This window comes from Halichoerus grypus, chromosome 3 (assembly GCF_964656455.1).
Source record: "Halichoerus grypus chromosome 3, mHalGry1.hap1.1, whole genome shotgun sequence".
In the NCBI taxonomy this organism is placed as follows: domain Eukaryota; kingdom Metazoa; phylum Chordata; class Mammalia; order Carnivora; family Phocidae; genus Halichoerus; species Halichoerus grypus.
Genome location: NC_135714.1, coordinates 40,610,299 through 40,754,477, shown reverse-complemented (window position 1 = coordinate 40,754,477; position 144,179 = coordinate 40,610,299). Strand labels below are relative to the sequence as shown.

The 144,179-nt window shown below is 41.9% G+C and overlaps 3 protein-coding genes and 3 long non-coding RNA genes across 9 annotated transcripts in view; 3 read left to right on the top strand and 3 right to left on the bottom strand.

The window, feature by feature from the left end:
- Positions 1 to 38,828: 38,828 nt before the first annotated feature.
- Positions 38,829 to 75,749, bottom strand: SPATA18 (spermatogenesis associated 18). Of its 2 annotated transcripts, XR_013446341.1 has the most exons (14): positions 75,389 to 75,749; positions 63,142 to 63,247; positions 62,911 to 63,026; positions 61,430 to 61,542; positions 56,266 to 56,361; positions 52,861 to 53,112; positions 51,012 to 51,288; positions 47,924 to 48,082; positions 46,916 to 47,091; positions 43,798 to 43,921; positions 41,918 to 42,001; positions 41,515 to 41,663; positions 39,379 to 39,424; positions 38,829 to 39,083 (listed from the first exon to the last, which is right to left on the bottom strand). XR_013446341.1 is itself a non-coding variant. In XM_036092995.2 (13 exons), the coding sequence occupies exons 1-13, from the start codon at positions 75,473 to 75,475 to the stop codon at positions 39,076 to 39,078; spliced, it is 1,644 nt and encodes a 547-aa protein (XP_035948888.1). In that variant the 5' UTR covers positions 75,476 to 75,749; the 3' UTR covers positions 38,829 to 39,075. The 2 variants fall into 2 exon arrangements, 1 of the variants encoding a protein (XP_035948888.1); XM_036092995.2 differs by lacking the exon at positions 41,515 to 41,663.
- A 2,409-nt stretch (positions 75,750 to 78,158) lies between these two features.
- Positions 78,159 to 85,585, bottom strand: LOC144381344 (uncharacterized). The gene is made up of 3 exons (XR_013446340.1): positions 84,843 to 85,585; positions 80,560 to 80,731; positions 78,159 to 80,005 (listed from the first exon to the last, which is right to left on the bottom strand). It is a non-coding gene; the product is annotated as an uncharacterized LOC144381344 (long non-coding RNA).
- An 87-nt stretch (positions 85,586 to 85,672) lies between these two features.
- Positions 85,673 to 103,357, top strand: SGCB (sarcoglycan beta). Of its 3 annotated transcripts, XM_078068592.1 has the most exons (7): positions 85,720 to 85,771; positions 88,191 to 88,412; positions 91,185 to 91,394; positions 95,211 to 95,396; positions 96,049 to 96,240; positions 96,553 to 96,684; positions 99,952 to 103,357. In XM_078068592.1, exons 3-7 carry the CDS (start codon positions 91,215 to 91,217, stop codon positions 100,153 to 100,155), a joined length of 894 nt encoding a protein of 297 aa, XP_077924718.1. In that variant the 5' UTR covers positions 85,720 to 85,771; positions 88,191 to 88,412; positions 91,185 to 91,214; the 3' UTR covers positions 100,156 to 103,357. The 3 variants fall into 3 exon arrangements, with proteins under 3 accessions (XP_035948939.1, XP_077924720.1, XP_077924718.1); XM_036093046.2 differs by lacking the exon at positions 88,191 to 88,412 and having other exon boundaries at positions 85,673 to 85,771; XM_078068594.1 differs by lacking the exons at positions 88,191 to 88,412; positions 96,049 to 96,240 and having other exon boundaries at positions 85,673 to 85,771.
- Positions 103,358 to 104,767: 1,410 nt separating this feature from the next.
- On the top strand, positions 104,768 to 132,440 carry LRRC66 (leucine rich repeat containing 66). The gene is made up of 4 exons (XM_078068595.1): positions 104,768 to 106,443; positions 118,257 to 118,426; positions 123,418 to 123,607; positions 125,644 to 132,440. The coding sequence occupies exons 1-4, from the start codon at positions 105,948 to 105,950 to the stop codon at positions 127,845 to 127,847; spliced, it is 3,060 nt and encodes a 1,019-aa protein (XP_077924721.1). The 5' UTR covers positions 104,768 to 105,947; the 3' UTR covers positions 127,848 to 132,440.
- Positions 132,441 to 142,098: 9,658 nt separating this feature from the next.
- LOC118536332 (uncharacterized) lies at positions 142,099 to 142,545 on the bottom strand. The gene is made up of 2 exons (XR_004917628.2): positions 142,435 to 142,545; positions 142,099 to 142,336 (listed from the first exon to the last, which is right to left on the bottom strand). It is a non-coding gene; the product is annotated as an uncharacterized LOC118536332 (long non-coding RNA).
- The window catches only part of LOC118536331 (uncharacterized), a 6,557-nt gene continuing 4,664 nt past the window's right edge, over positions 142,287 to 144,179 (top strand). The window contains exon 1 of the long non-coding RNA XR_004917627.2: positions 142,287 to 142,491. This is a non-coding gene — a long non-coding RNA (uncharacterized LOC118536331). The remainder of the gene's footprint in view (positions 142,492 to 144,179) is intronic.

The window sequence follows — 144,179 nt, the reverse complement described above, 5'->3', positions numbered from 1 at the left end:
CACTGCCAATCTGTCCTACTAAAGGGCCACAGGTCCTCCTACCCGCTGCCACAGCTCCCCTTCCTCAACCTCCAGCCAAGGTGAAGGGAAGGAAAGAGCCACAGAGGAGCTTCCCCAGGAGTAAAAGCCACACCTCCTCCCCTTCACATGAGTTGGAAAGGAAGCTGCTTTCTTCCCTGATTAACTGCAAGGTCCAAAAACAACGTGTAGACACTTTTATGAGTACTTTCCCTTGGCCTCAGTCTCTCACAGGCCACACTGATTTCTGGTTGAGAACAGAGCCCCAAGTCAAAACCCTAGTTGCTTCATCTTGATTTTTCATTCATTTATTCTTTCAACAAATATGTATTGAGCACTTAGTATGAGTCAAAAACTCTATTGGGAATTCAATGTGTGCAAAATCAGATATGTTCTCTCCCCTCAGGGGGCTTATAGTCCAATGCAAGAGAAACACATGAATTGGAGCGCCTGGGTGGCTCAGTCAGTTAAGCGTCTGCCTTCGGCTCAGGCCATGATCCTGGAATCCTGGGATCAAGCTCCGCACCGGGCTCCCTGCTCCGTGGGGAGCCTGCTTCTCCCTCTGCCCCTCACCCTGCTTGTGCTCTCTCTCTCTCTCAAATAAATAAATAAAATCTTTTAAAAAGAGAGAGAGAAATACATGAATCAAACTATTGCACAAAATGATGCAAAATGGCAATCGTGATGGGCACAGTGAAATGTGCAGGTGGTGCGAGAGGGGTTGAACAAGTGTGAGAGGGAAAAGGACCGATATCGGTGGTAGGCACTTATGGCACGTGACTTACTTTATAATACGTGTTTATTATATTTATGTGGAAATAGGGGCACATGTGGTTCATCTGAAACCTTGCAATTTTTGGTTGTGTGTTAACAGGACAGTATAACAAGAGATTTGTAGTCAGGAGACCTGAGCTTATGTTCTAGCTCTGCCATTTGTCAGATACGTACTCACAGAGAAGCTTTGCCTCTTCCTTTGTGTGCAAAATACAAATAATAGTACTACCTGTTCTTCTTAAATTACAGATTTGTTGAAGAAATAAAAATGTAAACCCATCTATAAACTCTGTGTGGTTGTAGAAAGATTCTGTTTTATGAACAAACATATTTTTAATAATATAGGATCGAATGGAACATACCACTTTGCAATTTATGTTTCACTTAATATAGGGTGAACATAATACGTATCTAAAACTGTATCGGTAATATATTTTGGTCAGTCCTTTACAATTTTGTTGTCTTGTTGAAAGATTTATTTTTATATTCATCAGTGATGCTTACATCCATTGGCTTTGTCATTATCTAAGTACATGAAGGACAACATGTTGAGGGGATAAATTAGGGGCTTTTCCTTCCAGAATGAAGGATATCAGTACCAACCCAGTCTCCTTTAAAATGAATTTGCTTTTCCTTTATTTGGCCCATAAAATCTGCATCCTTGGGGAAGGCCTGACTTTATCATGTAGAAAGAAACCAAAGGAGGGGGGAAATTGAGCCAAATGCCTCCAGGAGATTTTGAGACTTGGTGTCTGAGAAAGGCAGCATGGGGGCCCCCCCACCCCCACCCAGGGCCCTGGGGATCAGCCTAAGGCTCCAGGAGAGGAGGTGCAGGAGCAGAGAGAACATGAACCCCAAGTGGGCCCTAGATGGGAAATAAAATAGGTCAAACCAAGAGCTCAGCTCACTCACAAATCAAAGGAAACTTCTCAGCAGGGATGTCATCAGGAGCAACCTGGTTGCCAGCCAAAGGAAAAACAGAGAGGACTATAGACTTCCAATAAAATAAATCCACACAAGTAAGCAGATCTATTTTCCCTAATGAGAACACGGGGGTAGCAGTGCTGCCTTGGCTCATTCAGGAACATCTCACTCATTTTAGCACACTTTACAGGGCAAGCGTGTCTCATCACATATGCCTTGCCGCACCAAGCATAACTACACACATTTGTGTGAATTTAATCAAATCTAACAATTCACGTGGGCAAAAAGAAATCACAATTACCTGAGCATATACCATGCACGATGAACTTGGCAAGGGGTGTATAAGGTGTGACTATAAAGCAGAGTGGCCAGCCTTCCTTGTGCAGTCAGTGGGAGCAGACCAGTTTCCTTACAGTTCCATTTCATGCTTAATCCACACCAAGCCCAGTTTTGTTGCAAGAGTTGGGGACCTCATTTGACGGCAAAATGCCAAAGAACATCAAGAACCCTCCTCAACCACCTTGGGCTTAAAGATCAGCCCTATTTCCCTTTTCAGGCTAAAGAGCATCCTGTTTGACAAATGAGGAAACTGGGCCATGCAGCCACATTATGGAACTAGGATTCAAACTCAAGTGTGTTACATCCCAGGGTTATACTGACCACCAGGGAGCCTCCAGCATGGAGCAGAGGGCCGAGCAAGAAGGGCCACTGAGTCATGTCCTTTGACCTGAGAATACCACCCACATAGATCTGAGCACTCTGGCCATCAGAAAGTGAAACCTAGGGACCTTGGCTCTGACATAGTGATGAAGCTGAGGAACATGCCCATGCATGTTCTGGGTTCCTGGGAAGGTCTTCTAATGACCCACCTCTCATGACCCACTGCTTCCATCCAAAAGTTCCTCCTTTTTGAATATCTCCTTCTTAAATATCTACAGGTTAGGAATGGCTATAGCTCTTCTCCAGAAGGTATTCTAACATCTGGGAACCAGGAGTATGTGAACTTCTGGTTGCTCGGACCAATGGGTCATGTGCCACTCCTTGGAACCAGGAGTTGGCCAACAACACCCAAACCAACTAGAAGCTGTTGCCAGAAGAACAGATGTTATGGAACAGAGGAAGAGGAAATGGATGTTGGAAGGACGAAAGCAACAAGTATCTACTACACAAACTGGTGAGTAAGATGCATACAGTCTTACTCCTCAGCCTGTAGGAAGGTAGCACAGGCCCAAAAATAGAAATAAAATGAACAGGAACAACCAATGTCCTCACTGGCTTCTGGAGGAAGGTAATTATAGGCTTCCTTTCTTTTTTGGCTACCTCAACCCTGAAGGTATTTTTTATATTTATATATTTTTCTCAAATACTTGTGCAGATTCTAGATGGAGGGCTTGGAGTAGAACATGTTTAAAAGTGGCTCATTCCATTATGCAGCCATCAAAAGGAATGAGATCTTGCCATTTGCAACGACGTGGATGGAACTGGAGGGTGTTATGCTGAGTGAAATAAGTCAATCAGAGAAAGATATGTATCATATGACCTACTGATATGAGGAATTCTTAATCTCAGGAAACAAACTGAGGGTTGCTGGAGTGGGGGGTGGGGTGGGAGGGGTGGGGTGGCTGGGTGATAGACACTGGGGAGGGTATGTGCTATGGTGAGCGCTGTGAATTGTGCAAGACTGTTGAATCACAGATCTGTACCTCTGAAACAAATAATTCAATATATGTTAAGGAAAAAAAAAAGAAGATAGCAGGAGGGGAAGAATGAAGGGGGGGAAATCAGAGGGGGAGATGAACCATGAGAGACGATGGACTCTGAAAAACAAACTGAGGGTTCTAGAGGGGAGGGGGTGGGAGGATGGGTTAGCCTGGTGATGGGTATTAAAGAGGGCACATTCTGCATGGAGCACTGGGTGTTATGCACAAACAATGAATCATGGAACACTACATCAAAAACTAATGATGTAATGTATGGTGATAAACATAACAATAAAAAATTTTTTAAAAAGTGGCTCATTCCATCTGGGCATAGTGGGCATTTGCCATTTTGGACCAGCTTCTGTTTTCTCTTGCTCCCTACCTCCACCTCATGCCCAGGGGCTATTGGCTGGGTGTATAATCTCGGCTCAGCCATTAATACACTCCTGCTGGGGTACCGGAGCATTGAGAGAGGTGACTCTGTGCTGTTGGTCGTGGGTCGCCTATCCAGTTCACAGAGCAGCAGTAGCTTTGGGCACTACTGTCCTCAGATTCAAGCAAATGGAACTCTCTCCTAGGCCTCAGTTTAGGGGACCCCATGCTGGCCCTCTTCTTGCTGTGCCTCACAAGGAACCTACAAGTCCAACGGGACAAACCTACTCAGAGCCTAAACTCCATCCCTGATTCTAGACTGCACTCTAAATACACAGGTCCCCAGAATTCTCTGCCTAAATGACTCCAAGGTTATTTCCAGAACCTGTGTGGTCCTCTTCCCTGTATCCATCCCCCTGAAAGGAGACCACTCACAATTCTAGACCCCGAGAGTGGTCAAGAGAGGACTTTTGCAGGAGATGTGCATGGTGCTTGTATATTCAGGCTGAAGTAGGGAAACAAGGAAGGATGCGCTAAGGTGGGGGGACAGGAGCCAAGGGCTGGATTTCAACCCATGGAATTCTAAGGAGTCAAGAATTTTAAGCTTGAGCTTGACCTTTCAGTTGACTATGAATGTATCTGTTGAGGAAGGAGGATTTAGCATATTTTATTTAATAGGTTGTTCATTTGATTTATAACTTATTTTTAATTTTTAAATATTTACACATATAATGGTACTGGACCTCCGTCTATACTTTTGCCACAGGTCTTGCAGTTGTTAAAGAAAAGCCTTGGCCTTTGTCACCAGAGGTAGGGCGGCTGGCAAGTCAGAGGCACCAGATTGTTCCTAGGGCATGTTTTTGCTAACATTCTCTACCTACCTTCCTTTGCTGCCTATCTTCTAAGTCTCATTCTCTCATCTTGCCAGCAATTGTCTTTCAGTAATGTTCTTTTATGTCTGTAATTTTTTGGGGGGGGAAGGGGGCTTAAATCAGTCAGTCGATTTCTTTTTTTTTTTTTTTAAGATTTTATTTATTTGTTGGAGAGAGAGAGAGAGAGAGAGAGCACAAGCAGGGGGAGTAGCAGGCAGAGGGAGAAGCAGGCTCCCCACTGAGCAGGGAGCCCGATGTGGGACTCCATCCCAGGACCCTGGAATCATGACCTGAGCCGAAGGCAGATGCTTAACCGACTGAGTCACGCAAGTGCCCCCAGTCAGTCAATTTCTGTTGAATACAACTAAGCACACCAAATGAAGAAAAAAAATTTTCAGTGGTCTGCAAATTAGCTGAATGGCATGGAACCATCTAAAGTAGACCCTACTAACAAATAATACAATTTTAAAATGAGCAGAGGACCCAAAAAGTCATTTTTCCAAAGGAGACATACAGATGGCCAACAGACACATGAAAAGATGCTCAACATCACTCATCAACAGGGAAATACAAATCAAAACCATAATGAGATATCACCTCACACCTGTCAGAATGGTTAGGACCAAAAAGACAAGAAATACTAAGCATTGGCAAAGATGTGGAGAAAAGGGAACCCTTGTGCACTGCTGGTGGGAATGTAAATTGGTGCAGCCACTGTGAAAAACATGGAGGTTTTTCACAAAACCTCATGAGGTTCCTCAAAAAAATTAAAAATTTTTTAGGTATGGAGGTATGGAGGTTCCTCAAAAAAATTAAAAATAGAAATGCCATACAATAAATCCAAAGTAAATGAAAACACTAATTTGAAAAGATATATGCACCCCTATGTTTATTGCAGTATTATTTGTAATAGCCAAGTAATGGAAGCAACTTAAGTGTCTGTCCATAGATGAATGGATAAAGAAGATATGGTATATATATATATATGTGTGTGTATATATAATGGAATATTACTCAACCATAAAAAAGAATTAGATCTTGCATTTGTGACAACATGGATGAAGCTATCGGTATCACGCCAAGTGAAAAGAAGTCAGAGAAAGACAAATGCCACAAGATTTCACTTATATGTGGAAAACAAAACAAGTGAACAAGTGAACAAATAGAATCATAAATACAGAGAACAAACTGGTGGTTGCCATTTGCACGGTGTCGTAGGAACGGGTGAAACAGGTGAAGGGGATTAAAAGGTACAAACTTCTAATTTTTAAAATAAATAAATGATGGGGTTGAAGAGTACCGCATAGGGAGTACAGTCAATAGTATTGTAGTAACTCTATATGGCGACTACACTTACTGCAGAGAGGATAGCGTAATATGTAGAATGTCAGATCACTATGTTGCACCTGAAATTAATATAACATTGTATGTTAACTAGACTTCAGTAAAAAAAAGTAGACCTTCCTCTTCTGTTAGCTGCCTCTCCCTAGGATCCTTACTCTCAATCTATGAAAAATCTGGCCTTCCTAGCACTCACATGTTCCAGGGAGAGCGAACTGTTCTTAGTAATCACAGCCACAGTTAGAGGGCCTCTGGCGATTGTAACCCACACAGCTGTGGGTCTGGGAAATATTGTTCTGACTGTTTCCAGCCCAGGCCTTAAGCCTGAGTCACCTTTGGGACTGTTATGCAAAGGATCACTCTCCAATCACAGGTCCAGGCATCTGGTCTCTTAGGGGTGTCGCGAAGGTGAAAAGTTGGAGAGATTCAGCCCCAGAAGAAAAAATCAATTTATAAGAGCATACCACGTCTTGGCAGGGGCTCCTCCAACCCAGACTCAACAAAGTTATTAGGGTCTCCCCAACTTATGCCATGATGGTAGGTATAGTAGGGATCTCTTCTTATGGCATTATAAACTATTCTAGAATTATACATCACACACACACACACCACATCATCCACACACAAACACAAATCACAACATACACATGCAAATGTACATACATACTTTATTTATATAGGGAGACGGCAAAGACCATCAGGACAGTCATCCATATGTTCACTGTGATTATTTTTTTTTTCATTGTGATTATTGATTAGGGGTAAGATTATAGGTTACTTATACTTCCTACTTTTTCAACAATAAACAGATTATATTTGTGTAATTAAAACCCAACAAGCATGAAAAAGAAAAAAAGAAAACTGCAAGGAAAATGTTCAAATTCTAAAACCGAGAGCTTCGGTTTCATACATAAGTACTAGTTTAGGGCTCATGAGTCTCCACTCCTGAGAAAACTCAGTCAAAATCTTATGCGTTTCCCAAATAATGCAATATATGTTAAGAAAGAAAAAAAGAAGAAGAAGAATGTAGCAGGAGGGGAAGAATGAAGGGGGGGGAAATCGGAGGGGGAGAAGAACCATGAGAGACGATGGACTCTGAAAAACAAACTGAGGGTTCTAGAGGGGAGGGGGGTGGGAGGATGGGTTAGCCTGGTGATGGGTATTAAGGAGGGCACGTTCTGCATGGAGCACTGGGTGTTATGCACAAACAATGAATCATGGAACGCTATATCTAAAACTAATGATGTAATGTATGGGGATTAACATAACAATAAAAAAATTTTAAAAAAAATCTTATGAGTTTCCTTTGATGAGAAAGTCAGAATTATAACAGACTCAACGTTTCCCTGGAATCGCCCCCTTAATTATGTGTTAATACTGCCCTTAAACAGGTATTTAATAAGTTTGTTTCTATTTTTATGTCAGTTGTGTTGGCTTGAGTGTCTTTCCATTTCGTGGTGTTTTGTTGAGGATTCCTGGAACAACTACAAACACACATCAGTAGATCTCCCGGTAGAGAAGCCTTCTTACCAGCTTTCACATAAAGGCTGGAAGGAGACTTGAAGTTTGGACCTCATTTCTCCTTCCATTCAAACTTTAGGGACATCCTCACATTGTTCTCAAAGAGAGCTAATTTTCTCTTTGTCTTCTTCTTATTTCAAAGAATTTGCCATCATTTGGCCAAAGCTCATATGTTTGTGATGGAAATGTATTATTTTATAAATTCTCAACCTAAATTTGCTTCTTTGTATGCAGGGAAAAAGTCAAGATCCCAAATAAACAGCTATTCTGTACAAAAGGAAAATCTGAAGTCAGTCTCTAATATTATGGAGCCTGGAGAGTTCTCCATGTGGTACTCGTTATAGGGAGAATGAAAAGTCTGGAAGAGTAAGTATCTGCAGAGAGTGGGCATAAGGCAAAGTAAGTCAGCTTTCAGTTTCCTTCAAGAAGCAAGAGTTAATTTAAGAGGTCCAGGAAGAGACTGGTTAAGAGCTTGCTTTGGGCAATCAAACAGATCTGGATGCAAAACCCAATCCCACCATGTATATTAGCCTTATGATCTTGAAGAAACTACTTAATGTCTCTGTGTCCTGATTTTCTCATCTGTAAAACAGGAATTCTAGTAGTATCTACTTCATAGTTCCTTTTTTCTTTGTGTGCCTTTTACATTTTTGTTTTGTTCTGTTTTGTTTTGGGGGATTAACTAAGATTTAGCCTGTAAAGTACCAAGCACCATATCCGGAACAGGTTCCTAATAAAGACTGGCCTTTCAAAGTCTGTCTGGGGGATACTTCCAGCCAACATGGAGTAACAGAACCAGATTTACCATCCTGCCTGGACAATTTAAAAACCAGACAAAGTATATGAAGAAAATTTTTCAAGATATTGGACATCGGGCAATGAAGGACAATGATCCCCAAGAGATAAGAAACAAATGAACCGAGATTTTAATTTCCCCAGCATCCTAGCTGGAAGGAGCTTCCAAACCACAGAGCACAGACAGGAGCCCAGGTACAACTTGGCAATCTCTCTGTGTTAAGGAGACAGAGTTGAAAGTCTGAGGAGGACAAGGAATCTAGCTTTTCAGGGCAAAGGACTACAGAGGAGAAAGCTGCACATAGTGAGAAGTCTGGAGGTCAGCAGAGGGTCCCCCAGAATCTCCAGGTGAACACCAATCAGTGCATGCATGTGAGGAAGCTGCCCATGACCAGGCAAAGAACCATTTGGGAGGATTAAAGTGAACAGACCCCAAAGATCACACCAGGCCAGCCATAGCTCTTCTTACCAGCCAGAGGGGCAAAACCTCATAATTCGTGGGCATTACATAGAGTACACAGAAGGCCTTTGTCTCAATAATGTGACAAAATTATCCCTACACTAAATGCTGCTTTGATATCACCTAGCAAAGCTTAAAAGCAAGCCCCAGAAGGATCAAACTGTTTATCAAGTAACTTAATTAACATTTTAGTTTCTATTGCTGCATTAAAAATTACCCTAAAATTTAGTGGCTTAAAACAAAAATGAATATTATTATCTCACACAATTTCTGTGGACCAGGAAGCTAGGAAAGACATGTATGATGTAGAGATATGTAAGCCAGGATAACTTTCTGGCAATCAGCAACCAAAAGTGAATACTAATTGAGGTTTTTGATGCTTAAAGAGCCTAAATGTAAAGCCTAAAAATGTAAATCTCTAGGAGAATATAGAGGAGAAAATATTTGTGACCATGTGTTAGACTAGGATCTCTTAGATAACATCAAAGGCATAAGCCTTAAAAGAACAAAAATTTATAATTTGATCTGTGTCAAAGTTGGGGATCTTTGTCCTTTGAAAGACATTATTTTTTTAAAGATTTTATTTATTTATTTGATAGAGAGAGAGAGAGAGACAGCACAAACAGGTGGAGTAGCAGGCAGAGGAAGAGGGAGGGGCAGGCTCCACGCTGAGCCAGGAGCCCAATGTGGGTCTCGATCCCAGGACCCTGGGATCATGACCTGAGCTGAAGGCAGTTGCTTAACTAACTGAGCCACCCAGAGAATGAAAAGAAAATTCACAGATTGAGAGAAAATATTTTCAAATTGTATATCTGATAAAGAACTTGCATCCATAATTTATAAAGAATCCTTGAAACTAAACAATAAGAATACAAACAAATGGAAACAGCAAAAAATTTGAACAGACACCATCAAAGAAGATATATGGATGACCAAAAAAAAAAGAAAGAAAGAAAAGCATATTCTCAGCTTCATTTGTCATTAGTGAAATGCAAATTAAAATCAAAATGAGATACTACAACTACACAAAAGAGACTGACGATACCGAGCGTTGGCAAGAACATGGTACAACTGGAACTCTCCATTGCCCAGGAGAATGTCAGATGGCATTCACTTTGGAAAATAGTTTGCTAGTTTCTTAAAATTTTTACTATTCAGCTACTGTGTGACCCAGATATTCCACTCCTGAGTATTTACCAAAGAGAAATGAAATCATATGTTCATACAAAGACTTGTACACAAGTGTTCATAGCAGTTTTATTTGTAATAGCCCCAAACTGGAAACAATCAAAATGTGAGTCAACAAACAAATTGTGCTATATGCACACAATGAAATACTGGTCAGCAATAAAAAGGAATGTACTATTGATACACACAATGGATGATCTCAAAATAATTATACTGAGTAAAAGAAGCTTGACCAAAAAAAAAAGTACATAGTGCATGATTCCATTTATATAAAATTCTAAGAATGCAAATGAATTTATAACAGAAAGCAGGTAAGTGTTGTCTGGGTGTGTGGGGAGAAGTGTGACGGAGGGGTCATAAGGAGCACAAGGAAACCTTGGGGGTTAATGGATATGTTCATTATCTTGATTGTGCTGATAGTCTCATGGGAGTGTAAAAAACTCATCGAATTGTACACTGTAAATAACTGCATTTATTGTTAATTATATCTCAATAAAGATGTCTTTTTTTAAGTAAAGCATAATTAATATACAGTGTTATATTAGTTTCAGGTGTACAACATGATTCAACAATTCTATACATCACTCAGTGCTCATCAAATGTAGTCACCAAACATTATTACAGTATAATTGACTATATTCCCCATGCTGTCCTTTTCATCCCTGTGACTTATTTATTTTGTAACTGGAAGTTTGTACCTCTTAATCCCCTTTATCTCTTTTACCCTTCCCCCCACCCACCTCTCCTGTGGCAACCAGCAGTTTGTTTTCTGTATTGAAGAGCCTGGTTTTTTTTTGTCTGTCTCTTTTTTATTTGTTTGTGTTTTGTTTTTTAACTTCCACATATGACTGAAATCATATGGTATTTGTCTTTATATGACTCATTTCACTTAGCATAGTATCCTCCAGGTCCACCCGTGTTGTTGCAAATGGCAGGATCTCAATAAAGATAGTCTTAAAAACTCAAGTCTAGGGATGCCTGGGTGGCTCAGTCAGTTAAGCGTCTGCCTTTGGCTCAGGTCATGATCCCAGGGTCCTGGGACGGAGTCCAAAACTGGGCTCCTTGCTCAGCAGGGGCCTGCTTCTCCCTCTGCCTGCTACTCCCCCTGCTTATACTCTCTCTCTGACAAATAAATAAATAAAATCTTAAAAAAAAAAACTCAAGTCTAATCTTAAAAAAAAGCTTGTGTGGGAAATAAAACCTATGCAATTTATTCACTGTAGCATTATTTTTATTTATTTTTAATTTTTGTAGCATTATTTTTAATATCAGAAAATTGAAATAAGCCATACCATTAATAAAGATCTGGATAAATATGCCACGGTGCATTCATACAATAAAATATATGCAGTTGTAAATAAAAAAGAATGAAGAATATCTCTATGTACTGATATGGAAAGATCTCCAAGAGACTCTGATAAGGAAAAACAGAGCAAAACAAAACATGGTGCAGAATACTCTCCTAGAAAACAAACTGAGGGTTGCTGGAGTGGTGGCGGGTGGGAGGGATGGGGTGGCTGGGTGATAGACACTGGGGAGGGTATGTGCTATGGTGAGCGCTGTGAATTGTGCAAGACTGTTGAATCACAGATCTGTACCTCTGAAACAAATAATACATTATATGTTAAAAAAAAAGAAGAAGAAGATAGCAGGAGGGGAAGAATGAAGGGGGGGAAATCGGAGGGGGAGACGAACCATGAGAGACTATGGACTCTGAAAAACAAACTGAGGGTTCTAGAGGGGAGGGAGGTGGGAGGATGGGTTAGCCTGGTGATGGGTATTAAAGAGGGCACGTTCTGCATGGAGCACTGGGTGTTATACACAAACAATGAATCATGGAACACTTCATCAAAAACTAATGATGTAATGTATGGTGATTAACATAACATAATAATAATAAAAAAAAAAGAATACTCTCCTAGAGCCCTCATCTTGAGTAGACAATCTCATTCCCTTCCATAAATGCCCAGTGGGGAAGTCTGGAGGTTCTAGAATACTGGGAAACTGTATCCAAGTGTTTACTTAGAAATGTCACTTGATTTTGGATCCTGACTTTTGTCCCCTGCAATTTAAATTAGAATTTTATTTCTGCATCTGTGTATTTAAATGGTGAAGATAAGAATTTGTATTTATACATTCTTGTATATGCATGAAGACATTCTGGGAGGATACAAAAAATGGAAAACTGTTCAAGAGAATGGGCAGAGGAGGGAACAAGTAGAGCAGAGACCTTTTTAAAATTAAATTGAAAGTCTGTATGTATCAAAATCTTTAGTACAATTGTTTTAATTGAAAAATCTGTCTAGGGGCTGAAGGAAAGGAGAATTTCTGCTGATGACTCTGAGAAGGCTTATTTATTCAGGAATCCAGAACCAAGACTTCACATCTTCTTCAACCAAGAACAAAAAAGTAAGTGAAATAACTAAGCTTTAAAGATATAAACTCTCTTTAAGACCTTTTCCCCTAGTTTCTGAGACCTCTTGCTGAATTTCACAAAGCTTATTTCAGTTCCAGTTTTCTGATATATCTTGCTGAATATTTAGTCTTATAATACCTTCATAATAAGGATTAAAACTGTTAATTTCATAATATATATTAAAAATGTTTTGTCAGGGGCTCCTGGGTGGCTCAGTTGGTTAAGCATCTGCCTTCGGCTCAGGTCATGATCCCAGAGTCCTGGGATCAAGGCCCACGTCGGGCTCCCTGCTCAGCGGGGAGCCTGCTTCTCTCTCTCCCTGCTGCTCCCCCTGCCTGTGCTCTCTCTCTGTCAAATAAATAAATAAAATTTTCACTTAAAAAATGTTTTGTCAGGCATTTTTAACAGATAATAATCAACTACTCAAGACATTTGCAAGACATTTAGCTTTTCTCTTTCTCTGCTTTCCTCCTTCACAGCCCCATCCTCAAATATTAAATAGTGAATGTCGAAAGTCACTGGTGGGGGCGCCTGGGTGGCTCAGTTGGTTAAGCGACTGCCTTCGGCTCAGGTCATGATCCTGGAGTCCCTGCATCGAGTCCCGCATCGGGCTCCCTGCTCGGCAGGGAGTCTACTTCTCCCTCTGACCCTCCCCCCTCTCATGTATTCGCTCTCTCTCATTCTCTCTCTCTCAAATAAATAAATAAAATCTTTAAAAAAAAAAAAAAAAAAGAAAGTCACTGGTGGGTAAACAAGGAAACAAGGTAATTGTTATTTTTTCAGACAACAATTATTTAGTGCTTGAATCCATGTGAAGATAAATGGTTAGCTGTGTTTGATCTTATTAAGTGAAAAAAGAAGGGCTATTGAAAGCATTACACACACAAAAATAAAGGAATTACTAAATCTCATTTGTCATAAAATGAAATCTGCACAATCCAGCTGAGAAATATTTGCCCACGGATGGCTGCCTCATTGTGAGCAGATGTTGCCTTCAAAGAATTTTAGACAACAATGGGTGAAGAGCTTTCTAAATATAATTTAAATATATATATATCTTTATATATTTTTTTACATATATGTCTTTATATTTATAGTTATATGTTACCCAATGGTCCAATAGCATAGATCCATTTTTTTATCTGGGATTCAATTTCCTCTTGGTTGACTTGATCTGTCTAATAAGTTTGAAGTAATTGTGACCTTCACCATATCCCAAAACTGAACGAATTTGGCAAGAAATAAATAGAACTTTGATTTTTTCTTCATCCACTCATCAAGATTATTATTTGCTATTTGTTTGCTTCTTTATTCCTCTAGCTCAAAATCTGTTTTATTGGAAAGACATGCATGATGTAGAGAAATTTAAGCCAGGATTATCTTCTGGCAATCAGCAACCAAAAGTGAATGCTAGTTTGTTAGGTTTTTGATGCTTAAAGAGCATTTGAGGAAAAGAATATTTCTTTGCCTTATTTCATTTGTAGAAAATTAAAAAGTGGAGCCTGGAAGATCGTCTCCTGTGACACTTACCTTTTTCTTTCTCCGTGAATCTGGTGGAGATGGCAACGTTTCAGCTGAGATGGCCCATACACAGCTTTGTAAAGGGACAATTCTGAGTTTCTTAAATGGATTTCTTCTTCATAAATAGCCCCTCTTTTTCTTTTAAGGAAACAAATTTCACTGGCTTTTCCAGATGTAAGAAACTATCGATTTGTTTTGTAGATGTATTCTTCCTAAAACCTTGTTGTTTCTATAATTTGGTTCCAGAGCCTGCTTCATGGGTGTGTGATCGGGACCATGGCACAGCCCTGCCCCCAACTCGGAGGGGCACAATGCTTGCTTTAATACTCTACTGTCACCAAATTTTTAATAATTATTAAACAAGAGAACCCATGTTTTTTCATTTTGTACAGGGCCCCCAAATTATGTAGCAAGTCCTGCTCAGTTCAAGTAATCAATCATCAAAATTCAAGTGGAAGAGTATCATGGGCCTTATAGAGTATAATAATAATAGAGAATACTTGGTGAGGATTACGTGCTGTTCAAAGAACTTTATGGGTACTAACTCATCTGAGCCTTGAGAAAACCACTGCAAGGTAAATGTTATCACTTGCCTCATTTTGCAGATGGGGAAATTGAAACACAGAGCTTAATGAAATTAATCACTCACTCCATTAATGGAGGGACTGGAATTAGATCCCAGACAGCCTGACTCCAGGGTCTGCTATATTAAAAGTAGTGAGAGCAGTTAAATTAAACTTCAGCATCACCTGGCTTCCATAACACAGTCCCTACCCCAGAATCGTGTAAAGCCAGTCTTATTTTGTGCTTCTACTTCCCCTGCTCCCCCACCAGTTTCAGACTTTATCTGGGTAACCATTATGCTGTGGATGTTTTATTTAGCAGAATTTATAGGATGCCCCCATTTCTCTGATCCATGAAGTATCTCATCTGTGGTATACCCACGCACCAAGGAAGCACATTGTAATTCTTCTGGGGGGATCCATGTGACCTTCAATGCATCTGGGAGGGTTAAGGTTGTTTTCCTAACTCATATATTTGCTAACCCAGGAGATACTCTTACTTTTTTTTACTTCAGATGGGCTCAGGTCCTTGGCTGAACTAAAAATGCATTTTGCCCCATAAAACTTGCTCCAACAGACTTCTAATTAGTTTGCCTTCTGTCAGCAATGGGGAAACCAGCTTCTGGACACTAATATTTTTCAGGCAGGGAAGGTCATAAAATCTGGCAGTTAGCATCTATGAATAAAAACAAAGAAAGCAGAAAGGAATTCCCATTTTGTGAGACATGTCCATAACTCACAGCCAAAACATCGATGCAATAAGTGATTTATTTAAAAATATTTTTAAACAAAGAAAAAAAGTGTAGCATAAAGACCTCATTGGAAGGAACATGACTGAAGATGATAGAAAGGATTGCCAACATACACCCGGGAAAGACAGTGAGAAGAGTTAAGCCTGGTGGCTATGAGCTCTGCAGCCTGAAGACCTGACTTTAAATCCTGGCTCTACCACAGAGTGATCTGCCCTGGGATGTCCATCTGGTTTCTGAGACCTTACTCCCAGTGACAGATAGAGCTCACTTTTCACTTAGGCACTTCTCAGGAAGGGAGTCTTTGTTTCTTGCCAATATGTCCTGTAAGATATTTACTGTGGCTTTATGATGCTGGAATTGGTTGTGCCTCTAACCTGAGCGTTACTGTGTCTGGGCTCCCTGTGCAGGGAGCAGTTCGGGCCACCTGCAGAAAAGGGAAGGTATAGTTAATGCCTTTGTTGACAAGAGTCACTTTTCACTGAGAGTCTAAGCTGAAAACAACGCTACATTGCGAAATCATGCATCACTTCTGGTCAATGTCAGGAAACATCCCCCCATATATACACACTGCCCCTTAGCAGCCATATATTTGATATCCACTACCAGGTAGACTCATATTTCCAAGGAATTTAAGGTGTACCAGGAACACATGAAACCTCAGGAAGCCATCTCCCTGAAGCATCAATTCACTCAAAGACCTAGGAAGGAAACATACAGTTGGCATTTTTATATTCTTTTTTTTTTTTAAATAATTTCAGGGGTTTTTTTTAATTTTATTATGTTATGTTAGTCACCATACAATACATCATTAGTTTTTGATGTAGTGATCCACGATCCATTGTTTTTGTATAACACCCAGTGCTCCATGCAGTACGTGCCCTCCTTAATACCCATCACCAGGCATTTTTATATTCTTATACATAGGAATCTGAATGATCAAAATCTGACATCGATAGAGTAAAAAAACCACCAAATGTGCAGGGTTGGTTCTCTTCCATTCAATCCGATTCCCCAAATTTATAGACTTAATACATCTCATCCCTTGACCAGCAGAACAATTAGGAATTGTTTAGGGGCTCTGAAGATAAAGTTGCAGCTCTCAAAGTTTCACACTTGTAAAAGATGCTTTTGGCTACCTTTTCAGACCAGGCAGGCATGATATGATAGGATTGTATGTTAATTCTTTCTTATGTTATTAGACATTTCCATGAAAAATGTGAGAAAAACACGGATCTGGTTTATCCTATGTACGGTGGGTATTCTTGAGTCTCACAACACCAAAGAAGTTAAACACTAGAATTTTCAATCTACAGGAAACCTTAGAAACTATCTCATCTACGGGTTCTTCCAGCTATACCTAGGGGCCACAGTAGAGGATGAGGTGAGGCCAAGAGGGAACAGCTCACCCTCCCCCTACTCAATCCCTCTGCCATTGCCCCTTGCCCCCATCAATCACATCGAGAGGCTCCACTCTGATCTGATTTTTATTTGTCTAGGATTTCCAAGTAAGATATGATTTAAGGGAGAGCTTCTAAGAAAAAAAAAAAGAGTTGAAAGTAGCCAATGTGACCCTAATTTTTTATTTATTTTTTAATATTACTAAAGTCACATTATGCCTAGCTCAGTCCTCCCATCCCAACCTGAAGCCAGTAAGCATCCTGCTTTAAGACTAGGCAAGAATCTTCGGTTTCATTTATGTTGCTATCACCAGGATTCTTTGACAAAGCATTATGGTCAATTAGCAAGTTGAGTGAATTTAAGAAAGTATTGCTTCCTGTTCGTTATTTCAGTTGGTGTATGATTGTCCATCATTAGGAAAAGGTAGGTGTGGCCCTTCCTTCCTTTAGGAAACAGCCATCACCCGTCTGCTCTCCCCCGGGCTCTGCCCCACTTCGGAGCCTGGACTCGGACAGCATGGGATCAATGGAGTGTTTCCCTAAACTCCAATCACACATATACCATTTTTATGCTTTTCATTATAGCTACATGTCAGTTGCTCTTTCATTTATTTAACATTTCCTTTAAATCAGTGCACATCTTAATGTTAGCCATGCCCTAAACAATAATATCCATTAAATCATGGGGAAAAAATGTCTTTTTACTGACACCTTAAAATAAATAGAGAATCATGAAAATTAAAAAACTCTGCCAATTTTCTGGGCCAAATCATCTTGTGGAGCATGTTTTGGAAAACACTGATCGAATTCAGTCCGTCAGTCACCGAATCCTTGTTCTCCGCCAAACAGTGTACCAGGGGTTAGACATACAAAACTTAGCGAGGGGCCGTGGCGAGTGCATTTTTTCTGCTTAGGTGATTCAAATGGTACTGGGGTCCCAGGCGCCTAAAAGAGTTTCTTTGTTCCCATTTTATTGCCCAATGAAAACATACGCCTTTAAGAGAATCAATTTCAGTGCTGTGGCTGTGTTGCTTTGGGGGTTTTTCATTTGTTGTTTTTGACCCAGGCATGTTACCATTATTCACAGCAAAGAGACACTGGCATTGGAGGCTCCTGTCTGAAATGAGAAGGGGTTGCAGGCTCTGAAAGCACTTTTGGGAAGAAAGAGATTGCCCAAACCGCCATGAGTGAGGAACATCAGTGGTTGTTACGGATTGAATGCGTGTGTCCCCCAAAATTCATATTTTGAAATCGTAACCCTGAATGCGATGGTATTAGGAGGTGGGGCCTCTGGGAGGTGAATAGTTCATCTGAATGGAATTAGTGTCCTTATAAAAAAAGACCCCAGAGAGCTCCCTCACCCCTCCTCCATGTGAGGTTATAGCAAGAAGATGGCTGTCTATGAACCAGGACGAAGGCCCCCACCAAACATGGAATCTTGTGGCATCTTGATCTTGGACTTCTGTGAGAAATAAATGTTTGTTGTTCAAGTGATCCTGTCTATGATATTTCTGTTATAGTCGCCAAATGGACTAGGACAGTAGCCCAAACTCCCCCCTCCGCTAGCTCTGCTTTGATGTACAACAGCATTTGCCAAACTGCTCAAAGTATTAGGCAAAATGATAACTATTATATCATTATAATTATTCTTAAAATGATTCCCTGGGTAAACAAGTGGGAAACACTGGATTAGTAAAAAATTAAATGTATTTCTTTACTGGGAAACTGCTCAGAGCTTTTATTTGCTAATCGCATTGCAGCTTTCCAAGAGAGGAATATGGTTTGCATTGTTTCTCAATAATTATCTGGCCGTGGAGCACGTTCTTGAGAATCATTTCATGGGAACTGTGTTACATGGAATACACTCTGGACAGTATTATTCTGGAAACATCCAGAAGCAGTATTGGAGAAATGGAACTTCATTGAGAGTTCACACCTCCTGGCAGAATTTAAGAAGTGGGATAAGGAGAGAAATGCTGGATTATGCAGCACACCCAGAGCCCCTCGGGAGATATAAAGAGCTTTGCCTCACTCAGCGGACTCTCCCACACCTGGGGTCAAGAGAAGACAGACAAGGGACGTCAGCTACACAGTACTTGCCTTCAACAGCTGATGGTGTTTGGGCTTCTTCCCTTGGAATTTTTGAAGTACTGAGTCAATGAAGATGATTCTAAATATTTTCTTAGGGCTAAGACTGTAAACTTGACTACAAAACTGGAAAATTTTCAAACCTATTTCTCCGTAACGTGGGTGTTTGGGATTTTTAAAAATACTTTTCTAGTAAATTGCGCACTGCTTGTCCACAGAAGTAAACAGCAGCCTAAGGCCCTTGGTGCGTGCGTTGTAAGACCATTTCTCCTCAAACGTCACGGAACGTCTGCAGCCAAGTACAGCACAGCATGTGTGCCCTGTTTATTCCCAGAGCAGCCGCTACCCTTATTCCCGCCAGCAAAGATTATGAGTCATGTTTGGGTGTCTTGGGGCTTTGTAAATGGTGGTAAACTGAGTCCAATTTTCTTTTTCCGATAGAATTGAGCAACAAAAATCATTGCTCTTGATAACAAAAAGTTAGAGCTTGTCAACGTGCTCACAGGGCATGTGACAGGTTTATAGGTCTCTTTCACAAGATCTTCCATATTTTAAGGTCCATGTTTTCCCAGTGCAGACTTGGATGACAACTTGAGTGATTCCTGTATTCTTTTAGTCTCTCTGGATTAAAATCATGGGCTCTGGTCAAGTTCAACTTTCCAATTCAAATCTCCAACTAAATGAAAGAAAATGTGCCAGTGATATGGTCAGCTAAACCTGGGAAAAGGGCCTAAAGGTCATGGATGAGGAGTGATTTCATAGGGGTAGGTAAGAAGCCAACTTCCATTATCATCAGTTTGGTAGATTGTCTGGGGGGGGGGTGGAAATGGTTCCAATTATTCCTCTCTCTGTATCCATGCCCTTGCAATGTGATGGCGGTGCAATATGGCAGCTCCTACCATCAAAGGATGCAGCTTGTTTCCGCAGTCCTTGGATCTGGGCTGGCCTTGTAACCGGCTTAGGCCAATGGAATGTGGAAGAAGTGTCAATGTATGAGTCCTTGCGTATTTCCCTTCACTTTGACCCGTGTGAACAAGCCTGAGTTAGCCTGATGGAGAATGAGAGAACACATGGCCTGTGGTCAGTCAGCCCAATCGGACCAGTTGTGACCCCAGCTGGCATCTGTGATACTTGGTTCAAGAGCCCCCATGTGACAAAGTCTAGCCCAGATGAGCTTGTTGATCTGCAGCTGACTGTAGATGCATGAACGAGCCCAGCTGAGATCAGCCAACCCTGGCCCAAATCATCAGAACCTCCCAGCTACCCCATCAACATGTGAGCAACAGTATATAGTTAATGAATTAAACCACTAAGGTTTTGGGGGGGGGGCTTGGTATGCAGCAGTAACTAACTGATACAAACATAATCACCATAATCTCTTCATCATCAATAATCATCATTCATTTTAATATTTTTTTCCATATAGTCTTTCACCCTACCCCCAGTTTCTTCTATTATTAACATTCTGCATTAGTATGGTACCTTGTTACAATCGATGAGCTAATATCACTACATGATTATCAACTAAACTCCATTGTTACATTAGAATTCACTGTGTTGCACATTCTAAATGTTTGACAAAGGTATGATGACTTGTATCTGCCATTACAGTAACATACAGAATAGTTTGGTTGCCCTAAAAATCCCCTATGCTCTACATATTCATCCCTCCTCTCCCCCCCCACCCACCCTGAACCCCTGGAAACCGATGACCTTTTTACCATCTCCATGGTTTCGTCTTTTCCAGAATGTCCTGTAGTTGGAATCATAAAATGCATATCCTTTTCTGATTGGCTTATTTTAACATTTTCTATGTCTAGCGCGGTGCAAGGTGTTTTTCCTAAATTAACTCACTTAACACTGCAGGATGCTATTTCTTGCTCAGTTTACAGCTAAAAGAACCAAACTCATAGATGCTAAATTAGCTGGCCCACAGACACACAGCTGATGAGTGCTAGAGTTTGAGAAACTCGGGTCTTCCCTACTGTAGAGCCAGAATCCTTCCCTACCGCAGGAAAAGTGGTGAAGTGGTGACGCGAGGCCACAGTCTGCCTACAGCTTTGTCTCATTTGGCTTCCCTACTGTTTTAAATACCAGAAAAATTTTAGCTTTTCTTTTAAAAATGGTAGGGTATGGCAATTGTAGGCCTGGCTTCTCACACAGTCCGTCATCTTAGTCAGTTTGGGCTGCTAGAACAAAACACCATCACCTGGATGGTTTAAACAAGACTATCATTTCTCACATTGTGGAGGCTGGAAGTCTGAGATCACTGGGGCATGAGATTATACTTCTCTAGGGTCTTCACCTCTCCCTATTGTACTGGATCTAGTCCTATTCACTTATTTACATGATCTCTCTTTTCACTGTTCTCTCCACAAGCAATGCTATTGACCCCGGCTAGGAGTCTTGCAGGGTCTTAGGTCTTAGAATAAAATGGTAAGTTAGATATCTTGCTGCCTCTGGACAGTGCTGAACACATGGGAAGTCCTGATGTCGAGTAGGAAGAACTTTAAATATTTAATAGGCTGGACTTCCTTAAAAACTTCTGCTCTGCAAAAGACAATATCAAGAGAATGAGAAGACAGCCACAGACTGGGAGAAAACATTTGCAAAAGACACACCTGATAAAGGACTACTATACAAAATATACAATAAATGCTTAACACTCAACAAGAAAACAAACAACCTGATTTCAAAAATGGGGCAAAGACCTTAACAGAAACCTTTCCAAAGAAAATATACAGATGGCAAATAAGCCCATGAAAAGATGGTCCTCATCACATGTCATCAGGGAAATACAAACTAAAACAACAATGAGATATCACTAGACACTTATTAGTCAAAATCCAGAACACTGACAACAGCAAATCCTGGTGAGGGTGTGGAGTTACAGGAACTGTCATTCACTGCTGGTGGGAATGCAAAATGCTACAGACACTTGGGCTGTGTCTTATAACACTAAACACATTCTTACCATAAAACCCAGCAATCATACTTCTTGGTTGGTATTTACCCAAACAAGTTGAAAACTTATGTCTACACAAAAACCTGCACAGAGATGTTTATAGCAGCTTTATTCATAACTGCTAGACCTTGGGAGCAACCAAGATGTCCTTCAAGGTGAGTGGATAAACTGAGGCACCTCCAGGCATGAAATATTATTCAGTGCTAGGGAAAGAGCTAGGGCCCGACAGCCTCCCTGCTCAGCGGGGAGTCTGCTTCTCCCTCTCCTTCTGCCCCTCCCCCTGCTCGTGCATGCTCTCTCTCTCAAATAAATAAATAAAATCTTTAAAAAAATAAAAATAAAAAAATAACAGGAAATGAGCTATCAAACCATGAAAAGGCATGGAAAAACCTTAAATGCATATTACTAAGTGAAAGAAGCTAATATGAAAAGGATGTACCTACTGTATGTTTCCAACTATCTGACATTCTGGAAAAGACAAAACTATGGAGACAGTGAAAAGACCAGTAGTTGCCAAGGGTAGGGGATAGGGAGATGAATAGACAGAGCACAGAAGATTTTTAGGACAGCGAACATACTCTGGATGATATTATAATGATGGATACATGTCATTATACATTTGTCCAAATCTATAGAATGTACAACACCAAGAGTGAACCCTAAGGAAAACTATGGACTTTAGGTGATTGTGGTATTTCATTATAGTTTCATCCTTGGTAAAAAATGTACCAGTCTGGTGACTGATATTGATAATGGGCAAGGACACAGGAAATCAGAGCCAGAGATGATAGTGAATTGTAGGATCTTGGATGGATATTGAACTTTATTTGAGGTCTTTTGGGAGGGGGGGGTCTAGGCCACTCTCATCTAGATCATAAGGGTCCAGGAGACCCCAGATAATATCCAAGCCTTTGTGTTTAGTCAAGAATTTCCCACTGAAATCTCCCATCTGGTTCCATTTGCCTGTCCCAGGCAAATGCAAACCACAGGTATTTGACCCTAATTGAGGGACAGGGTGTCCAGACAAAAATGAATGTGTAAGTCATGGTATGTGTATTTTCCCAGCAGTCTCTGCAATTAGAGAACTTTGTAATTCAAAATTGGCAGAAGTAGTTGTATGAGAGAAAAAGGAATTTGTTTGAGGTTTCTAGATGAGGTATGAATAACATAAATCCCTAACTTGCACTGAGCTTTTACTGAGTTTTACTTTTAAAAATAATGTCCTCAGAATGCAAGACATTTTGTCATCTTGACCCAGTGGAAATTTTTATCTCAAGCTCTTGACACCGAGGACTCTTTCTAGAGATGTTTTAATTAGAATGATATCAATATTGATGAATTTTCATAAACCATTTTTCAGAGCAAATACAATTAAGCCATTATATTAGTTAGGATTTATATTCAGCTGTGAGTAAACTGAAACCTGAAAAAAACAGTATATTGATCACACAAGAGTTTATGCTGTCATGTAAAAGAAGTCTGGAGATAGGTTCTCCAAGGATGAGATTGTGATTCCATGAAGTCATCAGGACACCCACCTCTCCCATTGTCCTCCTCCTCCACCCTCAGCCTGTGGTTTTCATCTTTAAGGACCCATTCTAGCGAAGGCTGCTGGAAATCCAGCTATGACAGGAGGAAAAAGGAAGAGGAAGGGCTAGTTACCTCTTCTTAATGAACCTTTTCAGAAATCCCATCTACCGGCTCTACTTAATACATCATTGGGCGGATCACAGACACAGGGCTACACTAGCACCAAGGAAAACTGGGAAATGTAGTTTTTCAGCAGGGTACCTCACCCAGCGTTCCCCTGAGAAAGTGGGGAAAACAGATATGAAAGGCCACCTTTAATCTAACCACACCAGTTTAATTTTTGATTAATTTTCTATTCGGCACCATTCAAAAGTTTCATTTTTTTCCATATTTCATTTTACTAAAATTATTTAGTTAGTATTAATTCCTTTTGATTTGAAATTTACAATGGAAATTTCATTCACTCCTATGTTTTAGTCCATAACTAATTTTACCAGATACAATTTATGCCATTGTGAGATTTCTTCTGTGTATATTATTTCTGCCAAAGTAAAACTTTCTAATATCAAATACTGCACTTTTAAATCATCTCAAGAAAATTTTATTCTACTCCTATTGATATTGGGGAGAGTACAAATAATATTCCCCATGACTTTTTAAATCTCAGAATGTTTAAAATTACAATTCTTACCCCCATCATTTTCCTCAAAGGTAACCACTATTAAACATTTCTTGTATATCCTTCCACAAAAAGCTAAATGTATATTATATTTATTTCTTAGCGAATCTGGGAGAAAATAGAGACTAAGTTAGTAAAAGAGAACATTAGAAAAGTAAAGAGAAGAAGGCTACAGGAGAGACCCACAGAAGGAGTTTGACACAAAGAAGCCCAAGCAGACAGGAAGGGCAAATAAAGGAAAAGCCTGCTCCATCAGTCCAGAAGGATTGCAAGGTGAGGATGGTGAGGCAGGGGTTGGGGAGAGAGAAGGTCAGAAATGTGCCCATCTCCTTACCCCTGTTTAGGGAGAAAGTATAGTAGGTAAGTCCGGAGGACCTCTTGCTTTACAGGCCGTTTGGACTTAACTAGAGACTGCTAGCAAGGTAACCCTGTACTTTTGGTGGCCTCCAAGACAACACATAGAATGCTCAAGCAGAGAGCAGATTCAGTTTGCCCTCCTGAGCCCCCTTTGTTTTCTGTTTCATGAATGCTAGATTGACCAGCTGGTCTGCCATGTGCCTACCTTCTTGGGACAAACAGATACACCCACTGCCCCTACTACAGGCTAGACAACTGGACCAAGAACTGGATGGACCCATGGCAGGGACTCCCAAAAGAGGACGGGGAAGAGGGAAGACAGGGATCCTCTAGATCCTCTAGATCCTGAACTATCTGAGCAAGACTAGGGACTACATATATAAAGCCCGCAAACATCAGCAGAGATGCCAGCGGAACATTCAAGGACAGGACCAGGCCATCCATACCTCAGGGAACACAAGCTGTACATGCCAAAAGTCTAGCACAAGGTCACAAGACCCCTTTCTTATAAGACCATGAGGTTGTGGAAGCCTGTCTTCCACACACTCGGGTGCCACCTTGGAGAAGAGTAGAGGGAAGAAGGAAGAGATTTGAAATACTAGGAAATTATTCCCTGAGACACTGGATTGACCACGAATAATTTTAAATCATGGAATCAGGCCAAGTTTTAAATTGGACTAAATCAGTTCCCATTCCCCAAAGGAACTAGAGATGAGAGGAGTTCTTGAGGCAGAACTTACCAGTTATATTTAACTCCATAAACTTTCTTTGCATGTAGGATTAAGGAGAGACCATTTGTGACTTCACCAGAACTGGTAAATTCTTTAATAATCTGAGGGCCAATATGTTCTGCTTCCTTCCATGACTGTTATTTCATGTGAGTCTCACTTGAGGTAGGTCTGGGGACGTTGTTACCTCCATTGACAAATAAAGACAAAGTAAGTGGCTTATAAAATAGGAAGTAGCAGAACTGGAAGAAAGAGCCCAATTTCTCCAGCTAGTTCTCTTTTCACTGGGCAAGTGAACATGAGTCTCCAGATTCTCCACCAAAGACCAAAAAAAGACAGTTTTTCAGGGATAACAGACACATTCTGGGCACTGCTCTCTAGATATGCTGAGGTTTCTCTACTCCAGCCAAAGAGTAAGTTTTTGGACAGAGAAGGCCCCACACACCAAGGCCTGGGAGAAACAACCAGCTGCCCCCTCTCTCGGTGTTCCGTTCTCCCCAGGCATCCACAAATTCTCTTAAAGCTCCAGACCATGTTCCTCATTTCATTTTGTGCCAAGGACAATTTATTTGCAACTTCCCCAACTCCCATGAGACCTCACTGTACCTCCGTTGATCTGATTTAATTAAAATCAAATCTTGAAAAAGCTCACACACAGTCCTTGCCTTACAACAATGTTCACTGTTCTTCCTTGCTAATTTACTGAAAAACCATACTGAAGCCCCATTGAACCCACTGACTGAAGACTCAACCATATGATCATCCAAACACTCATTTCTCACTTCCTACATTAGTTAAGTAGCCAGGTTCAAGTTCACAGGAAGCTCCAAGATCTCATGCAACTTTTCCAGGGTCCAAAGATGTGAGCTGTGTTTCCTTTAAGATGCACTGGAAACCTAGCATTGAAATGATGTGTCTAAATCACACTCTCTCACTCTGCGGACTCCAGCTGCTCGAGTTTCATGAGGATGACTTTTCAGGGCCTTCAGATCTTATTTCACATCAAGCAAAGTCTGGTCTTGATTAAAGTTGCAGCGAGGGAAGCATATGGCAGTGAGAGAGGCAGAGGCTGGGTAATGAGCCCCTGCAGGTCCACACTGAGGAAAGTAAGAGCCCATATACTGTCTGCCGTTCATTGAAGTTGGGCTCCAAATGAAACACGAGCTTGCACATTCCCTGTGTTTATATATTTGAGTTAATTGAGTTCTTAATTATTAAAAGTGATCCCAGCCAGGCAAGGGATTTAGTGAACTAAGTATTAAAATAACACATCATTGAGACAAATTTTCTCCGAAGTTCCCCTGATACAGTAAGTCTGGAGAGTCGTTGCTGTCATATATTTTTATAGGAAGGGAGGGGTAGAGCTGAGAGCATTCTAATTTCACTAAGCTTTTGCATCTGAAGAGTGGAAGGGATGCCTTTAGCTTTGGAATTCTGTTAGGACCAGACAAAACATTTCTTTTCAGAAACACTTCCATTTGCTGTGAGAACCAGCCATATAAAGAGGAAATGGAGCCTCTCTTCCTGTCATCAAGGCTCCAGGCCAGACCAGACCAGAAATTGCACCGGTCACTTTTATAGACATAGCATGGGGAGAGTCTTTGCACAGGGATCTCATGACAGAAGGGATAGGGACAGGGGTTTTGTCCTAAATGCTGAGGAGCTCTTTATGCTGTGGGTGAAAATACCTAGAGGTAAAGTTCCCCTGTTTCATAAATGTTTTGCTTTTTTTAGTATAATAGTGTAGAATATTCTAAAATAGAAGGATAGTACTGCAGCAGGGCACTCCTGTTTTTTAAGATGTCTGCTTCCTTTCCTGTTAAAACAATGTGCTATTCAGTCCTTTTTCCTCTGCACAATTTTGAACCACTGCTTTTCAAAAATGCTCCTTCTAGAGAAAGAGCAGTGATGTGTTTTCACCGCAGCCCATAGGAGAAACAGGTTTGGCCTGGTACCCTGGACACTCTACAGTGGGTTTTCCTTGGCTAACAGTGCCCTGCCTTCATGGCAACTTTTCCCAAGTAAAACCCCAGGATTCCTAGAAGTGTCCACAGTGACAAATGCCAGGGAACTGAAGGCCAGGAAACTGAAAGCCTGGGAACCAGAGAAAGGAGCCCCATCACTATGGGAGGAAGGAACAGGGCTGGAGGGGCGCATGCAGGGAAGTGAGGTGCTCAGCATCTTCAGCGAGAGACAGCTGCAACTTTGATGTTCTAAGGAGATTCGGGTCCTCAACACATTTATTTAGCACATGCTCTACATGATTTCAAACTTAGTTCTCATGTAAACATCCCATTTTATCCATCAAGAAAGTGAGTCTCTGGGAACTTAATGGACTTGCCCAAGTTCACAAAGAAACCACAGGGACAGTAAGGATTCCCATCCCTTTGTCCAGAAGCCCAAGACCTGGACACTCATTCTACAGACCAAACAGCCTGATAATGCTGCCCAGAGGGTCAAGAGTGGGCTCTCCTTGAGCGATGGAGTTATTCAGGCTCTGCAAGTCTGGGGGCTGGGCTGGGGGAAAGAGACAAGGGGAGCTGGACAGTTTGGTTGCCACCTCAGAGGTACCAGTTATTTGATAGTTATTACCCACCCCTCTTATCTACCTATTTTCACTCCTACCAAGGCTTTCCCTTCCCTCTCTCTCCATCACTGCCCCGCCCCCATTCAAATACATCTCTCTCACTCACCCAATCACCTCTCTCCTTCCTCCCAGTCCCCAAAGGGAGCTCCCACCTGCTGGCAGGATAGCCTAGTTTGCAACAAGGGATTCTTCCTGGTTAGGGCCAAATCCCAAAAGAGAGAGAGAGGAAGGGAGAAGGAAGAGAAGATAAGGAACCCAAACAGACGCCATAGTGTCTTCAAGATGATGCCTCAATAGGAGTCAGCAGGGGTCAGGCGGTCACTTTAGGTCCTCCTTCTGTACCTTCTTGTTCTTGACACATCTCCCTACAAGGCCCTGTGTGTCTCTACAGAAACCAGGCCGTGAAGAGCCCTGGCTAGTGGCGCTCCTCCACCCCCAACACAGATGGAGGAATAGCCCTGCAGATGAGGCTGTTCCTGTAATGTGAATAACACTCCCTGTGGGGCAATGGTGGGAGCTCTCACCACCTGAAAGTCTTTGGGGTGGGGATTCAGGGGATTGGGTGAAGTCTCCCGCCCCCTGATACGTGGGGCCGCCCTGAGACCTGTCCAAAACCTCCCAAGCTCTGTACCAGACTGCCTGAGCACAAAACAGCCCCTGAGCAAATTCGTGCTGACACGGGTGTGAGGGCCAGTCTCTCTTCTGTCTGTCTGGCAGGAAGAGAGCTCTCAAGTCACCTCTCAGAAAGCCAGGACCACCCCCTCCCAACACTTCGTCTGACATGAAGGGGGTGAACCTTTGGGGAGATTTTTTTCTTTCACAGGAATCAATGCATCCTCCTTCTAAAGTTTCTGGCCTGAGGGTTATTTTTAAACTGACATCAACGCAACAAGAAGGCTACTTTTCTAAGGGGTAAATGTTTCACTTCATGAGGCATGAGTGATTTCTGTCAAAGACTCATGGCCTGGGTAGAGTCTCTCTGGACCCTCCTTCTCTGAGGCAGGTTTCCAGCTTCAAGGCAAACTTCAAATGTTCAAAGTCAAATTGCCCACAGCCCAGTCTCCAGCCTTTATCAGCACAGCCTTGTATGTGGTAGACGTGCGTTCATGTGCTTAACGTGGCATGGACAGACTCTCTCCCTCGGGCTGCTTCTGGAAGGTCTGTCTGCTGGTCAGAAGGCAGAAGAGGAAGGAGCCCAGTGGAAAAAGTCGTGTTCTCATGTCAGCTATGCTTCCAACCTCCCTCCTTAACTGTAGCCCCTCCACTTTGCACAGAGCATCAGCAGTCCACTGCTTTCAAAGCTTAGCCAGAGGAAAAGTGATGAAGTAAGTAACCCAGCTCTCTTCTCTCAATAAAACCTAAGGAGGTATTCTATTTATGGAGGCAGCACCATACTGTCCCCCATTCCGTTTCCACATTCTTTGGCGTGGCTCCCTGGTAGCTCTGAGACATGACGTGCAAAGCTGCCTCCATGGCTAGAATTCCCCCATCAGACAAATGTGGTGGAGTTGGGGCTGGCACTGAACTTAGGACCGTCTGCCTGAGGTGCTGGGAGCGGAACTGTGGAGAGCACTTCCTTTGTCAGTCAAGATTATCGCTGAACATGGGCAAGAAGAAGCACAAGAGGCTGTGGGGCCCATGCAGGCTGACCACGCCCTCCAAAGGTCTTGGTTGATAGACAGGCTTCATGTTTTGCTTCCGTACGTGTGATTTTGCTCAAAGACTTGAGCCTCACCCACACTTATTTATAACTCAATTTTTTTCACTGTTTAAAAGCCTAAGGGAGTCCAACAAAATTCTGATTTTTCCTAAAGCTACTTATAGTACTTTTTAAAAATAGCAGACACTAAATTGTTTTATTTGGGGGGTGACTTTGCTTTGCTGATACCCTAGTTCGTGTGAAGTCTGACCAGGGGCAGCCCAGGATTGATCCTCGTCTTCTTTCCAATTGCAAAAATCAAAAGAGAACATCGCTGCTCTGGGTTACAAGCATACACAGATCTGCAGGTTCATGGGAAGAAGGAAAAAAATAAGCCTTCTTTTGTTTTCAGTAACTCTATTACCATGATTAAGAATATTTAGAAATAAACAACCTCACTTAAATGTATTTCTGCTCTTGGGAAAGCAGTGTTCCAACAGAGGAGGCTTACTGGGACCTTGGGATTATCTCCAAATGGAATGTCTTTTTGAAGTTTCTTCATAAAATTCTCATTGTTTTTCAAAGCAGAGAGCGCTCAAGTGCTAGTGTATGTTGCACCATCCTGCAATTGCTAGAACATTAACTCCTAAGGCAACTCTCCAGTGTATAAAGTCTAAAGCCAAACAAGACACATATTTCAGAAAGCTCCATCCAAGAAGGCACAATGGAATCGCATCCAGTAATTAACAAACCTCCATTATCTTAGACTTTCCCAAGAAGTAACTATCTTAAGATGTTCTCTTTCAGTGTGAGTGTGATTCTGTTTTGCTGAAATAAAACAGTTGTTTTGTTGAATCTCTTTAAAGTATTATCCACTGTCCACTTGATTAGAAATGCCTTTTAGGTCCACCAGCATGATAGGCATATACCAGACTGGCAATTCCATCCCTCAGTCTATATTGGTCTGAAGCATGTCTGGGAGTAAAAAGGAAGTCATATTGATTAGATCCATGTAGCACAATTCATATGAATAGAAACTGAAATTGGGCAAGTCCTCATTTCTTTTTTTCTTAAGATTTTATTTATTTATTTGACAGAGAGAGAGAAAGCGCACAAGCAGGGGGAAAGGCAGAGAGAGAGGGAGGAGCAGGCTCCCTGCTGAGCAGGGAGCCCTACGCAGGGCTCAACCCCAGGACCCAGGGATCATGTCCTGAGCCAAAGGCAGATGCTTAACCGACTGAGCCACACAGGCACCCCCACATTATTTCTTAGATCCCACATTTTTCACTTTTGTGGCTTACAGAGAAAAGTTGCTGATGAATGCAACTTCATCTGATACAGGACACTTTCCACCTTGGGTTTGGTTTTGTTTCTAATCTGATTTACTGAAAAAGTATTGATCACAATGAGACTCTTTCATCAAAGCCCAGTGATACTAGCCACACTGAGCTTGTTTGCAGACAATACATAGCATGCGTTCAGAACCCAGGAGACTGTACTATCAGCATCATCCTGTCTTTACTTAAAATGCTGACAGTTTGTTCATCATAGATTTTTTTTCATTAACTTTGATTTTTTAAAATATTGCATTAAAATATTTTATTGCTGAGGTTTTTTTGGTACCCAGTGCAACTGCATTACTCACATCACCCTAGTCCAGATCCTGGTGCAATACTTCTCTTCCTAAGGAACCTCAGAAGAAATGCAGAAGTCCCATTTGAAGAATACAGTTTATATTCATTCCCTCAGCAGGGGAACAGCAAAAATGGTTCTGACAATCTCTTCTTACGTGAGGCTTTCCAAGAACTTTGACGATGCCATTGAACCAATGCTAAAGCCTTCCCCTTTCACCCAGCTCCACTGCATACTGTTGGACAATGCACAATTCTAGGGGACACTGCTCTCATCAGAGTCTAATCAGTGCTCCCCAGTGTTACTGTCAGTCCACAAGCCGTTGGTCATAGGTCCACCATTAAATAAAGAGCTTGCATCAGAATCTAAATCAACTGTGTCCCTAAACACACTGGTTAATCCAATTAATTAAATAGCAAGACTTTGTCAATGAAAGAATCAGTACATTGATTTACAAGTTCTTTGAAGTTCTTTGAAGACAGGCACTTTGAGTAGCGGCAATCCCAATGGGAGGGCCTCCCTCAGATTGTGGAAAGCACAGCCGAACATTGACATTCTGTTTTCCTCTCCTACTTTCTTGATAGATGCATCTCCAATAGCAAAACCAGCAGAAAGATCTATTCAACCTCTCCTTTAATCTTCACCCCCTTTTCCTTACATCTTCAACATTTGCAACATTCCCTTTCCTGGATTGGCTGTGAGGTAAAGGTTCTATGACACGGTTCTGGGTAAGAGAGAAAGGTACCTCACCCAGGAGGACTTCTGCAATCCTGATACCCATTCACAATATTGATTTGTTAAAATTAAATACAAATAATGTGGATGCTCTACCACACCAAGGAAGAGTTTCCTTTCCTTCAGCCACCCGGTCACAATATCTTAAAACAGTTATATCTCTGAGGATGCCAGAAAAATTGGGGATTGAGGCCCTTTTCCAAAAGTCTGGCCCAGATGGTATAGAGCCTAAAGAGCTGGCTGAAAGCCTCCGTGAGAAAGGCGAGAGTAGGAAGTCCTTTGTAAATTTTGGTCTGGAGACTAGTATTTTGACTTAAACTTAGGTGTATGGCCATTGGCAGAAGGGATATTTAACTTATCAATTCACTGACTGTAAGGATACAAAGATCAACATTCTCTGAAAAATCTTCTTGTTAAAAAATTAAATAGAAAAAAAATTAATCAAAGCAGGCTTAGAGAATCCAAAATGGCAATCTTCATTTTTGACAAGAAACATCTCTGCTTCTGAGAGGTGATTTTAAAGGAAAGAAAATAGTTATTAATGTTATAAATTTTTCTTCCTCTCATGTAGAATTGTGGCTTTTTCAAACACTCTAGCAATATTATTCCGGTGAGTCCCTGCAATTTTTTAAGAGAGTTTCTTAGCAATATTATTCCATCTCCCAGGTGAAAATTAAAATAGTTGCTTGGAATAACCCTAAGGATTTCTGAAACTGAGCCATGAGAAATGCCAATTATTTGAAAAATCTTGGACATCTTAGAAGATCATTAAAGAAACCATCAAGTTCTCCTCTTCCATGTTTAAGACAAAGAGCTTTGTCTAAAATGCTTATTAACAAACTGAATTATGTCTCAATAAGAACTCTTAAGTTGACAAGATGATGGTGTTAGGTTGCATAAGAGGATTTTAAAATTAACACACAAAAAAAATTTGTTCCCGCAGAGGAATTGCTTCCCGAGCTTTGGGTATTAAATGCCACCCCCTTTATTAGGTATAATGTTATAGTTACTTAACACTCATATTTTCTATCATACTCTTTGTATTTTATGCCTGGCAATTCTCCATTAATTTAAGTTATTCTCCAAATTTATGGAGAGCAGTAAAACCAGTAATTAAGTTATAGATTCTATCGAAGGAATTGCTCTTTCCCAGCTTGTGTTAGTACTACGGGCATCCTCTCACTTCTTAAGCAACATTGCCATCTCGTGGCTAAATCCATAACATTTCCCAGGAAAAAACACCAACCCTAAATGGACTAAAGAGACCCAGAAAGCACCAATGATTAGAACTGAATTATGTCCCTAGAATTTCCTCCAATTGTAGATCAACTTGGTTAGGAAGGGAGAAATCATCTCAAATTTTACAACTTTAGTTTTCCAATAATCAATGTTGTTTTGTCTTATGTTACCACCTCTGGCTAGTCAATGAAGAAACGTGGAATTCAGGCAAGGAAAACATTAAGAAAAAAATCTATTGTTTCCACCAAAGCATCTCTGTTAGACCTATTAGCCCACACATTTCAAATCCTGGCACATTCAAATTGGGATTACGTTTGGCCCATCTAAATCAGTATTTCTTTTCTGGAGCTAGTTTAGAACGTGCTTTTCAACTTAGACACTGCCTTGATGAGAGATTCCATCAGGCTCTAAGAAGAAAAGAAGAAAAAGTGCTTCAGTTTTCATGAATGGAAGTTGAAACAGGTTCACTTCCAATCTTCTCTTTGGGTCATTTGGGACTTTGCAAAGTAAACAGAAAGAACCAAATTTCTGTCCTCTATTCAATGTTTGGGAAAATCCCAGTGGAGGTAGGCCATCTGTGAGGTCTAATATTTGGATGTCAGTTGCACTCTGTTTTAGATTTTTATCTAGAGACGCATATGAATAATCATAAAGATGTTCCTAAGTCTGAATCATCCAGGTGACTAGCTCCATTTGGCAGACAACCATGACTAGGCAAACTATGGCCAATGGGGACTCATTATTCTAACTCTGACTCTCTCAGTTACACACAGTGAACATAGATCTACAGGGTTGAAGGGGATAACTTAGGAGTTTAGTAAGAAATACATATTCTGACAACTCAACAAAGATGCTTTCCAAACATGAAATACAAAAGAGGACAATTTTAACCTCTAGGGAAGAAAAATAAAATTGGTATCCTTTTTCATCCTTTTCTTTTATTGAAAATCTAACTGTATAGCCCATAATGGGCCATATTTTTATGTGTGCAGAAAAAAGAATGAATATGCTAAATTTCCATAATTTACCTATTACTAGAGTGTAGCAAATAATTTAAAATTTTCAGAGGCTTTTAAATTAATACATTATTTTCCATTTAGAAAGCTAAGGACGGCATAATATATGCAATAAATTATTTCTGCAATATTTCACTTATAGATCATTAGAGCCAGATACAGACCAGTGTTTTTCAAACTTGTCTGCTGATATTAAAAATACGGATACCCCTGGAGATTCTGATTCAGATACTTGGAGTGGAGCTCAAGAATCCGTCTTTGATAAACATGCCAAGTGACTTTCATCATCAAACAAATTTGGGAAATACTAGTCAACATTTTTTATTGAAGTGACTTAAGACATAAATATGATGACAGCTCCAACTTATTGAAAGTTTAAGTATAATTTAAAGAAGTGTCATTTCTAATAATGCAAATATTCAAAATTTTAGAAATAATTATTTGAAATTTTCATAGAGTTAATGCATTATATGAATCAGGATATGTGCATCTTTATATGGAATGCCATTCAGTGTTTTAATTTTGAATAATATCCATTTGTCTCTTTCATTGATTCATAATGACATTAAAATTTAGGTGCCTGTTTTTAAGAAGTGTACATGAATATGCATTAGGGATATTAACTAGGAAACTGAAACTCTGAAAAAGAGAGGAAGTAGAAAGGAATGAGAGAGAAAGTAGAAACAGCAGCAAAGGTGTGACATGGTCAGAGATTTAAGGAAAAACACGAATGCTAGAAAAACCACCCTGACATAGATACGGGGCTCAAGGGAATTCTATTTCATGATACAATTAATAGAAGTGTGAAGAAAATAAGACAAAAGGAAAAGATAAGCAGAGGTATAAAGAATAAAGATAGGGGCACCTGGGTGGCTCAGTCGGTTAAGTGTCTGATTTTTGATTTCGGCTCAGGTCATGATCTCAGGGTCGTGAGATTGAGCCCTGCGTTGGGCTCCATGTTGGGTGTGGAGCCTGGTTGAAATTCTCTCTCTCTCTCTCTCTCTCTCTTTGCCCCTCCCCACCTCTCTTGTGCTTTCTCTCTCTCTCTCTCAAAAAAAAAAAAAAAATAGAGATAAAAGGAGATTTCCATTTTAGGCTTCTTATTTAGGAACTTATTTATTGGGGCAAAGTCTTAACAGATGATAAAATCAAGATTCTTCCTCCACATGTGAAAGTTGAGAAAGCTTAACTCCCAGTGGTCAGCAGTATCTGTAATTCTAAAACCCAATACATAGGTCCTAAAGAGGCATTTCCTGAAATGGGTCTTCTAGAACAATACCTTTACAAGAGTGCCATGAAACAAGGGTTCCATAGTGAAATAAATTTGCAGAGTGCTGCATATGACATTCTCCCCAAAGTTTCCCATGAACAGCAGATGATGAATGACTCTTCGGGGTCTGGCAGAAAAGATGGGTTCAACTCACCTTTTAACTTCTTTTTCCAAATGGATAGGGCCACAAGATACTTTTTTCACCCCACATCTTAACATCCTGCAGACTCAGTGAAAAGATGGTGGGCTCAACATGAAAAAACATGGGTTTGAACTTTTGCTCCAACGTTGACTACCTTCATGACTTGGGATTAGGTTACTTAGTGATAACCTAGAGCCTTCGCTTCTCCTGTACAATAGGTTTAATAACACGGAGTGCTTGGCACAATGTCTGGCATGTAGGAAATGCCAGATTAAATACTTGTTACTAGTATTCCACAGAGGATTTTCTGGGAAATGTTAGGTCTTCTTAAGTTTTCTGTCAAATTATCAATATGAAGTATAAATATTGAATGACACTATCACTCTTAAAAATTCCAGGAGAAATTTATTTTTCTAATCAAAGAAAACCCGAAAGTTTTTCGTTTATTTTTCCACCCCACCACCCCCATCCTTTTTTATTTTCAGCTGGGCAATTTCAAATCAAACTAAGAAAGGTCAGAAGTCATTGATAGCACATCAAGGCCAGTGATTTGTAGCAACAGGCTAGAGTATGCATACAAATGGGTCTTCGAACAAAAGTAACCACTGTCTAAGTCTGTTCAGGATGCTATAACAAAAATACCATAGAGTGGGTACTTTAGACAACAAACATTTATTTCTTGCAGTTCTGGAGGCTGGGAAGTCCAAGATTAAGGTGCCAGCAGATTTGGTGCCTGTTGAGGACCCACTTTGTCCTTCACGGACAGCCGTCTTCTTGCTGACATGGCAGGAGGGATGAGGGAGCTCTCCAGGGTCTCTTTTATAAGAACACCAGTCCTACTCATGAAGGCTCCACCCAAATGACCTAATCACGTCCCAAAGGCCCCACCTCCAAATACCATCATTTCGGGGATTAGGTTTCAATGTATGAATCTAGGGGGAGACACAAATGTCCAGGCTATAGCAACCATTTCTGAGATGAAGCTGCCTTTTGGAAAGAGAGAACTCTGGCTGGCCAGTAAGACTGCTCACACCAGACACAGCAGTAGAAGAGGTGAAAGCTGGTTTTCATGCCTTCAACTACCCCATTCAAAGGGGAAAAAACCTTCCCATTACATAACCCACTGACGCTAGTCGCCTACTCAGGGCCCTCATGGTCCCTCTGTCCCTTGTCTAAAAATGAATTATCATTGCTTAGATTTTAGAAAAGGTTTTTTAACATAGAACACAAAGTAATAGTTGCATGGTTTCAACATACACTAACTTTTCCAGAGATGTGCTTACTATGTAAATCAAGGCATGACTAAGATTTTGTTCAAAACTTTATCAGGAGTTGTCCATCATTTCAGAATATCATAACCGACGCTGTTTGTGATATCGCCAATACAATGCACATTGGCCTGCATTTGTAGCTCATGACTACCTACAGGTATAAGCATCTGATGACTTAATCTTATCATCTAGGATGGCAATACCGAAGCTTTCTTACTGAAATACATGTTATTAAAAACTGCTTTTCCTTTTCTCTGCTTTGTATTAAAGTTAGGATACTATACTCATTATTTAAAAGTATATATGCATTAACATTGAATTTTATTTCACAATAATCAGAATATTTGTCATAAAGGGGCACTGAATCTGGGAGGGTTGAGAGAACAACTAATCTCCTCCAACCTATGCACTCTAAAATAAAACTGAGACTCAGAGAGGTGGAGTAACTTTTGCTCAAGTCCACAAAGCAAACTGATGACCAAGTCAGAACTGGAACTACCTAAACACCGAGTCCTCCTTCCAGCAGCTGCATTGCCTCAATGTGATGACTATGTAAAAATACACAGGGGGAGAAAAATCAACCTCACGCTTCAGAATGAAGTTGGTGACCATTAGACCCAAGGGACAGGGATGGAGGAGGTCTCTCCTTGTGTCTAGCTACCAGCACAAGGGATAAGATGGTTTTTTTTTTTAATTTTATTAAAATTAATGTTAGTCACCATACAATACATCATTAGTTTTTGATGTAGTGATCCACAATTCATTGTTTGCGTATAACACCCAGTCCTCCATGCAGTATGTGCCCTCCTTAATACCCATCACTAGGCTAACCCATCCCCCCAACCCCCTCCTCTCTAAAACCCTCAATTTGTTTCTCAGAGTCCATAGTCTCTCATGGTTCGTCTCCCCCTCCGATTCCCCCCCCCTTCATTTTTCCCTTCCTTCTCCTAATGTCCTCCATGCTATTCCTTATGTTCCACAAATAAGTGAAACCATATGATAATTGACTTTCTCTGCTTAACTTATTTCACTTAGCTTAATCTCCTCCAGTCCCATCCATGTTGATGTCAAAGTTGGGTATTCATCCATTCTGATGGCTGAGTAATATTCCGTTGTATATATGGACCACATCTTCTTTATCCATTCATCTGTTGAAGGGCATCTAGGCTCTTTCCACAGTTTGGCTATTGTGGACGTTGCTGCTATGAGCATTGGGGTGCATATGGCCCTTCTTTTCACTACATCTGTGTCTTTGGGGTAAATACCCTGTAGTGCAATTGCAAGTTGGTACAACCACTTTGGAAAATACTGTGGAGGTGTCTCAAAAAATTAAAAATAAAGCTACCCTATGACCCAGCAATTGCACTACTGGGATAAGATGGTTTAGAGAAGTTTTTGCTTTGGGTTTGTTTGTTTGTTTTGTTTTTTCACCTACAAGGCACTAGGTGCTAGTTTGGGCACTGAGTTTATGCAGACAAAGCTGTGGCCAATTCAGAGTTTCTCTCCAAAAGGCACACAGAGAAAGCAGTCATTTGTGAGGCTTGTGTTTAGGACCATATTAAAGTGGTGAGGGGGAGGGGGGGAACAGACAAAACATTACTTATCTTGGGAAAGCTACATTCCATTAGAACTTGAACTTTTTCAATAGTCCTTCACAGTCAAGAAATCAAGTTATATTCGATCAATTTAAAATCAATAAATGGTACCCCTAGTTTTAAGCCCCACGTTTAGGTATTTTTAGTCAGATGCAGTTCTTAGGAGGTCTGAATTTGCAAACTAGGTGGAATAGATAAAGCACATGTCCAGGTCGCTTCTATATGTAACATGTACATTAAAACTGTATGAAACATTCCCATGAGATAAACACAAGGTAATTACCATTTCTCTCAAAGCTGGCTTCTAGCCAAATCACTTCTGTGCATTTATGAAGCAAGAACATTCTGTCAGGTAAGTAGCTTTGGCATTGGTACCCAACTAAACCAAACAGGGCATTCTCAAAGCAGGAAAAGAGAAGCAAGCCAGTGAACTCTATTCTCTGAAATCAACACCATCTACGTGTAGCCTGAAGTCACTGCTACCAGGACAAGTTCCCCAGCCTGGGATTAGGGCTGTCTTCCAAACAAGAAAATTATAACACTCAATATTGTTTTCAAGCTCTAAGCTAATACCAGCAATTATAATATTTATGATCCATCTGTAAGCTAAACTGACTCTACCTTTTGAACTCCACATGGTAAAGATCCTCCACTTAAGTTTCTACAGTTGCCATAAAAGAGCCTAGTATTTGAGGATGAAAACCCTGAAGGACTTTGCTTCAAATGAATATGATCCTAAACACCTATGCAACTGTTTTTATCAAAGTAATGGAATTTGTATCTATAAAATATAATAGAATAAAATAAAATTCAATATATCTGAGGTTACAAACACGCTAAGCCAAAACATTTAACTCTCCGTGTGGAGTGATACACAGAATTGCGTTTTCACATGATCTTAAGTGAGTTACGAGGCAGGACAGGAGACAGGCACCGGGGAAGTTAGCGGGGGCAGGTGTCCTGCAGCAAAGGGACATGTCTGCCGGCTTTAAAACCCTAGGGAGAAAAACAAACAGTTCGTGATTATGGTCACTTTCTTAGACTTTCTTTTGGAAGGACCTAAATGAAACTGGGGTGGTCAATCTGGGTTTACATCGATAAAACCTCTCAATCAGAGGCTCCTCCCATGTCACCCATGGGACCCACTTGGGCACCATCAACAGGAGAGCCCAGAAATGAAGGTGTGAGGTGGAGGTCAGAGATGTTCCCCAGGAGGCGAAACATTCATTTTGCTGCACAGGGCTGAGTGTTAAAAAGAGCATTAAAAAGCTGTCTAAACCATCCCACTTACTCGGCAATCCACATCTTATTGGAGAAGGGCTCCGGCTTCGAGATATCTGGAAAATACAAAGGAGTAATGTGAATGACACAGTAGATGGCCCTCAAAGAATGACTCCCTTTGACGTTTTACTCCTAAAACCAGCTAAATGGTTAGTTGTTCTGAGGCACTTTACAACTATGATGTCATCCCTGAGGTTGAGCAATGCGATTCCTCTTATACGTCCTGAAGTAAATGGGCAATCAATTCGGTTTAAATCATGTCATTCATTAAAATCTGGGTTCAGTGGCCTACGTTTGTTTGTTTGCTTGTTTGTTGGTTTTAATAGTTGCTGAAGACTTTGAGATTGGATGCTCAGTGGCCATACTGAATTCAATGCTTTCCAGAAAATAATTAGTAGTAGTAGTATAATTAACCAATTAAAGCTAAAATGATCAAATACTCTCTATCAGATTTTTATATGAATCATGTCATGTGTCCAAAACCCTGTCCTATGAAGGAGGGTCCCTGGGGAGCCAGAAAAGAATCATTTTCCAAATCTCACCTTTGCTTTCACTAAGCAAAAGCCACCGCCTATCCCTACAAACCTGTTATGGTTCAGAAATAACTGACTACAAGCAACATCTTGCTCTGAGCTTTCAAAAACTTTAGATAAATAGACACTAACAAAGATGAAAGCTGTTCTGGATGCATCAAGACCTCAAATAAGCCAAAAAACCAGGCTAACTAAAAATATTTGTATTTTATTTTGCAGGTGTACCCAATCACTATAAGGAGAGGACGGTGGAAAGGGGCAGAGAGTGGGCAGCGCTTTCACCATTAATAATATATTTTAGGGGCGCCTGGCTGGCTCAGTCAGTAGAGCATGTGACCCTTGATCTCAGGTTCATGAGTTCAAGCTCCACATTGGGCGTGGAGCCTACTCAAAAAAAAAAAAAGAAAAAAAGAATGTATTTTATTCCCTCTAAAGTTTGAATTATTTGGTTCTCCTTGGGCACAAAGCAGGAAAGAGAAAGAAGGGGTGTGAAACATGCATAAGGGCTTTGTTAGAGGGACATTGCCCACCAATAAGCCTTCCAGTGAGAGTCCAGAGGAAAAATTTGCCATGTCTGTGAGTGCTATAGGCGTCTAATATTGCTCTTTGATAAGCCATGTCCTCTTAGAATAAGGAGATTGTGACTTTTCCAGGATAAAACTCTCAAGATTTCTTTTTTATTTTTCAGTCCACTAAATGCACTATCCTTTTGCTTTTACCCACTGTAAATACTTATTCATGAATACAGATAAGTAAGTTATATTAAAATCTCTAAGAGCAAAAGATCTGTGTCAGATTCATGTCTTTTCCATTTTGGGCTATTTCCTCTTTCTGGATATTCCTCCTTAATTTCCCAGCTCATTGAAATGCCATCCAATCTAAAAAGCCAAATCAAGTACCAACTTGCCCATGAACCCCTTCCTCACTACCAAGTCCAGAAAAAGTCCCTACCTCCTCTCATGGCTCTAGTCCTTCGTGCCTCTTGTATGGATGATGGCATATACCACACTCAGTTACTTTGTTTAAATCATATTGATCTTCCTTTATTGAAACCCATTCAGGGAAGAGACCGTGTTTTCATCATGTCTGTGTCCCCCCTCTGCAAATCGAGCATCCACCAACAAAGGAAGGAATATTTGGTAAAGAGCATGCTGAAGTAATAGATGCTCACTAAACTCAGAAAACTAGACCTTATTAATGGAGGGTGGGGGGGCGGTTGTTCTTGATTTTGTTTTACAGAGGGAGTTTTAGAAGTTTATAGCTAGAGTTGCATTACTGGAGATAATTTCAGAGAAGTGGAGCCCTAGCTGTTGTTCTCCTCCACCACTCTCCCTAAAACAAGATTGAGCAAATATTTCAAGAATTTTTATTCGAAGGAACAGAAATTGTTAGCCTATCTGGTGTCCAGATGTCTTGGTATTCAAAAGGCATGGACTAAATATTATTTGTTGAATAAATCAACAGTGGTGACTCTTAATAATGTTTTTGGTTTTCAGAAATGTTTTTGCTGTTATTTTTTTTTTGACAGAGGTATTAGTAATCCTCCCAAGAACTAATACACAAGGACACCAGTGTTATTCTTCCTACTTTGAAGCGTGGAGGAAAATTAATACCTGCAATGCCCTTTATACAGTATTGAAATCCAGACCATTTGAGCAATTTCTCCAAAACTCATGCAATACGTTGAAGAGGAACCAAGGACCTGTGTTTAGGTCACTCCCATCCTCTGTTCAGAAGACTATGTCTATTGCTCATTTTCATTCTAAAACAAAAATAAAACTATGAAATATGTAAAGTCTATTATTCTTCGAAGTAATTAAGAAAAACATGACCTCTACTTCCTTCTTTCTAGAATGATAAGTTCCTTAGCCCAAGGGAGCATAAAAATCAGTTTGGGGTTATTGCAACACGTTCTCTTTCTACGTACAGACTTATAATCACCTCTTGTATAGGTGACTATTGGAGATAAGAGTGTCAACCAGAAGATGCTTTGTATAAAAAGTATTAGATATATACCGTGCTTAAACCAATACGGCTACGGGGGCAGATGGGACTTAAACTCCTGCTTCGACATCGACTTACAGATCGAACTGAATTCCACTAAAAAAAGAGAGAGAAATAGCAGTTTGTGAAAGTTCACCATGGCTTAAAACAATATGCATATCCTAAAGAATGAGAGGTTTTGCTGATATGATTACACTTGGCCTATTACTGGGGATCAATCAGCATGAGACACACTTTTCACATCTTACAGCTGCCCAATATTTGACAATAACTTTAGGGTATTTCTCAGATGAAATCCCATGACAGTGAACTTTGGAATATTCAAAGTCTCGGTGCTAGAATTTTGTTTTGATGAGTAAATTGTTAGAAATTACATTCCAGCTTGCAAGTGTCAGAGAATGTAAGCCCCATGTGGGCAGGGATTTGGGTCTCTTTTGTTCATTGCTGAATCCCCAGCACCTAAACACAGTGCTTGGGTCATAAAAACATTGTTGAATGAAATGAATTAATGAATGAGGGAGGGAGGGAGGGAGGGGGTCACCATTGTTGCCCATCTATTAACTAAATTAATGACTAACAAAATGATATTCACTATAATGAGATTTTACTAGCAAAATCCTTCTCACAAATTTCCCTTCATTCAACTTTTTCCTTTATTCCAAGTACTTCCTTTTAGGATTTTCAAATTTTGTTTTAGGAGTTTAAGCTGGGGTAAATGTTGGCGATATGCTTGAGGAGAGGAAGAAGGAAGTTTAAATGCCTATTTGATGTAGAATATACGAATAGTGGCCATTTCCTCTCCCTCCCTTCCGAATTGCACTACAGAGGGTCTACAATTAGAGTTTCTTAGCAGAAAGTGATAGTTGCAGGAGCAAGAAGCATGTTTTATGAGCTCATTCATCATAGACCATGTGTGGCTGTCAGATCAACCCAACCCAATTTCTGTAGGTTCAACTTCCATAGCACAAAATATTTTATTGAGATACTATTCACTCTAGTGGAATGTTTTAGCTGCAAAAACCCTTAAGTTCTTTTAAAATACTCTACTCCTGTTCTTCCTTATATTATGAAAAACTGCCATTGAAGCACTTCCTTATTCTCTTGTTCAAAGAGAACAGGAACTGAGTCCACCCAGATGGTGGCTTTGCGCTGGACTGAATAGCTTCCGTTTAGAATTCACTTAATTCTTTCTAGGAGGGGTAGGATAAAAACTCCATTGTGTGAACTATACAGAATATCCAAGCCCCCGTGGCCACCCAACCCCCACCACCACACACATTAATACACTTTCATAATTACGACTCCATTTTGAAGGTTGCCCAATTATTTACCATGTCCAAAACATTTTATAACCAATGCATATAGGAAGCAACCCTCCAAAACTGATGGGCTACTCTCTCCCCACCTCCTCTGCCTTCTTTTTTTTCATCCCTTCCCCCTCCCTACGCATCATACCAAGGAGAGAAAAACAGAGTACATTCATCGTTTCCAACATGGATAATGGTCAGTAAAAATTTGGCCAACTGTTTTCCTGAAAGTTAATTGATCCCTTCCCAATGCTTAGAATTATAGAGGGCCTCCAATAAGATGAGCTCAAAGAGCTTTGCCCTTATGATAGCATATTTCTAAGATGGAGGAACCAAATATAACTAGTTCCATCTTATAAATAAAGCAACAGACAAAGAAGTTACTGCCAGGAAATTATGAAGAATCATGGAGGAATCAAAGAAAAGAATCTCTTCTTTTCCAGCCAGTCCGTTTCCCCTCCTTTGTATGAAGCCTTATCAAGCAACTCTTTAGACTTCCTCTATAGAATCTCTGGGTTTAGAAATGTTCTCGAACTTGTGAATCAAACACTTGGGATGAATTGTCACTATACAAGGCCACCGTACAAAAGCCCCTCTCTTGGTGACAGCTTCTCCCTTCATAATGACACAGTCATTCTCCATGAGAGCAGGCCACACGTGATAGAGGACCAAGGGAGCAGTAAAATCAGAGTCATAGCTGCGATGGTACCTATTTTAAACACACAAAAGAACAAAAAAGAGAAGTTAAGCAATGATGTAGTGTAACTGGAGGACATCAGTGTAAATTCTCATTTTCTATTATGCTCAGTCTAGATGAATATGGATCCTGATTCTGTTACTGAAGAGATGGTTGTGGGCTCTTAGAATGGGAATCAGTGATAACAAGGACCCAACATGGACTCACACAGAACAAGTTCTGTCAGACTAAACTCGTTCCTTCCCTTCTCAGAATTACAAGTTGCAGGTCAGGGAAACACTAGAGATGGAGACCATCTGAAATCCTGTAGGCACCCTGAAAGATTTCTCATGCTATCTTTGTGGGCAAAATAAGAAAAATAGAGGTGGATGATTGACTTAAGTAGATGGATTAGAAACTGGTTCAATGATCATACCCAAAGTGAAATAATTAATGAGTCAATAAGACCTTGAATTCAGCTCTCTCTCAATCGTTCGATAAGTAACATGTTCATCAATGACCTGCATGAACTATAGATAAACCACTCAAAGCCTAGGGATGGGTAGGAAAAGAGAAATAAATGACAGTATCAAAAAACAGGAACAATAAGCTGAATCTAATAAGACACAATGTAGTGCAGATACGTATGAAGTTCTATAATTGAGTCCAAAAAGCATATAATTGCACAGATAGAGGCAATAAAAGGCTTAATCACAGTACAAGTAAGAATAACAGGTTTCAGTTGAACTCAGAATGATCAACAACAGTGTTATATAACCGAAAAACAAAAAACAAAAACAGAAAACACTAGTACAGATTAGCGGAATTAATAGAGAATAAGAATGGAAAGGGTATTAGTCTCTCTAAGCTGCTCCGTTCAAAGCAGAGGACTACATCTAGTGTGGAGACTTAAAAAGGAATACTCAGAAGAGCATGGAACACAGGCCAAAGAAACTGATCTATCAGGAAGTCTCAAATCCCCTTTATATGGAAAAACCCAAAGCCATGAGGCCAGAAGTAGGAAGATTTGAATAATTGCTTCAAATATGTGAAAGGCTGTCAGGTTTTTTTGGTTTTGGTTTTTTGTGGGTTTTTTTTTTTTTTTTTAAGGATTAAACTTGTTCTATGGGGCGCCTGGGTGGCTCAATCGTTAAGCATCTGCTTTCGGCTCAGGTCATGATCCCAGGGTCCTGGGATCGAGTCCCTCATGGGGCTTCCTGCTCCTTGGGAAGCCTGCTTCTCCCTCTCCCACTCCCCATGCTTGTGTTCCTGCTCTCGCTATCTCTCTCTGTCAAATAAATAAATAAAGTCTTTAAAAAAAAAAAAAAAAACTTGTTCTATGAAGTCCTCGAAGTAGAACCAAATAGTCATTATTAGGAGCTCTAGTTTCAGCTCAACAGCCTTTCAGAGGTACAGGCTACAGAGTGCACCAAGAGGCAACAATTTCCATCTGATTAAAGGCATGGAAACAGGAGGACCCCAGAGGTCTGTGAAGTGTGCAGATTCCATAAAGTAAATTGGGTGAACATTTCTGAGTGGTTCTATGCATTCACCAAAGGAGAAAGGAATAAAGGAAGGGGGATGAAGAGAATATGTTCTGTAAGGAAATCAAAAAGCTCAATTGCAGTGTAATGTTCTAATAGCAGCTCTTCCATGAGTGGACACATGTTAGGAGGAATGATCTGAAAGAAACTAGAAACAGGGCAATGGCAGGAAATATGGCAAGCTAGAAGGCAATTGGAAACACCATCATTGTGATTTGGATAAGCAAAAGAAATGTATGTAGTCTCTGTCATCAATAGCTTGTAGGGATATTGGACCACCACCACCCCATAACTCTATAGACTGAACAAAGACCAAGAGCTAACATTTCCTGAGTGCTCAATGCATGCCAAGCAGTGTTCTTTAAAAAAAAAAAAAAAAGATTTTATTTATTTATTTGAGAGAGAGAGAGAGAGAGAAAGTGCACAAGCAGAGGGGAGGAGTAGAGGGAGAGGGAGAAGCAGACTCCCCGATGAGCAGGGAGCCTGATGTGCAGACCATTCCCAGGACCCCAGGATCTTGACCTGAGCTGAAGGCAGCCACTTAACCAACTGAGCCACCCAGGCACCCCCATGCCAAGCAGTGTCCTAAGTACTTTATCTGAATGAGTTCGACTAACCTTCTCCAGCCCTAAGAAATAGGTATTATTATTTCCCCCATCTGACAGAGAGGGAGCTAAGGAACAGAAAAATTAAGTAGCATGCCCCAGATTATAGAGCTAATTGGTGGTAGAGCTGGGATTTGAACCCGAGCAGCTTCATGCCAGAGCCTCAAGTCTCAGAATGTTCTTAACCACTAGCTTGGCCTCCTCCCAATAATTTCCAGCTGTATCATAAGAGCCCATAAAATTTCAGTAAAATGTTTTAAATTAATTTAATTTCTTCTAATTTATATAGGAAACATTTACCATGTAAAAGTTGATAGAAATCTAATGGACCTAGAGAGTCTCAAGTGCTAGTGTGCACAAGGAACACCTAGGTGTTTGTTAAATGGCAGATTCTTGAGCCCCACTCCAAACCTACTGCATAAAATATCATGGGGTGTGATCCAGGAACCTGCCTTTTTAACAAGACTTGAGTACTTCTGACACAAGTGATATATCTCTATGCCATACTTTGAGAAACCTGGCCTAAATACTGCAGTAGAAACCAGTAAAAAGTAATACACATTTGTATGTATGTAGCGCCTTTTTTTAGTGTTCCAGACAGGCTCCAGGTACTCATTAGTTCTCCCCAAGACCAATGCATTCAATGGAAATGATTATATCACCTCTGAATCACATTTGACTGAGAAAGAAAATGACCCCAGGAGAGGGATCGGCCCCGTGGCACAGAGAAGTATATGGCAGGGCCTGGAAGTCAGGTCATATCTATTGATTTCCCCACCCAGAGTTCTTTTCCCTAAATTGTTTCCAGGAAATAGAGAAAAGGTTATTTATTATTTAAAAAAAAAAAATCCCTTAGCTTCTGTTCTAATATCTCTTACTTGCAATCATTAAAAATTTCTCCATCCGCCCCAAATGCAATATCTAGGGGTGGGTCTAAAGCCTGCATGGCAAAGGCAATGCAACATATCTCCTGGATGAAGTCACTGAGGAGGCAAAAGTCAACTTCAGGAGGAAATGAAATCTTGGGATTGACATTCATGGCTCGGATCACATCCTGAAAAACAAAAAGATGGCATCACCTTGTTACCAACCTGTGACAAGAAGCTCTGACATCCAAAGGGGGTTATGTCAGGTGGGAGGCAGAGAAAGAGCACATGGGTAAAGATGTTGTAAACTAGGAAAGTCGCACATGTGCTGGAGGAGAAAGACTCACTAATGGGGAAGGAGGAAAGATGATGCGGAGGACAGATGGCATACTAAAGGCCAAGAGAATCCCCCCCAAAAAAACTAAAGCAAACACCCTTAGTGGGTTTTATTTATTTCCTCAATTCTCTATTCTGGGCAAGTATAGGAAGTGCCAACTTGTTCATAGTGTAGAATAATAGCAATTATAGTAGCTTGCCCTTATTGGGTGTTTGCTACGTGCCAAGTCTTGTGCTAAGCAAATTACTTGCTTGTTTTTCCTCTCAAGAACTCTGCGGGGGTCGTGGCCATTGTTGCTCCCATTTTAAGGCTGGAAAACTAAAGCATAAACAGGTGAAGTAAATGTGCAAGGTCAGACAGCCAGTAAGTGGCACAGCCAGGATGCAAATCGACACCCACCTTCCCCAAAGCCGTTGCTCTTAAGCACTATGGTATTCTATCTCCAATCTTAAGAGCCCATCGAAAGAATAGAACTATAAAGGTCAGACTAGTTTTTTTCCCCATAAAATGTCTAAGAAATGGCCGATAATGACTGGTTCTACAAAGTCAACTGGACGCTGCTCCTTTCTGCTATCCCATTACGTAAAAGCAACCCTGAGCACCGGGTGGATTTCTGAGGTGTTAGTGTTCCATGTAAAGTGCAGCAGTAGCACACCAGTCCTACTAAGAGACCCAACACTTACGTTAACACTGCTTTGGGAATCATATAGATCGAGATGACAAATGATATAATCCAAGACGGCATCCTCAAAGTTACTCGACCCCGCGAGAGATGGTGTCAACGATTTCCTCACACGGATCTTGAAATGCCTGAATGCCATTTTAGCTACATGGAATGCCTCCTACACGTAAAAATGCAGCAAATTTATTAGGTGGAGGAAGGGGAGTAAAGAAATCCAAAGCAAGGAATGAAGAAAGAATACCCACCAAAAATTCAACATCGTATGGGTCTTCTGATCACTAAACACAGTTGGTCGAAACTAATTTTAATCTGGGAGAAAATACATACCTCAATTTTGAAAAGTACATAAACACATCTACGACTATGCACGTTCACTAATTTCAAGACAGTTGATCATTGCCCTGGGAATCCTGAGTGCAAGAGGCAACACAATGCAGAGGTTCAAGGAAACAGATCATCTGTGGTCACATAAACACTTAAAAAGTGCTGGTTAGGGGCGCCTGGGTGGCTCAGTTGGTTAAGCATCAGACTCTTGATTTTGGCTCAGATCATGGTCTCAGGGTCATGGGATCGAGCCCCGTGTAGGGCTCTGTGCTTAGCAGAGTCTGCTTCTTTCCCTGTGCTCTTTCTCTTTCTCTCTCGGACAAATAAATAAATCCTTTTTTAAAAAAGTGCTGGTTGATCCTATGATCCCACCACAATGTCATATTACTGGTCCAGAAATGAAATTATCAATCTGTGTTTATGTTATACAAAGACACATATCAAGTATCTGGCATGTTTCCTGGCGTATATTAATTCAACAAATATTTATTAAATGTCTGTTATGTGGCAGGCACTGAGGAAACTCAGTTATGCATGAAAGGCATGGCCATTAAGCTTACAGAACCTTAACCAACTTCTTAATGAAATGAATCACGGCTGGTAAACTTTTTTCTGCAAAGAGCCAGAGAGTAAATGTTTTAGGCTTGCCTAAAATACATACAGTCTCTTGTCACATTTTTTTTTTTTTACAATCGTTTAAAAATGTAAAACCATTCTTATATTCCTAGCTCTCAGGTGGTATTTTCCTTAGAAATAAGGAAATAACAGACCAGGACAAGATCTATCCCACAGGTCATAGTTTGCTGAGTCCTGAAATAAATTAATAATTCAGGATAATGTTCAGTAGACTCTGATAATTCTGGTCTCATACCAGTGTTTCATTTTCTTTTTAAATATTAACTGTTCTCATTTCTCAAAATGGACCCTTAGTATCTCAGTATGGTATCCACAGAACAAATACCTTTGCTTTGAGAATTAAGGATTATATATGAGCACTTTTAATCTGCCATCCTCAAGTAGCTCACATACTAGCAGTTTTAGTAACTACTCTTAGCTCAATAAACGGAAGAGTTAACACAAAACAGCCTTCTGATTTTTTTTTTTTTTTTTTGAGAAGGAAAGGAAATCAACTGGAAGATTCAGTACAAATCAACATAGTATATATTCATTTGAGATAATCTTCTATTTATGGATACTTCTTCAACAAATGCCTGATCAATATAAATATTGATATAGATGAATAGTTCTTGACTGCAAAAAATTAGCCATCCCAAATATTTGTGAAGGAAAGAAGGAAGGAAGGAAGCAAAGAAGGAAGGAAGGAAGGAAAGGAAGGAAGGAGGGAAAGAAGGGAGGAAGGAAAGAAGGAAGGAGGGAGGAAGGAAGGAAGGAAGGGAAGGAAAGAGGGAAAGAAGGGAGGAAGGAAGGAAAGAAGGAAGGGAGGGAGGAAGGAAGGAAGGAGGGAAGGAGGGAAGGAAGGGAGGAAGGAAAGACGGGAGGAAGGAAGGAAGGAAAGAAGGAAGGAAGGGAGGGAGGGAGGAAGGAAGGAGGGAAGGAAGGAAGGAAAGATGGGAGGAAGAGAGGGAAGAAGGAAGGAAGGGAGGGAGGGAGGGAAGAAGGAAGGCGGGAAAGAAGGAAGGAAAGAAGGAAGGAGGGAAAGAAGGGAGGAAGGAAGGAAGAAAAGAAGGAAGGAGGGAAGAAAGGAGGGAAAGAGGAGAGGAAGGAAGGAGGGAAAGAAGGGAGGAAGGAAGGAAGGAAGGAGGGAAAGAGGAGAGGAAGGAAGGAGGGAAAGAAGGGAGGAAGGAAGGAAGGAAGGAGGGAAAGAAGGGAGGAAGGAAAGAAGGAAGGAGGGAAAGAAAGGAGGAAGGAAGGAAGGAAGGAAAGAAGGAAGGGAGGGAGGAAGGAAGGAAGGAGGGAAGGAAGGGAGGAAGGAAAGACGGGAGGAAGGAAGCAAGGAAAGAAGGAAGGAAGGGAGGGAGGAAGGAAGGAAGGAAGGAGGGAAGGAGGAAGGAAAGATGGGAGGAAGGAAGGAGGGAAAGAAGGAAGGAAGGAAAGAAGGAAGGAGGGAAAGAAGGAAGGAAGGAAGAAAAGAAGGAAGGAGGGAAGGAAGGAGGGAAAGAAGGGAGGAAGGAAGGAAGAAAAGAAGGAAGGAAGGAGGGAAAGAGGGGAGGAAGGAAGGAGGGAAAGAAGGGAGGAAGGAAGGAACGAGGGAAAGAAGGGAGGAAGGAAAGAAGGAAGGAGGGAAAGAAAGGAGGAAGGAAGGAAGGAGGGAAAGAAGGGAGGAAGGAAGGAAGGAAAGGAAGGAAAGAGGGAAGGAAGCAGGGAAAGAAGAGAGGAAGGGAGGAAGGAAAGAAGGAAGAAGGGAAAGAAGGGAGGAAGGAAGGAGGGAAAGAAGGGAGGAAAGAAGGAGGGAAAGTAGGGAGGAAAGAAGGAAGGAAAGAAGGAAAGAAGGGAGGAGGGAAGGAAGGAGGGAAAGAAGGGAGGAAGGGAGGGAGGAAGGAAGGAGGGAAGGAAGGAAGGAAGGGAGGAAGGAAGGTAGGAGGGAAGGAAGGAAGGAAGGAGGGAAAGAAGAGAGGAAGGAAAGAAGGAAGAGAGGGAGGAAGGAAGGGACGGAGGGAGGGAGGGGGGAAGGAAGTGGAAATCCCACCCTCCGTCTGTGGCCTCAGGGCCGACCAGTCCCTTAGGCTGTCCCGTTCGGCGGACGCCCGTGCTGCCCCCCGCGGGGCGCACGGGCCTCTGGGGCGCAGCGCACGAGTGTCACCTACCACTGCGGCGATGTAGATTACGCGCTGCACGGTCTCGGCTTTGTCGATGCAGCGCCGCAGCAGGGACTGCGCATCCAGCCGGGCCTGGGAGTAAGCGTCGCTGAACCGGGACAGGAGGGCAGCCTTGCGCGCCACATTGGACATTTTGGCGCGATTCGGGGACGGGCTCCTGATCTTTACGACCGCGGTGGCGGGGCTGGTGGAGCGGCTGCGGCTGCGGCTGCGGCTTCGGCTGTGGCTGCGAGGGCCAGGGCTGGGAGTCCGGCTCCGGGCGGACCTGTTGGTAAGCAAGAACCAGCCGGAGAAGCGCTCTGATTCGCTTCTCTCTCATTCCCGGCCCATGACCTGCAAGTGATTGCCAGGAGCCGTGCGCCCTGCTGCACCAGGGAAAGCAGCTGCCCCCCGCCCCCCGCCCCCCGCGGCCTCTCTGCCCGGCATCAAATACGCGGTCATCCGCTCTGGGTCTGCACAGGGAATTCGCACCTCGTTTTATCCTTTAAGCAGCCCTTCGAGCTCAACATCGATTGTTGGCCATTTCAAGGCCAAGGAACTAGAGGCTCAGAAAAGGAAAGTAACACTGGTGGCAAGAGCCAGAGGGAGAAAGACCAGCTTCTCAGTATTTCTTACCCCAGCCTTGGGGTACTCACGTATCACAGAGGCTTTATGGTATAAAATGGGATGAACACTCAACCGTGAGAAAGAAGATCTGCGTTCTCCTTCTATAGCACTGGGACCATTCGCGCTCATTTCTCCCCTCCAGAGTCTGAGTTCTTACCTACAACATGCTCGCCCTATTTCTGGGTGGGAGGGAGGGTCTGAAAGATCCAGTGGGCTAATACAGGTGGAAGTGCTCGGTGAATTGTAAAGCACGGCATCAATGAACGGTATTGCTATCAAGTACAAAGTAAATTATAAAGGAAATGGGTCCCTAAGGAGGGAAGCGTAGAAGGTACTAGGAAGCAAACGGTTCTTCTACAAAGCCCGCCCTGAAGGTGGAGCAGAGCGAAGACCCTCAACAGTAGTCTGCCAATTTCCATGGTGCGAGAAACACTGCCGCCGCGACCCATTTCGAGCTATGAATGTGACATCACACTGAACTTGGAGGGAGGCAGACGTGCACAGAATCAGTTCTAGGGAGCCAGTACAAGCTGGTACCAGCACAACATGGCAGACTGACTCCCCGGAATGAAAGGCTAAGGTGGCATTTAGGGGAATGGGGACCAGGGGTGGGAGTGGCTTTGATAGCTTGGATCCGGGCATGCTGTGGGGCTGAGGGAGGTGGTGGGTGTTGAAAAGAACAAGGAAAATGCTCCAAGAAAAACGTCCCGCTCTGTCCTCACGTAACTCCGAATGACCTGTCTTAACATGCTGTCCATCAGTAGAGAGGGATGTCACAAGAACACTCACCTACACACTTCATCAAACAAAATGAGCTATAGAAAGTAAAATGACAGGTGGTCACCCCAGAGAGGGACTGGCAGGCCTCAGAGAACAGGACCCTCCTATTATGGAACATTCTTCCGGCATGGGTACCATGCATGTATGACAGGCCCACCCAAATCTGCTTTCAAGCCAAAGAACTATCCTCTCATCTCACATATCTCTCAGTTTCATTCCTTGGGCTTCCATGTCAGCCCCAAATTAATTAGTGCCCAAGCACTGACAATCCAGGAGGTATTTTCTCTCTCTGGAAGAGGGCAGTTAGAGAAAACAATCCCTCTACAATTCAAAGTTCCCATATTGTGGGGGTTTGGGTGCAAGATGTCATTTCATTTTTTTTTTTCCAAGCCACGTTTTTACCACTACTGAAAGGAACTTAAATGAAAAGATCTGTGAGAATTTGTCAGACCTTCCTTGAAGCACAGATTTTTCAGCAGACAAAACAGCTATCTCGTCCTTCAGCGTTCGGAGCTGTTTCTCATAATCAGAAATCACTTCGGTCCGCTGCTCTACGCCCCGCTTGTCAATGCCCCGCTGGTCCAACCTCCTCTGCTCAGAGGTCCTCGGCTCTGAGGTTCTAGGCTCCGCACACCGATGCTCCACGCTTCTATATTCTACGTTTCGGTGGCGGGATTCCTCCTGGACTTGAAGAGATTTAAGCCTGAACAGAAAACAAAAATTAAGGAGGAAAGAAAAGAGAAGGAGGGAAGGATGGAGGAAAGGTAATAGCAACAACTGGCATACCTAACAACAGAGGCTACTACTCTACTCAGCAAAGCAATTACTGCGTTGGACAACTCTGATGGAAACGCACGAGGAACAAACACAATTCAGAAAAGAGCAGAATTACCAGGGTTAGAGTGCCACCCCACGTCTGCAGCTTGCATGAAAAAAGGCTCCTGAGAAAGGAGTATGTACGCAGATCCTCCAGCAAAAGCAGAGTGGGCCTATAGTCATCCTGTTCTATATTAGGCTGATCTTAACTGCACAGAACTCTGGCAGCATCAGACCTCCAAAGCCTAGGTCCAGAAGCTGGCCAAAGAGACAATCTCCTATCTTCATTAGCTCTCTGATTCTCTGAACAGATGGAATGGGGGTGGGGGGGGTGGAGTATGACAATAGAGATGGAATAACATCCACAATACTAGGTGGAAGGATGAATTTATACAAATAATGTATCCTAGAGACAAAGCTTCAGAAATAAACTTAGCATCCTTATAAAGATGCAGAGAGGCATGACTACCTAAAACAGGAGCAAACCCACACAAAGAGAACATGCTGTGATGAAAAGGACAATGATATAAGATGAAAAGGTAAGGGCTAAGATTAAGAAGGACACAGAGAAGCTAAAAATGCAATAGCAGAATTAAAAGCTGCACTGGAAACGGTAAAGAACAGAATCGCTGCTACAGGAAATCACTCAATTATAGGGTCAAAGAATCTGAGAAGTTCTATCAAGTAGGAAATAAGAGATGAAAATGATGGTGAGAACTCTTCCCCTAAGCGGCCTGAGGTGACCTCTGAAAATGGCCCGCTATTCACTTAACCCAGAAAACCCTACAAAATCATGCAAATCAGGAGGTTCAAATCTTCATGTTCACTTTAAGAACACATGTGAAACTGCCCACGCCATCAAGGGTATGCAGATCCCAAAAGCCACCAAGTATCTGAAGGACGTCACTTTGCAGAAGCCATGTGTGCTATTCGGTCGCTACACTGGTGGACCTGGTAGGTGTGCCTAGGCCAAACAGTGGGGCTGCACACAGGGTCGGTGGCCCAGGAAGAGTGCTGAGTTTTTACTGCATATGCTTAAAAAGGCAGAGAGTCATGCTGAACTTAAGGGTTTTGATGTCGATTCTCTGGTCATTGAGCACAACCCAGGTGGACAAAGCCCCCAAGATGCGGCGAAGAATTTACAAGGCTCATGGTCGGATTAACCCCTACATGCACTCTCCCTGCCACATGGAGATGGTCCTTACTGAAAAAGAGCAGATTGTCCCTAAACCAGAAGAGGAGGTTGCACAGAAGAAAAAGATATCCCAGAAGAAACTGAAGAAATAAAAACGTATGACCCGGAAGTAAATTCTGCATTGAATAAATGCAAATAAAAATAAAAAGAGAGAGAGAGAGAAAAGAAAATGATGGTGAGGGGGAGATAGAAGTAGAAAACAGAGCAGTGCTCCCAGCTACAACAGTGAGGGTGTTCCCAAAGAAATCAGAACAATGGAACATGTGTGAAGGCAGCAAAAAGGTATTTGTGTGTGTGTGCGTGCGTGCGTGGGTGTGTTTTAATACAACCCCCACTTGCTTTTTGGGGGGAAAAATCAAAATTAAGATCAATGAAGGTATACCCGCTTACCCCTGTCAGAATAGCTAGAATGAAAAAGACAAGAAGTTATAACAAGTGTTGGTGAGGATGTGGAAAAGGGGACCCTCATGCACTGTTGGTGGGAAGGCAAGCTGGTGCAGCCACTCTGGAAAACGGTATGGAGTTTCCTCAAAAAGTTAAATATTGAAATCTAATAATTCCACTACTGGGTATTTACCCAAAGAAAACAAAAACACTAATTTGAAAAGATATATGCGCCTCTATATTTATTGCAACATTATTTACAGTAGCCAAGATATGGAAGCAACCCATGTCCACTGATAGATGAATGGATAAGGATGCGATATATGTATATGTGATATGATGTGATATGATATATATATTTTTATATGTATACACACACAATATATATACATATACATACAATGGAATATTACTCAGCCATAAAAAAGAACTAGACCTTGCCATCTGTGACAACATGGATGGACCTAGGGTGTATTATTCTAAGTGAAATAAGTCAGAAAGAGATAAACAAATACCATAAGATTTCACTTATATGTGAAATAAAAAAAAAATGAATCAACAAACAAAAAGCAGAAACAAACCCATAAATACAGAGCACAAACTGGTGGTTGTCAGAAGGGAGAATGGGGGGGGATGAGCAAAGGGGGTGAAGGGGAGTGGCAGGCATAGGCTTCTGCATATGGAAGAAGTAAGGCACAGGAATAAAAGGCACAGCATAGGGAATAGAGTCACTGATATCGTAATGGCATCGTAAGGTGACAGATGGGAGCGGCACTTGTGAACATAGCATAAGGTACAGAGTTGTTGAATCACTATGTTGTACATCTAAAACTAATGGAATACTGTGTGTCAACTATACTTTGATTTTAAAAATTCAAGGAAGATATAACCTTAAAGTATGTGTTTATGCTCTCCTTCTAGAAATTTATATTTAGAGAATAATCTGAAATTTAAACTAACATTTGCTGCAATAATTATCACAATGTTATTTCCAATGTTTAAAATCAGTATCAAAGTAAATGTTCACTATTAGGGAAATATCTAAATAATGGAACAAGATGCATCTATTTAAGTCTTGCACTATTTTTTCTTAGTAATAGAGAAAAACACTGTTAAGTGAAAAGATGGGGTCCAAAATTGTATCCTTATGCTGATTTTGTAGTAATAACCCTATTTTTTTAATGTATCAATTGGAAGAAATAACAAAATGGTAACAATAACTGGCTCTGGAATTTTGAGAGGGTTTTTGGGTTCGTCTTATACTCTGTTGTACTTTGAAATTTTTCTATAGTAGACAGCGTTTTTGTAGTAAGAAAAAAATTATATAAAACATTAATAAAACTATTGCTGCCTTTCCTCTTTGTGAACAGCTTCTTTCATATTGTAATGGAGTACCAAAAAGCTAAATTCAAAGATCAATCAGCAGACTGCAATAATCCTGTCTTTTTTTTTTTTGCTTACTGCTTTCTTAGCTGATTTATTTCCTCCTCTGCAGCCAAAAGGGATATGGCCGATCTGTTCTTGGTTTCTTCAAGAGTCTTTTCAGTTTCAGCCAGACTGTAAGAGAAATCAGTAACTTAAGACAGATTTTCCAAAATTGGCAGACTTTCCAAATCAAGGCATAGGTTCTCCCAGGAACTTTTGGCATATGATATAAGTTCAACAAAAACAAGATCAAATTATGAGACATCTGCATCCAATCAGATACTATTGCAAATATTATGGTGCGCTTGTATGCAAAAGCATGCTAGCATTCTTTCTCAATGTCAAACATGAAGACATTATAGAGTGGCTACCACTAAAGAGCTATGTAATAATTATTAACATTAGAATGTAAAGGGCAAAGAAACTTGTTCACTTCCTCCTTCTCACCCTCCTAATTCATCTGCTCAGCACACCAAATCTTCAGGCTGCCTCTCCCTATAAAATCTCCATTTTCTGCAATATCCCAATACCCTTTTCTGCAGTATTCTCATTACTTTGGACCATAGAGTTGCATTTGACCTAATTTTCCCAGACTTCCTAAATATAAAGAAAAAATTATTTGCCTACCTACAAAGAAAGTCTTCCACAATCACACTTGACTACCAAGTATTTCATGCCTCTAACTTCCACCACTTACTGAGCATGATTTTCCTGAGTTTTCAACATAGCTAGGTCATTGTGAGTTTCAAGGACTCTCTTCATTATAGGCAAATCATAACAAATCCTATTATTTCTTTAGGTCTATCTAAAATTTAAAAAGAAATGGGTGTGTATGGATGACATTGGATGGAGACCAGTGGTTCTCAGTTAAGTCGCCCTAGTCCAGCAAGAGATCATAGGTTGGCAAAGGTTTCTTGACTTCTTGGACCCTACCTCCCTGTACTATCCAGGCTCTTTCATCTGAGGCTGAGAGGTTGCAGTTGCTATCTACACTCACACCTGTCTTCTTCCTTCCTTTTAGATGGAAGAATGGAAGGTCAAACACTGGGGTCCTCCCCTAGACAGTGAAGCAGATAGAGAAATGATGGGCTAGCAGGATTCCTACCAAGTCCCCACAGATCCCGACCAATCAGGCAATGCAAGAGGTGGTGTGATTACCCAGTGTTCCTTCCCATCTCCTTCTCCTCCTCCTCCCCTAACAAGTGCCCACACAACCTGTGAGTGCTCGTGCAAATGTCATCCCTGACTCTCTCAAGCCCTGTGTGTCTCCCCTTCTCCGGAGCACCTCCAACACTTGGTTCACACTAACAGTCTCATTACAAATACACTGTGAGCTACTTAAGGGCAAAAATTATTTTTTATCTTTTTATCCCCAACATCTAAAATAGTGCCTGTAACACAGTAGAGATTTTTTTAGTTGAAAAATGAATGAACACAATGTCTAAAGTCTTTTAACAAATGCCAAAGTAGCAATAACTTCATAATAGGGCTACTGGCAATTAAGAGGAAATTGCTGTGATTTAATTCAGAGGTGACTATGTTACAGGTTTTTTAAAGTGTACATGGAGAAGAAAATAAACATTTTTGTCAAGAGAAAACTGTAGAAAATTAAAAGGAGCAAATAGACCAAGAAAGGAAGGAGAGTATGAACAGGAATAAAGTAGTTATGTTTTTCTCTTAAGATTTGGCACACCTGTGTGAACACATGTACATACAACCAAACGTACATGCTAATTTGGCACCCTTGAATGATATACAGAGAGAAGAAAGGGAGGTACATTCATGTGCCAAGCATTATTTTAAGCAAGTTCATGTATTTTACTTATTTTTTATTAGGGATTTATTCATTCACTGAGGATATACCATGTGGCAGGCACGAGGTTGGGTGCTGGGCATACAACAGTGTCAGAATAACAGACACAAGACACTAACCCTTTGGGGCTTCTAGTCTAGTGGATCAGAAACTTGCGAACCAATATTTTAAAGTTCCAAATTGTGGTAAGGGCTATTTTCAGATCACTGTGAAAGAGAACTACAGAGCGGGGGGGAGGAAAGACCTTTCGATATACATGGTCACAGAAAGACTCTGAGAAAGTCACATTTCAGCTGAGACCTGAAAGATAATAAAGAACCAGCCATGCAAAGAACCAGAGAGAGACCGCCATGTTTCTGAAAGAGCACAGGCAAAGGCTGCAAGGTGAGGAAGGGGACCACAGACCAGGTGAGGAGAGCCTGGCATGAGATGAGGGTGTATAGAGAGGCAGGGCCAGATCACACAGGGCTACAAGAGGTCTGGTAAGGAGTTCAGAATTTTTTCTAAGTGTAAAAGGAGGCTACTAACAGCTTTTAAGCCAGGGTCTGACTTTATAAATTTCTATGTGTGAAATGGATTATAGTAGAGCAAGAATGAAAGCAGGGTAGCCAGTTGGAAGGCAACTGGTTGAGGCAACAGGTATCAGGGCCTTCAACTGGGCGATGGTGGTAGAATAGTAAGAAAGGGACAAGAGTGGGAGATGTTTAGGAGGTAGATTCAACCAGATTTGCCAATAGATTGGAGATAGGAAATGAAGACACAGAGACTCATAACCAGATCCCGAGTATAAAATCTAGACATCTTCCTTTTCGAGGATTCATCAAACTTGGGCAGACCTGTCCCCATTCAGCACTGTATTAGAATTTGCCCATTTGTAACTGAGTCAAAACCAATCTGGTCTCCACAAGGTTAGACATGGGGAATCTCCTTGGTGGGCCACTCATTCCATAGCAGGTAGCAGGTAGAGTGAGAGAGAAAGGAGAGACCTAGCTACCACAGAATGTGGGGGACAGACAGCATCATTTCTGATGCCTTAAAAGAATAAGAACGACAGGTGGGTTAAAAACCAAACAAAACTAGGAAATCCAAGGTAAAGGAGCAAACACCTTCATCTGTGCCACTTTCAAATGAGATGCACAGGGTTTGGTGGGGGGAGGGGAGGAGATATATATATATATATATATATATATATATATATATATATATATAGTATACACACAAATGATAAAGCAAATAGTATGAAATGTACATGACAGTGTATATGGGTGTTCTTAGTACTATTCTTACAGATTTTCTGCATTGGAAATTATTTCCAAATAATTTTTTTTTTACAAAAAGTATGCAGTCATAGTTCCTTGACCCCTGATGCTCCTGATGGGTATTTACAGAGCCATAATGATAAGAGAGGGAGGTAGGAAGGAATTCCTGGCTCCTCTTGGTGCTGATAGAAGTCAAGAACCAGCAAAGTCTTGAAGCCCTGCCTCACAGTTAGTGGCAAATGGAAGGGCCTGGCCAGCCGCAGTTGCCAGCAAATTCTCCGGAAGATTTAACCAGACAAGCCACAAATCAGCACCCCTTGGCACAAGACTCTACTGCCCAATTGGAAACGAGGCAGCAAGAACCCATACAGCAGCACAAGCCCCAAAGTCTCTCCTCTCCAGCTTGAGTCATCCCTCATAAGCACGCAAGCATCCCTCTACTTCTAAATGGCCAGTCTAGGGAAGGAGGAGGGCCGAGGAGACTCCTGGAGAGGGGGGAAAAAGCCCCTAACAGAAGTTTGAACTTGGAACTAACTGAATATTTACAGGAAAAGGACTACACAGTAAACCAGAAAAGAAGTGGTAAGTTTAATTATCCTCACCTCACTCCAAATCAGCTGATATTAGTTGAAATAAGTTGCAGAAATTCAGACGATTGTGCTTTTTTGCTCATTACATTTGTAAATGTTGACGGTTGCAGCCATAAAACTGTTCATTGACAATGATTCCAGTTGGAAATGAATGGGGGGTGTGGAGGTCTCTGTGTGTGTGTGTGTCTATGTGTGTGCGCGCACACACACACACACACACACACATGTAAACACACACAAAGAAAAATGTCTGGAGCAAAATAAACCAAAATGTTAACAGGGATGAGATAACAGGTGATTTTCACCTTTACACTTGTATTTGTTGTATGCATTTTGAATTAGCAATAATCGTGCCTCAGATAAACCCTTGGCTATGATACTGCCACTTTCGTATGTTGTATGCATTTTGAGAAGGAAACTTTTATTACTTTTATAATCAAGCAAAACTATATCAGTGGAGATGCTTTCCTTAAAAGGAAGTCTCATCAGAGAACAAGGCAGCGTGCCACAACTTATTCCATCACAAGCCCTAACTAAAGAGTTCCTTGCCGCCCCATACATGTCCGCAGTGGAGCAAGGCTCCAACTGAGAAACATCCGATTGATGGGTTTTGGCTAGGTGGGCTGAATGCAATTCCAGACACATTTGTCTGTCTTCCTCAAGTGCAAATCCAGGGCTTACAATTTTCTTTGCAGTGATTCCTTGAGCTTGCTACCCTGGCTTGGCATCTGACACCTGTTGCTGCCTGGCATTGCTTAACTTCCTTAAAATACTTTTTATATCTACTAATTATTCCAAAATCTTGAAATGCTCATTCTTTAAAGAGTCTGACTTCTCAGCCAGGCGTTTATACCCTCTAAATGAGCACATCTGACAGACGGATGCAGCTTATTCATCTTACTTTTGCTCTCTTTCCTTAATTTTACTCTTTGTCTGACCTTCTTTAACCCTCCCCCTTTTGCATCTTATTTTTCTTTCAAAAGATAGATTACCAGGGGCGCCTGGGTGGCTCAGATGGTTAAGCGTCTGCCTTCGGCTCAGGTCATGATCCCAGGGTCCTGGGATCGAGCCCCGCATCGGGCTCCCTGCTCTGCGGGGAGCCTGCTTCTCCCCCTCCCTCTGCTTCTCCCCCTGCTCATGTCCTCTCTCTCTCTCTGTATCTCTGTGTCTCGAATGAATAAATAAAAAAAATCTTTAAAAAAAAAAAGATAGATTATCATATAACAATCTTCCCCTGTTTACATATATAGGCTCATAACAGGCCTCTAGAGAAGAAGGAGCTCCAGGGATGGAGCCAAGGGGAGCAGGGTCTTAGGTAGCCTATTATAATGTAGAAATCTTATCCCCAGATTCAAAGACACTGGCTCCTTACTCTCTGTCTCACTCTCTCTCTCTCAGTCTCTCTCTCTCTCCATACACACACACACAGAGTTATTTGCAGATGTCTACATTTTACATGAGCCATTATTCTCCTTCCAAACTTAAAAATTAAGAACAAACAATTCTTTTTGGAAAAAGATAACTTGCATTCCTCTTACTCGTCTTGAACCTGGTTGAGTTGATTATGAGTCGAAGTCACCTCAGAGTCTAATTGTTGCATGTCCCGATCCCGAACACCAGCCTCTTTATGTCTCTCCTTATCAAATGTGTCCTGGAATGATACACAAATCAAAAATAGTCTTGAATACATGAAACAAGATGATGGGTTGCAACACATTATGCTGAGCAAAAGAAATCAGGCACAAAAGGACACAAATGCATAGTTCCATATATATGCAGTTCTAGTGCAAGCAAAATTAATCTAGAATGATAAAAATCAGAAGAGTGGTTGCCTGGTTGGGGGGGTGGGTAGGTGACTGGGAAATGGCACAAGGTAATGCTCTGGAGAGATGGAAATGTTTTATAACTTAATAGGGTGTGAGTTACATGGATATATGCATTTATTGACCTATGGATTTCACTGCAGGTAAATTATAGCTCAATTTTTTATTATACATCAACTTTTTAAAAAGCCATTGAAATATCATCTCATATCTTTATACTCAGAAGAACACCCATGGGGTAAAAATCTCAGCAACATGTGAAAAATCCCCAGGGGAGAAAAATTTGCTTAAAACCAACTGATGTCTATGGAATACTTAGCCTATGTTAGTTGTTTCTGCATGTTTATCACATTTAATTCTCAAAATGGCCCAAGGGGGTCAGCAAAAGCATTGTTTCCTTTCCAGCAAGTGAGACATGAAAGGTTAGTCAACAGACTCAGGACCATAGAAGAGCAACCAGAATTCTGCCCAGTGACCCCCAAGCAGGAACCCTTCCACCCCTGCACCCCTAAGGCTGCTAAGAAAAGACCACTCTACATGCTTTAATTTTAGAAAAGAATTTATGGAAATCCATATAAACATCCAAAACCAAGGTTACTAATGCTTAATGATGTTAATGCCTTAAGCAAGGTATATGTTCTCTTTCCAGTCTGGGCTTCAACTGTCTAAAACCTGACACTAACCCACAGAAATCACCCCATAGCAACAGCAAATGACAATACTCTTTGTCAGTCTCTGAGAACTAACTTTTCAACTCGTTTCATTTCACTCTTTCAGAATATGGTGCTTCCCCCATCTAATGGTCTCTTCTGAGGCTCCGTGTACCCTAACTGTCTGTGTGACTAATCTGTCATTCCAAAGTTCCCATTTAATGCCGAGTGTGGGCAATGTCCCAGATGTAGAACATCACCAGTCCTTTCTTACAGCTGAGGAAGCAGAGGTTCGTTGATTTGTCTGAGGTCACACCGCTGGGAAGTAGGCAAAGCTGAGAGTTGAACGCAGGTCTCTTTGAAGAGAAGCTCAACCCATTACGCCGCTTACTACTGTAAACAGAAACTCACCTTTTGGACCTGTGTCCCCATTCCCTAAGTAGCGCTGAGTCCCTCACTAGGTAAAAGCCATCTCTTACATATGTCTGAGTTCCCAGAGCCTGATCAGGGTGCTGAAAGTCAAGGGGGATCCTTTAGCGTCCCTACCTGTAGAGAGGGGACCTTGCTGTCAACAGGTTTTCCCAGGGAAGCAGCAGTAAAGGAGGCCTCCAGCCAAGGCAGAAGGCGCGATTTGATTATTTCCACACCATCATAATGTCCACCTAAAAGAACCCATAAATCAGGTCAGGGAAAGAAATTCAGCGACACAGTGAGAGAGTACCAAGGACTAAAGCAAAAGAAGAGAGAGCCAGATGGGGAAACACAGGCCATTCTCACCTTCTTGGGCTGCCGTAGTGAGGATCCTAAAGAGCTGTCCTTGAACTTTGGAAATTTGTTCAATGAGCTCAAGGCAATGATTAAGATTTTGATCACATGTGTTTGTCTACAAAATCAAAACAGAAAATCAGTGCAATTCCTTTCCTCAGGGACCCATTGCAGGTTGACAGGGCCTGACTTTACCCAGGGGCCGCCTGGCTCTGGTATGCTCCCAGGCGCAGAGACTGCCCTGTGTTCACCAAAACATCATTCCCGTTCCTCCTGGACGCACAGCTAGACCACTTTTCCCAGCTTCCCTAGCAGTTGGGCAGCCATGTAACAGAGTTCCAGTCAATGGGACAGGAAGTGCTATGTTCCACTTGCAGGTATGACCCAGAAGAAAACCCCTTGAGTGATTCTCTTCTCACCTTCCCCATCCGGCAGCCAAATGCAGAGGACCCAGCAGAGGGCCCAGCAGAGGGCATAAAGGATAGTGGAGCTACAAGATTTGAAATTTGAAAGGCTACACATTGGACACTTGCAATGACTGTCACATCATCAAGAAAGTGTGTGTGTGTGTGTGTGTGTGTGTGTGTGTGTGTGTGTGTGAAGCCACTGAGATTTGGGGGTTATTTTAATAGCAATACCCCTGACTTACGACTCAATGGAACCCTGCAAAAACTCCTTTTATAAAGTGAATAGACCTTTTGTAACCCAATACAAACCACTGCTTCCTAATTTACCTGCTTTATTGGTTCGTGTCCTCTAAGTTCATTAAGTACGTAAAGAACACTACTTGTTAATGGTAGGAAGGTATTGGGGGGTTGAGGATCCCATGGTGAATAAGACGAAAGACATGGCCCCAGCCTTATAGCACATGCAGACAGTCCCACGCGGTGAAATATGTGCGCACGAGGTCTACTCCAGAGCCCATGGCCTTGGGAAGACTTCCGAGAGGAAGTGATTATCTAGGCAAGGAGAAAGCAGGCAGATTTGGGGGGATGGGCAGTTCCAGGGGTTGCAAAACATCCACAGAACACGAAGAAAGCCAAGAGGTGGGCCTTTAGCTATTATTCTGCTTTTTTTCACCTCCTTGGTGAGATTTTACCATTTCCACACCAGCCAAACCGCTAATGAAGTCTACCGCTAAAGGAAGGAACACAACCACAAGCAACAAACAAATCATGTGGTTTACTGTATAGTCCTTTTCCTGTAAATATTCAGCCGTGAATCCCAGGCAGGAAGCAGGGGTGAGGAGGACAGAAAGGAGAACAAAGAGGAAGAGTGACCTCCAGGCGAAAGGCTACAGGGCAGACACATGTGGGGGGTGGGCGGGGGGTTCAGGCAGGAAGCAAGCTCCCTGTGGACAGAGGCTATGCTGGCCTGGCTGCTGTCGCACTCCCAGACTGTGCTCTGTAGTCTCTGTCGTCAGATCCAGGCAGGCACATGACGACGGGAAGATTCACGCACTTTATGTTTATCGCAGATCTCCTATGCGCCAGGCACCATTGATGCTTTACATAGATAAGCTCAGTGAAGCCCCACAGCAGTGCACTGGGAGGTGGGGGCGTCATTGTTAACACCCCCATTTTCAGAGGACAAAACTGAGATGCCGAGAGGTTAAATAACTTGTCCAAGCTTACCTAGCCGGTAAAATGACAGAACTGAGATTGGAACCCATGCTCTTAAGATCGTGGTTAGAGCTGGGAGCAGAGGGAGGATGGGATGATGGGACAGGAGTGAATGGGGAGGGCCATCTGGAAAGGCACCTCCTGAAGGGGAGACACTGAGCAAAGTGGATAGTACACTGAGGCACTGAGCGAAGTATTAGACAGAGACCGTGATGCACAGTGGGAACAGTTGGGGCAAAGGCCCTGTGGCAGGGGCAGAAGCGAGTTTAGTCACCTTGAGAACCATAAGTAAGAGTATGTGGCAGAAGCACAGAAGGTGAGAGAGGTTGGCAGGACAGATCCTGGAGGGCCTTGCAGGCCCGGGGAGGAGTCTGGAGGGGGTGGACTCGTGGTGCCCTCGGTGGAGCTTCTGGCTTACGTCCACGCCTGGTGGACAGCACCTAGTGACAAGCTCTGTTATGGCACCTACGTCTCATACAGCCATTTGTTTCTGTGTCTCATCCTTCTATCCCCTTATCCTAAAAAGACCAGGAGCTCTTTTAAAAAGTTCCTTTGTCTTTCCTATGTTTATATCAGTTGCCACTGGTATGCATAACAAATTGAAGGGCCCAAAAATATTTGACAAATGAATGAATGAATAACTTAACAGTGTAACATTGATATCATCAGAACATTTGGAACCCCCAGCTGAACAGCTGTGCCCATCCCTCCTTTGTTGAAGCAGCAGCTCCTTGGCCTTGCTCTCCCACCTGCACTTACCATGGTGAACCTGTTACTCAAGAACAGCTTTGCCCTCTGGCTAGACCATGCCATAGGCTAAGTGGACAGGGAATGGGGCCTGAGGGTCCAGCAGACCTGCGTGATTATCTCTGCTCTACCACTTGCCACCCTCCTCTGCAATCCTACGCAGATTACTTCACCTTTCTGAGCCCATTTCCTCTCCAGGAAAATGGGGATCATGCCTTGCAGAGTGTTAGAGGAGAATTAAATCCAAGAATGCATATCTAGCACCTCAGAGAGAGAAGGCACTCAACAATTGGTACCTATGAGGTATTATGTGTTCTTGAGAGGAGCAATGGGTATAGGAATAAAGGCAGACCTTGGTTCAAATATGGTTTCCTACTTAGTTGCTATATTCTCTTAGAAAAGGTATTTTAAATAAGAGCCTCTGTTTACTCATATTCAGGAGGTGGCTGATCTCATGAGCCAACTTAGGTACAGAATAGAGGAGGGACAGAATAATTAGAAGCATTATCGTAGTATTATTACCATTTGCTTCTATGCCTTGCCCAGGGCCTGGTACAAAGAAAGTACCCAAAGGAATGTTTGTTAAGTGGGTTTGTACACACAACTTAAACAACAGAAGACAATACACAGTGTAAGACAGTTCCTGTTCCCGAGACCTGTTACAACATGCTGCAACTTCTAACACAAAGCATCACACAAGATGCTCAAGTTGCAATGGAGTCATGTTCTTCTACCAAACAGTCACTCACACCAAATAAATCGAGCAAAGATATGACCTAATTATACTGTCTCCTAATTCCAAAGTTCCTTCATTCATAAATCATTGAGTTCCTACTATTTGTAAGGCCTTGGGCTGGTAGCTCAGGAAATAAAACTACATTGAAAAAATTAGTGGTGCCTGGGTGGCTCAGTCGGTTAAGCGTCTGCCTTCGGCTCAGGTCATGATCTCGGGGTCCTGGGATCCAGCCACCACATCGGGCTCCCTGCTCAGTGGGGAGTCTTCTTCTCCCTCTCCCTCTGTACTCTCTCTCTCTCTCTCTTGCTCTCAAGTAAATAAAATCTTTTTTTAAAAAAAAGGAAGAAAAAATTAAAAGTTGCCTACTGTCAGTGAACTCACCAGCTGGGGAAGAGGGTTGGAAAATGGGAGACACACAGAGGATTAATAGTTACCTTAGAGTTTATTAAGTGCTCTCAGTGGGTAGTGAGCTGGGGAAGGAGCAAAGCAGTGAGCAGTGGAGGAGAGTGGTGATGTGATCCGATTTACTTTGCGTTTTATGAAAATCACTCTGGCAGAAGCCGACCACATAGGGTTCAGATAAGAGAGTGAGCCTGGTGGGAAGAGGGGTTGTTGTAACCACCTGGCTGAGAGGTGCTGAAGGCTGTGGAGATGCCAAGGGTCCCCTGAAAGCCCTTTGCAGCCCTAAATCACATCTGTGTCAGCCACTGGTTCTAGCATTACCTGAGGAGGATGCCTGAAGGCTTGGAAACAGAAAACAGGTGTCAGAGGGATGGTGCTGTTTTCAGACGATGTAGGGGATCCGCAGGACCTTCAGATAGAGCTGTCTAGTAATAGTACCTAACAGTTATCGAGCACTTAACTTTGTGCCAGCCAAACCCTGTGCCGAGAGCTTTAAATACAGTTTCATTGAATCCTCAGAATAACCCTACCAACTGGATTACCATCCGTCATCCCTAATTCACCAAAGAGGAAAACCAAGATCTTAAGCAAGTTGGAGAAAAGGTGATTGAGCCGGAAACTAAGCCTGTTCCTGCAGCCTTTGACATGGAGCCAGGCTCTCAACCATGGCCCTATCCCAAGAGCAGAAGGAGAAGACTCTGGATCTCAGCAGAGAGGTCGGGGCTGGGGGCGTGGCTCTGTAAGCCTACAGCTGATGGAGAGTGCGGCAGCCATATGCACAGACGAGATCCCCAGGCTGGGAGATGGCAAAGGGCAGGGCAGAGGGCGGTTTTGCTATTTCAGAAGTGGGCTGAGGAAGAAGGGCCAGTAAATGAAAACAAAACAAGAGCAGTGAGAAATAAGAGCACAGCCAGGAAGGAAGGTAAAGAAGCAGGAAGCCAGAGAAGGAGATGGTTTATGCTCTGCTTCACTTATGCCTTTAGGCTCTCAACACATGTTTATGGACGAGGCTACTGTGTGCTGCATGCTAGGGGTACCATGATGGGTAAGATACAGCCTCTTGCCCTCAAGGAATTTATAGTCCAAGATAAACATGCAAATAAATGCAAAACCAGAACGACTTGCTATAAGAAAAGTAGGTCTAGATCTCCCAGGTGAGGCTCAAAGGAGGAAACGGTGAGGAGCTAAGATTTAGGAAGGCCTTCACCTGAGGAGCTCTGTGATTCTAATTGCTCTAGTGTGGGGCCTGAGCACTGAAAATTGTTTTTAAGTTTTCTAAATGATTCTTATGTGCAACCAAAACTGAGAACCACAGCATTCGTGGGAAGTGAGATCAATTTAATGAATCTCAACCGGTACCCCCCTTAAAAAAATTTAATGAAAGAGAAAAGGAGTATATTACAATTACTAAAGATAAGAATTACTCAAGAAACCTTTGCTTCAATAATATGTATAGAAGAATGTAGGTGTGCTATGTTGTGAAGTAAAATGCATAGATTTCTGTGGTGAGTTTTTAAAGCACTATCCTAGAGAACAGTGCTTTGTCCATGTTGAGAATCTCTGCTATGGGCAGTGAGAAGCCACAAAAACGATCTTGCAAATGGCTAAGTAAATATTGGCTTAGAGGTGGGCATGGAGGAAGGCAGGGAAATCAATAGGAATATGCCATGTTATAATTGTGGAACTTAAGTAAACTTCAAACTTATCCTTTTTTTTTTTTTAGTTTTTATTTATTTATTTGACAGAGAGAGACACAGCGAGAGAAGGAACACAAGCAGGGGGAGTGGGAGAGGGAGAAGCAGGCTTCCTGCCGAGCAGAGAGCCCGATGCGGGGCTCGATCCCAGGATCCTGGAACCATGACCTGAGCCAAAGGCAGACACTTAGCAACTGAGCCACCCAGGCGCCCCCAAACTTATTCTTATCCTTCATGCCGATAGGAAAGTGAGAGGTAACAGAAAGGAGTAGAATATTCAGGAATAGAACTACCGGCATTGTTAACAAAACGTGTCCTTTTATAGCCATCAATCCCTGTGCAACAGAGATGGGCTACTAGCCTCCTTTTGTAACCATGATGGTTATAAAAATACTGTGAGTTCAGTCCAAGGCAGAGTTCTCTGGACAGCATGAAGCTCCTATGCCTGTGAGTCTTGCAAGTATTTCTGCAACAACGTTCGCTTGGGATCTGCCCTAACTTACCCTAGATTTTCCCACACATGTAAGAAATGATAGGAGCTTGAATAAGAGCAATGGTAGCTAGAGGGGGAAAGTGGGCAGTATTTGACAGATATTTAAAGGTAGAATCCTGATGTGATGAACCCATTTGTGAGGCATGATGGAGACAGGGGGCAGCCCTTCACGTGGCTCAGTTTCCAAAATCAACCCTCTGTTCTACAGCATGGCTGACTTTGCCACAACACCGCCACCTCCACAACAATGTTTTTAAAACCAAAATACTGAACTTTAGATTTAAGAAAAGTAGGCTTATATATACCCCAACATCTTAGCAAAAGCTTCTATTTAGATCTCTCTGCTGGATTTTAGCATCTTGACCTGAAGTTAATATTTCTATCAGGTTTCTTTCATTAATGATTTTTCCTTAAGTATTAAACAATGATGATGTTTCCATTAGCAAGTTTGTCTAAGATGAAACTAAGAAGGAAAATTTAAAAGTTGATAGCCCCTCTGTTAAAGATAGAATAATCTGCCTTAACCATTTGTCAACTTCTTTCCTAGCCATGAATTCGTCATTAGTAGTTGTGGCAGAAACGGTAGCACTAATTAAATATTCCACATGCTTTCCATGCCTCAGGCTCCTTTACAAGTAGATGGGAGCCACGTAACAATCCCTAGGGAAGGTGAGTGAAAGTGCTGTGTATAATTTAAGTGCTCTCCCTCTCTTCCCCAGTGGACCTCTGAGGTCCCGTGATGAGATGACCATGCCACCAGGCGGGGGCCACCTGAACCTGAGCCAATGACGGAGAGAGTTGCCATCACTTTGCATGAATGAGAAATCTCTTCCGTGTAAGTTTAGACAGTAAGATTTGGAGTTATATTCATTACTGCAGCTTAGTATACTGTAAGGAGATAAAGGGAAGAAAAAATGTTTTCTGTGAATTAACTGGACTGAACCCCCAGGAATGTGGAAGTGTATTGACTGTGGGGGAGAGAAAAGGCAGCCAACGAGTCTGTTTGAGGACACCATAGCAACCACAACAACCCTTTTGTACTGAGAATCAGGGACATTTTGTCATAGAGGCAACGTCTATTTCAACACGAAGATTATCCTAAAACAGAGGGATACCTCTTTGAGAGCTCCTTTTTATGTACCGATATTGAATATGCTGTTTTCACTTGTAAGGGCAGATTTCTATAACATAAGAGGAGAGTAATGCAAGAGGAAGTGTTATGAGCTCTCCCTAGCATCCCCACTCACATATCAGCTAATCAAAAGTTTCCAGATCGTCATGTCCTGGGGTCTATTATGATACTTCAAGAAATGGAATCCTATCCTATCTTAAGGATGGGGTTATCAAGGGAATGGTAAGTTCTTACCATTTGCTCCTGTAATTACATACAATACATTTTAAAAAGTAATAAATCGCAGAGCATCTGACCAAAGGTAGCTCCCTAGTCCACAAGATTCTGGGTGGAAACAAAAGCATCTCAGGAGGAAGAGAGTTTCAGCCCAGAGCTGACCTTCTCCAGGTACTGCTAACATTGGAAGGAGGTTAATTTCTCGTCTTAACATCTCTATGAAGTAATTAGGTCATGAGACCTAATTCTGTTCTGCGTAGGTGGTTATTTGACCCTTTTGCAGAGTTGACCGAGAGGACCACACAGATGGTTCATGATCAATTGGGGGCATTTGGGGCAGCATACTCTTACCTGAAGGACCATTCTCAGAGTCTGACCTTGTTTACATGTCTCCTCACTGCATGATGCTTTTAGTCCCACCCCCCATTGCCCCCTGGGGATAACACCCAAACTCCTTAACACACCACCCAAAGCTTCTACCCTCTGGCCCCAACCGCCCCACCTCCTCAGCCCCATCTCACTTCCTCTCCCTGCCTAGAACCATTCATAGGCCCCCCAAATAGGCCAGCTTCTTCCTGCCTCCCCACTTTTTACACATGCTCTTTCCTCTACCCTTCATCTGCGTCTCTGACTGGAAGTTTATCATTAAGATGAAGCTGACATTTCTATTCCCAGCATCTAGCACAGACAGTCATATCATAAACTCTGAAAAAATCTTTTGTTGAATGAATAAGTTAATCAATAAAGGCACACTGCCCAAAATGTAAATATAGAATGTCTAGGCCAAACCTTCACACATAGCAGAAGCTAAATAACGATTTATTGAGTGAATTATTAAGCTCTTAATAATTGGCTCAGTTCTTGGTTGAACAAGGAGAGATTTTCTATGGTTCTTTCACCAACAGTCTCAGTAACCACTGAGGAGGAAAAACAATTCTGAAAGTTAAAAGTTTGTACCAAGCTGTCCTTGAACAGCCAATGGAATCCAAGTTTTAAAGACCAAGTAATACAATAATTCAGCTTCTCTTTAATAACTAAAAGAAAGTGAATTGGCAATGTTTGCTATTGTTTTTATTGTGTTTCTCTAGTGGGGTTTTGAAAAATATCCCTTCTTGGAATTGTTTTAAATAAATAAATCTTTAAAAAATTAAGCAAGTAGTGGTTTTGCATAGGGCCCATAAGATTGCTAGATGTTGTAAGATTAAAAGTGAGCCAACAAATAAAACCAAAGGCTTTGGGGCAGAAAATTACATTTTTAAAAAATGTACTGTGTCTGACCACATACATAGGACCCAATGAAAAGAGTGGTGATGGACAGATTAAGGCAGAGGAAATGGAAATCCATATGAAGGAAATTATATGAAAGAAGAAAAATTAACTAGGATCTAACTGTTCATCCCAATAATGGCTAGTTTGAAGGAAAATGAAATATTTGCATTGTGTTTTAGAACTAATCTGTTCAAGTCATTGATCTTTTTCACTGAAAATAACTGTTTCCCAAGGGGAACTTTAATCCCATTCTTAATTCTAGAGTGGTATTTATGGCCTTTTATTTTGCTTGAGTTAATTAGAACTAAATCAATGTGGTCACAGTCAGCAAAATCAACTTTCCATAGCAAACATAATTTAAAGCTTTTAATGAACAAACCTCTACAACCAACATTTTAATAAATGTAGTTTGCTACAATGACTATTCTTCATCTTAAGGCCTCAAGGAAAAAGTCCTCGGAACTAGTAAAACAAACTTGCGGTATTACAGGGAAGCTCTTAGCCATTGACCAAAACCCACACTCTAGGTGACAAGATACTGAATTGGTCTAGAGGTAACCTTAATTTTGGTAGGTGGTATATACATATTTTCTTATCCTCTCTCTTTAGCTACACACACACACACACACACACACAAAACTATTAAAAACATTTGCATCCTCTCAATTGTGCCCCTACTTGGAAATCTTGGCTTTTTTATTCAATTTTAACAAAGGCTGAATTAAAGATACTTGGGGATCGTCTTTAATTCTACACTGGATATGAGGTTTTAAGAAGACAAATGAGTCCAAGAACTCGGGTGTCTAGGAGAATGGTGGTGGCATTCAATCAGTCAGTATTTATTGAGCAACTACTAGGAGGCAAGCATTATTCTAAGTGCTGGGAATACAGAGATAAGCAGAGAATGGGAGAAATCTCTGCCCTCTGGAGCTTACATTTTAGTGGGAAGGAGGGAGGAAAGATTGACAATGAAAGAATAAGTAAAAATTAGAAGATGTAGCTATTACAGAAGAAACAAAGCAGAGAAGGGACACAGTGAGTGCCAGGGGCAGGGATAGGAAATGGCAATTGTAAACAGAATGGTCTCTCCTGGGAAGGTGACATTTAAGCAAAGACTTGAAGGAGGAGAGAAAGCAAAGATGTTGATATCTTACTGAAATATCCACAGGCGAAAGTTCTCCAGGCAGAGAGGAACAGGGAGTGCAAAATGCCCTGAAGCAGGAGACCAGCTGGTGTGCTCTAGACTCTTCTGCCCAATAGAGTAGCCACTAGCCATATGTGACAATTTGGATTTAAATTAATTAAACTTTAAATAAATTTAATTTTTTTAAATTTAAATGACATTTAAAATTCAGTTCCTCAGTTTGTACTTGCCACAATTCAAGTACCAAAGAGCCTCCATATTGGACAGTGCCTATATAGAACATGTCCATCAGAAAGTTCTATTGGAAAGCTTTGCTCTAGAAAGAACAACCAGACCAGTATTGCTGGAGTAGAGTGAAGAAGGGAGTAACAGATGCGGTCAGAGTTTAAAGGAGCACAGTTGTGTAGGACTTTGATGGCCATTGCAGGAACTTTGGCTTTTATTCTGAGTGGGACAGAAAGTCTGAGGATTTTATTAGAGAAGTAACTTGATCTGACTTGACATTTAAAAGAATCACTCTGAGATATTTTTACAATAATCTAGATGAACGACGTTGGAAGGTGGACAAGGGTGATTACAGCAGAGGTGGTGAAAGGGTTCTGTGTGAATTTCGAAGTAGGTGTCAACAGACTAAGCTGGCAAAAATGTTGTGGGGTGTGTCATGATGAAGACAGTGAAGTCAAGAAAGAGGTCAGTGTTCGTGGCACCGGAGAAGCTAAGATAGGTTTTAGACTGATTTGACTTTGAGATGACGATAGCACAACTGAAAATGTCTAATGGGTAATTGGAGAAGTGAGCTCAGATGAGAAGAGGCCCTGAATATGGATGTGAGATTCATGGGCATATGTGTAAGAGAGAAGCAAGAATGGAGGCCCAAGAGAAGATTCCTAAAGTCTTAAAGAACTGCCATAGGGGGAAAGTGGGTAAGGCAAGGAGACCAATTTTTAGAGCCTTAGAAGAATGGAGGTGTCAACAGTCAAATGTAACAGAAACACTAGATAGTCCAAAAAAATGATCGCACAGGGAAATGGCCACAGATTTTTTGGAAGGGCATTGGTCTCCAAGAGTGCAGTCTCTATGAAGGTGGGGGGAGGAGCTTGGCATGGGGGAGAGAATCTAGATTGAAATGATTTCAGTGACAGTAGAGGAGTGGGGCGGGGGGGGGACTACTGTTACTGAGAAAGGAGAGTGTAATAAATTTTGGCATTTCTCAGTACTTATGAATAGTTTCTAAAACAATCATTAAATTTGATCCAGTCAAATGCTAATGTCATTTGTGTTAAACATTGTCTTGTGGCAAACTGAATATACTTTCTGTAAAAAAAAAAAAAACTTATTTATTTTTTTAAGTAATCTCTACAGCCAATGTGGGGCTCAAATTTACAACCCCGAGATGAAGGGTCCCACGCTCTACTAACTGAGCCAACCAGGCACCCCCAAACTAAATATACTTTTTAACATTCAGAGTTTATTCAGGCCAAGGGGTAATAATGAAAGAAAGAGGGGGGGGAGGAAGGAAGGAAGGAAGTGGGGAAGGGAAAAAGGAAGAAATAATATGCTATAAGAGGTAGTAAGAAGTAAATTTTAATTTTCCTGCAATCCGAATGGGGAAGGAATAGTCACAGTGTTCATTCTTTAAAAGTGGGCAAAGATGGTAAACACTGAACACTAGGAAGGGGGCAAGGAGAAAGCTGTAGGTGTAGTTTGAGCTCCCCTCCACCACAGAAGCCCTGGTCAAAGGGTGAATTGGAAAGCCCAGAGACTCAGACAGCATCCAGTTGCAATTTTCCTGGTAGGATTTCAGAAACGAGCTGATTTAAATTCAAAAAAGTTTGAGATCTGGTTGAGTGAGTCTGTCCTATTTAACAAATGAGGTACTGAGACCCAGAGAGGTGAAATAAATTGCCCCAGGTAATTCAGCTAGTACTATCTAGAGCCAGACCCATAACTTGGTGTGGGGGAAGGGGGGACTCATTCCGGGTCCCACAGATGCCCAGCTCTGTCTGCCTCACTGTTCCACTGTACGAGTGGGACCCTCCTATTTAAGATGGACAGATCAAACCCAGCAAATGCAACACTGAGTTGTACTTAATGTGCGGGGGAGGTTAACGCGAGCCGGAGTGGGGGTGGGGATTAATGAGACTTGAAGAGCTCTATGGGTTTGATGACAGAATATTGGCTTCCTACAAATGCCTTGGTAACAGGCCTCCTGAAGTCTGCCTTGGTGTGAAATTGTGCCTTACTTGCCATGCTGACCAGCACACAAGTGAAACCCGCAACGTTGACAAGTGTCCATCTCACTGACATCTGGGTAATAACTCCTGGGAAGTATTTTTATAAAAATTCATTGTGATACAACCCCTGAGTATCCTGAGACGTGATGAGAGGCAGGACCAGGGGTGTAGTTTAAAAAAAAAAAAATCGAGTTAGGGATAGGGAGGTGGATTGCTAACGAGGGGATGGAAGGGAAAGCAGCCGGCTGGACCCCTGGCGGACCTCTGGGCTTTCCCGTTGCTAGGGCCGCCAGCGTCCTTGGTTACCGCCGGACCGAAGGCGCTCTCTCTGCGCGGACTCCGAGTCTGCGCTCCGCGGGCCGCGCCACCCCAGCGCCCCCTGGCGCCGGGGGTGGGGGGCGGAAGGGCACCAGCCGACCCGTGCCCTTCCTCCCTCCCCCGCCACCCGGGTCGGAGCCTGGGTCCAGGTGAGGAATCACGCCGGCCGGGGCTCTGCTAAGCGACCACCCCGAGCCAGCCCTAAGAGGGCTCTGCCAGGAACTAAAGCGAGGGCGAGCCCCCCGGACTCACGTTGTACTCCCTCAGCCAGCACTCTAGCTTGTCGTGCATCAGTCGTAAAGGTTCGCTCGAGACCAGTTTCCTCAGGTTTTCTGCCATCGCTCACTTTTCCACTCGGCCCCGCTCTGGGAGATGGAGACGTGGAGGGGACGAGGCGGTGGCCTCCGCAAGACCCTGGGGTGATGTGGCGGGAAGGGTGTTCTTTTCCTGAGGGGCTCAGAGCGCGGCTGGCGCTTCCATCCTCCCCCTCGGGTCAGACGGGGCAGGGATCGGGAAGCCGGGGGGAGGTGCCCTGGGCCACAGCCGCCGCGCCTCAACCGCCTCCCCCGCGGCCGCCCGGAGCCCCAGCCAGAAATACCCGGGCGATTATTAAACAAACCTTGACGTGGGCGGGCGGCTGCTAGGGACGCGCACCGCGCGCGCCTTGGCAACGCCCGCCTCTGCGGCCAGCCGCGACCGCTACTCCCACCCAGCGCCCACCCCGCCGCCCTCCCCACCGCCCCCCGGGCCTGGCACCCGCCCTGGCGCGCCCTGGAGCCGCTCCTGCTCCTGCTCTCGCTGCTCCTGCTCCTGCTGCTCCTGCTGCTCCTGCTAGCCGAAGGCGAGGCCGCCCAAGGCCCCTGACACTCCGGATGGGGCCGGGAGCGGAGGGGCTAAGACTGCAGACGGCCGCCACTCCGTCCCTTGATGGAGCGAGACTCACCCTCAGTGCGGGATGGGGGGCATCCCGAGGCCTCTAGCCTGAAAAAGCCAAGGTTGTTTCTCCACTGACAGTTTGGTTAGGCAGGAGGTAAGCCCCTCCTTGGCGCCTTCCTTTATTCTCTGACTTCTCAGACCTTCAGTGCTTCATTTGTAACACTTAGGATTTGGTGGGTGCCCAAGTCAGGAGATCTGAAGCTCCAGGACGTTCACAAACCAAAGTTAATCCTCGGGTTTAGACAAGATTTGGTATCGTTTTAGAATCATTGAGCGCTCTAAAGTTTCATTTAATTCTCATTCTCCGACTGAAACTTTGTGGAAGTTCAGACCTGGTTTGGCGCTATTTCAGAAGGGTGCATTAAGCCAAAGCGGTAGTTTAAACTGCTTAAGAAATGAAACAATTTCAACCATCATTAAGCACTTTAGAAGCCCTTATTTTATATGCATCAAATGATGAGCTGATTGCAAATCATTCTTATCTAGTCATTAAAACAGCAGGAGTGGAGCCCGGCCTCTCAGCGAGCTAGCTAGCTAGTTTAATTCAGTTCCATTTCTTTAGGTACTTGAAAATGTACGAACATTGCACATGTCCAAATATGGTAATATTCAAAATTATACCACCTCTTTTTTTTTTCTTGTTTCTCTTAATTACAGTGGTTTTCTGTCCTCCAATAAAAATGAGAGGCTCCTTTCTGGAGCCTGGGTTGCTACTATCTTGTGTAGACTACAAAATAAGAACTATAGAAGTTCTCATCACAAGGAAAAAAATTTGTGACTATGTGTAGTGATGGATGCTAACGAGATTTTTTGTGTTGGTCATTTCACAATATATGCAAATACTGAATCATTTCATTGTACACCTGAAACTAATATAATGTTATATGTCACTTATATCTCAATAAAAACAAAAGGAACAATAAGGACCATAAGGGTACATAACCATTTTATCATAGTAGAGTAATAATTACTAAAGTAAAAGAAAAAACAAAAAAACCCACTAAATATTCATTAGACACTTTCTTCCTTTAAAAAATATGTAAAGAGGGAGGAAGGGAATGGAGAAAAATCCCACAGATTTCTTAATTTGGAGCCAATAATTGCATATTTCAATAGGCAGTTGGAATCTTTGAGCAGTCCTCTTTACTTATTCATAAAAAACAAGTTGGAATATTTGCTTATGTTAGATTAGGAGTTAAATCCTCTTCCTTGCTGTGGGCTCTTTAACTGCTACTTCTTGGTTACACTATCTATAAACAAGGAACAACAGTTCTTACTTCACAGGATTATTATGAGACTAAATAAAAAAATTCGTGTGAAGTGTTTAACACAGTGCTTGGCACAGTGCTTCACAAATGCATGATCATTATTACTACAATGTAGATCACAATACTACATTTACTAGAGATAACTAGGTTGGAAACAATCTAAATCTCCAACAATAAGGTGATGGTTGAGCAAATCCTTCAATGAAATGTTGTACAATAGAAATCTTGTTACTGAAGAATATCTATTATCTAGGAATTCTCACTGTATTAAGTGAAAAAGCAGGAACACTAAATTATCTATATTGTGTTATATTATACAATATGAACTCAAAGTGTGATTATATATTATTTTAATTTGCTCCCTTATACTTTTTTGATTTTCCGAATTTCTACCATGAACACTGATTGCTTTTATGAAAACTTATTCAGAAGTAGAGTTACCCAAAGAATTTTACCACCTTCAGAAAAATGTTAGCCAAAATAACAATATTAAGCTGATTCAAAACAGAATGTGCTTTGACCAAATGTCCAAATTACTAATTTAATAGTCTTATAGTCTTAAGATAGAATGGATCTTTGAAATCACTTTAGAATTTGCTACATGATACTGTTTATCTCTACATATGCTCTAGCCCCACAGCCGGATTCAAGACCCTTATGGCCTGCAGTGTTTCGGGTACCTCTTGGTTTCCCCAGAACTCCTGAGCATGCGCTGTGTGTAGCAGGAACCACACGTTTATCAATAACAAAGCAGCATAGTCATCAATGACTCAAAGGAAGTGTTTTATGTATTTATTCATTATTTACTCCCCACTACTTCCAAAAGAGGATCTGAGATAACAGTAAGAGACTTGTAGAAAATATCATTGTTAGATTAGAAATACTTTTTTAGTGGAAAAAGCAAATATGCCCCCAATTTAAGCCTATGTATGAAGATTGAGCTTCATTTAACATTTAATCTATACCTTGTGGAAGCCAACGCAGAGAGGAAAATGACTTTCATGATTATTATTATTATTTGAGTTTAGAAGTATACATTCCACTTCTTTGAATGGAACACCTTTTCCTGGTACCAATTACAAAATATGCTTATGCTTTTCCAAAGAGCCTAGAACAACACAGATGATGGTGTCTTTAATACCTCCCCCACTTTTTTTAGAAAATATAGAAACAATCTTGACATGATTGTTTCTTGCGGTCACCTTTGATCAATGCCAAGGGGGTAACACTAGAACTCATGTCATCAAAGAGAGGGCCAAGCAACTGACATGCCATTTCTTAGCTCTCTGGTGATGTTACCTGATACAAGCTTAGAACTTCCATACCTGTAGGAAGAAGTGGACATCCTCGTAAGTGCCCTTCATAATGATCCCCTCCACAGAGCTTTTGATGAGTGCTGAATAGCAATCAATTTAAGAGAGAGCTGGAGCCTGGAGTGCAAATAGTCTGTGTTGCTGATGAAAGAAGAATCCATATGCTTCATATTACAAGCGTGCAGCCAACAAGGTTGAGATTCTATTTTTAAAGCCTACATTTTTATACATATGGAAGAAAACATCAGATTAGTAAAGGCTCTATTTGGACAGCATTTTAATTTTGTCTCAATTTGATTATTTTAGGATATTATCACTAGGCAATTATTTGGAAAGAAAAGATAAAATCAAATTTTTCTTGCATGGTACACTATCAGGCATGTTGAAGAAGTTGAAAGAACAATAAACTTGGATCATGATGGACACTCTATCTTACCCTCTGCCAATCAGTGGCTTCTTGTGACTTTACATAAGTCTTTAATCACCCTGAGCTTCAATTTTTTCCACCTACATAATGAAAAGCATAGACTAGATCAGCTCTAAGATCTCTTGCAGTTCTGACATTCTTTAATGCTGGTTGTTTTGTTTGTTTCTTTTTAACATACTGGTTATGGTTCAGATTGAGCAAATCCTGCCCTTTATTTCAATTTATTTCTCAACCATCACCTTATTTTCAATTTTTGGTTCACAGTTCAGCTTGCATCGAGTCTTGATTCTGAGACCATTAGTCAATCACCAAAAGTAGAGCATTTTTCTTGAGTACAATTTATTCTGCAGGCTTGCTGGAATAACTAATACACCTAACCTCCAGGACATAAGCAAGGGGTTTCTCTATAGTTGCACTTTTAATAAATTTAAGCCCAACTGAAATTGACAAAATCTTCCTAACTCCTCCCGCCCCCCTGGCTCTCAGAGCTCATCCCTGCTCTTCTTTATGCTTTCTCTCTTTCACTTTTGGACACATTCATATTGTTGTAGTTATCACACTATATTAAACTTATTTGTCTGCCTCCTGTGAGCTTGTGAGCTTCTTGAAGAAAGGGACAGAGGTTTATTTAGCTTTCCTCAGCATAGCAGCTGACTCATTCTAGGCCCTCTATAAAAGCTTGTTGAACTTGGGGTGTCTGGGAGGCTCAGTCTGTTAAGCGTCTGCCTTTGGCTCAGGTCCTGATCCCAGGGTCCTGGGAATCGAGTCCTGCATCAGGCTCCCTGCTCTGTCAAATAAATAAAATCTTTAAAAAAAAAAAAAAGTTTGCTGAGCCAAATTGTTAATAAAAAGTGAAAGAAAGAAAAAAGGAAAGAAGGAAGGGAGGGAGGAGACGATTGGCTGCTTTATATCTGATGTCATAATCCTGTTGAGGCAAAAGAAAGCAAAGTTTTAATAGCCAGTTGGTGGTTCTTATGGCATCATAATTCTACCACCCAGCCAGGAGCCACTTGTTCTAGAGAAGTGGCACGTGACAAACGTCTGGATGGAATAGGAAAAGTGCTTAATTTTAGAGTCCTTAACTCTAAATTTTACCTGCATTGGTCAACTGGGGAGATTTTTAGTTGGGGATTTTAAGAAGCCAACAAAAGATTCACTGAACCCACTCACTGTAGTGAGAGGTGTGTTTGTACAGAGTTCCACGCTGCACTAAACATAAATACATACAACAAACTGCAAGGACATACAGTGGAATCCTCATCATCATTTTCAGTTCTTCCTCACTAAGGACAGTTGCCCAACCTTAGCCAGTATGGCTGAAAAGAATATTCTGTTCAGCTGTGGCCTGGATGCTTTTACAGGCGCCCCTGATCCTCTTCTGTGAGCTGTGCTATTCTCATCCCACAGCTGTCTGTGTTAGGACCTTCTTTAGGGTAGGGCCTAGTGCCATCTGAGGAAAATCTTTTAACCTTTTCTCACCCACTTGCATGAAGCTTCCTTTAAATCCAGTTTTCATTGGTGGTCTTGCTGAGGTGCTTTGTGTCCATTCACAGGTAGCAAAACACACATTTGTCCACGTAGTTCATGTTCTCTAGTCTGAGGGCTCCCTATACTCATTTTATCAGCTTCATTAGGTCCTTTTTATTCTCAGCTACATTGCAGGTAAGGAAAATATTTTAAAAGACAAAAAAAAACAAAAACAAAAACCCACTGCCCATTGGAGAAAGAACCAATTGGTTGGGATCTGAGCTGAAGGCAGGCTCCCCCACCGCAGAGAAAGCAGGGATGCTGTTTCCTGTGTCGTGCCAATAAGCATTTCCTGCTCACAGCAACAGTTCAGAATGTTTCTGTAAAATTATTTCATGCCTCTTCTTGGTTACGTGACACAAACAAGAGGAAAATTTTAATCTATCACAACTGTATCACCTTAGCACCTAAATAAACTATAGAGCTTTTGTAGCAAACACAGATTAGAAGGGGGGAGCCAATTTAGTGTGATTTTTGAGAGCCACAGATAACCCTCCTATCACAACACAGGTTTTCATTACCATTGTGATTGAATATTGAGGCATGCTTGCCCTCAATGTTTTCAGCTCCGCTAGCTAAATGCAATGGCAAATACTGGCTCTGAAAATGGCCATTCGAAGGGGTGCTCTTAGGATACATTAAGGTGTTGCAAATGTATATTGGGTGTGATCTACACCGTAAGATGTCCTTAAACATCCCAGGAGAGGACCTGGGACACACGAGGGCAGTCCCTAAAATAAAGGATGTTGAAATAGGTTTTTTCATCACATTTGATAAACATTGAATTTCTAGGTGACAGAAACATCTGCCTTAATCATAAGGCAGGATTAGACTTGGTCTCTGCTCCCTAGCATCTCACAATCTATTCAGAAGAGAGATATGTAACCATAGATCAATGTGACAAGTTACAATAGTAAATATAAAATTCTATGGAAATACTGACTGATCCTTCCCTTACTTCCTCATCCAGCTCCCTGAAGAAAGGACCAAAGGAAGTTGTAGAAGAGAGTGACATTTAGAGCCAGATCTGGAAGGATGGAGAGGAGTTTCACCAGGAAGAGAAGAGATGATGGAACAAAATGGACAGTAGCAAAGAGGCATGAAATTGCATGGACAGGCAGAGAATGATGAATGCTAGTCCAGGGTGATTGTAGGGTATTCAGGGAATCAGAGACAAGACTGTGAAGATAGTCCTGGGTTCAACTGTGATAAGTCTTGTATATCAGGCTAAAGAAGTTGATCATGATTTTGTAGGCAGTGGGGAAGCAGCAAAGAGCTGTAAACAGAAAAATGATATGTTTGAGTCTCTTTTTTATATCATATTGGTGCTCCGAGAGGTGAAATTTGGAGCAGTGATGGACCCAGAAAGAACGCGTACGAGACACAGATTTGAGAGTTAATGAGGTTCTTCTCTGGAGTAATGCATGGTGAGCATTAGAGTGGACATATGTCAGAGACACTTAGATGTTGGTAATATTTTTTACCCAATAGAAGAAAATTAATCCAATATTCATTCATCAGTTATTAAGTACCTATTATTTACTTGGTTCCCAGTACTTTCAGGAGCACAGAAGTTGTAACACATTCCCCCTGCTTTGTAATGAACTTACAGTCTACTCTGGAGCAAACTATACATGCATGAAAAGTAAAATAACACAAGATAGTGTATTATTAAGTATCAAAAGGTCATCACAGCAAATCAGTGCAATAGCAATTACTGGGGGCCACAGAAATCAGAAATTTGTGATGAGGAAAAAAAATTAAGAAGGGCTTCCCAGAAGAGATATCCCTTGAGCTGAGTTTTGGTGGACAAGGAGGAGAATAGCTAGATAAAATAGAGAAATAGCCACATCTGCAAAAGCACAGAGACATTAAGAACTTGATGCATTCAGGCAAACAGATGGGAACTGCAAATACCACACATGGCTGGAGTGTAGGATGAGTTTATAGAAGGGGCAGGGAATGAGGCTAAAAAAGAGGTAGACAGGGACCAGAAAGTACAGAACTTTATGTGCTAATATAAAGAATTCTCATTGTGAAAGTTATTGGAGGATTTTCAAATTCAGGATGAAGAGTGTCACGATTGGGTTTGTATTTTTAGAAAGATCACACTACAAAGAGTATAGAATGACTTTGAAGGTTTCTGACTGGATGGTGGTGTCATACACTAAGGGAACACCCAAAGAGCAGATTGGGGAGGAAAGATTTTAAGTCCAATTTTTTGACATGTTGGGCTTGAAGTGTGTGTTGGTTTCCTAAGGGCTACTGTAACAAATTTGATGGCTTCAAACAACAGAACTTTATTTTCTCACAGTTCTGGAGGTTAGAATTCAGAAAATCAGTAGGGTTGGTTCCTTCTAGAAGCTCTTAGGGAGAATTTGATCCATGCCTCTCTCCTAGCTTCTGGTGACAAGTTGTAGCATTTCTTGCCTTGTAGAAACATTACTCCAATCTCTGCCTGTGCCTTCACATTGTCTTCTCTTCTGTGTGTGTCTTTGTCCTCTCCTCCTCTTTTAAGGACACCAGTCATGAGATTTAGAGCCCAACCCAAATCCAGGGTGAGCTCTCTTGAGATATTTAACTTATTTATATCTGCAAAGACCCTATTTCCAAATAACATCACATTTGCAGGTACTGGTGATTGGGACTTGAATATATTTTTGTTGGGGGGGGACAATATTCAATGCATTTATAAAGTGAATGAAGGGATAACTGTCTTCATAATCTGACTAGTACTCTAGGCTTGGTTTGCACTTCCAAAGGCACAAGGAAATGCAGAATTAAAGATGTTATGCTGTAGAAAGAGCAAAAACTAGTCAGAAGGATCTAGGTTCAATCCAGACTCTATATTAGTTGAAAACTTGGTTAGCCTTTTAACCTCTATGAGTCTTGATTTCTTTATTTGTAAAATGGGAATAATATGACCTATTATAAAACTGGCAGGGAAGTTAAAGACTCATTCCCAGGTATATGGTAGACGCTATTATTTCAAAAAAAATAAGCTTGAAGATAACACATTTGGGAATGACCCACATTAAAGATGGGTTATGTGAGTATACTGAGTGTTTAGACTATAGCAATTGACATCAAGAAGAACTGGGAGGTGTCCTGTCAGAGAGATGGAGATCAGCAACGAGGACTCCAAGAGAAGGTGACTTTTCAGATAGTCTAAGGGGCATTTGGCATCAAGAAAATCAATTATCGGGCACCTGGGTGGCTCAGTTGGTTAAGCGACTGCCTTCGGCTCAGGTCATGATCCTGGAGTCCCTGGATCGAGTCCCGCATCGGGCTCCCTGCTCAGCAAGGAGCCTGCTTCTCCCTCTGACCCTCCCCCCTCTCATGTGCTCTCTCTCTCTCTCATTCTCTCTGTCTCAAATAAATAAAATCTTTAAAAAAAAAAAAAAAGAAAATCAATTATCAGGTATCTCACCACCTAAGTCAAAGAGAAGTTAGCAAAATGAAGGTAGGGCTTCTAGTATTAAAAACTGGGGTATCAGGCAGATTTCTAAGATGTTTATGAAGTTTCTGTGCTATGCCAGGCATTCCAGGTAAAAGGACAAATAAGACATGGACCTTCCTGACAGAGCTCACCATCTTTCAGGTGACATCGGACAAGTAAACAAGATAAAATACAACGCAACATGATGTACTACAAAAGACAGAGCAGAGTTAAGGGACAGACCAGCTAAAAACTGCCTGTGGGAGCCTGGGAAGGCTTTAGAGAGAATGTGACATTTGGATGGATTCTAGGAGGATGAATAGAGTGTGCTTGCAGGGGGGAAAAGGGAAGCTCTTTCCAAGCAAAGGAAAAAGAGGCAAAGCATAGGAAGTAAGGACCAGAACTGGAGACAGGAACTGAGGATCAGTCAAAAGCCCAGTTATCTGAGTTGATAAATGGAACCAGAGCCATTAACAGACTTACTGCTGACTCCCAACACTTTGGGCTACAATTTGCAGTTGTCCTGGTTAAGATGCAGGTTTGTCCTAGAGATCCTAGCAGCACTGAGCATAGAGATGTGAGTCAGTGGTTCTAGCATTTGGGAAAGAAGATTAAATATAGAGATTGATGACCAGTGAGCTACTGACATTAGCCAAAATCCAGAGAGAAGGGGAAAGTTTATGAGGGATTTCTTATGCAACAGATGATCTAATTTCAACTTTACAGCAATGTTCTGATGGAAAGCAGGCAGAGCCATGAAATAACAGCCCCAGTCATCAAAAAAAGCAAAACTGACCTGGTTCCTAGAGAAAGAAAGCTTTTGCCAGCTGGTCTCTTTGCGGTTTCCTGCTGACTTAGGCAGCGCTGGGGCCCAAAGGTGCTTTCTAGAAGTGGTTTCAGCTACCTGAGGAACAGTTCTTACACCTCAGTTTCACCGCCCTGAAAACAAAAACCAAAAAACTACAAAGAGCGTTGGATTCTATTGACAACAAGGAACAAGGAATGTGTATTCAAGTTACTTGTACATTTGGGCGGCACATTCCTGGTGTGCAGTGAGTATCTGTTAGGTTGGGTTCCCCACGACGTATATCGACAACACTGTCTCCAATACTAAATGGAAAACCCACCCCCAATACCACAGAAGAAAGCATCAGACTTCACAGGCCCTCCAAAGTCAAGAAGCATCCCTAAAGCGCTTTTACGTCCTCCTTGAGGCTTCTCAGTTTCCAAGATTTTAGCAGGCTAATTGGCAACGTGTTAACTTCCACGCACACTGTCACCACCCCTGTCCCTATGTGCTCTCCAAAACGCCCCCTGCCACCCTGGCCAGGGAGACCCCGGCCCATGATGCAAGCAGGACGTCCAGCTCGGGACCGCACCAGCCCTCCGTGATGGGAACGGAGGGCGAAGGGAGAGGCGTCGTCCTCTTTTGAAGCGCCCTTTCGGGAGAATCCAGAGGCGGCCGGAGCTCGCGTGAACACCGGTGCGCGGGAAGGCGCGCCCCGAGGCCACAGCGCTGGATGCAGGGGCGGCGAACCCCCGCCCCCCCGCACACGGAACCGCCCTTCCCCCGGGCGGGGCTGCGGGGGGGGGCGATGCGGGGAGCGGGACCTCCCCCCCCGGCCAGTGCGCAGGCGCAGGCGCGCGAGGTGCGGCGGGGAGGGCGGTGGCGCCGGGCGCGGGAAAATGGCGGCGGCGGCAGCGGCGGCGGCGGCGGCCGAGCAGGTCTGGGAGCCCCGCCGCGGCTGGGGGCAGGAGGGCCCGGGGAGGCCGGGGTCTCGCCTGTGGGGGCCGGCGTGGGGCCGGCCGGCGGAGGCCGCGGGCCGGGCTCCGGGGGGGCGGAGCGAGCGGGAGGAGCTGTCCGCAACCCGGGATGCTGGCGAGGGCCGGGCGGCACTGCGGGCAGGGGCTCCGGGTCGATGAGGGGAAGCAGGCGGCGGCTCTCGGCCTGGCCGACTGCCCCTTGGCCGGGCTGAGGAGGGGTCGCCGCCTGAGGGGCGGGGAGGCGGCCGTGGCAGCCGGGAGCCTGCGCCAGGACGTGCCGGGGACGTGCCCGCTTCGGTGGCCAGCGAAGATGCTGGTAAAAATAGCCTCAGCCCCTGGGGGAGGCTCCCCTGACACCAGCCAAGAACCAGTCCGCTGTTGCCTGCATGTCAGCTTGGGGCCACTGCTTGTGCCTGCCATCCCCGATATGCAGGCATCAGGTTTCTCCTCCCGCTTTGGTTTTGGAAATTTGGTACCAGTTTAAAACTGCGTCCTGTCCAGTTGGTTTAAAATTATTTTTTTTAATGCTCTATCAAGTATTTCCTGATCTGCATTGTAAACTTGTACCTTAGAGTAGTTTAAAAGACTATTTTCCCCCAAAAGCAAGCTATGCATATGCATACACATGCATGCATGTGTTACATATACATATCTATAGTTGCTAGGGTATTTTGTTGTAATAAAAATAATTTTCATAGTCACTTTTCCCCTTAACTGTTATTTCCCTTTACAAAACTATGATAGGATAGTTTCCTTTGAAAAAGTCTCATTCTGCAACATTTTTGAAAAAATAAATGTAAGTCAAGTTGCCAGCATTCTGTTCTCAGAAAAGACTTTCTTAACGACGTAATTGCTTTATATATCACTGGAACAGTCATTCTAAAGGACATAAAAAAGACTTGAAATCCACCTTCAAGGAACTTAAAGTCAGATTGCCAAATAAATGCAGAGAAATCAGCTAAGGGGGCAAGCTACAGATCATAACAATAAAATAAAATCTAAAGGAATGAGTGAAAGTAAAAGGAGACAAAGCTTCTTGGGGTTGCTGAGATTAAAATTGTTCTTTGGCTTTTCTGATTTCCTACCAGCTCTTGTTTTAGATGGTTCTTTTTTCATCCGTATCACCTGTTGATGCTCTGGAGGCTCCACCAAGGTTCTGTTGTTGCTTTACACATAAACTGGGCAATCTGGTCTATTCCTTAGTTTCCACTTGAGAGTTAAACATTTATGTCTCCAGCCTGAACTGAATTTTCCACAGGCACCCCAAACTCAAAAATGTACAAAACTGGATTGCATCATATTTACCGTTAAAAGGGTTACAAACCATCCATTCACTTGGTTAACCTAGCTAGAATCTTGAGAGCTGGACCAGCTTAAGGGAGCTCAGAAGGGACCCACACTTGGTTTCATGTTCTGCTGTCCCAGGTGTGATATTTGAACAAAGGGCCCCACATTTTCTTTTTCCTCCAGACTCCACACATTTTGTTAGCAGGTCTGTAGCTGGGAGTCATCTTAGATCCCCTCTAGGTCACACTCACAGCCAGTCAATCACCAGGTTCTGTAGTTCTTCGTCTTAATGCCTCTCCCTATATTCTCTTCATCTAAAGCTCAGTCAAGCCCTCCTTTGGACTCTTAGATAAACCTGATGTTGATATCTTCATCTCTAAACTCTTCTGTTCCAGTTCATCTCATTTTGGTACATGACTTTGATTTTGCTGTAATGCAAATCTGATTGTATCACTAACCCATTTTAAATTTTCAGTAGTTCCCCATCACCTTCGGGATAAAGTCCATTGTTCTTGACAACTCGAGTACTTATGTCCATTCATTTACTGGCCCCTAACCATATCTCTGACCTTATTTTTTGCCCCATTTTGATACACATCCTTTTCACCATCCACAGAAACTACCAAAGTCGATTTCACACTGAGATGACTTGTACTCAGAGTTTCCATGCTGTTCCCTCTGCCTGGAATGCCTTTCTCTGTGCTTTTGCGTGGCTAACTCCTGTTTATCCTCCCAAGATTCAAACGAAATCTCAGCCTTTCTTAAAAACCTTCCCCTGATGTGCCTGCTTGCTGGGTAGAGCTACATTCCTCTTCTGTACCCTTTCAGTATTCTGTGCACTTGCTACCACTGCATTTGCCGTGTTAAACTGCCGTTGTTAGTGACCCGGTCTGTCTACTCTCCTGGCCTGTAAGGAAGTTCACTGAGGGTAGGTGCTATGTCTGGCTTGTCTTGATGATCTGGGGCATTTGGCATATAGTAACTCTTCAATAAGTTATAAATGTATCAAATTGAATAACAATGTACATGAATTGGCAGAGAAAAGAATGTATCCCAGGAGGGATCGATTTTGTCCTGTCTCTCTTTTATGTAGACCTTTATTCAAGCCCTGACTTTTAAATTGCCCATACTGCGTCTGTGAAAATTAGAGGAAAGCATACCTCCCTTAAGGTATTCTGTGCCTTCAGCCAAGAAGTATCAAAATGCATATTCCACTCTAGGAGGTCAGCGGTATCACTGTACCCTCACAGATGTTGTGCCTCATGCAGACACACAACCTACACAACACTCAACAACCTGTTGTGTGAAAAATCTGGTGAGTAGCTGGAATTGTCTTCTTTACTGCTTTGTGGAATTACAAAAATTGTATCTGCTGCATTACTCACAATGATTATTCGCGTCTCTTTCTATTTTCCATAAGCCCTTAACCAGCCTGCTACCTCTGCCACCATGATAAGATTCCAGTAGCCTTCTCCACTCTTTCTTGGCAGATGGCCTTGCCTTCCACATCCCAAAGAAAAAGAAGAATGTTTTCTCTCTTGAGTGTGAACTGTTTCATTGAAATGGGAGCCTATCCTTAAAGCTTATTCTTTTCTCATTTATTCTGTATCACTTTCTTTCCTGCCTCCTAGAGGGTCTCATTTCCTACATTATCCTGCCCTGTTGTGAGATCTTTGGTCTTTGCCCCTCTTGGCATCTTTCCCTCTGCCATCAAACATACAAGTCTTTCCCCAAATTGGGGGGTGGTGATGGTTACTAACAGCAACAACAAAAGTACAGTTTTCCTCTGACAGTACATAATTCTTTAGCTACAATCTTCTCTTTTTCCTCTTTTCTCTTTCTGGACTGGAAAATAGATGTATACATGTGGCATCTTTTCGGACTGTGTCCAGCTTACCAATTTGCTACTCAGAGTTCGTCTTTGAAGGTTATAGAAGCACTTCTTGGCAAAGGAAGTTCAGCAACACTGCACATTCTTGGTTTTCTTACTATTCATTGTATTTCTCATTTTCTACTGTAGCTGCACATTTAAATTTTCCCAAGACTGTGTCCTTGGCTCTTTGTTCTCTTTCCTGTATGCTGTTTTTTACAGTAAACTGATGCACTCTCATGGATTTAATTTACCTAGAGGCTAGGGACTCTCAAATCTGTATCTCTAGGGGCGCCGGGGTGGCTCAGTCGTTAAGCGACTGCCTTCAGCTCAGGTCGTGATCCCAGGGTCCTGGGATCGAGCCCCGCATCGGGCTCCCTGCTCCATGGGAAGCCTGCTTCTCCCTCTCCCACTCCCCCTGCTTGTGTTCCCTCTCTCGCTGTGTCTCTCTCTGTCAAATAAATAAATAAAATCTTAAAAAAAAAAAAAAAAAATCTGTATCTCTAGTCCTGACTGATCTAATACCCATTCCATCCTTCCCCTTGCCTTTGAGTCATGTGGTTATTTCTCATTTAGTTTAAGTGCAACATATGTAGAATCTTCTCCCTCCTCCATTCCCCATATTTAGCTAGTCACCATTCAGTAAACATGAGATTCTTTGAAGCTGGCTGCAGATTCAGTCAGCTCCTCTCACGAAGTATGTTTTTAACCTATCCTTTTTCGTCCCGAGTTTAGGCCCTCATTACCTTGTTACCTCAAACCTCCATTACGACAACATCCCCAACAGCCTACTCACTGGTAGTCCTGTTTCCTCTCTCTCCTACAAACACCTACACATTTAGCACCCTGAAAAGTATGTCATTCCAGGGACTCCCAGTTAAACAGACAGAAAGACTAGAATTTGTACCCAGCAGTCCAAGAATTTTCTCAACCTGCCCTACTTCTCCCTGCGTTGCCGGCTCTGGCCCACCTACTTCCTGTTTCCTTGAAAACAAGTGTGAAGCCATCCTGCGTCTCCTCCCGTTGAACTCCACAGCATATATTGGCCATACTACTGATTCTGGCACCTGAACAGACAGAATACATTATTGCATCGCTAACTATTTTATACCCAAATCACATTTGTAATAGCTAGAGAATAAGGATCCTGTCCTGTATTTCTTTAGTATTCCTATTTGTGGTATTAGTGTTTAAACATAAAATATTTAATAAATGCCTACTCAATAAATAAGTTTTCCCAGAGCTCTAAAATATATGTAAATTGGGCAGAACCCATTTTGTGTTCATGAGGTATTACCAAAAATGTTATTCAACCATAGTCTAAGTTAGAGGTTCTCAAACTTTTTGGTCTCAGGTTATTTTTATGCCCTTAAAAGTTAACTGAGGATCCCAAAGAATTTTTGTTTATGTGGGTTATATTCATTGATATTTACCATATTAAAAATTAAACCTGAGAAAATTTGAAACACAGGAATACACAAGCACACATTCCGTTAGCTGTTAGAGCATTGATGTCATCACATACAGTCATTTAGCCTCTGGAAAACTCCACTGAACATTCATGAGAGAAGGAGAGTAAGAAAGGCAAATAACATCTTGGTATTATTTTGAACATGGTTTTTACTCTCCAGGCTCCTGTAAGGGTTCACGGGGCTTCTCCCGGTCTCCCCTGCCCATACTTTGAAAACTGCTGATCTAGGATAATGTTAGCTTTAGCCAATTGGGGTGATAAATAGCAAAGTGTGTCAGCCTTTCCAAATTCTTTTCTTATAAATGAAAAAAAAAAATATATATATATATATGATATCTATGTGTGTATATATATATATACACACACATAGATATCATATATACATATATAATGAAACAAATCACTATAAATCATTAGTTAAAAAGAAGATGACCCACTGTGGAATGTATCTGTCAACTCTTCCCCCAGATGAGCTAGCTGTACACTTTAGGGACACTGGGACTGTTCAAAGCAAAGGGTGGAAATGTGTTATCAAAGAGTCACACTAAAAGGTTCTTCTCCACTACCCCTCTAAGCATACTAATGTCCTGACGTGGAGCCTGCAACTCAGCATGACTTAAAGTTTATTCATGGAAAATATGTCACTAATCAGTTCAGCTTTCTTTCATTAAGAATTTGCGCTTCATAAATAAGTGCATTGCAAAGAGTGGGTATGGCTGTTCCATGGTTTTGTATTTTGTTTTTAGCAAAGTTCCAATGGTCCTGTAAAGAAGTCCATGCGTGAGAAGGCTGTCGAGAGAAGGAACATCAATAAGGAGCACAATAGTAATTTCAAAGCTGGATATATTCCAATTGATGAAGATCGCCTCCATAAAACGGGATTGAGAGGGAGAAAGGGCAATTTAGCCATCTGTGTCATTATCCTCTTGTTTATCCTGGCTGTCATCAATTTAATTGTAAGTATGTGGTACAGAATTTTCTTTTTTTTAATTACCTTGGGGAATTTTTTAGTGAAATCATGGACTTTGTTTCTGTAATTTCTTTTGAAACCCTCTTACTTTCTGCTTTTCTGTACATGTTTTATCCCTTATTAAGTTTTTTTAGATGCACAATTACCCTTCACAGTGTGTACAAAGAGCCCCTGACTTGCTTACTGTCCAAAATATTGTCTAACAGAATCCTGTTTTCCGAATTTCACACCCAAGAGCACATTTTATCAGATGTTTCTTCTTCAGATATATACTTTGAAAAACAACAGGAGATTCCATCTTTTACACACTTATAGAAAACACCACTGGCCTTTTTTTTATTTATTATTAAAGTGTGGTTAACATACAGTGTTATTATTAGTTTCAGGTGTACAACACAAGGGATTCGACAGTTCTATACATTACTCAGTGCTCACTGTAAGTGTAGTCACCATCTGTCACCATATAGTGTTATTACAACGTTATTGACTATATTCCCTATGCTGTACTTTGCATCTCTGTGACTTACTTTATAATTATAAGTCTGTGCCTCTTCTTATTGAGTTGTCATAAATGTGTTATATATTTTAAAAACCTAGTATGCTAGTATTACCATGTATTAATTTTATTTAATATATATATTCATGGAATATTCCCTTTAAAGGACTTAACTTTTGAAAGGGTAAAGTCAGCTAGGTAGAAGAGACCTTTGCCATCATGACTTTATTGCCTTCACCTCTCCTAAAAAATATAATCCTTTCTGTTTTCATTCAGCTTTGCCTAAATTTAGTCTTACCTCCTCAACCAGATTTTAAAATTGTAAACCCTTGTTTGACAGCAGACGGTGATGTTTTGTAGTCTTAAGTCTCTGTTGTCAAAGAAGGAAAGGATCTGGTAGGCCAGTTTACACTAAAGTGCTGAAGACCCAGTATGTTGTCTTTTCCAAAGATACTTGCTTTTCTAAAGAAGAAGACTTAATCCAAGGTTGTAACTATCTGAGGGTTAAACTTGAACCCCTCTGGCATGTGTGTAGATGACATATTCAGAGGGTGGCTATTGGTATACTAATGACTGATGAACATGGGCTACAGTGGTTCTAAAGTGATTCCATTTATTTTTATTTTTGACTTCTAATGCTTTTAAGCCAGTCCTTTATATTTTATGTACATCCAAAACGTTTGTGTCTAATTCTTCCCTTACGTTGGAAAGAGCTGGTACTGTAAATAGTTTACTAGGAGCATATGTTCTGAATTTATCTTATTTTATACATTTTGTTGTTTTTGGAAACTTCTGGTTAAGATGGCAAAATGAAGACATTTTTATCCCCTTCCTCTTTAAAAAGCTCATCCGAAGGTGACAATGTCAAGAAACAGAAATACCCTGAAAGAACGTGAGAGGCAACCAAATCCTAAACCATAATATATGAAGACAAAAAAGCAGGAGGCGAAATGGCAGCTAACTTACCAGAGAAGAAACTGCTTCTGTGTGTTGGGGACGGGGCTACAGGGTGTGTTGGTGAAAGTGCCATGCAGAATCATCAGGAATGGAAATACAAGTACCATGAAAAGCAGGAGTGAGGCAGGAACTGAAAACAGCTTTTTGAGAACCCTGTAGAAGGAGCCATGAGATCCCTAGCCTTCCTGTCCCTTCCAGCCAGCAGTTAGGCAACCTTGCCCCCTAACCCCACACGGTATGTTATAGAAGGGAGAGGATTCTTCCTGTCTGAGAATGCTACGCAGAGGAGGGTAGGGATGGGTTTCCATGCTGGAAGCGGGGAAGTCTGAATCCTGAGCGCTGAGACTCCGTTTCCCAGATCTCTAGCTCTTTTCTCAGCCTCTGTCTCCAGCTCCCTGGCACCAGGCTTAAGTCCCCCAGGCGAGAGATGAAATAGCCTGCTCTGGAGAAACCGAAGCATCTGGAGAAAATACCTGTAGATACTGACACTTGGCAGGTCCCAGTGAAAAAGCCACCTAATCTCCTACCGTTTAGCCTGTCACAAGCCCCACCCCACACAGAGAACTTTCTGTGCACTTCTTTAAACATCACTGTTAAATATGAACACTGAGTCACCAGGGATCAATGGGTTTTTTGGGAAGCTCCCAGAATTGAAAAATGATGGAGACCAAAAACACATCAACCATGGGGAAAATAGGAATTCAGGGAGATAGAGAAAATACAATGAATGACAGAAAACTTAAAAAACTAAAACCAATATCTTCAGAGAAATGAGAGAATATTACATCCACAAAACAAGAATAACATGCCATTAAAAAGGAGCAATTAAAGAATAAGGAAGAACTTGTAGAAATACATAAGAATGGATGGATAGATGGAGAGAGAAAGAGATTAGAAGATAAAGAAAAAGAACCCTTCCAGAAAGCTCAACAAAATTAAAGAATCAATCCAGGAAGTGTAACATTCTGTTAATAGGAGTTTCAGAAAGAGATAAGAAAGAACACTGGGGAGAAAGTTATCAAATAAATGAACCAAGAAAATTTCCTAGAACAGATTGAAAACTACCATTCTGGGTCCAGTGTCATGCATAAAAAAGAATCACACCAAGGCCATTCCTGTGAAATTTAAGAAAACTGGGGATAAAGAGAAGATCCTAAAATCTTCCAGGGGAAAAATAGAAACAGGTTATGTATGAAGAATACAAAATCAGAGGCATTGGACCTCTCAAATGCAGCCCTACAAACCAGACAGCAAGACAGCAAGGGCCTTCAAAATTCAGAGAGAAAGTGACACCAAACCTAGAAATGTCTATCAAGCTAGACTATTAATCAAATGTGAGGGCTTATATGGACATTTTTTAACCATGCACACTCAAAATTTCCTTCATACGTATTCCTTCTAAGGAGGCCACTGGAGGAGGTGCTCACCGCAAGAAGGCACTAACTCCCAGAAAGCTGAAGGTAGGGATGCAGGAAACTGGGTATCCAGCACGAGAGAAAGACGGAAGGAAGTTCCAGCATGAAAGCGGAGAAGTTCGCAGTTACAGCTGTGTCGCAGACCCAGGGGGAACAGTCCAGATTGGGCAAGAAGACCAGAGTTCCAACAAGCTTTCCTGAGAGAAAAAAATAGAACTCATAGAATAAACTATCTGAGAGGTTTGGACTCTGAGAACCTTTTACTGAGTGTCATTTTATAGAAACATTGGAGGTTTTGAAAAGATTCAGTCGGGTTTTCAAAGAAACTAAGCAAATGTGGTCCAGTGCTGAAGAAAGACAAATATGAAACTCCCAAGAGACGCAGAGTACAAGAAAGGAAGTGCTCTCTTAGTTACAGTATTTGGCTTAGCAGTGAACAGTACTTACATGGTTGCAATACTAAAATACTGAACCTGGGTCTTGCCAGCACTTGAGATGGGAGCCAGGGGAGAAGAAATATAAATGAGATAAATTCTCATCTGCTAAAGTAGGAAATTAATAGATAAAACCTCAGATTGATGAGTGAGGAAATAATATATCACTTAAAAATCTGGAATAAATTCTAAATGAAATACCTAAAATTGTTGTAAGTGGCTATTGCCAGACAAGATGTGGAGAGAGCAGAAGAAATAAGAAACTGCTCTTTCAGCACTTTCTGACTTTTAGCTATTTGCATGTAATACCTTGATAAAAATAAAATGGGTTTTGTTTATAAGTGGAAAACCAATTGATGTGTTCGTATCACTGATGAGACATCTTCACTGATGAGACATCTTAAGGAAGTTTAATCCTTTGGCAATTACCTTTTCTGTTTGTTTTCTTATTATGTTAAATGTATGTTACCTATTAGCAGGGGTCTTGTTTTCTCTTTTAGATAACACTTGTTATCTGGGCTGTGATTCGCATAGGACCAAATGGCTGCGACAGCATGGAGTTTCATGAAAGTGGCCTGCTTCGGTTTAAGCAAGTGTCTGACATGGGAGTTATACATCCTCTTTATAAGAGCACTGTAGGAGGAAGGCGAAATGAAAACTTGGTTATCACTGGCAACAACCAGCCTGTAAGTTACCATATCAGTTGAGGGACATTAGAGAAAAATTCTTTGTAAAAACCTAGAGTTGATTATTGGAAATGGGTATTTTCCTTGAGAGAATATTCACAAGCATATTTAATAATATTGTTCGCCTTATAATCTGTTAATATTACATGCTTTCTTAATATCTTAATATGGTAGTAGCATTTTCTGTAATAGATTAATGACTCTAAGAATAGAGTGTTCTCTTTATCCTCCACGCAAGGTAACCAGCAAACAAAGCACCTTCCCAGGTTGGAATACCCTGTACTTTCTGGGAGTCTAGAAGGGAATATGCCAGTCGGGTCAGTGGCAGCCCATGCCAAGTGGCTGCCGTAACAGGTTCTCAATGGACTAGAACCTCAAGGAGGTAATCTTACCGCTCCCTGCCCATCTTAGGTCCAGGTCTGTCTATATGTCCTATTGTGACCCATGGATTTGTGCAGAGCAGTGTAAGCAAACAAGCATATAAACCCTCATGTGAAAGAACTCTTTTCCCAAGTAGATAGGGGACAGACAGATGCAGTTAAAATTATTTGAAGTTAGTCTATTATTATAAAGTGTTTTTGATAATGTTCTTGATGAATTTTGGATGCTGTCTCCTTTGAAAACATATTCATGATAAAGTGTTTTCCTGAAGATTGTTTTTCAGCAAGGGACAACAAAGCTCAGTGTAGAAAAGAACAAAACTTCTATTACAAGTGACATTGGTATGCAGTTTTTTGACCCGAGGACTCAGAATATCTTATTCAGCACAGACTATGAAACTCACGAGTTTCATTTGCCAAGTGGAGTGAAAAGTCTGAATGTTCAAAAAGCATCTACTGAAAGGGTATGATTTATTTTGTTTACTTTATTAATGGAAGAGAATTACAGTCTAAAGTTACAAAGCGGGTGGGGAGTTTTGCTGTTTTATAGTGATGTGAAAGAATAAATTCTGGAATAGTGGGGAGGATTGATTAATTCTAGATTTGTCATCTGATCATTATCAAGCCACGTCTCTCTATCTCAACACCTATAAAATGTGACTGAAAACACTTGCCTTTCATATTCCATGGCTGAAACTCCTGTTCCTCTGTCTCTGATAATAATTCTCACTTTAATTTAGAAACGCTTTTTATTACTTTTTTTTTTTAATTTTCAGATTACCAGCAATGCTACTAGTGACTTAAATATAAAAGTTGACGGGCGTGCTATCGTGCGTGGAAATGAAGGTGTATTCATTATGGGCAAAACCATTGAATTTCACATGGGTGGTAATATGGAGTTAAAGGCAGTGAGTATTTCTTAAGAGTTTTAGAGAATTATTAGATTCTTGAGCACATAAATCTATATGTGGAATAGTATACACTTATTAAAAATGGTAATGTAGTTGTATATTTTTTGACATGGAAAGATGTTCAAAATGCACTTTAAAGTGAAAGAAAGTTACAGTTTGTGAAATATCTCATTTTCATTTTTCAATACATATGTACGTTTATAAAAACCTGGAAGGGTATGCCAAAATGTCAACAATGGTTGGCTGTGGGTAGCAAGATAACAGATGACTTTAATTTTATTTTTCTTTCTGCTTGCCTCTTTTTTCTAAAAAATTTTTTATAACATGATACCTATATTATTTTAAAAGGCAAAAATAAATAAATTTCCAAAATTCTGGAAGAATTCTCAAAGTAAGAATTATCATAGGAAGTATCCATTCCCTGAAGTTGTTGGAGTTTTTTTTAATTAAAGATTTTTCATGCCCTTTCCTGAGTTTTATATCTAGCTATGTGAAAATCAATTAGCAAATGTACAAAATGTATTTTATTTACCCATCTATTATTAACTGCAAAGGAAAACGATTTTGCCTTTATTATAGCTATTGAAAAGTGAAGCTTTGTCCTTCACAGATTATATCTGAACTTCAGTAGGTAACATATCTCATATAAGGGAGCCAGAAATCCAAAAACGGTTTACCTGCTCACAGTTTTGATCAAAGCATATTTATTCAAAATGTCTTTGGCCACCTGCTATATGCCACTTAACTAAAGCTAATTAAATTTATTTTACCCAAGCATCATATATGACAAAAATAAACTTAAACCTAAGGACTTGTAAAATAATTATTTCTTTTATTTAAATTTAATTTAATTTAGAAAAAATAAGCTTTAAAAAATTAAGTTTTCCATTTTCATAAATAGTTTTCTCCTCTAAAACACATATTACAATTTCTAAATAATAAAGATAAACATAAATGTGTTTCTTGCCAGAAACTCAATAGCAATACTGAGTATTTTTTGCATGTATTGTAGTTAGAAGCCATTCCTCTGAGAGAATAGTGTTGAAGAACGGCCACAGTGGGGCTATTCTTCTCAGCACTGGAAACTCAAAGAAGCAAGAGATGTGATAGATTTGCATATAGCCATTAGCAAGTTACCTAAATCTTTTCTTTCTTTCTACCTGAAAATTCTGTCTGTTGATATGGGAAATATTAAGATACTTTGAAATACATATACATACCTACCAGTTTCTCCACAGTTAAAGAAAAACAAGCCCCCAGTACTGAAAAGATAATTAGCTTTATAATCCAGTTAATATCAGTGGCTAGCTTTTAAGTGTATAGCTAATTATTTTTAAAAAATGTTTTTTAATTTTATCAAACGCATTTAAAGAAATAACTGCTCTCGCAATTTAAAGAAAGTGAAATTAAATGACCACAAGATGGCAATATTGGAACAAAATTTCAAACTTCATCACTTAAGGATTCTGTTTATTCCATATGCATAATAACACTACATAGTCAAGTAGCTATTTCCATTTCTTCAAACCCAACTTTGTCTTATTGCTTTGAATGCCTTCTATAACCTGATGACTCTCAAATTTGGAACTCCTGCTTTAATCTCTCCTCTGAACTAAGACTCACATACCCAGATGACTTTGTACCTTCTCCACTCCAGTGCATAATAGGCATCTCAAATTCAACAAGTCTAAAATCTTCATACCCTCCCTCTCTCCCCAGATATGCCTTTCTTTCAGGGTTCCCATCTTGTTAAATGGTGCCCATCAGTCCATCAGAAAAGCCTTCTGGCTCTACCTTCAAAAGATAGAGTCTGGCTGCTTCCATTGCCTCCACCACCACCACCGATGGTATAAACCACCAACCACATCCTACTGCACTGTTGGAACAGCTTTCTAAATGGTGAATGCTTCCTCATTCGCCCCTGTAGTCAGTTCTCTATACAGCAGCCGGAGTGATCCTTTCTCAGAGATCACATCACTTCCACATTCAGATCCCTCCAAATGGCTTCTCATCTAATTGGGGATAAAACTCAAAGTCCATTCCCTTCCCTAACATGTCTGGCCCTGAGTTATTTTTTTGACTCATCTACCAGTCGACTCCCTTGTGCTCTCTGCTTTAGCCGCACTGGCTTCTACAGGTTCCTCGAACACTACACGGGGGCTTTTGCGTGTATTGGGTCCTCTGCCTAAAGGGCCCTTCCCCAGTTGCCCACATGGCTTACTCATATCAGCCAGTTTCCACTGCACTGTGACCTTATCAGAGAGGCCTTCCCTGACCACCCTATGTAAACAGAGCCCTTGCCTGGTCACTCTCTCTCTGCTTACCTTTTTTTCTCCAGTGATGTTTTATTTATTTTACCTGTTCACGTGTTTATTGTCTGCCCCTCCCCATTAAAATGTCAACTGTATGAGAACTCAGACTTAGCTCTCTATTGATTGCTATATCCTCAGCACCTAAAATAGTATCTAGCACATAGTAGACATTGAATAATTATTTGTTGAATGAGTGAAAAGAAGAAAAGGAAAGAGGGAGGAAAGAAGGGAGAGCCAGACTTAGGAGTTCCCCCCAAAAAAGAGCATACAGTTCCAGAATGTTCCTGAAACAGTGGGCTTGAAGAAGAGAACCTCGAGGTGGTTTTCTTTGAGTGCCTGGTCTTCAGAATTATCTGGTTTGAATCTTCATTTGTGGTGTTGTAAAAACATTAGAAATTAGGGCGCCTGGGTGGCTCAGATGGTTAAGCGTCTGCCTTCGGCTCAGGTCATGATCCCAGGGTCCTGGGATCGAGTCCAACATCAGGCTCCCTGCTCCTTGGGAGCCTGCTTCTCCCTCTGCTTCTCTCTCTCTCTCTGTCTCTCATGAATAAATAAATAAAATCTTTAAAAAAGAAAAAAAAATTAGAAATTAAAATTAATTTTCTGTAGGAGAAAAACAGTCTTTTTCTTCTCATCATCAGAAACCTACCAGTCACTAACTTTGTAAAAACTCTCTTAGGAAGTAACAAATGAAAATTATCTGTCTTATGTACTTAGGAATTTTGATATAATTTTAATGAAGTGTGTTATAACTATTGATACACTTTATGAACTAAAGAGGTCACTAGTTGAATCTTGACATTGGTTTTGTTTTCTTTGTTGTTGATTTTGGTCATGACTTTACTGTTTTTTACTACCTATTTTTCTTGTTAATATTCTAAGTTTTGTTTATTAATTTTGTTCTATCACCACTTGTGGAGGTAAATAAATCATACCATTATTCTCCTAATAGGAAAACAGCATCATCCTAAATGGAACTGTGATGGTTAGCACAAGTCGCCTACCTAGTTCCTCCAGTGGAGACCAATTTGGGACGGGCGAGTGGGTGCGCTACAAGCTCTGTATGTGTGCGGATGGAACGCTCTTCAAAGTACAAGTAACAGGCCAGAACATGGGCTGCCAGATCTCAGACAACCCCTGTGGAAACACTCACTAGAAGAACCCGGGAATTCACCCGTGTGTTCATATCTTGACTTGACTTTTTTTAAGAGTGTGCATGCAAGTCATGTTTTTAGAGAGTTTGCAATAACTGTCATTTTATCTACAGAGCACTACTGTATCTATTATATAATCTCCATATTTAAAAGAGCTCTCAGAGAGCCTAAATTTTAATACATTTCATTAAGTTGCACTGATCTTCAAATTACAGTTCTAAAGTAATTATCAGAAGTGAATACAAGCAAAATTAATCTTTAAAGAAGTGTTTTTAAAATCCTGCTGTTCCTTGTCTAAAAGATAAAGGGCTGAAGCAACTGTTTAGACTTGCTCTAAGTAAATTTTGGTACCTAATGGAGATACATCCACTTAAGATGTTTGAAAGGTACTCCATTAATAAATGTTACATGCTCCGTCTTTGGGCTTCTAAGAGAAAAGACGGATTTTTAGTGCATTAATTTTCAGCTGTATTCTCAGTGCAAGTGAAGTCATTAAAGAACTTCACATATGTGAGCTGGTAAGAAACTATGGTTTCTTAGTTTTGCACTAGGATGAAAATACTCTAATAGAATAGAATTTACTTTAATAGAATTTACTTGTTAAATATTGATGAGTACGAAGTGTTCACAATGTGGTAGAAATTGAAACACCATCCCAGCTTCAACTGTTAACTCCTGACGACAGCTGAGCATCTGACACATCCTAGGCGCTGTCCCAGGTGCTGCATCTGTAACGTCACTGATTCTCACCACAGCTCTGGATGTAGGGGTTACTGTCCCAGTGTTTCCCCTTAGGAAACTGAGGATCGGAGAAGTTAAGAAACTTACCTAATGTCACATAGGAAATAGCCGGCCGGGTTGGGATTGGAACTTGCATGTGATTCAAACCTAAATGTACCTGCTTCCAAATACTGTGTTCTTTTTACTATCTGCACAGAAGTCTTAATATTTAAAAGTCTAGAAAAATGAACAGAGACTAATTCAAACTTACCTAAGCAGATAAGAATCAAATAAAACAGCCATGCTTACTCTAGTTAAAAAAAAAAATCAGTCTCGTGTCAAAAAAAAAAAAAAATGGCCAACTGCTGTCAGGTTTTAAACTAGCTTAAGCCAATTCCAAAATATTATACTATAGAGAAGTCAAATTAGCCTACTTGTAGGTTACTGCAGTGTCATAACTGAAGGGGTTTGGCACCTGGGAATGCCTGAATTGGGTAAAAGGGTCACTAAGATATTTATACCCTCAGGCCTCAGGGCAACACAGTGAGAAGTGGGAGGCCATGGCCCCAGGCAAGTCTGTGGGCTGGGAATGGCTGGTAGTTCACCCCAGTGTGCCATTCAAATAGCACCCATTGCAGTGTGCACCAGGCCTTGAACAAAGCCGGGCCGCACTGGTGTAAAGGGTGCTGATACAGAAAATTAATCTTTAAGTAACTTTTGAGTAAGTATGAGAACTGATCTCTGCTCCTCATATCACAATCCCATTGTGATTTACAACCCTCAAGCCAGTTGATTTTTAATGTATTTTATATTTGACTTAAAAGGAACTCTGGTATTATTAATCACACACAGAGCATCAGGGGCCGGGTTTTCAAAATAGTTTGCTGTAAAATAAGCAGTAGAGATAAATCATAAGCCCCATTCTTCATTCAAGTAGAACAGCATTCTGTCGTGGCCACTTTGAACTGTGTAGATAAGAAAATCAAGACAAAAAATTTGCATTCAATCTAGTCACAGTTCTCTCTGATAGAACAACCACATGCCTTAGAGATTATGAAGTCATTAAAGTGTACTAAAAGATATCGACTTACTATATAATACAGAGTACAGTTTTTAAATGAAGGAAAAAAGTGAACTTTTTTTTTATTTAAATTCATTTAGCCAACTTATAGTACATCATTAGTTTCAGATGTAGTGTTTAATAATTTATCAGTTGCATATAACACCCATTGCTCATCACATCACGTGCCCTCCTTAATGCCCATTACCCAAAAAGTGAACTTTATGACCTGAGTGTTACTGTTGTGATATTCAGATCTTATTTGAATATATTCAGTGTCATTTCATATTTGAATGATGTTCAGAAAAATCCATTGGAATTTCATTCACATGCTTAGTATATTTTAATTTTACATTCTTCTCTTGTCTGCTCTATTTAGATTTGTTTTGAAAGTCTCTTTAAATATTTTTGCAAAAATCACAAAACACTACATTACAAAGTATTATTTATTGAATATAATTCACAAAGCAATCTATTTTTACTCCTCCTTGAAAAATACTTGTGTTTTTGATACATCTCCATTAAGTGCTTTTAACATGAGAGGATATTTTGATGTTTTTATAGAACTGATTGTAAAGGTAACAGGTATAGTATTTTAGGACACTTTGCAGGTAGCCCTTGCCTTTTCACTGAGATGTAGACCTGGAAAACTCACTGGAAATGAGATCAAGAACAAACCGTCCATTTCACTTGTGATCTATTTTGCATAATGGAAAAGCTTCAGCTCCTCATTCTCACCACCAGGTGGTATTTTTCAAAAACCAAACTGTTAACTTTGCCTCTTCTGGTTGTTCATCCCCTGCACTGAGCACTGATAGGAAAAGCAGCAGACTCGGGAAAGTAGATAAAGACAGGCTCTCAGGAGAGGGGGGTAGATATATGCTTGTTTAAATAACCGCAGTACTTCAGAGATAGGTTGCAATGACAAGGGAGACAAATGAAATAAAAGCAAAGTATTTCAGAAACCGTCCAATGGGCAGCTAGGAAAATGCAGACAACACAAGGGGGAACTGCCTATATATAGTCTGCAAGATTTAAAAATATCCTTATTTGTATTCTTTTTGCATTATGAAAAAAATGAAATAAATTTTGTGTGATAGTTCTGATGATGAAAGGTGGAAATTCTACCTAGCTTTGAACGAATTTTTTTCTTAAGATAAGAATGTTTTGGTGCTAAACTTAACAAAAAAGAGACCATTGAAATGCTGATAATTTTAGTAGTCTTTTAAAAAGTGTTGACACGAGGCCCTATAGCTCGGGGGTTAGAACACTGGTCTTGTAAAAAGTATTGAGGGGGCAAAGACTACAAATTATGCCATACAAAAACCTATAACTCTGTTTCGGACTGCTACCCTGAGTGTCAGTTAACTCAGTTTGTAATAACTATTAATGATCTCTGTTTACAATAAAGATTCTGTAAATTGTTTGCTGTTGATTTTTTAATGCTTAAAATTCTAGCAGGTTTCTACTTAATCATACAAACATGATGAATTTATAGCTTGAGAATACTTAAATGCATTGGTGTTTATGTAATCTGTCTGGAATCCTGGAGCTCATAGCTCGAAGCTGTACAGTTCCTGTTTGGATAGTCCTACCCTCTGTGCATTGCAGACTCTCTCTAGTGGCTCCTCCCTTCGTGTCCCAGGGGAATGTGCACACTGTCACTGTGGCAAGAGGCCAGAGCCCGGAAGATGAAAGGGCGAAGGTTTGCCAAGGGCAGGCAGGCTCCAAGGGTGGATGGGTGGAGCCTCAAAGGCTCAGGTCTAAATCCCCACCTGGCTAGATCCAGACAGACCCATTTGAAAACTGCCTAAGGACCTAAGGTATGCCTTAGAAACTGTTACTGTTGTGGTGTTCTTCCTACATCTTATCAAACATACCTTCTTCTGCTTTCTTCCTATTGTTTTAACTTCTCTTTTATAGAAGAATGGCCTCTTGGTTTCTGCCGTACTTTGTTTATTCTACAGCCTTCTCCCTATCTCTCTCACTCTGACACACACACCTCCAATATCTCTAACTGCTTCCTCATACTTAGGCTTGAATGTGTCCATTTAAAGACTGACATTTTACCTAATTGTTTCCAATTTCCTTAGAAAATTTTCTGGGGTTCTTAGGGGTTCTTTACCTAGTACATAAAAGTTTGTAGTATACGTAATTTTTCTTTACAAATCAATGTATTTCATCTTAGGACATAAAATTATCCTTATCTAGCTTTTTTGAACTCAAATTTATTAGTTAATGTATAAATCTCTTCAACTTAAAAAGAACCAGGTCAATGAAAATCTTTAACTTATGCCCCTGTAAGTATTTTTCAGTCATACGTTTCTCTTCAATACTGCAAAGTAACGTGCCTGTGAATGATGACTATATTTTTTGGTTGTTCATATTGTTACATTAACTTGGTATATACAATTGTATTTCCAATGACTGCAGCTTTGCATATAGAAACAAATACCTTTCTGGCTGCACAAATTAATTCAACTTCTGGTATTGTGTAAGAGGCCCGCTATAAAAATAAATCACTCCTCCATGCTGCAGGGCACCTCTACGGTTCAAGACCATGTGTACCTGGATTTGGGTGCCCTTCAAAATGTAGGAGAATTGACCTTGTATGAAACCAAAGTTTAAAAGTTACATGTTAAATTTCATTCACTCCATGCATTTATTCATCCAAACAGCATAGCCCTGGGACAGACTGCAGAGTATTGAAAATATAAAACATGAGGAGAAGGGGGAGGCATTTTATATAGTTCTTATAGTCATCATTTAAAAAAATTAAGCAAGAGTCTTGTGAATGGAACTCTTTATATATATAAATTTTCCATATATATATATAAATTTTCCATATATATATATATCTGGAAATATATGAAATATATATATTTGGAAAACATAGCCCCTCTGGGCACTTACAGTCTTTTGGGGAGTTTACTATCCATTTTCTTTTAAAATTTTCTGTGTATACATTTAGCCATTGTAGATACTTATTTTAAAATTTTCATTTTCTTCTCAATCTTTGATGAAAAGGATACTTGATGTTTATCTTATTACATCTTCATGGTGCTGATGCAGAACATCCTTTTTATAACCCATTTTGTTTATGTTGTATTTCAACTTAAAGTCACAAAAAAATGTAAATTTAATTTTAAAAAATCAAGAGTCTCCTTTGTGAGTCGAACTTTCTCTTCATATCGTTCACAGTTTAGTGTAACTGGATGGGTTGTCACTCACATAATAAACCACATAGCTGATTACAGGTTGTAGATAAGCATAATAGACTTTGCTCAGTACTAAGGACCAGCAAGAAAACAGAGAAGTCTTTAATCTTGGTAGGTTTCCATCCAAAGCAGACTGCACAGTGAGTGTTCCTGGAATAACAGACACAGAGGTGAGGCCCAAGTGAATATGTATTCTCTGAAAAATCAAGGGAGTTGTTTCTTTAAAATGTGACATAAATGTAATTGTATACTATAGCTTTACCATTTTTTTAAAAGACTTTGAGAGAGAGAGAAAGAGAGCACGTGGGGTGGGGGGAGCAGAGGAAGAGGGAGAAGCAGACTCCCGGCTGGGATGGGGACCTAAGCCTAAGGCAGATACTTAACCAATTGAGCCACCCAGGCGCCCTATAGCTTTACCATTTTTTAGCTACATTTTAATGCCCCAAGTTCTAAGAAATCAAACATGCACTTAAATTGGCAATCAAGGCAAAATAATTTTCCTAAATCTTAAATTGAAAACTGTGGGGCGCCTGGGTGGCTCAGTCGGTTAAGCGTCTGCCTTCGGCTCAGGTCATGATCCCACGATTCTGGGATTGAGCCCCATGTCGGGCTCCCTGTTCGTGGGAAGCCTGCTTCTCCGTCTCCTCCCCCTCCCCTCATGCTCTCTCTTGCTATCTCTCTCTCTCTCTCAAATAAAATCTTTTAAAAAAAAAAGAAAATTGAATTTTCCGCTTATTTGCTGTTAATTTTCATATATGTTATTTTGAATAAGTCCATTTTCCTTTCTCTAGGCATTATGAAAAACCTACATTTCAGAGTCCTAACAATGCTAATAGGTCTTTATTTTACTGCAACAATGACAAACCCATCCAGAAAAAGCAGTCTTTTATTCAGTTCGGAGTGCCAATGGAATGGGTATCTTCTGACAAATTGTTCTTTTACCGGAAAGCATGATATCCATGTGGACAGACCCCAGCCAGCAGCCACAGTGGACACAAGGGCCAGTTTCCTTAGGGCTCTCTTACGGTCGCACATGAGAAAAGAAGACTGGAATACAAAACATCTGGACCTCAGTAACAATCGCATTCCGAACATCACCTTAAGCCCTCTTGCACACTTCCACGCTTTGGAAGTACTAAACCTCAGCAACAGTTCCCTCCGCTCCATCGCGTTGGATCTACGCAGTGCTAAGTCCTCATGGGGGAAACGCCACAGAAGCAGCTGGAGGCACGGGCTTCCGTTTCTAAAGTTGTTAATTCTTCAAAGAAACAAACTCACTGACATTCCCAAGGGTAAGTACAATTTTAAAAGACGGACTAGACCAAGAAACAAGGAGATGTTTTATTCCCGTAAGAATTCCATGCTTGTTTTCAGTTTTGAGGAAACCACTGAAAGTAAAGCAATTTTATCAGGACAAATAAATGAGTTTCTTAGTGGAATTTCAAGTTATAATATGTGGAATTCATAGCCAAAGCAATTTAATCTCCCATTACTATAACCTACATTAATGTAATATAGATTTGTCAAGAGACACAAGGAGGTATTTAAGTGCTAAATAATAATGCATGATTTCCAATTACCTACTTTGATTATCAGCTATTTGCTACTACATATAGAAAGCACTAAGAAATAACTAGTTCATGTACTTTGAGTGTGTAGCACAATTCAAATTATGTTGCCATATTTATAATATTTGTTTTCTTAGAATACATTTTGCATCTGCTTGTCTAGTTGTCCTCCAAATGTAGACTAGAAATATGCTAATGTATGATCAATATGTAAACTTTCTTATTATCAAATCAAAATCAGAATTCTTTTTTTTTTTAAGATTTTATTTATTTATTTGACAGAGAGACACAGCAAGAGAGGGAACACAAGCAGGGGGCGTGGGAGAGGGAGAAGCAGGCTTCCCACTGAGCAGGGAGCCCAGTGCGAGGCTCGATCCCAGGACCCTGGGATCATGATGGGAGCTGAAGGCAGACGCTTAACTGAGCCAACCCAGGTGCCCCAAAATCAGAATTCTTCATCCTGGTTTCTAATAGGATACTCCACATATTCCTGTTGTTTAATAAATTCTCATCTCTTCCGGCATTCAGTAATCTACATGTTGGAGCTCCTTAACTAATCACCAATATTTTATTTAGAAAATATTAAAATTAAGAAAATAGATTCTGCTAGGGCGCCTGGGTGGCTCAGTTGGTTAAGCGACTGCCTTCGGCTCAGGTCATGATCCTGGAGTCCCTGGATCGAGTCCCGCATCGGGCTCCCTGCTCGGCAGGGAGTCTGCTTCTCCCTCTGACCCTACCCCTCTCATGTGCTTGCTCTCTCATTCTCTCTCTCTCAAATAAATAAATAAATAAATCTTTAAAAAAAAAAAAAAAAAAAAAAATAGATTCTGCTAAAAAAGAAAATGTAAGGATATTGTCTTTTTTTTCTCCATCCCAAGTTATACATATTTAGTTTTTCTTATTTTCCATTCTTTCCTTTCATATTTTTATTGTTTTGCTTTTTCTCCAGCTTTTGGTCTTGTGTTAAGCATCATTTTGACAATAGCCTGCCAGGTGAAGGAATGACTATCCCGGTCATCAGATCAACAGAATTGTGTGAGAAGGGGAGGAGTCTTCTCTCCCTACGCTTTTCCATAAAAGCAATGTGCAGGATTTTCAGTGTAAAGTATAAACTAATTGCATTGTATTTTGTAATTTTTACTGTATTATTCTTATTTTTAAAAACCCGTTATTACTAAAAATTTAGTAATTAAAGAAAAATCTAAAGGAAAAAACATAAGTCCTTCATGTAATACAGTTGACCATGGTGCAGGTCTACTTATATATGGATTTCTTTTTATAAATACCATAGAGCACTGTAAATATATTTTCTCTTCCTTAAAATCCTTACGATTTTCTTTTCTTTTTTTTTAAAGATTTCATTTATTTGAGAGAGACACTGAGAGAGACACAGCGAGAGAGGGAACACAAGCAGGGGGAGTGGGAGAGGGAGAAGCAGGCTTCCCGCTGAGCAGGGAGCCCGATGCGGAGCTCGATCCCAGGACCCCGGGATCATGACCTGAGCCGAAGGCAGACGCTTAACGACTGAGCCACCCAGGCGCCCCAATCCTTACGATTTTCTTAATAACATCTTCTTTTCTCTAGTTCACTTTGTTGTAGGAATACAGTATATAATACATATAACATACAACATATTTGTTAATTGACTTTCTGTTACGGGTAAGGCTTCCAGTCAGCAGTAGGCTTTTAGTAGTTAAGTTTTGGGGGAGCTAAAGTTATATATAAATTTTTTACTGTGTGGGTGATCAGCACCCCTCAACCCTGTGTTGTTCAGGGATCAACTATATATATTCTTTAAGTCTATTCCTCATGCCTATGTACATATTTTTCTTTCAAATTGGATACTTTCCATAATATTTCATAATTTGTATTTTCATATCAGTGTATTTTGAACATCTTTATATAATTAAGCAATCTCATAAATAATATTTTAAATAGTTGAATAGCTTTTATATATACATATGTTATAACTGGGTTAATCAAACAACATTTAGACTATTGCCATTTTGTTTGCTATAACTCTTTGATGATCATCATTATAGCTACACATATCCATATGATATAACATATTTCTTAACTAGTATGGTAGATGTGAATTTCAACCCCTAAATTCAAATGTACTAGAGATATAACCTTCTGTTGTCTATAATTCAACATAATTTCTGATTCTGAGCCCCTGTTCTAGTAGGGTCAGTTGGGGATGGGGTGTAGAGATACTTATACTTAACATCAGTCTTCCATGAGCTTTCCTCTGCTTTTCCCCAAATTTGTACCACAGCTCTAGAATCTTACACCCTAACAAGTGTGTGTGTGTGCACATGTGTGCGTGTATGTGTGTGTGTGTGTGTGTGTGATGTCCCTTACCCCTGCCAGCCGGAGAACATTTCAGTTTTTTCAGTTTGGAGAAAATTCTTCCCATTTTTTTGTTTCTTCAAAACCCTGTTTAGATCTAGAAATTCCTTTCCTCTAAAGGTTTAGGCCTTCGGAAAACAAAAGCCAGAAAGACTTGTAGACTCCTCTGTTTTCTGCCTTGCATTGTGCCTCCCCTGGGATAATTAACACAGAGCCTACTTTCTGGTTGAATGGGGAGAAATGGAAAGAGAGACATAGAGATAAAAGATTAATATATCAAAGTATTATCCCACCACTTAACATATCTCCTTAAGGCAGATGAATTCCCAAGAGCTAATTGGAGGTCAGAGGGAATACAATTCCATTTAAGGATCAAACACCCCTATAAAATGCACATACAACCCCATCTTTCTTTTCCTAGTTGAACTTCTGCCTCCCCAACATATCAGGAAAAATGTTACACTTACAAAGGAGAAGAAAAAGTGAAATGAGCAAATCATGTATCTGAAATTCTATTAGAACTCTAGCAGATGAAACCAGAGAGAGATGAATGAAACCAATCGATGATGGAAGGCCAATGGAAGCCCTGAACCTAATTGGATATAATTCAGAGTTCTTTTATCCATAGCATTTTGTGATTTGAATTATTTTCCTCTAATCATCACATATTTCAGTTGAGCCCCCTGTAACATCCCTTTGCCATTCTATGATTTTAGGACTGTGGCTCAGTCACTCTGACTTTGAAATCCCATTTTGGAGGGAAAAAGCTGGTAAAGGGGAGGTGCTGCCTGGAGTACCATTCTATTTCTGACCTTCCCTTTGTTCTTTGATTCCTTTGTTCTAAGCCTGTTTAAAGGTAGCATCTGGGGGTGCCTGGCTGGCTCAGTGGGTAGAGTATGCCGCTCTTGATCTTGGGGTTGTGAGTTTGAGCCCCACACTGGGGGTAGAGTTTACTTAAAAACATTTTTTTAAAAAGGTAACATCTTGATAATGTAATATTTACTCATAGAATTGTGAGGATTAAAGGAAAAATGTATTTCAAGAACCTACTGTAACATGGCATTTGGCATAATAAATGGTAGCTATTAAAATATGTGAAAAGTACTTTGTATACTTGTAAAGTACTTTGCAAATATTAGTTATTTTTACTCTCTTGGCACAAATTGAGAATAGCAGTCTATTTAGAAACAAATTATAAATTTGGTTTTGTCTAAATCTCAAGTTATCTTTTAAAATGTTAAATAACTATTGCAGTAGATGGAACTCCTAGCCCACTATAATTCATGAGCAGAGAATCATTTGTGTCTACCTATTTATATAAGTGCTTGCACTCGTTTAAAATAATAATAAATCAGAGATTCTCACAAAGTAGCAATCAAGCAACTGGCCTTGTAACACGTGTACTTTTATAAACCATGTCCCACGTCTTCAAATGGTGACAGCTTCTAGAAGCAACTAAAAGTTGCTTTCACTCAGGAAAGCCCACCTTTGTAAGAGTGAAAGCTCACACTGACTAATCCAGAGTCAACTGATCCCATACCTTCAGAGTCAGCTCTGATGTCACCAATAACCTTCATGTTGAGAAAACACCCAGAGGAGGTGTCACCAATGCAATTTACAAAACAGTTAGCTAGCTATGAATTTAAGCTTACTGATGAGTCCACCTTTCTCCCAGATCTCTGGAGTACAGTGTTAATAACAGAAAAATCAGTTTTAAAATATTTAAAACAATGGGATCAATCTCCAGTTAAATTATTCCGCCTTCATCAAGCAATATTTTTGGAGTGCCCATAGAGTACCTGGAAAGGTATAAGGACCAACATCTCACTGGGATTCCAGTGAGGTTGACAGACCAGATTTGACAGGCTGACATTTAACACACTAATTTCTGGAACCCAAGAGATAAATGTGTTACAAATGAGATGAAATAATACCCGACTTTTGAAACTGGTGGAGGAAAAAAAGAAAAACAAAAAAAACAGTGTATGGTAAAAACAAAAATATGTTATATTCTTATTTATTTTTAGGGAATTATTTCCTCCTGATTGCTATTGGATTATGGAAATACCAATAACCTATGTTCTCAAAACCAGGTCAGGTTCTAAAATAACAACATGAATATATGTCAGTAAGCTAAGAGGGCAAGGTCTTTGGCTCACCTATATAAAATTGACCACATTGAGGGCTGACCTTATGAATAAAATATCTTGTCTAGGACCATTCCAGACTCTTCCAATTCTTAATACTCTTTGAACTTGAAGCTGTAACCCCTTGAATATCATTGTTTTGTGTCATCAGATTATCGCTTTTCGGAGAGCATTTAAGAAGTTCATAGTCCAAAGGAACATTCCTAGGCAATTTAGTGTCTGGGCGTACCCTCTATGGCCTTTCTTCTAATATACACTGAGACAATTTCTTGGAAATAATAAAACACCTCTGGCCACTTAAATGCAAAAGCTAATCAGATTCCTGCTTCCCATGGCTTATGTGATCATCAGAAAGCAGTTCAATAAATAATTCCTTCTCCACAAAAGTGCCTCTGTATTTTCCTCCCAATGTTCAACTCCCCTCTCTTGAAACATGGAATCTACCCTCTGATGTCCATGCCTCAGCCTGTGAATGCCCCTCCCAACTTCTTTTGTTCACCTGAGTACCCCCCTCAACATTGATTGACCATGCAAAATGTTTAAAAGAACTCATTTCCCCCATTGAGAAATGCAGCCAAGTACTGTGGAAGAGTTTACTCAAACCTCCCAACTCTCTCCTGGGAGACCCTAAACAAACAATGTCATTTATAGGACCCCACCAGTTCTCTTAATACAATTAAACCTTTATTCTCTAAAATTGGAAGTAGATGGAAATTTTTCATGTAGGAGTTGTAACTGAACTTAACAGTCTTAATTCCCATCTGCAGAAGTTTACCTTCCTCTTGGGGATCTTAGCTTGATATTATGAAGGGAGTCAAACAAGGGGGTATCCTTGTAACTCTCTGCCTTCAAAGTCCCTACCCCCCCCCCCCATGCTTAGGATGTTCTGGTCCCATCCTTCTTATTAACTCTTACACTCTTCTTCTATACTCTTATATTTCTTGTATTACTCTACCTGTTAATTGACCTTAAACAAGACACTTAACCTATAAAAACTTGCCTGTTTATTTTTAACTGAGGATGATGGTGTATACAGGGAGGATATGAAGGTTAGAGATGGTATTTGTAAAAACTTTATTTTTTTTTCTTTAAGATTTTATTTATTTGACAGAGAGAGCACAAGCAGAGGGAGAGAGAGGGAGAATCAGGCTCCCTGGTGAGAAAGGAGCCCGATGTGGGACTTGATCCTAGAACCCTGGGATCATGACCCGGGCCGAAGGCAGCCACTTAACCGACTGAGCCACCCAGGCATCCCGGTATTTGTAAAAACTTTAACACAGAGAGTGATGATACATGTGAAACATTTCTCACAGCATATGGTACATAACAGGTGCTCAAAAATGTCAGTTCCCCTCTAGTGCCTTTTGATCATCCTGAGTCTCTAATTCTGTTCCCCACCATCCCAGTCTTTGCTGTGATGGTCACTTCTGTGATTTGAGGTACAGTGGGTAACTGTAGGTGATTTCCATTCTCTTTCTGCAAAAGTTCAAAGTTCATATGAAGTTCAGAGTGCCCATCAACAATTCTGTTGTTACTGCTCAGACTTCTGTAAGTCGTACATTGTTGGGAGGTCCCTTCTCCTCTGTCTTCTGAGCACTCTTTGATCTGTCCTTTGACTCACTGAACCACACTGACCAATGAGACCATCACTACTATCAAGATAATGAACTATCTGCACCCCCAAAAGTTCCTCATGCCCCTTATAATTTATCTTTCCCACCCATCCTCTCCCTTCTGTCCAAGTAACCACTGATCTCCTTTCTGACACTATAGATTTGTTTGTATTTTCCATAATTTTATATTCATGCAATCATATGATATGTACTTTCATTTTTGGTATAGCTCCTTGCATTCAGCATAATTATTTTGAGATTCATCCATGGTGTTGTATGTATTAAAAGTTCATTCCTTTTCATTGCCAGAATTCATTGTATGGATATATGTTTACCTCTTAGTGGACATTTAGGCTGTCTTTTTTGGCTATTATAAAAAAAGCTGCTAGCTAAAGGGATGGAGAAAGATAAACCATTAAGGGCACCTGGGTGGTTCAGTAAGGGTCTGCCTTCAGCTCAGGTCATGATCCCAGGATCCTGGGATCAAGCCCCGCATCGGGCTCCCTGCTCAGTGAAGAGCCTGCTTCTCCCTCTCCCTCTGCTGCTCTCCCTGCTTGTGTTCTCTCTCTCCCTCTCTATCAAATAAATAAACGAAATCTTAAAAAAAAAAAAAAGATAAACCATTTAGATAAACACTAGTCAAAAGAAAAGTGGAGTGACTATATTAATTTCAGACAAAGGAGACTTTAGAACAAGGAAACTATCAGGGATAAATAAAGCACTATATAAAGGGGATAAAGGGACCAATTCTTAAAGAAGACCTAATAATTTTTTTTTTTTTTAAAGATTTTATTTATTTATTTGAGTGAGAGAAAATGAGAGATAGCACGAGAGGGAAGAGGGTCAGAGGGAGAAGCAGACTCCCTGCTGAGCAGGGAGCCCGACACGGGACTCGATCCCAGGACTCCAGGATCATGACCTGAGCCGAAGGCAGTTGCCCAACCAACTGAGCCACCCAGGCGCCAAGACCTAATAATTTTAAATGAGAATGCACCTAACAATAAAGTGTCAAAATACGTGAGGAAAAACTGACAACTGAAAAGAGAATTAGAAAAATCCACTATAGTTGGAAACTTCCAGCACTCCCCTGTCAATTGGTAGATTAAGCAGGCAGGTAATCAATAAAGATGTAGTTGACTTGAATATTACTATCAATCAACTTGATCTAATTGGTATGTATGGGATACTCCCTCCAACAACAGTAGAATACACATTTTTTTCAAGCTTACATGAAACATTTACCAAGACAGACCACATTCTGGGCCATAGAACACACCTTAACAAACTTGAGTAACAAACAGAAATCATGCAAAGTATGTTCTCAGATTACAATGGAATTAAACTGGAAATCAGCAACAGAAAGCAGCAAACCCCTCAAATCTCTGGAAATTAAACAACACATTTCTAGATAACACATGTGTCACAAAAGTCTCAAGAGGGATTTGAAAATATTTTAAGCTAAGTGAAAATGAAAATGCAGTTTATCAAAATTTGCAGGATGTGGCAAAAGCAGCAGTTAGAGGGAAATGTATAGCATTAAAAGCATCCACTGGAAGAGAAGTCTAAAATCAATAACATAAGTTTCCACCTTGGGAAATTAAAGAAGTAAGAGCAATGTATGCCTAAAGCAAGCAGAAGAAAAGAAATAATAGAAATTGCAGCAGTAATCAATGAAATTTAAAACAGGGAAAACAATAGATAAAATCAACAAAACCAAAACGTGTTTCTTTGGAAAAAAAAAAAATAAAACTGATAATCCTTTAGCCAAACTAACCAAGAAAAAAAATAAGAAGACACAAATTGCCAGTACCAGAGATGAAAGAGGGATCATCGCTACTGTTCCTATCAACATTAAAAGAATAATGAAACTAAGTCTTTGTGGTGATATATGCTTTCGTTTCTCTTGGGTAAAAAACCTAGGCAGAGAATGGCTGAGTTGTATGTCAAGTAGATGTTTAACTTTTGAAGAAATCGCCAGTGTTGTGTGCGGTGGGTGTTTTAAATTTTAAATTTTAAATTTTTAAATGTTTTAAATTTTAAATTCCCACCAGCATTATGTAAGAATTTCAGTTGTCCTACATCCTTACCCATACCAGATATGGGCCATCTTTTTAATTTTAGCCATACTAATAGATGTATAGTGGTATATCATTGTGGTTTTAATTTGGATTTCCCTAATGACTAATGATATTGAATTATCTTTCTGTGTGCTTATTTGCTATCTGTATGTCTCTGATGATGTATATAAATCTTTGGCCAATTTCTAATTTTTTTTAAATTATTGAGTTTTGAGTATTCTTTATATCTTCTGGATACAAGAGTTTTCACAGATATGTGACTTGTAAATATTTTCTCCCAGTCTGTGGCTTGAGTATTTTTTTATTTTAACAATGTCTTTCAAAGAGCAGAATTTTAAATTTTTGTGAAGTACAGTTCATCACTTTGTTAGTTTATAAATTGTGTTTTGGTGTCATATCTAAGAAATTTTTGCCCAATCCAAAGTCACAAAGATTTTTCTCCTATGTTTTCTTCTAGAAGTTTTATAACTTTACTTTTTTACATTTTATATTACAGGTTTATGATTTATTTATATTTAGGTTTAAATTTAGGTTTTACATTTAGGTTTATGGTAGTTTTAAAATAGTTTGAGTTAATTTTTTGTACATGGTATGAATAACTTATAGAAGTTTTAAAGATATGCAATTATTCCAACACCATTTGTAGAAAAGACTATTTTTTCCATCCTTTTACATGTATCCTACTCATGTTTCTATATTTAAAGTAGGTTTCTTGTAGGAATTATATCGTTGACTCGGATTTTTATCCAAACTTGGAATCTTTGCCTTTTATTTAGTGTTTTTAAATTATTATTTCTATCTATCATCTCGATATTTTTTCTCTTTGTTCCTTCTGTTCTTTGTTCCCCCTTTTATCTTTTTCTGCCTTTTTTTGCATTAATTGTGTATCTTTAAAATTAATCCTCTTTATCTCCTTTGTAGGCTTATTAGCCATAATTCTCTGCTGTTGTTTTGTTGTTTTAGTGGTTGCTTTGGGATTTCCAGTATACATCCTAACATCTTTATTTGGTGTTCTATTACTTGCCCATAACACACAAAACTTAGAACAATATTCTTCCACCTCTCTTCTCCTGGTGTTTGTGCTAGTTTTGTCATACACTTTACCTCTACATATATATTGTGAGTCCTACAATATATGTTTACTATTTTTGCCCTTTTTGTTTGTTTGTTTTGTATGAAATGTTCATGGTTAAACAATAATGGTTGAGAGATCTGAGTTTCAATCCCAGCTCCACAGCTCTACCTACTTTGACATGGGGCAAGTTCTTAACTTCACTGCACCTAGGTTTTGTCATTTACAAGATGGTAACAACACCCAGGGCTTTGTGAGGATTAAGAGGAAATGTTTGTGAAGTGCTTAGAGCATAAAGAGAGTATACAATTAAACAGGAGTTTTAAAATGATTTCTTCCCTCCATGGAACTCCAAGGGTCCGTGTTCCATTCAAATAAGCAGCAAGATATTACAGGAACTATGAGCTCACAGCCATATATAGCCAGGCAAGTGCCATGACGATGTTAAGGAAACCATAGCTTCTTTTATATTGTTGTCTTATGCTGCATTTTTTTCTCATAGACCCATATGTTTGCATAATAAAATGTATAGGAAAAAGTCTTCACTCCATGAAGAAACATGTTTTCTCTAGGGGTTATATTCAAAATATTTAACAACTGGCCTATAACCGGGGCTTTCCCGCTGGGTTCCTAGGGCCGTGCCCACAAGGGCCCAGCAATGGTTATTTACAAACCAATATGGAAATATTTCTTACTAGCCTATGCCAGCTGAATATCAGCCTTGGTTCTCTCCCATTTTTTTTTTTTAAACATGCAGCTTCTTGGCCTGTCCTTTGTTTTCCTGTTTTTGATAGAGGCATGAGTACAAAGAAATCATCTTCTTCTATAAGTGCCTGCCCCAGCTAAAGCAGGCAGCCCTCATTCAGCTCTCACAAAGCATTATCTTGTGCCAGTTGGTACTTTAATTTTTCAAGAGAAGCTAGAAATGCGAATTTTTGTGCTGAATCTTTATTGTTAGGTCAATAATTTTTAAATCTCTGTGTGTGTCAAACACTGTCACCTCTGGCTTATTGGATACATATTATATTCCAGGCATTGTAAGAGTTAACAAAAATATGAACTCCTCCCCGAAGGGACTAATCATCTGATGGAGAGGCTGACAGGCAAACAACAGTTAATTTTATAGTAGGATGGTGGGGGGATAACGGTTTGTATAACTAGTACTTTTTCTTGTGTGTATGTCTTATCACTCACTCAGACACAAGGATGCTATGCTCTATTTGTCCTCAGCACTAAGTGCCTGGCTCATAATGTTTTGATTGAGTTGTCCTAATGATCTCTTATTTAATCTGTGCAGCTGATGTGAACATAAGATAACATTGAGGTACAGCTATTTACCTTAAGTCATCATCTCTGCATAATCAGTCTGATAATGAGAATCTTGCAGACAGTAGACAAGGAATAAACCCTTCTGGAATTGAACCAAACTGATCTGCTAAGTAGTAGTTGGTTAAAGACACAAACTACATGTGGGGGGCGCCTGGGTGGCTCAGTCGGTTAAGCATCTACCTTCAGCTCAGGTCATGATCCCAGGGTCCTGGGATCAAGCCTCACTTCGGGCTCCCTGCTCAGCGGGAGTCGTCTTCTCCCTCTGACCCTCCCCTCTGCTCGTGCTTTCTCTCTCTTTTGCTTGCTCTCTCTCAAATAAATAAAATCTTTTAAAAAAGAGAGAGACACAAGCTATATGTGAGAATAGAGCGGAAGGGAAATGTGAAGATGCAGGGCATCCTTATGAGACTCACATGGGAAATCAGATTTGGAAGTGTGCTATGACTGGCGCCTCCTTCCCAGCCTCTGTGTTCTGTGCCAAATGGGCCTCTGGTTACTCTCTGGAATCAAGCGAATTACAAAGCCGGAGACCAAAACCCAATTAGATTCTTTTTGTCAGAAAACAAAACCTCGCTACAACTTACTACCTCTGAAAAATAAGCGAATGCCTAGAAATGTTGCAGGATCAACAAGAACTCTGGAGTGTTACTACTACTGATCGCTCCGTTCAGCTCCCTCTCGGCCTTTTTCCTCTGCTGGTTCAGAACATGGGTATCTGTTTGCATGTGGCTCTTTTTTTCCCAAGAACGTCGGAATCCCACTCTAGGCTGCTCTGCAACAGAACCTTTTCCTTCCTGCGCGGTGCGTCGTGCGCAGATCCCCGTAGCCTCCGTCGTTCAGCGGGTCCTCCACGGACAGCCCGGCAGGGTGTCACCACTGTTTGACCGTGGTAACCAACAGTAAATACCACCCGTGTGTACTTTAACGTGCTTCTCCATTTTAACAGGACTGTGGAAACTGAAGTCGTTACAGAGTCTGGATCTGTCCTTCAACGGGATAGCGCAGATCGGTTTGTCTGATCTTCGGCACTGCCTGCGGCTGGAAAACCTCTACTTAAAGAGCAACAAGATATTCAGGATTCATCCAGAAGCCTTCAGGGACCTCAAGAAGTTACAGGTTATAAAGTGACTTTAGAGTATTTCAAATACGCAGACATCTGGGCCATTGCATTACAAGAATATTTCTATGGAAGAGTTTCTCCACACCCAGGAGTAGGGGCTATTAGTCAAAAACTCTATTTTAAGGCTCTGCTAAAATTGCTGAAGTCTCTCTCTTGCCTCAGAACTCAAACACCTCAGTAATGGACATGAATGTTACTCGAACATAATACTGAGCCGCAAGAATTGGCACACTATTTTTCTAAATCAAATTAAACCCAACTCCAAGTTTCCACTTACCAGTTGGCAGGAAATTCAATCTGGGTTATAATTGAGGCTCCCGCCCTGAGCTGCAAGGTGGGTCACAGGTCCCTGGGGTCTTGTGCGATCTGGAGCACTTGAGGAGGCTCCTCTGAGCCACCCCGGGGCCCGGGACGATATGGGGCTCTGAAGGCCTGCGACACTGGTGCTTCCAAACCCAAACAGGGCCCTAAATAATAAAAGTGATCATAATAACAGCCCATACTTGTAGAGTACTTACCACGTACCATATACTGCTCTGAACAAACATCGGACCCATCTCGGACCCCTGTCTCTCAGGCGCCTTGCAGTTAATCTCACTAATGCTGACAGCTATGAAGGGAAGGAACCCCCCACCCCCCCACCCCCCACCTCTGCCCCGGGCCAAAGCCCTGCTCTGGGCTTGGCCGCTTCAGCCCCTGCCCCGAGCACTTTCCTCCACCCTCCCCACTCTTCTCTGGGAGATAATTTACAGTCTCCCCACAGTGCTCCTTTAGAAAGGCCAGGGGCCTTCCAGTGGGACATCTAGCGAGGTCTTAGGGAAAGACTCAGTCCCCCATATCCTCCATCACAGACCCTCACTCTTTAGACAGGCCCGCATCATTCGGTAGAAACCAACTGCGAGCCACATACGCAATTTTAGACGCTCTAGTAACTAGATTCAAAGTAAAAAAAAGCAGGTGAATTTTGTTTAGTAATGTATTTTTTAACCCAGTATACCCAAATATTATCTTTTACCCATGTAACCAATATACAAATTATTAATGAGATATTTTACGTTGTTTTTCATGCTAAGACTTCAAACCCACATCCCAATGGGACGAGTCACATTTCAATGCTCAAAAGCCACGTTGTGGCTAAGGGCCGTCATATTAGACAGCATCGACATAGACAGCTGATTTTTCCCAGGTTTAAGAAAAGCGTTCTTCAAGTATAGGTGGGAGATGAATTTCCAACTGCCACCTGTCAGCCAGGGCCCCCAAGTCCCTCCTCTATCGAAGGGAGGGAAGTGAGGCAGTGGAAAGGTGGGTGGGCTCTGGGCTCAGCGGCCTGGGTTGGCTTTGCCACTCTGCGGCCACACGATCTTGGTCAAGTCACCATGTCTCTCTGTGCCTCAGTTTTCTCATCTGAAAAATAGAGGTAACTTCATTCCTTTCTCATAGAAGGTTGTGAGAATTAAATGTTTTAATGCATATTAAGTGCTTCGAATAGTACTTGGAATATAGCAAGGTCTTTATAAATGTAAACTGCATGTAGAAATCCTAAAGTGGCCACAATATCCCACTCTCTGAACATACAAATCTGATTGTGCCACTTCTTGTTAAAAATCCTTCTGAGCTTTCCCAACAAGGGCCTGGCCCCTGCCCACCTCTCCAGCCTCATGGCAAACCACTCTCCCTTGCTCACTGTACTCCATTTCTGTCTTCACACCAAGGCTGAGGGATCCCATGCTGATCCTTTGCCTGGGAAAACTAACTCTTCTGAATCTTTCCAATGTCACTTCCTCAAGCAAGCCTTCCTGGGGCCTCCAGATTGAATTCATTGCCCTTTTATATACACTTACAATGTGCTATGATTTTTCCTCATTGCATTTATCACAACTGAAATTATTTAGCTTTAGGTATGGTTAATTGTTAATGCCTGTACCCCCCTAATCTCTTCGAGGACATACATCATAATCTATTTTGTTTTCTAGTGCTTAGCATATGTCTAATTCATAACACATATTTAAAAACACTTGCTGAACAAAGGAATGAATAAATGGATGATGACCGTGAATAGGTATATCACAAATAACTATTAATTTAGCAGTCTAAAACTACACACATATTATCTCATGATTTGGGGGTCAGGAAGCCAGGCAAGGCCCTGGGTCCTTTGCTAAGGGTATTTTAAGAGGCTGCAGTCAAGGTGTTGGCCAGGGTTGGAGACTCCCCTGAAGGCCCAGCTGCCAAGCCCACGTGGTTGTTGACAAGACTCAGGTCCTTGTGGGCTGTGGGACTGAGGGCTCAGTTCTTTACTGGTTCCTTACTGGCTGTCAGCCTCAGTCCTGAGCCACGTGGGCTTCTCCATAGGGCAGTTCACAGCATGGCGGCTTGCTTTAGAGCCTGAAGGAGAGCCTGCTAGCAAGAAAAACATTACAAGCTAATATAATGTCATCAGGGGAGTGACATCACATTGCTTTTGCCATATTCGATTGCTTAGAACCAAGTCACAGGCCCTGCCTGTGCTGCAGGGCAGGAGATTCCTCAAGGGTGTGAATACCAGAAGGCAGGACCATTGGGGAGCATCTTTGCTGCAGTAATTATCAGAGCAGATGAGAAAGTCTGCTTAACTTGGCAGTGCTCCCCAGCTCCCCACAAATGAGTTGCTGGGTTGCCTGGGAACCTCATTTAGTATACTGTATACTGATCATAGGTGTATTTGTGTGGTGATTGCCCTATGTCTGGTGTTATTTCCTGTGCATTTTTACTGTGCTTCGTAGGTGTTCTGTAGCTCACAGGTAAGACATGCTACAGGCAAACTAGAAGTGTTTATAGCACAAAACATTTAGCCCCAAGAATGTTTTAAATCATCTGTAATTCTCGCTTCACCTGAACTGCCCAGAATCATACAATTTCTCCTTCTCCATTATCCCTTCTACATGTTTGTCAATAACTCTAAAAACTGGTTTTGGAACTTGACGGAACTATTTGGTACCAGAAAGCTGAATATCAAAATAGATGTTGGTTTTTTTCTTTTTCGGGAGATGCATTTAGTACTTGCACTATGCTACGTGTCTTCCCATGTGGGAATCTTCAGAAGCCAGATGGAGTTTTCAAACCATAAATTCATCCTCACGTTTAGATGGAACGAAGTAAGTTTCACTGGCATTTCAGATTAGCATTTCTTTTCTTAATCTTTCCCATTCTTCTTAGATGCAGTGACTTGTGTAGCAACATTAGTTGCCTCTTCCAATCTTTCTGTAGTGTACACCCCTTTCAAATGATGGTGGATGGCTTTTTCTTTAGGCAAATTAGACTGTTCTGCTTTCATCTTTCCTTGGAAATTATTCCTCCTGAATCATTTTATTAGTTGTCTGTCCTTGCTCCAGTTTTGTTTTCAGTTCCATGATTTGTAATATAATAAGATGCTGGGATGAAGAAAATGCAGATGTGCACTAAAAGGAAAATAACTACCCGAAGCACATCGGAGTATTCCACTCTGTTGCTGAGGAGGGGTACATAAGAAAGCTACTCATCACAGGCAAGGCCTGGCCAAGCGAAGTGGTTCTTTCTACCCCGAGCCCCCAAGTCTCCTCCTTCTTGTTTTCGGCAACCTTCCTTTGGGAGTCAAGACTACTTGGTTACTCAACACTGGAAAGGTCACCGTCACTACCTAAGTTCAGGGAGAATTCTGATTCTACACGTAGTGGTCGTGGTCATGGTGCTGTTTGATTGTTTGAATCAGTTCTTCTTAGGAATTTATATAACCCAAGATGCCAATGCTGTTTTTTCCCTGATGTTTATAAAACCATTGACCTGGATAACATTCATCCGCTCTGGCTTTCATTCATGGTCCAATTTTCTTTTCCTTTTTTTTTACCCCCTTCCAGCAAGGCTTACATTTTTTTTTTTTTTTATGATTTTCTGTTCTTCTAACTACCAACCCGCCCCTCCCTAAGCCCCACGACCCCCCACCCCCTGACGCCTCCTGCTGCACGCCTCCTCCACCCAGCCCTTTCCTCCCGTGCAGTGGGAGCCCAGGCTCCAAGAAAGCGTGTTCCAGAGTGGAAGTCACACAGCTGTGGAGCTAGATCAGATCTCAACTCTGCCACTCCATTCATTCATTCCTTTCTCCATTATTTACTGAGGACCCGCTGTGTACCAGGCCCTGGTACTAGGGGCTTTGTGGTATGTACTGTGTGACCTAGCCCAGCTTCCTCCTCTGTGAAAAGGGGGAGGGGAAGGTTGAAGCACCCAGTAGAATGCCTGGTACATAGCAGCACTCTGCAAATGGTAGCAAGAGCTACACCCAACTGCCTTCCCTGCTGAATCATGTCACAGCCATATCCAACTTCTGCAGATCCTGCTCTATGTTTCTAGAGCCACTGAAGCCTTTTTGGTCCCCAGGTTCCTCTTCATTTCTGATTAGACTAGAAAAATTAGTCATCTTGTATATACCAGGTGGCCATGGATGCAGGGAAATGTACTACCACCCTCGAGATAATTGTTGATGCAAAAGATCTCTCTTTGCTACTTCTGGTCAACCACAATTCTTCTGTGTTCTATGTTCTCATGGCCCGGTGTCTTTGGTCACTTTCAAGATCACAGTGCTTCCAGAAATTCTAGACCTGGTATCTAATTCTAGACCTTGATAACCACCGGGAGTCTTGGTTTTGTCTAACAGTACAAATTGCAACTCATAGGAAAGAAGGGAGGGGAAAGGACCGGGCATCTAATGTAGGCACCATACTTAAAGCTTTCACATACATCTGACCCTTACAACAACCCTAGGAGGGAGCCTCCTAAAAAGTGAACAGTTTGCTGAGGCTCACAGAGTTGTTAGGGGGCAGAGCAGAAATTTAAACCCACTATTCTCTAACTCTCAAATCAGGGCTAAATTTGTATTGCCTCCCTAGCAATGTAAACAATACCTGTAACTAGTATTTATTTTGTCTCTAAATGTCTTGATTCACAGACTGCCCTAAACTTGTTTCTTCTCAAACAGGTGGTAGACCTCAGCAACAATGTTCTGACCACCATCCTACCCATGATGGTCATTGCTCTGGAACTTCCCCATCTGGAGGTGGACTTGGCTGATAACCAATGGCAGTGTGACTATAGTGTGGCAGCCTTCCAAAAGGTCATTTCTGAATCCTGGAGGAAAACATGGAATGTCATCTGCAGTAAGTCTGTAGGTAAGTCAGTGGCATCTCCTCTCTGAAGTGGTTCCAGCTGAACTGAGAAAAGCCCATGGAAAATTTAGTCTCATTGGAAACCATGACAGTCCCCTTGAAAGCAAGAGTGTTGATTAGGGATTAAGTCAGCCGCGGGCTGTGTCACAGAAGAATCACTGGTACCTGTTTCCCTCACTTCATGGATGATTTTCTTCACATGGTCAAAGAAATCTAGTTCAAATTGCTCAGAAACAATTGGATTTGGTCAAAAACAGTAATTTCACAGGGAGAGAAAAGCCCCAAAATGTCACATTTTTATCCCAATTCTTTTTTTTTTTTTTTTTTTAAGATTTTTACTTATTTGAGAGAGTGTGTGAGCAAGGGCATGCACAGGAGCAGGGGGAGGGCAGACGGAGGGGAACAAGCAGACTCCCTGCGGAGCCCAGAGCCTGAGGTGGGGGTGGGGCTTGAGCAGATTCCCAGGACCCCAAGATCACAACTTGAGCTGATCCCAGGACCCCAAGATCATGACCTGAGCTCAATCAAACGCTTAACCAGCAGAGCCACCCAGGCGCCCCAATCCCAATTCTTAACAAATAACTAATCAAAGAAAGAACTTTTAAAACGCAAAACATGATTATTTAAAGCATTTGCCTCTGAAAATAACACCATATGTTAACTATGTTGGAATTAAAATAAAATAAAATGCTTGCTAACCCTATGAAAGTATAATCCTGTTATATATATTATATATATGTGTGTGTGTGTTTTGTGTGTGTGTATATATGTGTTTATGTATATATATACACACACACAAAACACATATATTTCAAAAGTATACTTTGATTTGTTCCCTGACATTCTCCCAAAATGCTAGACTATGTTACCAGAGTTGAACATTCTGGAAAACTTTTTTTGCCATTAACTATCTTGGCTAAATCTCAAACTCCTAACTGGGTATGGGGGCGGGGGTGGGGGGTGGGGGGAGGTAAGGTTTTTTGTAATAAGTCCTGGACTCTGTTCTGTTCATGACTGCCACTAAAGTAGAAAATGGCCATGCTTACTAGGTTTAGAAGAAATCTATGAATTTTATTTTATTTATTTTTTTTAAAGATTTTATTTATTTATTTGACAGAGAGAGACACAGCGAGAGAAGGAACACAAGCAGGGGGAGTGGGGGAGGGAGAAGCAGGCTTCCCGCTGAGCAGGGAGCCCGATGCGGGGCTCGATGCGGGGCTCGATCCCAGGACCCTGGGACCATGCCCTGAGCCGAAGGCAGACGCTTAACAACTGAGCCACCCAGGCACCCCAAAATCTATGAATTTTAAAGATTTATTTATTTATTCGAGAGAGGGAGAAAGCGAGTGGGCGGAGGGGCAGAAGGGGAGAATCTTCCAGCAGACTCCCCACTGAGTGTGGAGCCCCACTGGGGGCTTGATTTCCCCACCCATGAAATCACGACCTGAGCCGAAACCAAGAGTCGGATGCTCACCGCCTGAGCCACCCAGGCACCCGGATCACAGAGAAGTCTTAATGTCAGCCACTCTGTTTCATTCCTCTGTAGAAACCACAACTGGCATTCTGGGTATGGAAGGCAGAATGGCAGGAGCCAGTAAGAAACCTGAATGTTTCTGTTTGCCAGCCCTGGGGCACAGTGAGAAATTGATACCCTGCACATAGGTAGAGCCAAGGGAGGTTGTGCAGGCGGCTGATGGAATGTTCTCCAAAATGGGCAGTAGGTAGAGGAGTCAGAGGAAGGAGAAGCGGTGTAGCTGTCCCCGTCTGTCTTCGTTCCTCGCATGAGCAGCAATCAGGCAAGAAGCCTAAGAAACGGACAGCCTCCCGGGCCTCTAAGTAGCAGGCCAAAGCCTGACGGCCAGGTGTAAAAGCGCACGTGGCCGGAGACGTACTGTTGGTTACAACCAATTGATCAGTCAGTAAAGCTGCGTACCGTCATGCCATGCACACCTGAGACAGCCAGGTAAGGACTGAGGAGGACCCACAGAGCCTTACTTCCGTGTCCACTCACTGTGTGTTTCCCCCCACCCCGCTTCCAGGGAACGAGGAGGCAGACCAGTGGACCCTCCAAAGCAGAATTTCCAGGGAGACCCACCTTCCTCACGGTCCTGCGAAGCCTGTGAAAAGCCTCCCGCCAGGCCAAGCCCAGAGTCCCCAGGCAGGCTGGTTTGAGCGCCCTGGCACCGCGCGGAGGAAGGGCCCCGCGGGCGCCCCAGCCAGCGAGAGGCCGCGCCGGCTGCCCCGAGGGGCCAGGAGCCCCAGGGATGTGCCCACGGCTGGCAGACAGGGAGACACTTCCCAGGACCTCGCCCTGGCCGTCTGCCTGGCCGTGTTCATCACGTTCTTCGTGGCTTTCTGCCTGGGGGCTGTCGCCAGGCCCTTCATTGACAGACTGTGGCACCAGAGATGCGCACACAAGAGGCCCAGCTCGGACAACGGGGACAACGCGGACAACGCGTACTCAAACACGGGCTTCTGCGACGACACTGAAGCTGCAGGGAACGCCCAGCACCTGAGGACAGATGGGCCCCTCCAAGAGCCCGCCAGCCCCCGCGCTGCTGTCATCCTCGACGGACCTCTAGGAGAGGGCGGGAGGGAGCCTGGCAGGCGGCAGAGCGGGGGGCCGTGCGGGGACGGCAGAGGGCCAGGAGGTGGGAAGGAGTACATATTTCTGAGTGACAGCGCAGCCCATTCCGTTCTCCAAGGACAGCCGAATGCTGGTCATAACCAACGAATTCCAGCAGGGCAGGATCACATCCACAGGAAAGATGCTCTCGGGGAAGTAAATTCTGCAACTCTGGCCCAGGAAGGTTCTCCCAGCGTGCATTCAGCAGGCGCCCCTGTGCGAGCTGGCAGATTGCAGACTGTCTCTGGCTCAATTCACAGTGACTCGGGTGAGTTAAACGCACCCCTCTCGGGAGAAATGGCAGCTTCTCTCTCTAAAATGCAAACACATACGAAAGCCCAGGGGGCTGGAGAGAATGAGCGGTTACCTTCAGAGTTTTCCAAGGAAATGCAAGTGGGCACTTACCTGAATTTGCTGGACACACGGCAGCAAAGGCTCCAGGGGGCCAGTGCTGAGGAAGGGCTTCCCGCCTCCCACGGTGCGGTCCCACTCAGTGACATGGAACCAGGGCAGAAACATGCTCCTCCTGACCCTCAGTACCCATTGGACAGCAGCTACGATTCTGATTCTGATGAAGGGTCTTTATTTACTCTAAGTTCAACAAGTTCAGAGGATGCAAGAAATGTGACTGAAGAAGAGGCACATGGTGAGAAGAGCCACAGAGCCAGTGAGCCCCTGGAGGACGAGAACTCGGGGGTGAGGAAGGACAATGTTACATCATCAGAGGATCCTGAGGACAATATCCCCTGCCAGAAGATTCTGGAGAAGTGTGAGAATCAGGAGGACTGTTTTGAAAACCCTCTCATTTCTGGTCCAGACTCAGGTTTGTGTGAGACTCATCTGGAAGATGCCTCTAACACCGACACATCTGAGGGTCCACTGACCGTGCCTGGATCACTGGGCAGTAACAGTCCCTCCGGGGATGAGACCCCAGGCACGGTCATCTGCGATTATGCCGCAGCTCTCCGATCTGAGGCCATAGAATGGCATTACTTACTTAGAGACTTAGAATTTTTAAATGTAGATGTTGTACCACAAACACCACCATGGTCTGCTGAAGTTCCCTCAGATCCTGACGAGAGCGACTGTCGTGAAAGAGACTCAGACATTTATAAATATGAACCTTGCCTTCAGGAAATAAACACAGCTCAAAATGATGTTCCTCTCAAGATCACTGCCGGTGAAAACTTAGGAGCCTCACAACAAAATTCGGAAGGGGGCAACATGAATCCCCACCTGACGGACACTGATGCGAATGAGGGGTTGGCATGCACTCTTGAGGACTCGGATTCCAGAAAGGTTAGAAGCCGCACACAATTGTTACAATCCTGTAGTGATGAACCGGCTCTTCAGTGTGGAAGAGGAGAGGGGGGTTATGCTGAAAGCTGTTCCAGGAGCCAGGTGCCATTATTACAAGAGCTCCCAAGTGAAACCAGTTTACCAGGAACGCAGGAGCCCTTCAATGGCAGAGATTGGGGTAAATACTCAGAAGAGAACCTGTTGCAGTTAGAAAATACTCAAATGCAGACCCAGGGCCACCTATTGGGGGCTGGCTTGCTGTATGAGGACCTGCTCTACTACGATGTGGAACTTGAAAAGCAAAGGGAATTCAAGTAACATTTTGAGTTCAGACTGAAGCCCTTAGAACCGCTGAACAGATTTTTTTAAAACAAATTCCACACAAAGAACAGCACAGCTTTCTGGACGGTGATCGTGAAACTACAAAGTTAGGGGGATTCAGAGCAACTCTAAATATTTGTTCGTAAGTGATGTTAAAAGAGGGACCATTTTGTAGACCGAACTGTAAATTAGAAATCAGTCTTCAAGAAGAGAAGTGGTATTGTTTGTAAAAAGGAAAAGCCACCATGCCATTATCTCAATTAGCCCTTCCTTGGTGGGACTCTCCAATCCGGGCTGTCAGGAGCTGTGTTCTTCTGTGTATCCTCCTGTTTTTCTGGCATTTTCTCCTTTTCCTTCCTGACACCCCTCGTCCACCTCTGCTTGCCCTCTCAGAGAACATTCCTCAAAGAGCTGTTCCCGGTCTTTCTGAGGTACCGCTCTCCCTGGGCCCCGCCGCTTCACCATCAGCCCCATACAGACCTCACCTGCATCCCGGCCTCCCTCCCAAGCTCCAGACTCACACTCTCAACCCCAATGACCCAAATCCACATAGATCATCCCGGGACCTAAAATTCATCATTTTCCTTCACAAATGTGATCTTTCTTGATCAACAGTATCATGACATCCACCCAGGAAAGCCAACTGAAATTGCTATCTTATCTCCGACTCTTTCTCTTGTAGTTCCTGTATCTGAGTAACCTCTAAGCTCTATGCTGTGGAAGTTCGCATATGTCTATACAAGGAGACATTTCAGTGTGGCAATCTGGATGGGGCTAGGCAGTTCATGTCAAACCAGTGTTTGCACAGAAAGCACCCTGCTTTGGCTCAGAGTGTATATTTAGGATGGATTAAGATGGGAGGGGATTGAATTTGGGGAAAGGAACTAACCATCCCCCAGTCCACCTGTTGGCATCACCACTAGTCTCATAGGATCTAGCTCCTCAGTGGCTCTTAACTTTGTCATCTCTACTCTCAACCCCCAAATAAGGCACATCCTTATCTAGCTCCTAGGTTATTTTAAGGCCTCTTTGTAACCTTTAGTACTTCTCCTTGCCCCCACTCACCCCCCCCCAAAAGTCTTATGTTCTCTTCATCTCTCCACTAATCAAAAACCTTCGATGCAGGTGGCTGGCTGGCTCAGTGGGTAGAGCATGCAACTCTTGATCTCAGGGCTGTCAGTTCAAGCCCTACGTTAGGTGTAGAGATTACTAAAAAGACAAAAAAATAAGCAAACAAACAAAAACCCAGAAAAATTTCATGCTCCCCATTGCCTATATAAAGACCAAATTCCATAATCTAGACACATCCTACCTTTCCAACTGTATCTCATGACATTATCACTTCTCCACACATGCTGCATTCTGGTTTATATCATTTAGACCAATCATTTATTCATTTATTTTAGCAAACTTTTGAGACCTTCACTGGTCCCTGATCAGTTTCTCCCCTGTTGTTCACAATTGCAATTTTGAAATTTCCTTGCCCTTGAACTTTCACTGAGAAAATTTAGGCTGTCAGGAAGAAACCCCCTCATTTCCCTACCCCACAGCAGTACACATTTACTGTCCACATCTACACTCACTCCTTGGCTCTGAGCTAAGAAGTCAGCATTCTGTGGTCAAGGTTAATCCCTCCGGTCAGCTCCTGCTGCAGTCCTGGGCATGGATCCATTCATGTTTCCCATTCCTTCACTTCCAAGCTTTCTCTGTCTAGTAGCTCCTTCCTGCTGGCTAAAAGCGTGCCCAAGTCCCTTCAACATTAAAATAAAAGGAAGAGGGGCACCTGGGTGGCTCAGGTGGTTAAGCATCCGACTCTTGATTTCAGCTCAGGTCGTGATCTCAGGGTCCTGGGATGGAGCCCCGCATCAGGCTCCACACTCAGCACAGAGTCTGCTTGTCCCTCTCCCTCTGCCCCTCCCCCAACTCATGCTCTCTGTCTCTCTCTAAAATAAATAAATAAAATCTTTTTAAAAATTTTTTAAAAATCAAAGGAAGAAAACACCACCCTGCAGCTCCCTCAAAATACCACCTTCTTCTCTTTAAATAGCTAGGCTCCTCAAAGGAATGGTCAGTGCCTCTCCATTGACTCCTCGGTGCACTGCCATCAGGCTCCAGCCCATCATCCCCTTAGCCTGTGCCAGTTGAGGCCACAACACCCTCCAGTTGCTACATAGCATGGACTCCTCAGCCTTCATCAAACAAGGTCTCACAGCATTTGACGCTGGAGACCACCCCCACCTTGAAACTCATTCTGTGGCTTTGTGCTAGAACTCTGTAAAGGTGAGGATCCCAACAGGATGCAGATGGCAAGAAACAGGAATGACTGGACAGAGGTTAATGAAGAAACTGTTTGAAAAGCTCTAGATGGAATTAAGGTGAACCAGGAAAGGAAGATGAGGGACCTAAGGACTTAGCAACAGGAGGACCACCTTTCCCACCCTTAGGTCTGCAGAGACGAAAGAACCTCAGCTACGCATGCACAACAGGAGTGTGGACTTGGGTAGAGGAACAGAGCCACTAACAATCCAGAATCCAACAGGAGGAATCACCCAGCTTCTCTCTCTCTTCTGGCCCTCCCTTCTCTGTCAGTGCCTTCCAGCTGCTGACCTCTAGAAGCCAGAGAGCGAGAGAGCCAGTAGATGCAGTCCACAGGGGTCACAAAGCAGGATGAAGAAGGGAAGAACGCAGAGTAGGAGGGGCAGATGGAGAATATCCAGCATACACTTTCTTCTGATTCTTCTACCTCTCTGGTCATTCTTCTTTGGGCTCCTTTCTACCTCTTCTTTCTATGCTCACCTATTGAATAGCTATGTTTCCCAGGGTGTGGTCTTGGAAACTCTGGTCTTCTCACTCAGTTCACGTTCCCAGGGTGAGCTCTCAATTCCACCACCTCCTAATTGCGGATATGTTTCATTTCTGTAACTCCAGCTTTGAAGTCTTGCTGGAACTTTACGCTCGCATCCAGCTGCCCATGGGACGTTTCTGTAGGCACTTCCAACCAAGCGTGTCCACAATGAAGCTCCTTGGCTCCTCCTAATCCTCCACCACGTCTTATCTTTGTGCTCCATTTCACTATCCACCCAGTTGCTCCATCCAGAAACCCTAGAGTCATTCTTTTGTCTTCCTCCTCCCTTCTTTCCAATCTAATTCACTGGTCATTAAGAACAGCCGTTTCTGGGGCACCTGGGTGGCTCAGTTGGTTACGCATCTGCCTTCGGCTCAGGTCATGATCCCAGGGTCCTGGGATTGAGCCCCACATTGGGCTTCCTGCTCATCGGGAAGCCTGCTTCTCCCTCTCCCTCTGCTGCTCCCCCTGCTTGTGCTCTCTAACTCACTCTCGCTCTCAAATAAATAAAATGGTTTAAAATTTTAATTAAAAAAGAACAGCCATTTCTAGCCCTTTATCTACCAAATCTATTCCCTCCTCTCTGTCCACACTGTTACAGCTTTTGCTCTCACCTTGACCCTCCCACTGGATCTAGGATAACAGCACACAGCTACATGGTCTCTTTACCTCCAGTCCCGTATGCTGTTGCTATTTCCCATGCTACCGCCAGGGGAGGGTTTCTAAAATGCAAATATGATCATGAGGCTCCTCTGATTAAAGTCCATCCATAGGCTTCTGGGTTTTCTACAGCCCCGCGAAACTCCCTGTCTCCACGCCTTTGCCCCTGTCACATCTGCCCTCAACGTTCTTTCCAACCCCACCCAACAACTCCACCCAAATAAGCCCTCCTCTGACTCAGTAGCCTCTGCTCTGTTCTCAGGTTCATGGTCACTTCCTCAGGAAAGCCTTTTAGGATCCTCAGATTAAGTTAGATGTTTCCATTACAAACCCTCATGACACAAGCATTGTCCTTCACCCACAAGAGCTTATCACAAGTAAAATTAAGTAGTATGTGTGTGATTATTGATTTAATGTCTGTCTGCCCTTTTTATACTATAACCTCCACGAGGACAACAACAACAAAATGTGTCTTATCTCCCCAAGGCCTGTCATTTAGTATGTTTTCAATACATCAATTTATTAAATAAAGGAATGAAAAATTCTTGAGTATAACGTACAAGGATGTCCATGAATCTGGCCCTGCTTTCTGGGCAGCTCAGCTCTCCACCCCATATTTATTTCATTGTGCCTTACCTCCTTCCTGACCTCCAAAGTCACAAGGGGACCGGACGATGTCACCCCACCACCCCTTAGTCTGCACTGCTCCCACTTTCTGGGTTGTACCTACGACCTTTCCACTAAGCCCTGCCTCACCTGCCTGGCAAATACCTACTCTGCTTCCAAGATACAGTGTAAGGATCACTTCCTCTGTGAGTCTCTCAGCTCATTCCGCCCAAGCAGAGTGGACCACTTCCTTCTTCCCCGGGCCCCTACTGCGCCCCTGTGAATTGTGGAAGAAACAAGGCTTCGCATGGCGTGAGTGAGATCTTCTAGCGGATCTTCTGTTGGCCAACTTGCAACGGTTGGGTGAAATTCAGTTCTGACTTAGAGTCTATGAAGCAGAAAATCATCTCAGGGTGGGCGGTTATTTTATGAAGTGAAAAATTACTTTCTATTCTGGCAAATACACAGTTTTGACTATTTTTGTTTGTTTTTCTTCATGCTTCAAAAAAAAAAAGGGGGGGCCTCTGGTAATGTGGCATAAACACCACAGGCATTGCAGGTAAGTAGCTCCATTTCTGAGCAAGCGCTTGTAAAAATAAATTTTTACAACCCCTCTCAATGTGCCTGCTGTAAACGTGACTGACACTGCCCGGTGTGCGTGAGATCTGAGGCCTGTGACGTCCAGATTTCCAAAACGGCTCACCTTTGGGGTCTGCCTGCAAACTGCCTCAAACTTGAAACCACCTAAAGTCCCACAGATCTTCTTCACCTCAAGTTTCCCCTCTGTTTGAGTTTCCCTTATGTTGATTAGGTCTCTCGTTCTATAATTACATAAACGACCTTTAAAACTTACCTTACTTTTCATTAGGATAAATCTTTTTGCATTTTTCTAGCAAAGTAGCTCCAATTTTTATCAGCCTCACAATTCCATAATAGCATATTTTCATCTAAGAAACATCTGAAGAGTCCCTTGTATAATTTACCTTTACATGTTTCTAAACCTATTAAATAAGTCTTGGACCCATGACTGTAAACCCAAAATATGAAACATTAAAATCTTAGTCTTCTTAAGTCAAGTCATTGTGCTATAGACCTTAAATTTACACAGTGCTGAATGTCAATTAAATCTCAATAAAACTGGGGGAAAATACCTTATTCTTCTTGAAGAGCAACCAGTGCCATAAATGAATTGTCTTTTTAATGTTCCCTCCTACAAAACCTTCAGGTTCAATGTATTTTTTTTTTTCATTGAAAAAGCTGACACACAATGTTATATTAGTATCTGGGTGTCAGTAAACTCATTTTCAACCAAGGTGGTAAAACCTTTTTCTTAGCCCTCTAGAATGGTTCCAGACGTGAGGGCTTGGGCCTTTCTCTCTCCCCTCCAGAAGCCTTTGTCTGGTTCTTTGCAGTGGTCATGCAGGGCAGGGGAAAATCAAGGGAGTCATGAGGGATAAGTGCTGGAACCATCAAACAGCAAATATATGCAAGCAAGCAGATGTCTCCTCATTTCCAGTCTATTTAAAAGACAAAATCGAATCCACTCAAGGCTACAATTTCTTTGAAGTGCCTTCAGACCCCAGGGAAATGAAGGTGGGAGGAGGAGAGGGGGTTCTTATAGCCTTTGAATGAAAGGCTTTGATGGATTTCCTTAGTGCTTTACACTAGATTGCTATGTCATTAAGCACATGTGAATGGCAGGCTGCGGCCTTACAATAGGAGGTCTCACGAGCCTGTCCACCAATAAGCAAGGGAAGAGGGTCCCTTCTTTCTGTTGCCTGAAAATCACATATTCACGAGAGTTTGACGACGAGACCTCTAGCTAGCTGAATCTAGTTTCTGTACAAACTTCTGCTAATTTATATTTTTCAATATCCCACTTTAATGTTCTACTACTATCTGAAGATTCTGGGTAATGTGGGCAATGAAAGTGTTATTGAATTTTTAAGTTTTACAGAGTCTTTATAATTTAGCATATAATGAATGCCCCTGGGTCACCATAATAGACAAGGACATCCCAAACCTGGGCCTACATTTTTTTCCCAGTCTTTTTCTGACATATATTTCATCTCCCTTTGGGTGTCTATGTATCTATAGTCCTGAAGCAATTTGTACGATTAAGCATGAGTAACATCTTTGCTCATCTGAATAAATACAATGCAAATATAATATTTGTTATTGAAAAAGAAAATTCTCATTATTTTTCTTTAAATATCTATTGACTCCTGCTTTTCATGACTCAACATATTGAGTTAACCATATTTTTTTGTTTTTGTTTTGATAATCAATTTATTGTAACCTGGCCAATAGATCCACCTTTAACCCGGTTTCTGTGTCTTTCTCCAGAATTTCTAAAGCCTCATCGCTTTCTGGCAATAAAAGTTCCACACCAGGCTAGAACATTACCCCAAGAATGGAATCAGCTTCTCTCCAAAGATTCCTGCTTTCTCTTAGCAGAGAATAAAGAGTTCCGGTTTTTCTGCCATAATATGAAATTTGCATTTCTGAAAAATCTCCCATTCTGTAAAGTCACACATTAAAAGCCATGGGACTTTGGGACAAACAAAGTCGGGGAGACCACTCAAACGTTAGGTGACCTTGGAACCAGAGCACTAAGGAAAACCGTCATTGGAAGACAGTCACCTTGGATGTCGCAGGCAGGTAAACATTGGTACAGCTGACAACGGTACATGGGAAAAATTCACATAGCCCCTTGAAGGGCAGAGCTGGCCAGTCGAGCTAGAGACAGCTGGGGGTGCTGGGACAATGGAGGCGGCAGGAAATCTGAGCCGGGAGCTTCCCTGGCACGGCAGCCGAGCGCGGCCCCGACCCGGATGCACCAGCCCGGGCCCGCCTGGAGAGCCTGGGGCAGATGCTCGCTTTTAATCTTCATAAAACAGAGCGAAAGGAATCCTGCTGCCAGTACAGCAGCTTAGTTGTGGGATTTCTCTTCTTTCTTTCCTGCTGAAGGTTCTAATCCTACTCTTGCTGTGCTGGCTGCCCCTGGCTAGAAAGAAATCTGAGATGCTCGAACTTGAGTTCTAGGTTAGACGGACATCATTCTCTAATCGCATATGAAGGAATTCATGTAGAAACATGCTTCATGAAACCATCAGTTCTTCCCTCTGTGCCCGTGCAGCGCACATGGAGGGGGGTGGCTATCCTTCCACCTACCTCCTCGAATTGGAGCTGACTTGTCACTGCTTGAACCAACAGGGACAGCGGAAGTGACATGCAGGACTTCCGAGGCTGCAGAAGAAGCTCTATGGCTTCTGCCTGGGGTGTCCTGGAAGCTTGCTCTGGAAGAAGCAGCTACCACGTAGGAAGTCCAATTACCCTAAGACCATTATAGCATAAGGAAGCTGAAGCTAGCCATGTGGAGAAGCCACATGGAGAGAGAGATGCCCAACCAGTTCCCGGATGTCCCAGACATCCTAGCCTGAACGCCAGACACTGAATAAAGACAATGACTTTAGCCACAGCCACCCCCTGATTGCAACCCCGTAAGAGCCATAGCACAAGTAACTCAGCTGAACCCATCAGCCTCCAGAACTGTGAGAGAGAACAGTAATTGCTTTTTCAAGCCACTATGTTGTAGGGTGGTTTGTGTATGCATGGTTATCAGAACATAGAGGAACGCAGTGTACTAGCGTGTAAAAATTAGGCCTGGGAATGCAGAATAGGTTATTTGTGTTTAGTGTGAGACAGAGCAGGGACGGGACTGGGGTCCCCTCAGCCCCAACCACAAAATCCAGCATTCCTGGATAGCTGAAACCCTATGCCCCTTGAGTAGCATTTCTCGCAGAAATGCAGAAGCAGGATGCTTACCTAAAGGAGGACTCAACTAAGAAAACTAAAGACCGAACCAAACCTGTCTGCACCAAGGTGGACCCCAGCACTGACCTTTTACCGACTTTCTCCCTCATTATAAGACTAAAAATGACACCCAGGGGTGGAGATTTCACATGCTGTGACATGCAGTGCGGGTTCTGTCCACTGCACCTGCATGCCCAACCTCCTGTCTCTCTCCCCGCCCCAAAGGACTTAGAGGTTATTCCTTTCCCACCTCAGTCGCTTTAAAAACTTTCCCAGCCTTTGTATGGGGAGCCAGGCTAAAGGGCCCTTTCCTTTGGGCCGTCTCCCCTGTGCAGGAGGGAGTAAAAGCCTTGCCTTGAACTCTCTTTTGGCCTCTAGTCAATTTCTATTCTTTAGAGAACACGAGGCTCCAAGACCCGTGACAAGTGTATTGATGGGGTAACTGCAGCCGGGCTATTTAGAGGCAGAGCTAGAAAAGATCTCCTTTGTATACAAGAGTTCACATTAATACTCTTAGGTTTCATTTTAGATTTGCTCTATGACACACCTACTAAAAATTGTAGTTGCTATTCCAAATTTTAACTGCTTTTCTTTCATAATTTGCCAAGCCAAATAATTTATACCACATCTTTATTCACTCATCAGTCGATGGGCACTTTGGCTATTGTAGATAATGCTGCTCTAAACATCGGGGTGCATGTATCCCTTTGAATTGGTATTTTTGTATCCTTTGGGTAAATCCCGAGTGGTGCAATTGCTGGGTCACAGGGTAGTCCTATTTTTAACTTTTTGAGGAACCTGCATACTGTTTTCCAGAGTGGCTGCACCAGCTTGCATTCCCACCAACAGTGTGGGAGGGTTCCCCTTTCTCCACATCCTATTCAACACCTGCAGTTTCTTGTGTTGTTCATTAGAGCCATTCTGATAGGTATGAGGTGATATACACAGCCATAAAAAAGAATGAAATCTTGCCATTTGCAACAACATGGATGGAGCAAGAGTGTATTATGCTAAGCAAAATAAGTCAGAGAAAGGCAAACACCATATGATTTCATTCATACATGTAATTTAAGAAGCAAAACAAGCAAGGGGAAAAAAAGAGAGGCAAACCAAGAAACAGACTCTTAACTCTAGAGAACAAATTGCTGGTTACCAGAGGGGAGATGGGTGGGGGGATGGGTGAAATAGGTGAAGGGAATTAAGGAGGGCACTTGTGATGAGCACTGGGTGGTGTACGGAAGTGTCGATTCATTATATGTACACCTAAAACTAATATAACACTGTATGTTAACTGGAATTTAAGTAAAAACTTTTAAAAAGTCCAATAACATAACTACCTGTTTGTTTTATCCTTCCACACAAAATAAGTCCAAAGTAAGAATGTTACTATTAACCCAGATAATAAAACTACTGGATGAATAATAAGATTTCACGCTGCAGGGTTTGGCGGCCATATTTGAGACAATCCCATTACCGGTTACTCCTCACTTTCCCTTGTTTTGATGGGGTTGAAACATTAACACAGCTTCCTGTTGTGTTTGGGTTTTGAGACTATTACAAGCCTTGTTATTTTGACCACTGCTACTGTTTCAAATACCAGAAATGACCACGTACTTGCTGAAGTACTGTTAGTACTGTCGCAGGGTTCTTGTCTCTCCCGGTGGAAGAATGAATCTCGCAGACAAAAGGGTAAAGTGAAGCGAAAATTTATTAAGTGAAGGTGAGAACAGAAAAGGAAAGCTCTCTAGAGTGAGAGGGGTCCAGAATGGTTACCACTGAGGACTTTCATCCTCAGTCTTTTATAGAAAACTGACCAGGGAACTTGGTAAATATCATTGTCAATAACATATAAGATCAACATGTTAGATTTGTAAATATCATGAGAATATCCTGTCTATATTTAGAACCAACAGGGTGGATTTGTTAGGGTCCCTTCTCTCTGGTTATATTTACATATTTACATACAATGCCCACTTAAAGACACATTTAGGTGTAAGGGTGTTTATTCATAGTTAGTGCCTTTTAATGTAAATCTATTCCTTTCTCCAAGAGACAAATTTTTTGTTTCTTATTTTTCTCAAAAAGACGCTTATATTACTCCGGGGTGTGTAATCTATTTGTCTTCTTTGTGTGTCTTCACCAGGTCTCTCGTGATTTTTGTCTGTGAGCTCCCATGGGGGTCTCACGCAGGTGCAGGCCTCCTACACGGGGTGGTGACCAAAGGGCCTCTGTCCAGGCTCCCAAGGATTTGTTGATTCCAGGCCACCTTTCACATTAGCTTCACCGATTGTGGAAAGGGTGTGAGATTGGAGGGCCAGCGGGGGGGGGGGGGGGGGCGCTGCTCAAGATAGAGACCATTGAGGTAATTTGAGCGTTAGTTAATGAAGTGGGGAGAAGGGGATAGAAAGGCAAGGACCAACATGAGAGACTTTATAAGGGAAGGACCCACAGAGTTTATTGACTAACCAGCCCAATGCCTGTGACATCGTGAGTGCTGAATAAATGTTTGTTGAATACAGTAATGAAGGACTAAAGGGAGAGAGGGAGGGAGGACAGAGAACTCTGCTATACTGAGGTGCAGTAGGTCTTTTCAAATCTAAATTAACCTTCCCTCCACCACCACCTCTCTCCCTGCCACTGACTTGCTGAAAAAACAGGTTTAATTGCCCTGCATAGTCACCTACATCCTGGATTTGGCCAACTGTTTCCTCCTAGTATCATTTGATTCCAGCGAGTATTTGGAATTCTTGCCGTTCCTGTGTCTAGGAATCATGGTTCTGCATTCTGCCTGTGTACATCCCACCCGTGCTTGAGGACCCAGCTCCAAATCTGCTCCCCTTTTCATGAAGCCTCTCCTGATTGTTCTAGCATCAAACTTCCTCATTGCTCTCTCTCTGCTCCCTAAATGCACACCTTTGTAATTCTGTTTAAACTTTATTTCATTCTGCTTGAACTACCTTATTTTTCTGACATAGCTGTGTCTTGGAAGAGGTCCCGGGATCATTTCCTTCGGGAGCTTACCCCTTCCTTGAAACACCATGCTTTCTTGAGTCATCCGACTGTCTTCCCAAAGTATTAGACAAAAAAGCTGGCTGATGAAACTTGATTGCTAAATAGCAGTTTAAAATTCGGGCCCCAATATTGTGCTTGAAATGTAAGCATGGGTCTCACTTTCTGCCATTTATTTTTATAGGATTAGTGGGCTATCGTACCAGCACAGCCCGGGCCCTTCAAGCTGGCCTCCCTTGATATGGGCCAGGACTACACCTGACCCCATCAACAGAGAGGGCCCTCTGACTTTTTCTGCAGGGTAGCCCAAGGCAACAGGATGTGCACTGGGAGATGCATTGGGTATAGCGTGGAGACTCTGGGCTATCAAAACATGGCTTCTTCCTTCCCTTCGCTGACCACACTCCGTGCTCTACCCAGAAGGGCTGGAGATGGCACTGAAGCTTACTGGGGTTTTACTCAGACCTCGTGGGGCTGCATAAAGATCCACTCCTAGGGGCGCCTGGGTGACTCAGTCATTAAGCGTCTGCCTTCAGCTCAGGTCATGATCCCGGGGTCCCACCAGGGTCCCCCTTGCTTCTCCCTCTGCCCCTCCCCCTGCTCGTGGCACACACACTCTCTCTCTCAAATAAATAAATAAAATCTTAAAAAAAAAAAAAATCCACTCCTTTAGAGAAAAAAAGAATCTGCTTCCAGTTCCATCCCTGGAATCAGAATGTCAGTCCTAAAGCAACGTGTGTCCTGTAGCATCTGGACCATAGGCTCATTGAGCAGGGATCCTGTTTTATACGTAAGTCCCACCCTCCCCCTACATCCCAGTATCAAATAGAACAAAACTTAAGGAAAAGTTAAATTTCAAATAATTCTTATTTGGTGAATTATTTCATCAAAAAAAACATAGAGTTGACTCTTCAGTTTTAATGAAAAGTAGTTAGGTGTAGCTAATAAACAAGGAGAATTAGCACGGCTTTAACCAATTCCACTGGAAAGAGTGAAGCCAGGGGCTCCTGTAATTTTTACCTAGGATCTGGTGCAGAAATTAGAAATGCTTTCAAATCAAATATAAAGTACCAAAAGGAACAAAAATGAAAAATAACCTCTTGGTGTCCATTTTTGGAAAAGAGATATTTTTTTTAATACTAGAGATTTCCCATCAATTCTTTGCACTCATATAAAGTCAAGTCTTTCTCTATACTTAATGTCCTTAATATCTAGTGTAAATATTGCAGTCATTTCTTATATCTTCTTGATTTAAAACCTCATTTCCCATTCAAATGCAGTGCTTGGTTTAAACAGTGGCTACCTGGATACAGTTGTGAAAAACTGAGAGTTACATACACTTCCACTATTTTTAGATTCACTAATTATTAACAATTTAGCCATATTTGCTTTCTGTCTGTCTTGAATGCATACACACTATGTTTTCATATATAGATAGATATTTACATTTATATTTAAATATAAAACCCAGAAACATGAGCGAATATACTTAGGCTCTACCCAGAAGGGCTCTGTTGTCACAAATATTTTCAATGTGAAAAACAGTAAAGTGGTATTATCTATGTTTCCAGACTCTCTATATCTATCACTCTCTACATCTATCACTATAGATACATTTTCATTTTGCCTTAGCAACAGTCTACTAATGTTGGTCACATTCTCTAAATGATATCCCCACACCCTTCAGCAAGAGGGCTGAACCACTGATTCTGGTGGAAGATGAGAAATAATGTTGATAATTATGCAGGAAATAGCAAATAATATGCAGGAAATAGCAAATTCATTTCCCCTCCATTTTTTTTTTTTTTTCCAAATTTGTCCTTGTGTTCTTACAGATGGCATAAGTAACTGGCCTGGCTCTGGGGGAGCGTTCTTCCAATCTGAAGCAGCTTCCAGGTGAATATGAGATCAGAGCCGGAAGAGCCTACCATATACTCCAACCCTATTCCCCAGATGAAGAAACCAAAGCACAGATTAGTCAATGTATGCACCCAAGGTCACTTAGCTAGCTCTTGTTTGCAACCAGAATTCCCTTTGGACATCCCCCATCCATGAGGACAGTCCCTATCTTTGGTCCACCAGTCCTGCCAGATAGGGAGGCCCTGCCACCCATGAGATTTAGAAAACATTCTTCCCAGGATGTCACAGCATCTTCCAGACACTCCTTCCCAAGAAGAGCATCTGCCTGCTGCAGCAAATGTCTGCCTGCGACCTCACCGCTCCACTTGCTAGGACGGGGTCGCCCCGGCAGTTGGGGGTAGCCTTGTGCTTTCCACCCTTCGAGGTCAACCTTCACCTGCCAGCCATCGGGGCAACACGCAGCCATCTTCCAGTCCGGCTCCCACGTTCTCGCTCTCCATCACTCCCTCTGCACCTCTCCCCGTCCCCTATCCCCACAATGCCTTTTCCCTCGGGTGGCCAGGCAGCGGGGACCTCTACCGCCACATGAGCGGTAACTGCTAAAGCTGCCTGCAATGGACCCCCATCCTTTTATTTATTTATTTTTTCTTTTTCTTTTTACTTTAAGCACTTGGAAAGTGTTCTGGAGTTGTTCCTGCTACAGCAGCCGTGACCCAGCGGCAGAGGCCCGTCTGCTCCGAGACCGGCCTCCCTGCCTCCTTCCAGCCCCATATCGCGGCTGCACACGGAGGGCCTCGCTCCCCTCACAGGGCAAGACAGCACAGCAGAAGAAGACCACTTAAAAAAAGAGAGAGAGGGAGAGAGAAATGCTCCATTCAACATCTCCCTTGTTACCGAAGGGCACTACGGGCCCGCAGTGCTGGCTGCCCTCGCGATTTTAATTAGCGCTGCCCGAGTCAGGAAATACCAATACAGAATGCCCGGTTGAGTTTGCCTTTTGGGTAAACAACAAATACTGTACTATTTAAGTATGCCCCGTGCAATATTTGGGACCTATTTCTACTAAGATATTATTGTTTACCTGAAATTCCGATTCAACTGGGTGACCTGGAGTTTACCTAGCCTCCCTATTTTAATATTCAAAGAAAATGATCTGAAAATGTTCCCAGGCAAGATAGGGTCTGCAGTTCCGGCAAGGGGGCGGGGGCGGGGGGAGCAGATGTTGCTGAGATCCCCCGGCTGCAGCAGAGCCCTGAGTAGGTTAGGCATTAAGCCCTGCCACCCGGGCCTACTACGGAAGCGCTTCCTTCGAAGCCTCGGCGATGACTGACAGTAAAAATGGAAATTCCCTCACATGCAGATCCAGGGGGCACAAAAAACGAGAACATCAAGTCCTGCCTGCAGTTACCGAGGGGAGGGGAAAAAAGCAAGCAACAAGAAACCCACAAAATAAACGGTGACAAAACCAAATAATTGCAAAAGTGTTTCTTTGCACAGAAGCAAAGAGTTACTCGTAACAGGGAGAGTGGGTTCTGTAAAAGCTCGCCATTTCCGAAAGGACAGCCTCCCGGGATCCTTGCATTCGGGAGGGTCCGCCACGAGCGGTCACACCACGCACACACTCCTGTCCGCATGGCGTCGAACGCAGCAGCTTTCCCTCTGGCTGACGCGGCAGGCTGCGACCGACGACCTGCAGTTGAGTCCGCGGCACACTTACAATCAATTCCGTCAGCGCTCCTCGGACTTGCTAACTGGGCGCGCACATGCGCAGAAGCAGGCTTGTCTTACCGGGACCCTCGAAGGAATGGCTCTGACGCGCAGAATGCTGTCCAGGCGGGCTCCCGCGTGAGGAGAGGGTGTGCGGGATGAGGGAGGAGGGAGGTGTGCGGGATGAGGGAGGAGGGGGTGTGGGGGTGAGGGAGGAGGGAGTGTGGGGGGCGAGGGAGGAGAGGGTGTGGGGGGCGAGGGAGGAGAGGGTGTGGGGAGCGAGGGAGGAGAGGGTGTGGGGGGCGAGGGAGGAGAGGGTGTGGGGGGCGAGGGAGGAGGGGGTGTGGGGGTGAGGGAGGAGGGCGTGTGGGGGGTGAGGGAGGAGGGGGTGGGACCCCCGACCCACACAGTCCTGCTCTCCGACGGCTTAAAATCCAGAGCGAAAGACTGAAAGACGAGCTTCCTCCACCAGAAGTGCCAACCTGTGCCGCCCTGAGAAATCAATTCGGAGTTTGGGGAGGCGCGGAGGTGGCCAGGGGGCAGGGATCAGAAGCTAGGGAGGGAGGCGGTAAGGTCTGGAGGCGTGCAGAAAGAATCGCGATGTATTGCTTAAAGCACATATCGAAATAAATAATGTTACATCGAATTCAAAAGTACAAGATGAAATGGGCCACTGCTGACTCGGGTCAGCAGAGGAAAAATCAGTTTTCGAATTCATGAACAAGATTCGATTTACATTTAGTTAAGAGGGCCCGACCATTTCCGGCGGTGTAAATCTAGAGATGGAAGCGGGTGGAAATCTTGTCCTTGAGTGCGTAATGTTATAAACTGCACGGTGGGAGCAAAACTCAGCACACTGGAGGAAATGCTAATGTACATTTCTTTGTCTATGAATAAGATTACCACCCCACATGAAAGGTTTCTTTTTAAAAAATGTGAATCCTGACCCAGAAGTGAACGCACTCATTACTCTTTTGTTATTTTCCGTGAAAACATCGCTGGGACAGGCTGCGTTCCCATGCAGCATCCAGGTCCCGTCACCACCCCCTAAAACCTCCCAACTCCGCTCCCTCCGTGGCGCCGAGCCCCCCTGTACCGCCTTTGCTGCACCCCCTCCCCAAGCCCGCGTACGTCACTGGTCAGAACTCGCCAAGCGCGGCCCCGCCACTGGGCCTTCTCGTGCGCCATTTCCTCTGCGCAGGGGGCTGCTGGGTGTGGTTCTGGCGGGGCCACCGGGCTCCTGACCGTGGGTGCTTCTTGCGGTCAAGACCTCAGCTCGCATCTCCCCCCTCACCGCGGGGCCTGCGCATCTCATCCTGTCTAAAGTAGCATACCCCATGCAAAGCATTCTTTAGCACATTTTGGTGTTGTCTTCATACCTCCTAGAATTATCTACAAAATTGTCATTTCAGTGTCTGTCTTCCCAGTAAAGGCAAACATCTTTTTTTTCCTTTTTTTTAAATTTTTATTTAAATTCCTGTGAGTTAACATACTGTGTAATATTAGTTTCAGGTGTAGAATTTAGTGATTCAACATGACATACATCACCTGGTGCTCATCACAAGTGCCCTCCTTAATCCCCATCACCTGTTTCACCCATCCCCTCCCCACCCACCTCCCCTCTGGTGACCAGCAGTGTATTCTCTACAATTAAGAGTCTGTTTCTTGGTTTGCCTCTCTCTCTCTTTTTCCCCCTTTGCTCATTTGTTTTGTTTTTTATTTTTTATTTTATATGTATATATATATGTATATATTTTAAATTTAAATTCTAGTTAGTTGACATACAGTTCAATATTGGTTTCAGGAGTAGAGTTCAGTGGTTCATC

Bases quoted from the DNA above. Each gene is read 5' to 3' on its own strand.
- SPATA18 (XM_036092995.2), bottom strand. From the start codon at position 75,475: ATGGCAGAAAACCTGAGGAAACTGGTCTCGAGCGAACCTTTACGACTG. The intron at 63,027-63,141 runs GTGAGAATGGCC...GGGTTCTTTTAG, and splicing joins CACTACGGCAGCCCAAGAAG to GTGGACATTATGATGGTGTG. The intron at 43,922-46,915 runs GTAAGAGATATT...TGTTTAAAATAG, and splicing joins GAAATTTTTAATGATTGCAA to GTACCATCGCAGCTATGACT.
- SGCB (XM_036093046.2), top strand. From the start codon at position 85,733: ATGGCGGCGGCGGCAGCGGCGGCGGCGGCGGCCGAGCAG. The intron at 96,241-96,552 runs GTATGATTTATT...TTTAATTTTCAG, and splicing joins AAAAAGCATCTACTGAAAGG to ATTACCAGCAATGCTACTAG. The intron at 96,685-99,951 runs GTGAGTATTTCT...TTCTCCTAATAG, and splicing joins GTAATATGGAGTTAAAGGCA to GAAAACAGCATCATCCTAAA.
- LRRC66 (XM_078068595.1), top strand. From the start codon at position 105,948: ATGAAAAACCTACATTTCAGAGTCCTAACAATGCTAATAGGTCTTTAT. The intron at 106,444-118,256 runs GTAAGTACAATT...CCATTTTAACAG, and splicing joins ACTCACTGACATTCCCAAGG to GACTGTGGAAACTGAAGTCG. The intron at 123,608-125,643 runs GTAAGTCAGTGG...CCCCGCTTCCAG, and splicing joins CATCTGCAGTAAGTCTGTAG to GGAACGAGGAGGCAGACCAG.